This window comes from Xenopus tropicalis, chromosome 2 (genome assembly GCF_000004195.4).
Source record: "Xenopus tropicalis strain Nigerian chromosome 2, UCB_Xtro_10.0, whole genome shotgun sequence".
Taxonomy (NCBI): Eukaryota; Metazoa; Chordata; class Amphibia; order Anura; family Pipidae; genus Xenopus; species Xenopus tropicalis.
Genome location: NC_030678.2, coordinates 142,859,399 through 143,003,577, shown reverse-complemented (window position 1 = coordinate 143,003,577; position 144,179 = coordinate 142,859,399). Strand labels below are relative to the sequence as shown.

Below are 144,179 nucleotides of genomic sequence, written 5' to 3'. Positions count from 1 at the left end.
GTGCAAAGACCTTGTGGCACTTCTGTACAGAGCCCAATTCCTTAACAGCGGAACACTGCTGGGTCTAGAACAACTATTCTCCAGAGCAAATCTATGACCCTTGTTTAGAATATCATTTGGAAGCTTATATATCAATATTCCAAGTTATAAATTTTAGAGGTTTTTTCAGTTCAAGAAATGTAACCAGACTTGAATGTTTGCTTATTTATTAAAAAAGAATGTTGAATATAAAAAATTATTGATTGTATTAAACTGTGAAAAAACTCGAATGCTTTGAATTTGTATTCTTCTCATCATTTTCAGTAAGCCTACACACGCACAAAAAAAAAAGTGAAAAAATTAAAAGAACAAATACATTTTGCCCAGGACGTGGAAAAAATGTAATTCCAACTTTAAAAAATTAGCCTCTTAGAGAGCCATTTTTTCCAATTTGGATTTTTTAGCACTAAAAGTCACAGAAAAAAAAGTTTTGCATTTTTTGAGATTTACTATGTGTCAGAACGGCTAAAATTCCGAATCATTCGCCAGCTAAAACCTGCTGAGATCATGTAGAAGTCACTGGCAGATGTCCCATTCCTGGAGGATGCTAATTTTGCTTCAAAACTTTAGAGATTTCGGATTTTTGACCCGTTTTTTGTCAATGTAGAGGTTTTGGTGCAACAAAAAAGCCCTCTGTTTCGCGACTTTTCTGCTTTTTTTAAAAATAAAAACGAGAAATGTTAGAGTTTTATCAAATGTGTCCCTTGAAGTAGAGTAGAGTATGTTTGCAAAGTAGCTACATGTTACTAAATTCATTTACTACTTGAGAGTGTGGACTATATGTGAAGGAGAGAGCCTTAGGGGCAAAAGTGAGTTTAGAGCTTAATACATAAAACTCACCCACATTCTATTCATTCCTATGGGATTTTTAGAAGTGCATTTATCAATGGGTGAAAGTTAGAACTCACTACTTGATAAATACACTTCTAAAAATCCCACAGGAATGAATAGAATGTGGGTGAGTTTTACGTATTAAGCTCTAAACTCACATTGTGATAAATCTGCCCCTTGCTTGTTTTTAGAGACAAGTGAGAAAAATGATTGGACTTATTTACCAATTTAGGATCGCAAGTCCTAGAAAGCCAAGGGGAGCTGCAAGCACTGCAGAGAATTAGTGCGCACATGTTGGAAACAGCACAGGGGCACGGTGCCTTTTTTAACACTTTCCTAAGATCTAAGGCTCATAAAACAAGTTGTAATGCAACATTTTGCCATAAGAGACTATGGGGTTGATTCACTAAAGGTCGATAAGCATTATCGCATGTTTTTTTGCTTTAAAATTGACGCGATAAATAACGACCGGTTCGTTAAAGTAATTTTGCATGCGTTAAATTGCGCGCTACTGCAATGCGTTAATTTTAATGCATGCGTTAATTCGCGCGTAGAAATAATACTAATGCATAATTCAGAAACATATATGAAGCGTTAAATGCGCTAAATATCGCATTAGTCTCTGCGAAGATTAACACCTACTTGGGGCAGGCGGTACTTAAAGAAAATTGTGGTTGGTGAGCTTTTGGCAACACAATATGGACTTTGCAGTGGGATTTTTTAAAGTATGTGTTGGCCCCAGAGTGATGCAGCCGCCAGTTTTCAGGGAAATGGTCATTTTCAGAAAAGTAGTTTTACGAACGTAATGGTTATGTGCGTGAAATCATGCGTTAAATCGTGCACTAATATAGCAGGTGACAAAATATATCGTACGCAGCAGGAATTAACGCACGCGCGGAAAATAACGCAAGAAAAACGATCATCACAACTTAAATAATGCAAAGAACATTGCGTCTAACTTTTGACGCCTGTCGTTTTAGTGAATCGTGCGTTATCGCAAAAAATAAGAAGCGATAACATTTTTAACGCATGCTATAAATAGCACTCGTTTTAACGCACTTTAGTGAATCAACCCCTATGACACTATATAATGATCAAATAAACACAGAGAAGCATGCCAGGGAGAACTGCACTAACCTATGACCACTTTCAGGAGGACACTAGCATTTAGTTATCAATGACTCATTAGTTGAGATGTCAGAAGCACTTATGTCCCTGCCAAGAAATTCCATTACCGTCATCAATAGCAAATGTATGCAGTGTTTGTCAATGACCCTGGCTGAGAAAAGAGCACCGGCAATCGTTCCACAAAAGTTAAGACATATGTTTGTCATTACGTGTATTGATATCTTTCCCAATCAGTGCAACTATTTACCCTAAAGCTGGCTGAGCTGTATGTACACATCTGAGATTATTTAATCAATATGTAGAATAACAAGTACAGACTGCAAAGCATTGGATTGCTCTCTGCTCTCAGTTACTATTCTTGATCCATGTGCTAAGGTCTGAGCAGTTTAAATACATTCTACAGTGTTGCACAGTACTCCATAAGAGAGTGATATGCTTGTGTTGCAAGGCATCAAAGATCAAAGATCAGAGATACGTTTGTCAAGGGTAAATACGTACAGTGTAGTTCAGTGGTTCTACTTTTTTTTTTTCTTTTTTTGCTCAAGTCCCCATAGCAGGTCAAACAATTTCTCAGGGCCCCCAATAGTAATTTAAAAAAGTTGATGCATATAAAAATATTAATTCAGCCAAAGGTCTCCAAATAGCTTGGTCAGCAAATAAGTGGCCACTCAAAATCTCACTCTAACTGATCATAAAGTGGCTTCTAAGAGTAAGTAGGAGAGCAAGTATTTGCTTTCTCCAAATCTCACCTTAACTGACCATCAAGTGTCTTCTAAAAGTGTCAAGGAGACCAAATAGGATCCTTTCTAAATCTCACCCTACACGACCAACAAGTGTCTTCTAGAAGTATCTAGGAGCGCAAGTAAATACTTTCTCCAAGTAAAAACTTAACTAGGTTGTAGAGAGCGCTGAAATAAATAATGAAAGCGTGGAGGGACTGTGGAGCCAGCTGTGACCCAGTTCCCTCCGTGCTTGGAAGGGGTTAACTTACCAGTGCAGTCAGGAAAGGGCAGCCCCCCCTTGCTCGCTCCTCCTCCCTCCTCCATGCCTGCATTCCCGCTCTGCTGCCGCCACTCTGCTTCCTGGATTCCACCGAGCGGCATCCCCCTCCCACCCTTCCTGTTTAAGCACACTCTGTTTATAAAAAAAAAAAAAAAAAATCATCATATCAATATAAATTTGTGGTTTGTCACAGCAAATGGTGGGGGGTAGTCCTTGGCCATTTAAGTTCTGATGTTGTTTTATGGCTTCTACATGCCCACTGCGTTCGCAGTGGCCGGCATTCATTAACAAAATGGTTTATTGTTTGGAAAAGTTTGAATATACACGGCAAGGACTAATTTTGGACGTTGTATTTGATAATAAAGCTGTGGCCGAACTCCACCCACACAATGGTGTCATTGCGTCTTTTGTCACCTAGGTTATTAACTTCTTCCAGTAATCACTTTGCTTTTGACTGGCTTCAACTTTGATGCCTATTTTCATAGTAAGTAAAGTACCAAATAGTTCCAATACTTTGATGTGGCTGTTTAACTCATTTTACTTTATTCATAAAGAACTTCCATTTAGTGCCATCCACTTTAACTAAATGGCACTGGAATTATTAAGCAGTCTAAGCTGGTGAAATCCCATTATTTCCCATGAGAGGGCAAACAACTGCTGTCAAAAGTCATGTTTGGGATTTTCCTACCTGATCATAATCTAGTTGTTGAAAGCTTAGCCATTACTTTCAATCTTCCCAGACTCTCTGTGCCTGGAACGGTATGAGAGATTTCTGTAATTGTAATATTCAGTAAGGGAATATGGGCTCAGCCCTGAAACTATAGACCTGCAGTGGGAAAGTAACATATTCACGATGGAAAGATCTTGTCAAACAAATGTAAGTAAGCCAGAATTTGTAAAACAAATCTCTTTATGTGAAGGATAGTTGAACAAGGAATATAACCTACTTTGATGTGGTAAAGGCTTGTGAAACAGAGCTACATAAATGCTGACTGTATAAAAGCAGTCCTACTGCCTTTGAATTTCATCTGAATAATGGCGTGCCATTAGTATATTTACAAATGCACAGCCAAGTGCAATGTTTTGACACAAATTACCTGTTTTTTCCTACAAAGCAGCATTTTCCCCAGATTTCCAGAGTAATGGCTGGCACCTGCTAAATCCAACACAGTATACCAATATGGAAGTAAATTAACCTGTCTTGATAAACTGCACCTTAATTATGGCACAAGTTGTTCTTACTGGATTTGTGAATGGTATTATTGGATTTAAATAGATGCATTTAGAAGCCTATGGTTTATTCAGAAATATAGCCAATATCCAATATCCTATATCCTTGACGCTAGCTTCAGATCTGTGTATCTGTGAGGGTGCAACAGGCAGTGATGGTGTGTGTCACCAGACTGCACTGATTGCTAGTTGGTCCAGGTGGCCTTGTGGTCGTGACACCATATTAAATTTGTACAACGTAAATGTGATTTAACATGGCAAAGGCATTACTTACAAATAAGTTAAAATAGAAGCAGATATTGATTGATCAGAGAGAGATTGGTATTACAGATTGAAGCTTCCTTGGCATTTGAAAATCCTCTATCCTGCTATAAGATCTTTGCCCATGTAAGGAAATTCTAAAGGGTACTAGAACCTATAGGAACCTATACGGAACTTCTCTAGGATACTAGAACCTATGGGAACCTCTAAAAAAATTCTCTACAATACTAAAACCTATAGAAAAAATTCTGCACGATACCATAACCCTTTGGAGCCTATAAAGAAATTCAGGTAAAGAAGATACAGGTATCCCTTATCCAAAAACCTGTTATTCAGAAAGCTCTGAATTACAGGAAGGCCATCTCCCCTACAAATTTTTAAAAATTATTCAATTTTTCTCTGTAATAATAAAACAGTACATTGTACATTATTCTAACTAAGATATAATTAATCCTTTCTGGAGGTAGAACACTCCTATTAAGTTTAATGAATGTTTAAATGATTTTTTACCTGTAAAACCAATAAGGAAGCTATAAGGACTTTCTTTAAGATACTAAACCTATAGGAAATTCTCTACAACACCAGAAACCTATAAAGAAATTCTGTAAGATACTGGATCCTATAAGTAAATTCTTTAATATACTAAAACCTATAGCGACATAAAAATAATTTTTTTTATGATACTAGAACCTATAAAGAAATTCTTTAAGATATTAAAACCTATGGGAACCTATAAAGAAATTCTCTAAGATATTAGATATCCCACACTTGTTAATAGAAAAAAAAGATTATAATACAAATCTTTACAGAGGAAGATTTGGTTGACATTTTAAAAACTTTCAGAGAAGTACTGTATATATTCGAGTATAAGCCTAGTTTTTCAGCACCCAAAATGTGCTGAAAAAGTCACCCTCGGCTTATACTCGAGTCGGATGCCATGGGTCACTCCAGACTAGCACCCTCTGTCCTTTGTGTGCAAATTAGGCCACCCGCAACCACACCCTCCAGTGCCCTGGCCCGCACCCAAATTCATCTTCATCTACCATTCTCACCTGTCCCATTCTGCACTAGGCATGGCACTTTATATTCTATATAAACTGTATACAGTTTTGAAGGATTGAGCTAAGGGGGGTAGTACTCTAAGTTATCATTGGTGATACCATATTGTTTTTGTTGACCCTCTTCTCCACTTACAGAGCTAACTTACTGTTTTTATTTGAAATAAATATTTCAAAACATATACCCCACTGATGCCTCAATTAATGTAATTTTATTGGTATTTATTTTGATTATTGAAACTTAGTAGAAGCTGCTGCATTTCCCACCCTAGGCTTATACTCGAGTCAATACGTTTTTCCAGTTTTCTTAGGTAAAATTAGGTACCTCGGCTTATATTCGGATCGGCTTATACTCGAGTATATACGGTATTTGATGTGTTAAAGACACAGAATAATTTTGTACATAAGTGTGTAAAACACAAGGAAAATGCAATGAATCTTTATGGAGGAAAATAATTAGCTATATTTCCCATTTTGCATACCATAGAGTAAGTTCTTCCCATGGCCAGCTTACTCCTCAGGAGGGTTTATTGTTATTGCTCATGTTCTCATAGCAATAAGAATTTCCATATATGGCTAATGTCGGGGAGCATATTTATCAATATGTGAAAATAAAGTTTGCCACGGCTCCCCAGAGGGTACTTTCTATATATTTGTGTAGGATTTCTGTAAGCCTATTTATTACTAATAAGAAGAATATGTGAAAATATTTAAAGATCTATTTTCGTCCTTTGATAAATATGCCCTTAAAAATCCTATACGCGTGAATAGAAAATGGTAAACTTTCCCTCTAGCCACCTGTGTAATCTCTATTTTTACTCTTTGATAATTAGGCCCATATATGTCCCATTTCTTTAGATAATATTGAAGTCAGTCAACTAGAACACACATCTTTGATCTTTGCAAAAACAATAGGCAAAGGCCATTTTAACATGGGCTTTACTTATGTGAAGCATATTATAGACATGATTCCCATTTCACTATTTTTTATTGGCCACAGATACTGGTAGTCAAGTTATAGCACTATTAGTTGTAGTGAAACCAGTGACCCTTGGAGTATCAGCTATGAACAGTTGTCAGATTGTTGAGGCAGCTGAAGCATGTGGTAGTAAAAGCTAATTCTATAGATACATTTAGGAAGTTATTAGACCCCTATAGATTGTAAGCCCTGTGGGCAGGGTTCTTATTACTTACTGTATCACTTTTAATATCTCTTGTCATCACCCAGTCACACAGTAGTTCTGAATCACCCAGTTCTGAATATGATGACACTTTCTGCATAAAAGATAGTTATGAAAATGTGTTCTGATGGGTTCAACAACTCTTTGCTATACTCAGTGTATCTTGACTTGTCTCCATGGAATTACCATTATATTACCAACTACACAGTTTGTGATTCATAGACAAAGGTCACAAAGCCTCAAGTAGTTATACAAACACTTAGTTAATTAAATTCTTTCTCTAATAATTGTGGATGAAAGCATTGCATACAAATTAACACTAACACTAAATAGATATCCAATAATTCCACTGTGAGCATAGCGCCGAGTGTGTCTTTCTCTGTGATCAATGACATCTTAAGCATTCCATAGTGCGCAATAAATTACGCTGAGTTTGAATGGCACCGTTCCCATGGAATAGCCAAGGTCTCATTGCTGATTCAGGGGCTTGCTAGTTGTTCCAGATGCAGTGTGCCTCTTGCATTAATACTCCCCAGCTTGATATCTGTCGAAATGTATTAAACCAACACTGCAGCTACAATGGAGCTGAACAGGAGGGCAAGGTTATATAACAAGCATGTTTAGTGCAAGTGACCTTAGCAAAGTCATTTGTGCCTAAGCAACCAAACATTATACTGTACAGGTGAAATACATATGGTATCACCCTCACTCCTGCAGAACAGAGGATATCAAAGAAACACAAAAACACCACTAAAGAGCACATATCTTTGAACATAAAGGCACTAAATTTGGCCAGGAGCAGTAACCCATAGCAACCAATCAGCAGGTAACATTTACTTATTTACTGGTCACCTGTTTAAAAGCAAACATTATTATTATTAGCATTTATTTATAAAGCGCCAACATATCCCGCAGCGCTGTACAATAAGTGGGTTTCATACACTGGACATACAGAGTAACATATAAAAGCAATAACTGATAGATAGGTGAAGAGGGCCCTGCAACATCTTATTGGTTGTTATGGGTTACTGCTCCTGAGTCAAATTTATTGCTTTTTATTACATATTGAGGAAAGATCTTTGCAGTAGCTCATTACATCGAGCATCAGAGCCCAATATCTCATATACTTTAATGGAAACATGGTAGCTAGGATGCATCCCACACACACAACAGTTGCAATGCGCATACTTAGCATGGTAATGGTATTAGTAATATTATTACAGTCAGATTCAACTGGCACCAGTCAGCTGCTGCTAAAAAAGCCCTTGGAATTACCTGTTGGTCTGTGTTGATAATAATTCCAGGGTTTCGTGGCCTCTGTGTGCACAGCAAGGTGAACAGGGCATTGAGATTCAATATGAGTTGATAAGGAACATGTATGGATGTAAGTACCACTGCTCAATTTTGAGCCCATTTTAGTGCTTTGCAGTTGCAAATGAGCCCCAATGTGTGTAGTTCCTTCCCCTGCAGTAACATAACATGTAGAACTTTACCTCATTGAAGGGACAACTGCAAAAAAATTAGGAAACAAATCCAACATGTTTGAGTAATATAGAGGAAGAGTTTAGAAAGAGACAGCAATGGATGGCACGAGTGATAACTGACAAATGTATTTGACCAAAGGGGAATTAGCTTTGAAAGTATAAACTATAGAAACAAAGGGTGAGAAATTTGAATTAGATTTGAAAGCCCCAAAATGCTTTGCTGGTGTCAATGCATAGAGCCTTAAATTGTTGGCCATGAGGAGCAGCCTGATGTAACCAATAAGTCATGCCCCATGTGCTTGCTCACAAAGGACCCAACAGCCCTTTCCCTTGAGCAGCTTCCCCACCCCATAGCAAAAGCACAAACCACCAGGTTGTGATGTAAAGCAACAGATAACAAAATTGGAATGCTTGTCAATCTAAAGGTCCCCATACATGTGAAGAGATCGCCAAGCGAGCGGATCTTCATCCGATATCCCCACCTATGGGTGGGCAATATCGGGATAATTCAGGCTAATTTGATCGTTTGGCCCTGGGGTTTTGGCCAAACAATCGAATTATAACAACGGGTATAGGCAAAATCGGTACGGGGACTGCATCAACGAGCCGATGCGTTCCCCGATCCGACTAGATTTTTTAACCCGTCGGTAGTGCCCATACACGGGCCGATTAGCTGCCGAATCGGTCTAAGCAGCTGCCTCAGGTGGGCAAGTAATATCTGTAACCATAAAGAGCACCCATCACCTGGGACCCCATGCCCCACCAAAATACTGGTAAATTAGGGTGGGCAGTGGGAACGTTAGCTGCTGCTACTTTCCCAAGGAAATCTATTACTTCTAGATGGGAATGCACTTAAAACTTGGCCAATTTTGGACCTCCCTCACTTGATCCACTTCCTGCTCAACTCCCCACTTACTGCCTACACTTTAACCATTGCCAATACCTGCATCCTGGCTCCTGCTTTATTTCCTACATCTTCTTTATCTAATCAAAGCTCCTTCCTGCATGTTACACTACCAGATGCAAAGATGAATTGGGAGACCACAAAACCACTACTATTGGCATTGGGTTGCTGTCCAGGAAAAATCATACATCAGCCATATCCACAGGGCCGGATTTAACTTCTCAGCGCCCTGAGGCCGCCCCACGAGTGCGCATGCGCAATCGCGCGGCGCCCTCTCCCCTGAGTGCGCATGCGCAATCGCACATTTAAACTCCCATACGGAGCAGTGGGTAGAGGTCCCGACTGCTCCGTATGGGAGCCAAATTTTAAAAATCTGTTGCGGCGGGGCGGCATGCCGCCCCTAAACTTGTGCCGCCTTGGCCCGGGCCTTTGTGGCCTTTCCACAAATCCGGGCCTGCATATCCACTGATACAAGATCAGGGGTAATGGTAATCTTTCTAGCAAGACTAAAAACTCCTCAGTCCTTGCTGCATTTGTGAAAGCTTCTGTGTATTCTGAGCACAGAATATACAGATATTAATCAATTTGACCACTTTAGTATCTGGAAAGTTTCTATTTCCCTCCCCACCCCTCTAATATCTACCCCCTATGTTAAGCTGGAACATAAAATTTCCTAGTTATTCAATTTCACATATAAGGATGAATTTGCAAAGACAGCTAATGAACATTAAACTCAAATAAATCTGCCTCCTCCATAGTAAGGGCATATTGTGACATTCACAGGTATGTTTGTAAAAGGCCCTATATTTTGCAAAGATTTATGGATTCTATTCTGTTTTCAGCAGGTTCTACCAAGTCATTTTTCTTTTTAGTCAGGCCATAAGTAATACCCAGGACTAGGTAGGAAGTAAGAAGTGCAAGGGAAATAATTATCTCATCTTGCTAAATATAGAATATTTTTATTTGGCATGCAACATAATAAATCTTAGAAAGCTCTGTGAGCAATTACAAATGTTTTTGTAAATGGTACAACATATTCTTTACAGGCATGCATGGTTTTTTTTTATTATTTCTATATAAGTTTCCATTCTGACATTTGCATTATGAAACCTTTCTCAGTTCTCATATGACTACAGGCCCAGAATTCCCCAAAATTGCCTTGAGAGCATCAGCTTAGATAGGATAAAGTCAAAGACATAAGAGGGGCCTTTACACACGCACAAGCTCCAGGGTTTCTAAAGTGGGTTGCATCGATAGACGCACCAGACTTGCACTCAATGAATAAGATGCAAACTCCATTTTGAACTCCATTTTGTAAATCTTTGACAAAAATTTGTGTAAAAATGCAGCCACAACTGCATCCATTTTTACACTTTGGGCCCAGTCACAGAAGGCTCAATTAGGCTTGAATTATGGGGAAAATGCTGCTGTACTGGTAAAAACATGTTTACAAAATTGCTTCTGCATTCATAAAGGGCCCCTAATGTAATGAAATGTGTTAGTCACACAACACATCAGTTTGCTGTCTTTCAGTATTAACTTCCTATTAGTGATTAGTGAAATCTTTTGCCAGGCATGGATTTGCTGTGGCTACGTAAAGAAAAAACAGATCCGTACATCAAAAAAGTCATGCAGTAGGTGAATTTCACAAATTTTTCAGCAGTTTTGCAAATTTTTCAGCAAAGCAAAATGGGAACTGCTCATTTATACAGTACAGGTATTGTGACTGTTATCCAGAATGCTCGGGACCTGGGGTTTTCTGGATAAGGGATCTTTCCGTAAATTGGATCTTCATAACTTAAATCTGCTAAAAATCATATAAATATTGAATAAACCCAATAGGATTGTTTTGCATCCAATAAGGATTAATTATATCTCAGTTGGGATCAAGTACAAGGTACTGTTTTATTATTACAGAGAAAAGGGAATCATTTAACCATGAAATAAACCCAATAGGGCTGTTCTGCCCCCAATAAGGGGTAATTATATCTTAGTTGGGATCAAGTACAAGGTACTGTTTTATTATTACAGAGAAAAAGGAAACCATTTTTAAAAATAAGAATTATTTGCTTATAATGGAGTCTATGGGAGATGGCCTTTCCATAATTCGGAGCTTTCTGGATAACAGGTTTCCAGATAAGGGATCCCATACCTGTATTTAAAAAAATCCCCAAATCTTTTTGTGCACGAATTTCTTGAAAAGGCTCCATATGGGTACTGAAGACAATATATATTTGGATGTGTTTTTGGGTAGAACAACTATTTGGGTAAAAAACAACTATTGAGGAGCAAAATTCTGCATTTCACCATTTGTTTGACTGATGCTAAACTTTGGCATGAAGAAAAAGTTGCGCGCATCAAAAAAGCCATGAGGTAGCTGCATGTCGCAATTTTTTTGTCATTATGCAAAATTTTCGGCAGTTTTACAAATTTTTCTGCAAAGTGAAACTGGACAGATTCGCTCATCACTAAGTATTGGTAGTGACAGTAGAGGATAAAAATTGCAATTGTGTTCTAAGATAGTAAATAAGCCCCTAAGAGTTTGCACACTTTATCTACCCCTTGGGCTAAAACTATTTTGCATTCTGGGGAAAATACCACTTCATGAATGCTTTTAACAATTAACCAGGAATAAATCTATAAAGATTCTCATTCATCCAGGTCATGATAAAACGTTTCACTACTCATCCAAGCTTCATCTGTCAGGACTCGGATGAGTGGTGAAACTTTTTCAAGAAAGCTCAGAAAAGTCCAGTTGTTTTAGGCTTAATTTTACTAGATAATTAACCAGGACATTAGTGCCCATGTAATTTATTTCCTGGAATGTATGATAGTCATAGCAGTCTTAATGATTTATTTACTATTGTACAGGTATGGGACCTATTATCCAGAATGGTGACCTAGGGTTTTACTGATAACGGATCTTTCTGTAATTTGAATTCCCATACCTTAAGTCTACTAAAAAAAAAGCATTTAAACGTTAAATAAACCAAATAGAATTGTTTTGACCCCAATAAGGATTAAATATATCTTAGTGACTGTCTTTCAAGTGCCTATAAATAGAAAAAGCTTAAAAAGAATGATATATATATATATTTCCCCCAGGCTGCTGACAGAAACATGTGGCTAAATACAATGGCAGAGCTGAGAATTCTGATTTTTAGCCATTTAAATGCATAGTAAATCTTGGAAAAGTCGCAGCTTTTTTTTGTCTACGACTATTTAAAAAAAAATAAAAAAAAAATTGAATTGAGTTTAAAATTAAAAATGATGAGTAGTAAATGTGCCCCTAAATGGGAATGTTTTTACATAATATGGAGTTGGACTTTCAATTTCTATGTAGTAGGGTGGACAGGAGCAGGTTCATAGGCATCCTCTATCTTGACCACTACCTGCCTCTTAACTTGATTGTCATTAAGATGATCCCGTTGATATCCTTGTTTTTGCTATAAACCGCCAACATATTCTGCAGCAATGTACAAAACCTTGTATAAATGAAACATACATATTACATCCCAATACTTACCTATACAAAGGTAAAGATTTCACCCATTTTACTCTAGATCGAAATCGAGTGTTATGCAGGTATCATGTGACAGCCAATAGATGGCAGAGGATGCTGGGATTTGCAGTTTGGCCACTGTACAGGGAGACATAGAGGTTAGCTATGTTCTAGGTAGATCAGCAACAAGCAGATAAGGCAAAATAGAACTGCTGACTGTTTGGAACTGGCTCAGTAATGAATGGTGATACTAGTAGAGCACGCACAACCAGTTTATCTGATCCTCTAGATCTGCTGACTGACATGTAACAAGTTATGCACGGATTATAAGAGTTTCCTTTCATGAGCAGGCAGAGAGTTTGTACAAGGCTACAGGACTTGCTTAATTGTCATTCATATAATGAATAAAAATTAGAGGTTCACCAAAAAATGAAAGGGGAAAAATATAGAAAACAGATGGTGCCTTTTACCCATTTCATTTGTAAGAACTGAGGTCCACTTGGATCTGTACCTCAAAAGACACATTGTCACCCCCCCCCAACCATGCCTTCACATTAAGCTGCTTTTTAAGTTAGGTGAGTACCTTTCCGGAGGGCAGACAGAGGCTGGGGATGGATTTTGCTGTACAAAACAAGGGGTTTATACATTTGATGGGTATATATTAATATTCATCTTAATGATGAGTTATGTATGTATAGTATAGAGGTGTGGGGTTCTGTGTCAAGCTTCCATAATAACTTTAGTGTGTTTTGGTCTTCAGTTTGCCGGAAAAAAACATAAATGATTTCCCCTTTGCCATTATATTTATAGTTATTCTTTACATATCAGTTTATGAGACTGAATGGAAACTAGAAGGTTCCCCATGAAACTGAGGATTTCCAGCAGTTCGATCTAAATTGGTTGTAAGAAAACATTTCTGAGTGGCCGAACACATTCATTTTCTATAGGGATTATTATAGAGTACAGTGTACCCATCTAGGTCCTTACTGCCTGCATGTGACACACATTAAGGATCTGGAAAATATATAGTTAAATGTTAAATTTACAGAGAAATAGTAAATCTGCCCCTAAGATTTTATTTTACTGCTGGTCTTAAATATCTTTGCAGTATTCTAAAAACAAAAATATTCTGCCATCCCACGGTACTACTACATAGTTTAGTTCTCTTTTAACAAGTGTCCCAGAGAGATGCATGCTGGGTTCCATGGATGAAGGTGGTAGTCATTATCTCATCAGTGATCATCTGTTGTGCATTACTAACATCAGAAAAGGCTTTTCTCTGACTATTGTAAAATATCCAGTGCATTGGGCAGGTTGTGCTTTATTAGCAGCCCCTTGCTTTAATGCTAACATTCTGGCAGACACATGTCCTTAAAAGTAAATCAAGGATCTTCTCCTTCCCCCACTCCTTCTTAAGAATCAAAGTCCATCTTATAAAATGTGACCACAAAAATCAGGCTACCAATGATTTCCTTCAGTGCTTTTATTTGCACTTGTGTGGGATATCCCTGATTTCTATTTCCCAGCAGTCCTGTCCTTACTGGCAGAGCTGGCTGTAGGGTAGGGCAAATCCATACACTAGGGGGAGTAAACACTGCAACTGCTCTGGGGCCCTGGATTGTAAAAGACCCTGTGACCATGGCTGAAATATATGTTTGTGGAATGCAGTGTACACCTAAAACTGCCTTTGCTAAAAATTAACACATTAATACATTTGTGTTGAAAAAGTCACAATTGTGTCGAAATCAAGTCACGCCTGTGTCAAAAAGTTCACAGTGACAAAAAAAATCATTAAAAAAAGTTGCGTGCATTAAAAAAGTTGCATGGTAGAGTAGTTTCACCAATTTTCCACAATTTTGTCGGCAACACTAAATTGGACAAATTCGCTCGTCACTATTTTTTATCCATGGAAAAATGTTGCTCAGGACAATGACAGTTATGTAGAAACTCAGCTGTTACCTTCTGGAGCACTAAAACATTATTTTGCCCAGTCCTGCGCTTAAGGGCAAATGCCCATACCTGGTGCACTCTTACCTTCCAGTTTGTGCCTGTATGTTACCCAACCACTCAGATTGTAAGCTCTATGGGGCAGGGACCTCCTTCCTACTGTGTCTCATACCACATAGCACTTATATATATATATATACATATATGTATTTATTGTATTTATTTATTATATCACTTGTCCTCCCTGTGTGTAATTTTGTATTCTGTAAGACTGTACAGCGCTGCGTACCCTTGTGGCGCTTTATAAATAAAGTTATACATACATACATACATACATGTATTGGATTTTTTAAACAGGAAAAATGCCTGAAATACAACGTCGACATTGAAAAAGGGTGAAAATGATGACATTTTATTTATATCTATCCTCAGTGTTGGACTGCGGTACCGGGAGCCCACCAGAGAAAATAACTCCAGGGTCCCATCAGCATGTGCACATTAACTTGCCTTACATTTACTGGAACACATTTTGGGGCTTAAAGGGGATCTCCACCCAAGAACTGTTTTTTGTATAATAAAGGAATATGCATATTGTTTTTTCTTGATTTGTGTTTTTGTGCTAATAATCATGAATTTGAATTGTGGTTTAAAAAAACGTGAATTTGTAATATTTATTAAAGGAAAACTATTCCCCTGAACAATGTTGGTCTCTATAAAAATATATTGCATAAACAACCTCATGTGTAAAACCCTGCTTCATCTAAATAAACCATTTATAAAATTTTTAAAATATACTTTTTTAGTAGTATGTGCTATTGGGTAATCCTAAATAGAAAATTGCCATTTTAAGAATTAAAGGCCGCCCCCTGGGATCATAGGATTCACAGTGCACACAAACAAGCCAAGGCACACATACATGCTAGGCCCCATCAGCCAATTAATGGACAGAGTTCTGCCTTTTACTCCCACACTACTTCCTGTTACAGTTAGAGCTGCATTATTTCCTGTCAGGTGATCTCTGAGGGAGCACCCAGCCCATCACAAAAAGGGGAACCTTGGGAGGTCATGTAGAAACCAATGGGAGCTGTACTAGGCAACATTTTACCTATTTAGTCACACTTTTTTCGGGTTATTTTAATGATTTTATTTGCTCGTGTTTGTTTTTTCAGATTTGTATATAAATAAAGTAACATTTACATCTTTAAAAATGCCGAGGTTATTCGAATAAGAAAAAAATTGCAAATTACACAAATACAAATTTTGATAAATTAGCCTCCACACAACTTTCCAATATTCATTGATTAAATATTACCATTGGCATTAACGTTAATTATAAATGTAATTTCTATTGAAAGCGGTGTCTGTCTGTCCCTTTATGTTCTCTTGTTTTGACTCGTGGAACCATGTAACAGGAGTCTCCTTCAGGTCTGTTAATCAGCTGGCTTCTGCTAAATTGTTTCAGGAGTCAGAGCCGGTCATGCAGAGAGATAGTGCCTTTTTTATTGGCAATTTCACTTACAAATAACTTCATATCCACTTATATTTGTATATATATATATTGTATATTTATAAATTCAGCGATAAGCCCATTTTACAGAATGAAGCTTACGGCACATTTAAAAAACGCCAAAGGATGGGTTTGAAATGTGTCAGTATGGAGTTGGGTTACATACAGGATATAGCTTCAAGCAACAGCATTTTACAGACAATTATATTTACTCAGACTGCATAGACATTTATAAGAAATGTGACATTAAGAACACAAGTTTCCGTACAAACAAGAGATTATACATTATGTATAGCACTTGTACAGGAATGCTAGTAATATGAAAGTATCATGAATTCCATGTTACCTAGAAATATATATACTGTACATAAATAGCACAGTAAAACTTGAGCTATGATCTTTAGTCTAAAATTATTCCATTCCAGCCTTTCCTGGCTTTCTCTCCATTACTTCTGTGCCAAAGTGCTGTTCCCTTTGGCCCCTTATCTGCCTGACTGTGTTGTCATGGACAGATCCCTGCAGAACACATGCTTGCAGTGATTGACAAGTCAGCACCCTCCCCATAGAGGATCCAGTTACCATCATAGCATCAGTCCAGCAGCAAATTCCCTAAAATAATTGGCCCCCGTTCAGCAATCTGTCAGCAGTGCAAACTCCTGGTGACTAGCAGAGAGAGCAAATGTAAAACCTCCAAAAACACAAAACTAATGTGTGCTGTGTAAATCCAATGAGTTGTTTGGAGCAGGACCACATAGCGCCTGGGAAGAAATTATGAAATTGGTGTATTTTGTACTTTTATAACCAATGGCAACTGATCATAAATGGGGTCTGACTGGTCAACAGCAGTAATGCCAATGAAAGCAAAAATGTGACCAGTATTACCATTACATGAAGTAAAATGATCCCATGTATTTTGTTTACAATGGATTCTTTATATGTGGACAGTGCAGCAAGCAAGCAATATATTTAAAAAAAGTATTAATGATAAACAAGCTTGTTTAACTTCTTTCTGTTCAGCATCATATTTCTAATCAGAACAAATGTTGTTGCCACAGAAGCTATCTAACATTGGTCACATGCACAATCCAAATCCAAAATGGCTAATAAGCAGTTAATTTATAGAAATCTGCAGAGGTCTGTACCACATGACTTTCCAGATATCTCAGATCATTTGGGTTGATCCTCTCAATCCTGCATCTGTTAGTACCCTATCCACACCTCTATACAAGGAATCAGCAAATAGCCTGCTGAATATGCCCCAGCTGTGAGATGTCGTGATGAATAAAATGATTTTGCCAGGTATGGATTTGTGGATAAATTCAGCATTTCCTGAACAGAATTAATTGGCCTGCAAAGTTTTGTATCATCTTCAACCCCTAATATATTACTTACAAGCTTACTTACTTATAGACGTGCAAGTAAACTATTGAAGAAAATAAAAGGAATGAGACAATGTAAATACTAAAATTATGAAAGTTGGGTTTGCTTTCTGTGGAGAGGTGGGGCTTGCAACGTTACATAACAAATACATTAGAGTCATTATAGGCAGATAACAGGGAATCTTTCTTTACCAAGAAAAACATAAAATGCAACCCCTTAGGGTCTCCTTTAAGGGTGGCGAGGCAGTGGGCTGCCCTGTTAGATAATTTTGTGATGTCAGATTGCTTTGAAATCATTACATGAGTAATGTAGCATGCATTACCATGTGATAGTGTGACGCAGATGCCAGGAAAATGCAACCTGCATAATGCCAACTGTAAACTCTGGTGGAAGAGGAATAATGGTCTGAAGTAGTTTTTATAGGGTTTGGGTTATGGGCCTTAATTCCAGTGAAAGCAAATGTATGCATGCAAAAGCTTTGGAATGGTCCTGACTCAGCCAGCTATATATATATCTATATATACAAGGGGTGACGGCACACACAGGGATTTTTACTCAGGAGTTACAAGTTTGGAGAATACAAAAAAGAGGTTTTATTTAGTCCAAAGTTTCAGTTCCTACTGGAACTTTCATCAGGGACTCCCTGACCCCAGGGACCTTGATAAAGGTCCCGGTTGAGGACCGAAACGTTGATCTAAATAAAATAAGCATCTTTTTTTGATGAAATTTTCCTGGTGTGCATCAGCATTTTTTACATATTTACATTGTTTTTCTGATTTGCACCCAGGTTGTAATCCCTATAAGTGTGTGCCTCAGCCTTTTTATATATATATATATACATATATATATATATATATATATATATATATCGTATATATATATATATAAGTAATGGTAAGCTGTAGATATGGTTCACTTATTATGGTTAGAGTGTCTAGGAGATAATTCCTAAAATGTTATATCTGTCTAATGTATTCTGGTTTAAATAGTACTTGTTTATACTCTGTTGTTACAAATGAAAAGCTGTAGGGTTGCAGCTATCGTGTCGTCTGTGTTCCAGAATTATTGACACAAGGCTTTTAACTTAATTGGCATCTCCGACTGTAAAATTGTCATCTACTAAATTGACTCAAACAGTTAAACTGTGACCATTAGTACCTGGAATTTAAGAAAGATGCTTGGATATGGTTAGTAACACATCTAATTCTCTTAGTGAGCCTTAACTGACATTCACGCTTGCATTCTTGCTTCCATTCTTCTTATAATGGCTCCCTGGGGCTAGATTAAAAACCCACAGATATTCTCTCCTACTAGCCCTCTGAATTTTGTGAGTTTTGGGTATATGTAAGACTATTTTAAAAAATGTATAGAATAAAAGAAAGTCCAATCGGCTCTTTATTCTGACGTGAATAGGAGCTGCTTGCCCACCTTGCATGACCATTCACAATCTTTAAAAACAAACTCTGTGGGAAAGCACAACATAATTCGCCTGGTGCAGAATTTCTAAGACAATGAATCTTTCATTTTAGTGCACGTGAAGAATTCCTTTATATAAAACCAAATAGTGAAAGTGCAGTGCAGTGCAAAATCAACACTCTTGGGAGACTGCCTACTCACCAGATGTGGGGGATATATGAGCCAAAAAAATAGTCTCCGAACACCTTCAAAAACAGGAATGCTGGATAGTGAAGTACAGGTATCGGACCCCTTATCCGGAAACCCATTATCCAGAAAGTTCCGAATTACGGAAAGGTCATCTCCCATTGACTCCATTTTAGTCAAATAATTCACATTTTTAAAAATTATTTCCTTTTTCTCTGTAATTATAAAACAGTACCTTGTACTTTATCTCAACTAAGATAGAATTAATCCTTATTGGAGCCAAAACAATCCTATTGGGTTTAATTACTGTTTAAATATTTTTTTCAGTAGACTTAAGGTAGGAAATCCGAATTACAGAAAGACCCCTTATCCGGAAAACCACAGGTCCCGAGCATTCTGGATAACAGGTCCCATACCTGTATATCTTTTTTTAATAGAGAAAAAAATCCCGGTCGGGTATACTCGGGCATTCTTGCTTCCATTCTTTGTATAATGGCTCCCTGGGGCTAAATTAAAAACCCACCACATTGGGATATGTAAGACTATTTAAAAAAATGTATAGGGTATTAAAAATGCGTATGTATGTATATGAAAGATTAACACAACGAAACACAATGATTAGGCAGTAACATAGTTCGGTATGAAGAACCCAATCAGCAATTAATGTTTCCAGTGCAGTTTAAATACTTAAAGCAAATCAGCAAATCCCTGGTCGGTTGCCAAGGATCGCAGGATTGAGGGGGGCATGCTCAGCCGTACAGTCTATAGTTTTTCCAAGGGTGTTTAATCATTATTAAGAACTGTCAATTAATTATCTCACTAATCCAGAAGATGGCAATATACTATGCCTAAATTGCTTTGTTTGTAACAGTAGTTTCATCCTGAATAGTGATGAGCGAATCTGTCCCTTCACTTCGCCAAAAAATATGCAAAAGGAAAGAAAATTTACGAAACAGCGAAAAATCCGTGAATCGTTTGTCAAGTGACTTCTTTGTTGAGCGCATCTTTTTTTGCCACGACCGCGCCCAATTTGAGTGAATTTGACAAACTAGTTTTTCCCTAGCTGATTCTTGTGGAAGTTTTGCAAAGCAACTTGCCAATGGTAAAATGTGGAAATGCGCTGTGAATCCATGCCTGGTGAAAAAATGTGCTCATCACTAATCCTGAAACATCATATAGGAGATTTTGTCCCCAATAAACAGTGCTTTCCGCTAGTGAGTTACTTTGTACTATTTCCCATTCCGTGTAAGTGCTGGGAGATCCCACTTCCCTCATACAGGTCCTCTCATGTAAAAGTCACTGATAATGTATTAAAACCAGACATGAAAAAGCAGATGTGAGCCCTCTGGCTTTTTTTCAACAATTGATGCATTGTACAAATCGGGCAGGCTAATGAACAATTGGACCATTCTGAATGGTTCTTCATAGAGTGACTAGGAATGGTTGTAAGTTGTTTCTCTGAGCATAGCCTGAGTTGTCAAAGGGATCAAAGCAAAATAAAAATTGCATGATGCCTGATATAACCTTACTTCGGCCCCTCCCAAGTCACACTCTCCCCCATTCATCTTACCTTAGTGGTCAAAGCAATTTTTTTATGTTGCTCTGCAGGGAAGAGTGTTCTCTAACTTCAAGTGTCTGTCACTTTAAATGTATGACATTTGAGAGCACTATACAGCTTTGTGCTGTGCTGCACAGTGTATGGTTTCTAATAAAATGAGTGACATTGGGCTTCCTCTCCCAGGGGTACATTCTTGAGGCTATGAATAGTGGAATAGTTCTAGTTCAGTAGGTCCCAAGCACTCAAAAAGCTCCAGGTGTTTGAGGTTTGCTAAGCAGGTGTTGGCCAAGCTAGCCATACATCACTCCATATGGGGTCCTTTCAGCAAACCTTTGTCTAACCCTTTTGGATCTCAGTCTGCTAGGCACTGTAGGGCACATTTATAAATTCAGTAACAATGTCCCAAATCAAGTGCAAATTTGCACGTTATTTACCCACAGTGCAACATTTTCCCACAGAATTCCAGCATCCCTGCAAGTGCCCACTAAGTACCTTCTGTTTTAACTTATAATGATGCACCATTGTGATTTCTTTTTTTTACAAATCCAGTACAATGTACAATGTTAAAAATTCAGATGGCAATGGCCATGCTAATACACTTAATGCAGTATATTTTCCCAGAATCCCACAGTTTTTGTGGGCACATGCACCAGTTTTGGCATGCCAAGCATTGTTATTGCCACTTGCAATATATTATATAAATATATACCTACATGAACTCATTCAGTTGGGCTTATGTAGTGCATGAACACTGCTAAACGTCCAAATATAAATATAGATATATCTTTTTCTTTTATGGATGCCCCTATATTGAATGAAATCTGCACTCACAGGTCTTACCTTGGTCAAAAAGTTGAATTCAATGTGTTAAATTTAACTTTTTGACCAAAATAGAACCCATGAGTGAAGATTTCCTTCAATACATCTGTTGTTATGTAAACTGTACCCAGGCGCAGTACTTCTGATACACGAAAGTGCCGTCATTTTTGTGCAAAGGAAACCATTTCCCCACCCCCGCTCACAGTCTCCCTTCTTGTTTCACTGTGAAGTGATGCATTTTGGGAATTAAAACCTCTCTGCTTTCCAGAGACTTTGTGAACCACCCACTATGGAAAGCAGAGGGACATCAAGTCCCACAATCCACCACTTACACTATCAGCCTATAGGAAGTTGAGAAATGGTTCATGAGAGTAACATGGCATCCTTATGTGGCTTTTCTACATAAGTCCAACTGAATTAGCTCATTATGTAAGGGGGGGGGGGGGGTATAATGTAAATACAACTCTAACTTGAACATTAAAAAGACAATTCATGCGAAAACTAAAATATTTCAAAATCATGAGCTCCCTTACATAGGTTAGTGCTATTTGGTCATTCTTTACTAAGTAACCCCTTCATTAATTGCATGGTCTTTTTTTTCCATTCTTGACTAAAACTCTAAAATTCCAGTGTGGGTTTATGTAATGGCGACAATTGATTGTGTGTCACATTCCCCATTACTCATCAACTGAATTTGCTCTGGAACCTAAATGAACTTAGGAACGTGCAGCAGGCCCCCAAGGGATGCAATGCTCTGCATATTTGGCTGAGAGATAGACTACCCTATATAATGCTGGGGCTGGAGGGCGCATGGTGGTGTATGCAGTTTATTAAACAAGAAACCTGAAACTTTTTCCCTATGTTTTTATTTTTTGCTACTGCAATTTGCAGTCCAATTTCTAGATAGGAGCTTATTTGACCAAATATAAAACACATTGCCCTGAAAATGACCCAGAGGTAAGAGAACAGCCATGGCTCATAAAATCTGCCACATTTTACATTTATAGGCATATTGGCTGGATCGTAAAACAAGTAAGAACACATGAAATACACTCTGAATTTGAGATTTTGGCTTGGTTTATGTGGACAGAAGATTTAGTCTCAGCTAAAAATGACAAAGATCTGCAAACATTTCCCCTGCTATTAATATCTAAGACAAGGCCCAAAATAAACCTGAAACAGATTTGCCTCTGGGCTGGAAAATGATTTCCAGTTTGGCTAAAACAAATAGAATTTAATACCGTTGTTATTAATGGGAAATAGAGATAACAGGAATAGGAAGACTGGTATTTTAGCCGAACACTTATCTGCCTTGCTCACCTTATACTTTCCTTTTATCCAGTTATGTGACATTTTGATTGACATTGGGCCCCTCGGTGACACATGGCGCTCAGTGAAGGTTTAAAGAGAAGTGACAGTACATGTAGGGGCAGCAGCGTGAGCCTGGCTTTAATGTGCACGTTGCTCAGTGACCCTATTGTGCTATGGAACAAGTTGCACAGTTTGCTGCACATGTATAGTGTATTATTTATAGAAGTATAGCAGAGCTGCACATAAGTCAGTGACCAGATTGCACTGTATACCATTCATGGGCCATAGTGTCCAGGGATTCTATATATACCCAAAGGACTTGTCATTTCATGCAATTTACATTTTTATTCTTGATTTGGTTATTAAAGGGGAAACAAACCTTCAGAGAAAGTATTTTAAACTGCCTTCCCTGTGCTCCAATCAAAATATTAGCAGCATATTACTGCATGTTTATATCCTCATGTTAGCTAGAAAACATTGCATGCCTCTCTCCCTATGTTGTGCTTGATTTGGCATGAGATTACAGCCAACATAGGGTGAAGAGAAGCATGTCATGCAGCACCGAGAGTGATTTATATGAACTCAAGGCTAGAAGAAAGATTTTTAACTCCTTCTCTGGCAAGTACCTAGTCACAGGGCTAGTAACACATAAGGAAATATGAGAATCAGTGTTTTCAATTGAGAATCATATGGAACTTTTTGCAGTCCAGATGAATATTATTATACTGGAAAGTACAGGGACTATAGGTGGGACGGCAGAAAGCAAGTTTTAAGGCAATCTGACTGAAGACTGAATAAGCCCTCAATCTGTCCCTCCAGCAAACAGCTTTCTCTCTCTTCAGCTTAATTGCTGCTCTTGAACTGGCTATACACGTATCAATAAGAGGTTTTTTGTACTGCTTTTGTTATGTGAATGCTGATACCCCATTGATATCTATGAAGTGGAAGAGGAGCTGCAACTCTTCTTTACTTCCATCTGTTCTGATTGTTTGGCCCTTATGAACAGAACAATTTATAGGTAGCCATATTATTGATGGCCCTCCTACCCCAGGGAAAAGGTGTTTGCTACTGGACATAGTCGGGGGAAGGGATAATTCACTGGTCCTGATCCTTGATTCTGTCATAGTCAGTCCCTCTCCATGAGTGTGATCTTGATTCAGATTGCAGTCTAAAAAATAATATTGGCAATATCTGTAATTTGCATGAGCATGTATATTTTTTGAAAGAGCCAAAAGGAGAAATGGGGTGCTATAGTCTTACTCTTTAGCCTTCTGGACTAATTGTACCAAAAGTATTTGTTGTGCCTAAGAAGGCATAAAGCACAAGGCAGAAGAAGGTGAATAAATGGTGAGTTGTAGATTGGTTTGTGTAGAACTAAAGCATTCCCTATCTAGCCTCGTTTCCTGAGCAGATGGAGGGGCTGGGATAAGCATAGAAGTCTTTTGTCTCCATGCTCATTGATTATCATTAGCAACAATAAAAATAATTAAAACTATAGCATACATTTCACAATTTATTTTGCTAATGAGTTGCACTGAAAATGATGCTAAGAAAAGTGTTAATTATGGCAGTCAATATAATAAGGGTTGGTGTGAAGTGGCTGTGAGCCTCACTATAATAAGTGTATATATACACTTCACTATAATAAACCAGCGTGGATTTAGAACTAAGATTATAACTAAAAACATGTAAGAATGTAAGATTCCTGATGCTTGCTCCATATAGAGCACTAAGCTCAAAACAGGATTAGATTCAAGAAAGGTAGTAAATATGAGGTTATAATCAGAAGCAGAAGCTAAACTGCCAGGCCATCATTTGTATTCATTCTTGGCTGAGTAGGAATCTGTCAGGCAAGGGAAACACCAGTGTGCAAAATTCAAATGCAAATTGTCATGTTTCTTACCCACAATGCAGTGTTTTCCCCCAGAATTCAGGAATAAGTGGTACATACTGTTTTTAAAGGTTTTTTGTTTTTAAGCCCCCTTTGGTATAAACCCCTTAGTTTATAATAAGATTACAGTTACACCCTAACTGGCCTCCAGTGGTGCTCGCTGCAAGCTGCATGTTTGGGCACAAGTACTGGTCTGAATAGCATCAATGCATGCTCAGTTTTAATTGCAATTTCATTAATGTAAATTAACCTAAAAAAGTATAATCATAGAGGAAGCACAGCCTGTGTTTGGGGGCTCAGATACAGGGGATCCAGAGATATGTTTAATCCCAAAATTTAAGGGGGCCATAAAATGATATTGCTGTGGGGCACAGTGACTTGTCGTTAAGCCCCTGACTTCTTTGGTCCTAACATGGAATCTACAACATCGCTGATTTATGCAGTGGTAAGTGCTGGCAGAGTTATGACTTGACTTGCAACAGTGCTGGGAAAATATTACCCCATAAACATATATGAAAATTTATATCCATTAACCTTTTATACCTACACCTATTATGTTAAACATAGCTGGGCTTTTATATATATATATATATTGCACTTTTTTTCACTTAGCTTGCAAATAAAGAATAGAACAAATTACTTATAGTACAGATTTGGTATTATTTCATGCTATTTATTTTAGTCTGAATCAGTAATGCGACGCTAAAAGCACCACGCTAATCCTTGTGGCCCATCAGCAGTCAGTGCTAGCATTACAAATGTGTGTCTCCCGCAAATAAAACATTTTCTCCCTTGCTTCTCGGAGAGCCTGAATCTTGTTCATGGTTTTGTCTTGTTTTACCGAGATCGTGGTGATTAATCTTCCGATAAAACCCTGTAGCAGGATCCCATAACACCCCATATGTTGTGATAACACATATATCATTGCAGCTCCTGTCATGTTTCATTTGTCATATGAGAAATTGGGTACCTTTTCTGTCCTCCTGTTGGAAACACTGAAGGTCCTGCAAGAATTTGTTCTGAAAATGTAACGCTATATTGCGTGTGTTAAAGAGAAAGTATATGCTGTTTCTGATGGTTCTGATGGTTGTGCATTTGAATGAGTGAGAGCTTTTATAATGTAAAAGTAGCGTAACTATAATTAACATTTTTTTGAAATCTATGATGAATACTTGGATTTCCATTTTATCTTTTTAACCACAGATAAATAGAGAAAGGATGTGACACAGATACAATAACGTTCTTCTTAATTTGTCTGTTTAAAAGCTAAGCTAATTTCTTGGCATACCTGTGTCTAGTCTGGAAGGATCTGCTTGCTAGACACAAATATATTTTCTCTCTTTTTACAGGCTTTGTCCAACTTTTATCTGATCATCTATCCCCTTTACAGTTCATTCTATGCTGGCCATACCTCAGTAACATAAGACATAATCGCTTTGCCTGCTAGGCCCTACCTATATGACTAAAATATACATAACAAGGTTCCTTGGGCAGCACAACTTTTATCAAATGCTTTACAGGTGCTTTAAAATGCTATAATAAAGTAAAGTAAGGGGACAAAATGGAAATAAATGTTATAGCCAGCCCAGAACTCCATCTGGAAAAATGGAAATTCTGCCATTCCAATGTCCTTACAGCTAGTCTCTTTCTCTGTTGTGGCATCTGGTTGCATACCTTAAACCAGACATATTAGCCCTTAGAACCCACAAAAGTAATATATAGGGTCATTAGTGGCTTTTGTGGGTTCCAGACCCCCCTCACAATTGCAACATTCATTAAACCCCAGCAAACTTCTTTGACTCCACAGGTACATCAATGATTGCTCAGAGACAATGCAACCACTGTCAAAATAGGTGGAGCTAAATTACTAGGGGAAAGGGGCATTAGGAGGTCCAGGATTTAGGAGCAGAATTGTTTGTACATGTGCACTAAATAACCAGCAGCTTTGAGTTTGGCTCTTTGCTCTTCTACATTGCCATTTTGGTAAAGGGCCAAATTCTTAGCCATAAGCTATTGCTAAACTGCCATCATCACCCTGACAGGTGAAATTCAATAAGAAAATTGACATACTACTACAACTGATAAAACCCCAAACCACCACTCTTATGGTGCCCCATAGTTGGACACCTAGTGGGCATAGAAGAAGGAAGAGTACATTGTAATTACTTCAGATATACCTGTAAGTGTTTCCTTATTGTCAATGACAAACAATTAAATAAAAGCAGCTGACATGGAATTGTCAATAAAACAATGCAGAAGGTGGGAGGGGCTGGATACTGTTGCTAGGCAGTAATTCTATCCACTAGAACAAATGAGATCCTGAATTCCATCAACCTTGATATGTTCTTTGGGAGACCTGCCTTTAAACAACAACTACAGAGCGCTTATGAATTAATGTAGTAGGAACAAACGTATCAGGCAACTTTAATAAAATCTTCTCCTATATGAATACTGACCAACTCTGAGTAATTATAATAATTAAACTCTTTATGGGTTATTTTTTTATTCTACATTGTAGTTTAATAAATGTTTTTTTTCCAATATTTTTTTACTTTTTGGCACAAACCTTTCCAGTTCAGTGCACTACAAACTCTACAGGTGTCCATAAGGATATTCCAGGGCTGCAAGTGTTCCTTAAGTCCTCAAGTATCAAATCTAAAAATAGGCTAAGGGATACTGGGATAAACTGTATATACTCGAGTATAAGCCTAGTTTTTTAGCACCCAAAATGTGCTGAAAAAATCACCCTTGGCTTATACTCGAGTAATCTTCATCTTCCATCCTCACCTGTCCCATTCTGCACTAGACATTGCACTTTATATTCTATAGAAACTATATATGGTTTTGAAGGATTTTAACTCTTTGTGTTTTAGCTTGGTTGCTGATTGAGCTAAGGGGGTAGTACTCTTAAGATATCATTGTTATGATATCATTTATCATAACAATGGTATCATTTATTTGTATTTATTTTGATTATTGAAACTTAGCAGTAGCTGCTGCATTTCCCACCCTAGGATTATACTCGAGTCAATTTGTTTTTCCAGTTTTCTTAGGTAAAATTAGGTACCTCAGCTTATAATCGGATCGGCTTATACTCGAGTATATACGGTATGTGAAATTGAGATTTATGTATATCTGGTCCATTATGTACTTTAATTTGTAGTACTTTCCATCAGCTTAGCCTCACTAAAGACACTGTTCTCTGTTTTCAAGCAAGTTTCTTCATGTCCTGCTGCTCCTTGTATCTCTATAACATTTCCTTTGAGGAAACTCAGACTCCTTCCAGCACAGGAAAAATATTTAAAGAGCACACAAACATTTGATTTTTTAAAAATATTTGTAACTCTTTATAATGTACAGTATTTACATGCCCTTTATTCCTATAACACAGCTGATACTCTTGAGGTATGGGAATAGCTACACAACCTCTTGCCTAGTTTAGACTTCAGAACGGAACTCTTACACCTGTTTATGGGTGAATTTTTTTTTAAAAAAAGTCTCAGCTTACTGCAATTACAGCAAAGTTACTTCTGTTACATTACATTATTCCAAATTGCTCTTTATAAGGTGCTATTTAAAATGGTATGTAGAAAAAGTTCTGGTTCACAAGAAGTTAAAAAAATGACAGGCACTTATTGACAAACCAGGTAAAACTGAAGAAAAAGGCCACATTTTTCATGGTTATTGACACAAGGCTTTGTTTTTCCAAGAATTTCAGTTGACATGCCACAGTAGAACATGGTTGCACCACTTACTCATTATGGGCATTGCCTGAACAGGGCCTTGGTGTTTCCTTACTTGCTTATCCAGAGTTATTCTCGCTGGTACATAAATAGACAAATTCAGCCTCCATGTGCAGAAAAGACAATAGACTTGATCCCTGTTCAAAGCAGGTGTAAAGTACAAGGCATCTACCATTCTATACACTCACATACATAAACTATATATACAACCACTAATACTAACTGTAGATATTAGTATCACAATAGCCTTGGATAGACATTAACAGAATCTGCCATTACCATTGACTTTGGGAAACATATATGAAATTTGCACCTAGACAATAACCCACAACAACCAATCAGTAATAGCTATGTTTGGCTCACTGCTGGAAGAGCCACGAAAATGTACATATAATTGGTTGTCATGGATTAGTGAACTAGGGCTATCCCTGATATTAGTAAATAAACCATAACCCCCTACTGGGTGACAAACAGTTCAAGTGGAGTTATAACATCATGTTTCTTGCTGGGCTTGATTACCCTAACAATTGGCAACTCTCTTTCTGCTGTTTCTTGACACCCAAAGCCTTATTGTTATTTCCTTACGCCTATAAGTATATGAGCAAGGATACTAAAGTCTTGTTGGAAGTGACTGGCTTCTGTCACTTGTACCAGCAATCTACGCTAGGAATTATATCATCGACCATAGAAAGTAACATGTTGAGTGACTGCTACTGAATCAGCTCTCCCAAACCCCGAGCACATAAGAGGGAGACAGGAGACACAAGAATGCAAGTGATGAAAGAATGCAACACTTCCCTTTTGGGTGGCGAATGACAATACACAGACAAAAAAAAGATGCTATATCTGGAATTATCCATAAGGAAGAGCCCCCTACAGTATTAGCTCAAATAGCTGGAAATTGTAGAGTTTAATGTGTTTAATTTTTTTTTTCATTTTTATTCTGTGCAATTCATTTCCACAAATGTTACTTTTGTATATAAAGTTGCTGTTATGATTATTTGAATGTTGTGATAATAGCACTTATCCATGATAGAGGCAAGCTAGCCTATCTTCATAGCATTTCCACCTACCCCACAAGGGCACAGGAAGGTCAGGATCCTCTGCGTCACATTGATGCTGATTATGTTGACAGGGTATTTTATGTCCTGGTGCTGTAATTTCTATTCCTATTGTACAGCAGAGCAAAACACTGCGCGCTTGCCAGGGCAGAGCGTGCCTCTTAACTTAATGTGCCCATGGGGTTAATACATCAGCCATAAATCAAGTTTCAATTTATGAATGAGGCTACATTAATATGAGTTCCAAAATGGAAATTTAAAGTAGAAATTCGTGCAAAGGCTGGGTTGTTTATTTGTGATAACATTGTGATAATTGTTTACTTACAAATATTCAGTATTTACTGTCCTCTGTGACGTTAATCATTTTTCACTTTATATTTAGAAGCTGTATTTTGAGTGCAAGCTCTTGTGAGCAGTGCATTCCAGTCTATTATTATTCACTGAGCCTTGTTGATGACTGTAAAGCAGTGCTTAGCCATGCCCAGTCCAGCTTAAAAATCTCCATGCAAAACTGCCTTCTTCTTTCCTTATGATATCAAGCCCCTTTCTATCAAGGACTGCATTTAGTTGTCTATATATCAAGCACAAAAAATTCATTCACAGATTTGCTGCAGATAAAACCAGCAACATAGTGGTACATTTCCTCCACCCCACTGGCTCATGAATTATGTTTTGCTGTAAATCACAGGACGCTGTTAAATCTATGCAATATGGGTGTCATGTTTAACTTGTAGTGAAAGCAAAAGATTTATAACGTTAGTACAGGGGACAGCATGTTTCCACCGGCGCGCAGGAAGCTATGACACAGTCTATTTTAAGTTTAGACCTAATCAGTAGAGGAAGATGTGTGACTCGTTACGCACAGCAAGGGAAGGCATGGACCAGTGCCAAATGCCTTTTTAACAGAGGTAACGGTTATCTGGGACACAAGTAGGTGCCTGACCCCATTAGTGTCAAGGGCGGCCTTTCCACTGTGAGAGGAGAGCATCCTTCCTACTGTAACGTTACTTATAGGATCACTCTCTATCTCCTAGGATAAGTTATGGGAATGCCTTGCTGTAAAAGAAGATCTCCAGTGTTTGACATTGAAGTGTACAGGAAATAATAGGATTTGGAATAATGCTTATGAAAGATCTCAGGGCTCATTTACAGACAAGGGTGCTAAATTGCATAGGCGCAGTTGCCAATAGCAGCAGTTAGCAATTAGCCATGAAAAGTCTACTACAAACTGTCTGTGTTCTAAATATTTTTCTAGGGTAACCATATCCCACCAGACTTTCATTTCTTTACTTAAAAGTTTTTGCAACTCATTCATCATATACTCTCCATCCATATTCTTATCATTTTCATATTGAAAATGGAATTTATATCTATATCTCTATTACACCATTTGTTAAAAATATCCATACTTGTGATAAATAGCAGAAGGTATAAATACCACAAATACTGTATATATGTGCAGATTAATAATAACACCGCGCTATAATAATAAAATAGTCCAGCAGCACCAGCAAAACGTGGATCCACTCCTCCACTTAAACTCAGTACAAATCCTTCAAATGTGCGCTTATAGAAAAAATCAATCCTCGTTCCAGGGCACTCTGCAAGTAAAAGATAGAGACCACAATGGTGCAATGCTAATAATAAATGGCCGCACACATTCAGATCCTACTTACAAAGTATATGTTCTAGGCTGCACCTAGACAGTTAAACGCTGATAGTGAAGTGTATACCAACCGGAGAGTACAATAACGCTCGATTCTACTTACAGTGTGTCCAAACTTGCATGCATATCATCCCTTCTCCACTGTTCAGCTCTGTTTGCAGTAACTTTTTCCCAAAAGTAGCCTAGTAATTAATAAAAAATAAATAGTAAAATAATCATAAGTACACCACTTAAAAACCTATAAATAGCATTAACTGTATTTGCAGGGGGAACGCAGGGGACACAGAAAGTACAAAAAAAATTCTTTCAGGTTGGGCATGTTACATCCCTGGCAATATAAATTGCTTAACACAAATCCCATAAATGTCCATGGAACAATGTCAAGCATAGTATGTTGCAAACTCCTCTGTAGACTACATTGCAGACTACATTGAGGTATAGGGATGTAGCGAACCTCAAAAAAAAAGTTCGCCAACCTGTTCGCGAACTTCCGCCGAAAATTGCGAATATTCGCGAACTTTGCGAACCCCATAGACTTCAATGGGAAGGCGAACTTTAAAAAATAGAAAAGCCATTTCTGCCCAGAAAACTGATTTTAAAGTTGTTTAAAGGGTGCCACGACCTGGACAGTGGCATGCAGGAGGGGGATCAAGGGCAAAAACCTCTGAAAAATTGACACACGGCGTTTTTCGAAATGATCGGTAATTTTGCGACTTTTTCGTATTTTCCGGCGCTTTCGTAAAGTTATCGTAAGTTTTGCGACTTTTTCGGAGCTTTCGTAACGTTATCGTAAGTTTTGCGACTTTTTCGGAGCTTTCGTAACGTTATCGTAAGTTTTGCGACTTTTTCGGAGCTTTCGTAACGTTATCGTAAGTTTTGCGACTTTTTCGGATCATTCGTACCGTTATCGTAAGTTTTGCGACTTTTTCGGATCATTCGTACCGTTATCGTAAGTTTTGCGACTTTTTTGGATCATTCGTACCGTTATCGTAAGTTTTGCGACTTTTTCGGATCATTCGTACCGTTATCGTAAGTTTTGCGACTCTTTCGTACCGTTATCGTAAGTTTTGCGATTTTTTCGGAGAATTCGTACCGTTATCGTAAGTTTTGCGATTTTTTCGGTGCCGGCGAACCCAAATTGCGAACATCACGAAAAGTTCGCGAATTTGCGGACTTGCGAACACCCGATGTTCGAGCGAATTAGTTCGCCGGCGAACAGTTCGCTACATCTCTATTGAGGTAGCAGTAAATATAAGTATTGGCAAGCATTTCCAGTCATTTGCACTGAGCAGGTGCGGTGGCTAAAATCCACTCATGTGCTTTGCCCTGTAGGGAGATTTTCTTACCATGGCCAACTTAAAAAAGGCCAATGGTGGTCTGAAATGTTTCTGAAATCCAGTGTCTAAGTTGTTTGTTTGGAATGGAGGTTTAATCATAAAAAAGTTAAAAAACACGTTTATCTTTAAAGATTTATCATATGTGCTGTATATCTCCAGCAAAAAGTTGTCATTGTACCCTGTCAGTAATACTACTATTTGACTGGACTAGAAAGATTGGCTGGGGTGGTTTTTGGACAAAAATATATCAAACTTGTTTCTTTCCTAACAAGTGTGAGGAACTCCCTGGCCTAGAACCAGGGGCCATGTGTGTGCTAGCCACTGCTCCTCCAGGTTGAAACACAGTGGTTTGGCAGATTATGGTAATTCTGTCTGTATTCTCTGACAAAAAACCAGGGTCATACTGGCCCATCAGCATACCGGGAAAAATCCCAGTAGACCCGAAACCTGTTGGGCCCTGTCACCTGCCCTCAAGCCGACTGCCCCCAGGGCATGGCCATCTTTCATTCTTAACAGCAAAGTACCGGTAATTAGTAATTAGATTGGGAGCGGTGGACTCGCAGCGGTGAGTGGTGGGCCCTTCAGTAGGTTGATACCCAGTCGGCCCTGGTGAACCCAGTCCAACTCTGACTAACACCACCAATGATCCAGCTGCAGGCAGTTGCCTAATTAAGGGGCTGCTAATCCCTGCCTCCTCCTATACCCTGTGCTGGAGCATTAAGCTCTTTGCTGTGACCAAGCTGTTTCATGTTCTGCCCTTGTTCTCTGTATTCTAACTCCCTGTTTTTTACCCCTGGCCTGTAGTTGTACAGCGCTGCGGAATATGTTGGCGCTTTTTAAATAAATGTTAATAATGTTAATAATAGTTCTGATTTTTGCTTTTCTGGTGCCTACCCTGACCTTCTGCCTAAACTTGCACTTTGTTTGCCTGCTGCCTGCCAAGACTATTGCCTATACTCAAACTGGTTTGCCTGCCTGCTCCCAGGTCCTTGTCATTCAGTTTTTCATTGTTAAATCTTTATGTTTAAACCAAGATGTTTTTTGAGCTTTAAAATTTCTAGTTGTTACATAAAATGCAGAAATAAGAGTAGAAGTTAGGAATATTTTTTATATTTGGGCTATAGCATCACATATATCGTCTATACTTTAGTCTATTACCTTCTATAACTTTGTATTCATTTTTTTCAGCAAAACTTAATTCTTCCAACTGAGTGGCAGTAATAGAAGGAAACAGTTGGAGACCAATTTAGCCAACTAAAAAACCTTCTGAATCACTTCAGCAAAAGTTGCACCTCTCATCTGTTGTATCATTGCTTGGTCCTTGGCAACTCAACTGTTATAGGAGAAGGACTGAAGGGATGAGATCTCCATATAATTTGCCTCACACATCTTACTGTCATCTGGGGTTTCTCAGTAGTAGCCAAATGTCTTTTCACTTTGGAATTCTGTTTTCTGGCAGTACAAATACAGGAGGAGTATAATATGGACTCTTTCTGTTAAAGGTGAATTGTATTCTGGTATTAAGTTTTAATTTGTAACCAGATTTGAAAGGAAAATGATAGGAAGCATAGCAGATGTCTACAATGTACCTAACAGTAATTGCACTTAGAATAATAAGTTCTATATTTGTTTTCTTTATCCATCCTCTAAGAATAAAAATACCATGTGGTAAGCTACTGTGATATGTTTATGTATAACACTATAGAACTGTCTATGCACTTTGTATTGGCCTATAGCAGTGTCAGCTGAGTCTCTAAAATGGAGTATAAATTTCTAAATATGGTGTTAAGAACTCTCATCAGTGACCTTCTCAACTGTGCCACTCACCTCAACACTCCAATCAGCACTTGATCTCTGTGTCAGTCTGTATTGCTCCTTCACAAAAGTCTCATTATTTTTAAGATATAATGGAAGTACCTGCTAAGCACCTTGCCCAGAGCCAAAACCTCCCCACACAAAAGGCTGTAGCAGCTGTTGATCCTACTGACCCTGGGCTTTCTCTTTATTCACTGAGCTTCCTATCTATCATTCATTCTAGCTTCCTTCACAAGTCCCACCTTTTTTACCTCCACCAGTATTACAAGTCTTTTTCAGTTCTAGATTTTGTAGTCAACACTCAGGAACTGGTTGGTATTTATAAGTTACCCTTGTGAGTATACATGGATGGAAGCTTTTCATGCATTTCAACAGTGTAATCGTGCATTGTCATTTTGATACCTGCTTAGGGGTGTAACTATAGAGGAAGCAGGCCCTGCAACTGCTCTGGAGACCCAATGGGGTATTGATTGATAATGCAGTCCTACAAAGGGTGACCAGATCACTTGAAAATTCAGGGACACGTCTAAAACATCCAGATAGCAGGGCTGAACTGATTGCACTTTATTTTACATGCAATTGGTGCTGCCCTGCAACATGTATTATTTAAACATGTCCCTGAATTTTCAAGTGATCTGGTCACTCTGGTCATAAATGGGCAGAAGTAATATTCATTTTAAACAACTGTTAGAACTTTTACATTTCCTAAGAGCAAGACACCAGCTCTTGTATATACTGTATATATTATGGCAAAAGTGCTCCCTAGAGAATTTGCAATTGTTTGCTTATTTATATAGCGCCAACAGATCTCACCACCCTACAGACAGTTTTGCTGGCAGGCACAACACACGCATTTCCTATTCAAGTTAAAGGGAAGTGGCTGTCAAAAAAGAAGGACGGGGTTCTCGCAGAGAGGACGACAGAGTGGCTCCCTGCCACATCTGTTCAGACAGGCCAAACAAGCAGGCAACCTATTTGTGCGGCTAAATTGCCCAGTGTTCTACTGCTTGCTGCAGGGGCTGAATGGATATCCTGACCTTCTGTGGCCTCCTTCGGTGAACATACATATGGGGCAGTATTATTTGTGTTGCTACTACACATTTAGAATATTTCTTATAGGGATTTTTTTTGCTACTGGTGTTCTGTTATCTGCACCATTATACTAATTCTCTAAACCAACACAAACTGTTTAATTTTGCAGTAAGGTGACTGTCCCTAGTGTCTCCTTCCAAATCAGTCAAACCTATGTCATTTCCCAGAGCTTTACATATAAAATTATCATTTTTGCTGACTATTTCCTTTTGTTCCGTGACAGTTTAGACTGCTGCTGCTGCTGCCTTCTTTCTCAGTGCTGTTTTTAATGGCTTTTTAACATTTGCCATACTGAACAGAGATGCTTCCGTACAGCCTAATCATCCCCTCGATCAACCTCTTTCTATTAAACTGATTTAGATTAATTGCTAGTCCATCCATATTTGCCCGTATGCCTTCTCCTTTTGATTACCATATGACAGAGATTAATTGGAGTTGCTGTAGTTAGAAAGGTGGGGGCCACAATGCATTGGAAAAGGCGGGGTAACAAAATAAATACACATACTACCTCCCCCCCCCCCTTCATTATTTTCTTTTACCACCCAGCCTGGGAATTAAAAAACGCACTGGCTTTTTCGTTCTGTTCCTTGTTCCAGTGGTGGGTGTTGTGCCCCTTTGTCCTCTATTCAGTCACCCAATTTACTAGTGGACATTCGATGTGCTGCACAAAGGGCTGTGAAATCTCACAAATGCAAAGGAAATGAATGCTAAGGCAGCCAAACGTTATTATATATGTGTGTGTTTATAGATACCCTATTCACTCAGTGGGTATCCTCTAACAAATAACGTATTTATATATATATATACTATCTGTGTGACTTGTGTAAAAACATAAATTTGCTTTATTTTTGTGGCACAGTCACCACTGACTCCTGCTGCCTAAAATCTATTGTTTTGCTACTGCTACATTATCTTATACATTGTTGATATATGTATGGCAAAGTAGCAGTTTTTTTAAGGTGCATTACCCTTAGTAATATTATTACTAATATTAATATTTTATTTACTGTGATGATGTATTTTTTATTTTTCGTAGTGAAGTGTCTGTATTACTTTTATTCAACACTCTACTACTATCCCTTTAAGCAATAAAGAGAAAGTAATAAAATTGAGTGTGTATTTATGATGAAACTGTCCCCATATAGAGGCCCTTGATATCTTTAGGGGATAGGTTTTGTGAGTGCTCACATGAAGTGACTGTATGATAAAGCAAGGCATAGATTGAGGGTGTCACATTTAAGTAATGTGCTGTGTGATAATAGTGGCTCTATAGGGTCTGATAAGAGAGAGATACATTAACAATCATTTTTGTACAAATTGCTTTCATTAAGAAAACACTATTGCAACACGGGCAATGTTAAAACATATATTTTTCCTATATGAACACCCAGTTTAGCTCCCTGACTTCTGCCAGTTTCTCTTGGCTCGAATCGTTAAAAAAGGTTACCTTCCTGTTAATGTTTAGCATTTACAGATGAGCCTATCTAAGCAATTTCTCACTAGGTCTCCTTATTTATTTTGTCAGATTTTTCTTTTAAGTAATAGTGTTCCTATTTTGCCAATATTTCACAGACCCCAGCAACTAAGAAAAGAGATCAACTATGAGGGTTTCATTTTATTGTCATGGTTATTGGAACCCTATCTTGGCTCAGAATACCTTCTTTAGTTTAGGACAGTAGTACATTGGTTACACTGGACTCCTATTCTCAGCTGGGCAATCGATCAGTAGAGAAGGAGAAAGGGACTGTTCTGCAACTATACCTCACACCCGCAGACAAACAAGGATTGTTATTATTATATGCTTTCAAGGTTGATATACTATATATGTTGACAGATATATTCAAGGCAGGGACTAAACCTTGAACCACTCTTGAGATGCTTGGCAGGTTTAATATACACCTTTAGGTTACCAACTAGTGGTCTGGATCCTCCCCAGTGGCAACTGTTCAGGGAGTAAATAATAAACCTGAATTCCTTTAGCACTATGGTCCCTTTACTTTAGCCAGTAATGCCTAAAGAACAGCTACCTACAGCTAACAGTCCTTAGGTGGAGCACAAGACTGCTCTTTCTAACCAAGTTTTAATATCTTACATTCCTAGAACATACTGTGCCAAAGATTATTATTTGTTATTATTATTAATATTTATTGATACAGAGTAACATATAAAGCAACCAATAACTGATACAAGAGGTGAAGAGGGCCCTGCCCAAAAGAGTTTACAATTTACAAGATAATCCTATATCTGTCTAAACCTTGTTCATGGGGTCCCTGTTCCCTGACACCTCTAGAAGTATTGTACCCCTAGCACAGGACTCTTTACTGGGCCTTGTTGATACCAGGCTCCCAAACACAAATCCATCTGGGTGAGAAGATAAAGGCCAACAAAGAAGTGGTCTCTAACTCTATGGGCCAATAAACAAAGATGTCCCACTTCGGTAACTTACAGTACAGTACAGTACTGGGTTTTAGAAACTAGGGGACTTCCACCTTGTAGGGTACTTCAAGCCATTAGGAATGTTAACCATATGTGTCCTGACATCCTTTTTAATTGCTTATCTTTCTTTTAAATTCTTTCTTATTTATATTCCATTTTGACTTCCCATTGGCTGCCAGGTTGCTAGAGTAATTAAGCCCTAGCCACCAGATATCAGTTGAAATTACTGTGAGAGGCCAAAAAACTAATTGTGAACCTACAAAAATGTATGATGTAGACAGGGGCAGTGCACATACTGTATCTCTAAGGCTTGTTTTGTAATGAGGGTCTCAAAAGTCTTCAGCTGTACAGATACTGATAGAGAACTCATTTATTCAATCTCTCCCTCACTACTGGAGTCTTTCCCTCCCTTCTGAAACATGCACTTCTATCACCTGTTCTAAAAAAACCCTTTCTTGATCCCTCCAATCTTAGTAACCTCCGACCTATCTTTCTGCTTCCCTTTATCTATAAAGTACTTGAGTGCCTAGTTTAAAACCAACTGACAATAACCTAGTAGATCCCCTACAATCTGGTTTTAGACAACAACACTCCACTGAAACTAACCTGACTAACTAATGACCTCTTATGGGCTAAGTCACTAGTCACTACTAATACTTCTTTATCTCACAGCTGCTATTGACACTGTGGATCACCCTTTTCTCTTCCAGTCCCTCTCTTGGCTCTCCTGGCTTTCGTGACACTGCCTTATGCTGGTTTTCAATGCTGGTTTTCATCTTACCTCTAATATCGGTCTTTTAGCGTCTCTTACAATGGAGCATTATCTTCTCCATTACCTCTTTCTGTTGGGGTTCCCCAAGGCTCCTGGGCCCCTTACTATTTTCTCTCTATACCTCCTCTCATAGCAAACTAATCAATTCATATGGCTTTCAGTACCAACTCTATGCTGACGATACTCAAATCTATCTTTCCTCCCCTAATCTCAGCCCAGAGCTCCTGTCTCTTCTTGCTTGTCTGCTATCTCTACTTGGATGTTCCAACAGAATTGGTTCTCTTTCCCCCATCCAACACCCACATTGTCCCTGAGGTATCTATCACAGTTAACAATTCTACTATAACCCCATCTTCCCAGGCTTGGTGCTTTGGGGTTATCCTCGATCCTGCCCTGTCCTTCACTCTCCATATCCAGTCACTTATCAAAGCAGGTCATTTCCACCTAAAAAAATATTTCCAAAATATGATCATCACCCAAGATGCTGCCAAAATTCTCATACATTCTGAATTGCTGTAACTCTCTGCTAATTGGCCTTCCCCTCCAGAGACTGTCCCCCCTCCAGTCCATAATGAATACTGCTGCCAGGCTCATACACCTCTCCAACCGCTCCTCCTCTGCCATGCCACTATGCCAATCCCTGCACTGGCTTCGCTATTATCCAGAATAAAATTCAAACTTATTACCCTTACATTTAAAGCAGTTCATAACTCTGCCCCACCCTACATCTCTGATCTTATTTCTAGATACCAACCAACCCAGTAGTTATGCTCCTCTACTGACCTCCTCCCTCTCTCATTCCCTCATCACACACTCGCATTCAAGACTTTGCAAGGGCTGCCCCTCTTCTCTGGAATTCACCCCCACAACCTGTCCGACTTTCTCCCAATCTCTCTGCCTTCAAAGATCTCTAAAAACACATTTATTTAGAGAAGCTTACCCTCATAAGTTTAACCTCGGTGTGCTGCTAAAAGCATTACCCTGTGCTACATATCTTACACTGCTTAATTCTGATCTTGCCCATTCCCACACCTTGGGGCTGATTTACTAAGACACGAATTCGAATCCGAATTGGAAAAATTCCGATTGGAAAACGAACATTTTGCGACTTTTTTGTATTTTTTGCGATTTTTTCGGCGCCTTTACGACTTTTCGGAAATTGTCGCGACTTTTTCGTTACCAATACGATTTTCACGAAAAAACACAAGTTTTTGTAGCCATTAAGATTCGCTCGTATCTTGTCGCGACTTTTTCGTATTGAGCGCTCGTAAGCGGCGGCCGAAACTTTCAGACTTAGCATGATTTTGGAAGCCTCCCATAGGACTCAATGGCACCCTGCAGCTCCAACCTGGCCCAAGAAAATTCACCATACTGAAGCTTGAATGAATCCGAACGCTACAAAAAAATCGCAACATTTTGCGCAACTTTCGGAATGGCTACGAAAAAGGCACGACTTTTCGCGCAAGTTTTAACGCTACGAAAAAATACAGATCATTACGAAAAAAACGCAATCGGACGCATTCGGTCCGTTCGTGGGTAAGTAAATGTGCCCCCTTGTGTCTCAACCATTTCTCCTTTTGGAGAAATGCAGGGCCCTCTTCATCCCTTGTATTAATTGTATTAATTATTGGCTGTGTTGAATATAACTCTGTATGTCCAATGTATGAAATCCACTTATTGTACAACACTGCAGAATATGTTGGTGCTTTCTAAATATAAAACATGTTTATAATAATAATAATAATATACAGTTGCAACTCATTTAATTATATGTGAGTGCTGTCAGATGTAATATAGGTTTGTAGTTTCATGCAGACTGTTGAAAGAAAGGATTAGGGAGCATCTGAAAAAGAAATGTTAAGAGCTTACATTACCTGTGGGCAAATATTTTGAACCCTTTTGCAAGGGGGAGGATGCATTTCAGTAAAGCACTGACAGTTCAACAACTTGTCTTTCTAAATATTAAAATGCTAGTTCTACAGGTTGGGGTATTAAAATGTAAATGGTAGCTGACAGAACTGTTGTGTGTGACCTAAAAGTACTGCAGGGCTGGGATGTGGGTTGAGGGTTTTTTAAAAAAAATAATAGTACTCTTTTGTATCAGTGATACAGACACAATTCTAATAATTTTAGTAATGTATAAAGCCATGTATTGGATAAACAAACGGGAGGGGGATCTCTATTAGCATGTGATTATGTGTAACTATAAATTCTTATTTCCTTTTCTGTTTACAGTCACACATGTTCTGGGGCTGTTTGAGTATCAAAACCAGTTTGACAGTAGCTTTTTGTGCCGTTTTTAACATTATTCAGAATTAAGAGTTGAGTGTGTCGATCTGCACTATAATGATTTGCACAAAAACTTTACCAGAGCCCAATATCTGTGTAAATATTATTGGAGGGAACCCTGTGAGTACATTAAACATTTTAATGTATATATACAGTACATTTTTAATGTCTATTTTTTTAGAACTCTTGTAGAAGCCCATTGAACTTTCTTGTCTTCGTATAATTGCAAATGAAGGACTGGGCTCTGTCTGCCTCTTTCTCCTTCCTTATCTCCTACGCTGGCTGCTCATATTCAGCTTACGGAGGATATTTTGGCTGTTCTGTGCCATGCAGATGTCTGGATAATATTCTGTTGCTCGAAGATGGTAAAATATGAGGTTCCCTGTCCTTTCTGAAGAACTGAGACAATTTATGACAGTTGTCCATGCTGTAAGGGCAAAACCACTTTCTTTCATTGGAACTGTGGTTTACATTTATTACATATTCTTTTCTATCGGCCTCTGGAGACAATTACATTAATGCTCCTTCTGCTAACCTCCAGGAACAGAGGTTTAAGGAGGCTTTGTCAGGGGACAATAAAGAAAACATAAAAAAAGACATAAATATAAGCCAAGGCTGTTGCGTCTGATTTCAAGTGAAAAGTGTCATTTCATCTTCAATTTATATTGGTGCTATTTTATTCATATATACAACTACTACTTTTATGCTTGAGATTAATATATGTGCAGCAACATAGATTTATATCTTTTTACAAAAATATCATTTCATGAGAACAAAGAAACCACAAGTGTGATGGTCCTTGACGGCAGTTTTTTTCTAATAGATTACAGTATATTCTAAGCATAATATTAAAAAGGCTTTTAATATAATAAAATAATGGCCACAAAAATTAAATTATCTGCAGAAAACAGAGCCAATATGTAACGACAAATATGTAACAAAATTCTCAGACAAATTTCTAGTTTAAAAAATGGAAATTCAGCTCTTAAAGTTGCTTTTTGCCGCCCCTGGTAACTTGGGGGGGGGGGGGGGCTGTTGCCTGAGGTGAGCGCCCCTGGTAAGTAGGCAATTACTAGGTTGCTACAGCAAATTTAATTAAAGGGATACTGTCATGATTTTTATGGTATACTTTTTATTTCTAAATTACACTGTTTGCATAGCAAATAATTCACTCTACCATTTAAAATGTTGTTCTTGAACCAATTATAGTTGTAATATTGGTGTGTAGGCGCCATCTCAGTGCATTGTGCCTGAGTCTGAGCTTTCAGAAGGAGCCAGCGCTACACATTAGAACTGCTTTCAGGTAACCTATTGTTTCTCCTACTCCCCTGTAACTGGAGGAGTCCCAAGCCAGACTTGGATTTCTTACTATTGAGTGCTATTCTGATATCTACTAGGAGCTGCTATCTTAATTTTTCACATCATGAAAGGTTTTGTATAACTATACCTAAGGTGCATTCATTTCATTTTTGGGTATTTATACTTTCTGTTGAGAGGGGGTTCAATTTTCTCTAGGACCCACATCAAGTTCTACCTGTTTCTTAAAGTCTTGTATATTCTCATAGACCGCAGGGCTTCATATTTTTGTTTTTGAAAAGAACTATATAGGAGCTCATTAAAAATATTCCACGTAGCCAGGCTACGTATCAGGCGCAAGATAAATATAACAGGACTAATATAATAGTTCACTGCTCTGTTTTTTGGGGGTTTTAATTAATTTACAAACTCATAAAAATAGACTGATTTTATTAACCTTTTTTTGTATGTTTGAAGCAGTATTGGTCAGATTAGTTTCACTTCCACTATAGTTCACATACTGTATACTGGGAAAACACCCGCAATCCCCTTTGTATCATTCATTACTGTTTAACCTAACTCCCATTGTATTTGTGTACATCAGGTTCCAGCACCACCAGCTGGGTCTCCCACTATATAAATCCCTACTATTGAGCACAATGGCCACAGCATAGTAATGTACAACCATTACTTAGATTGACTTATGAAGAGAAACCCTAATATAAATTAAACACTTTAATACCCCACATGTTCCAAGGCTAGGTATAGGTTACAGTCCATCTGCCAACAAAAGCGCTTTGGAATATAACCACACCTTTGTTTCTAAGTTTTACAGTTGGCATTTAGCTAAATGAGGTCACAACCCTGATTAGGGCAGAATGAAAGCCAAAATATTTCATTACTGAGTTATCTAAATGAGTAAATGAATTATATGCATAAATCAATAGAAAACTGCTGAAAGCAAAATGGGCACAATAACTATTGTGCAGTTACTATCAAGCTAAAAGTTTGGCTGCCTCAAAAAAATCCGTTGACTCCAATGCATTTGTAAGATGTCTTCATTTCACAAATGTTTCCTCAGTTTAGCGAATATTTGGCAAACAAAACGGGCAGTTTAATTCATCATAAGTAAATACCAGTAAATTGCTAGTGACCTGCAGAGGCTTGCTTCCAGTAATAATGTAAAGCAGTGCTGTCTAACTTGTTACATGTAATGGGCCAACTATTTCTTATTTAGCATGTTCGAAGGCGGATTCATGAAAATGATGTAACACGGTGAGGTTTATAGCACCCTAAAGCACACTGGGTTCAAATAAATCTTTAGGAGGTCCACATCCAGTTGGACTGCCCTAATGTTAAATATCCTCATACATCGCCCAATTATTACCCAAAAATGTACCAATTTGTGTTTTCAGGCAACAATCACGGATCAGGGTCCCCCATTGTGTTTATAAAAGTCTGTAAGCTGATGCATAGGGGTTACCAAATAGCCAATCTTGCCCCTTATTTGGCTCCTCCATGAACTTTTATGGTGCTGGTGTTGCTCACCAAGTCTTTTTACATTTGACTGTGGCTCACAAGAAAGAAAGGTTGGGGGGGTCCCTGCTATAGATATAATCCCTAAAATGAAAATGAATGCACCCCATTTTGCTTTATACAATTCTTCCTTTATCCTGAAGTAATTTAAAGCCTGAAAAGATAATGGTAGCTCCTTCATTATACAGGGATAGAATGGATAAATCTGTATTTCATTACTGTTCAGGGCTCATTGAGATTCATATGCAGGTATTTTTTATTCTTGTTTTAAAGCCTTTGATATGGAAATGTGTCCCATTTGCTAGTGGAATTTGTTTCTTCCATGAGAGAATTGTCTGAGCCTTTTTGAGGTACATGCAAAATATATTCACAACTAATTTGTTTTTACTTTACTATTAATTCAAACTGAAGGGTACAAGTAACATAAAAAAAACTGAACCTATTGAGATTATCATTCATTTATTCATAACGTCCTAACATATTGCTGTGCCTGACAGGCTGCTGATACACATGGACACACTCTTCAGCAGTAAAGGAGTAAAACCCTCAGTGCAATGTACAATGTAGGTACAATTAAGCTAAATGCAAAGACAATTACTGGGGAAGTTATAGCTACGAGGAGCAATCATTTACTAACCCTGTCTGATGCAATTCACATATTAATTATTTATTGAATAAAAAGCATGGCAGCCAAATAATTAAAGGTCATTGAGAAACCAGTGTGAATCCTGTTAGTAGGAAAAGTTCTGATCAATCAATCAAAGTCAACAGATTCATGTTTATAGTAATAAACAGCCACAGATTATTACTATAAACAGCTACAAATATTAGTACAACACAGAGGCCTATTTATTATACAGGTATTAACCGGAAACCTGTTATCCAGAAAGCTTCAAATTACAGGAAGGCTATCTTCCATAGACCGTATGTTAATCAAATATTTTCATAAATGAATTTGTTTTCTCTGTATTAATAAAACAGTACTTGATCCCAACTATGATATAATGAATCTTATTGAGTTTAATTAATGTTTGAACGATTTCTACGTTGACTTAAATGGAGATCCAACTTATAGAAAGATCCCTTATCCAGAAACCCCCAGGTCCTGAACATTCTTAATATCAGGTCCTATACCTGTACTTGGATAAAAATAAGGATACCAGATGATTTGAAAAATGTAGAGACATGTCTAATAAATGCTAGTGGCGAGTGAATGTGTCCCATTTCGAAACGACAGGGAAATTCACGAAACGTGTTTGGTCGCGTGTGTCTTTTTTTGACACGACCGCTCCTATTTTTACATACATAAATACCTCAAATTTGTGAGTTTACAAACTCGAAAAAACTGGAAAAACTTGATAATCTCAAATTTAAAGAAATGGCTTGGTAAGAGCACCTGGGGAAGGGGAGCATCTCCCATAACGTTTTGTGCAGAGATCTCAATAAACAAGAACATTTCTTAGCACATTTGCTGGATTTGAGTGCCGTCTAATTTATGGTTAGTATTTACCCACACAACAGGGGGAATACACATGAGTGGGTGAAATTGTTTCCCAAACAATATAGTACCCTATATCCCTATCTGGTGTAATAAATTGATATTTTCACTTTGGTCTGGTTACTGTGTTATTTATGCAATTAGGGCTTATTTTCCTATTATTTTTTATATTCTATAGGATGTGTTGGACATTTTGCGAAGACTAACCGAAAAGAAAAGTTGCCATCTTCCCTGTTGGTCCTGTGTGTTATTTATTCACATACTTTATTAGAATGGGGAGAATGTTGCTGGTTATTATTATTTATTATTGTTATTATTATTGAAATTTATTTATAAAGCAACAAGATATTTCTGTACAATAAATGGGTGATACGTTGAACATAAAAATTATATACAAAAACACATCTGATACAAAAGGTAAAAGGGTATAAGGTGGCCATACAAGGTAAGATCTCTCCAAGCGAGCAGATCTTCTCCCAATATATAGATATCAGGCTAATTAGGTGGTTTGGCCCTGGGGCCATACGAATTAGGACAGCGCGTATAGGCATTTCAGTCAGGCAGGCCTGTTGTTCGTGCCCATACACGGGCAAATAAGTCTAAAGGACTGATATTGATAGCTAGTATGGTCACCTTTATAGTCTAAAAGTGGAAGGGGCATAAAACACACAAGGGTTGTACCATGTTTACACAAACATCTTAAAAAATTGGCATTGGCTTAAAACACACTAAAAAAGATGAAAATATACTTTTTTGGAGTTGTGAAGTGTTTTTATAAAAAATAAAATAAAAATAAATAAATAAAATTACATAAATCTTTGATTGTGTATTGAGTAATAAGCAAACATAAGAATCATTGAGTAAAAGATATATAACATTTTGCCAAAATGACAAAGAACTGAAATGGACATGAGACAGAGTTAACAGAGGATGGTATATAGGAGAAATGGCAATGAGTTGACATCTTGCAGGGTTTTGGCCAAAACCATTGTCTCCACAGATTTAATAAATCTGCCGCACAGTGTGAATATGTATTGCATTTCCCCTGACTTTGTGTCATGAATTCTCTCAGAAGTTTCTAGACAGCAACGTGCATGGATCGCTATATGGTACTTTGTAATTGGATATCTTCCACTAGTTTTATATTTTTGTTCCCTAAAATCAAATTATTTTAAAACTTTCTTGGTACATGTTTATAATCCAGTTGTGCTTTAGCAAAAGTGGTGATCAATCGTATTGATTATCTCTTCAATTATCTTGATTACATGACTATTTATATCACCTACACAAAACACTTGATTATATGAGTAAAATGCACCATAAATATGCTGGCTTGTAATTAACTAGAGTGTTGGTTGTACCTAATAAACCAGCAAAAACCTCGGAAGTGTTATTTAACTAAAAGGGCTTGTGGCTCATTGGAGGCTTGTTGACCAGATTTAGATGTTTTCTAAACTACAGGTCATCTCTGTGAACCTGACACTGCTTGAAGTAAATAGGTGTAGTGCTGAAGATTTACACTACATTAAGTAAATAGGAGTCAGTCTCTATAATTAAGGAAAGTATCAGTATGATTTGACAGTGGGTCCCATACTTACAGCAGCAATCATGGTATCTACTGCAGGCAAGAAACAAGACTTTAACAAAGAGTGTGAATACTTGTGTAACATAATAATATTCAGCTGTATTATGTACAGTATAAATCAGGCACACAATTAAGGTGCACTGGAGATTGTTAGATCCCATTGGCTCCATCCGTTAAAAATATTAGTAGTTTTTCTGAAAATTTCATCAGCAGCAAAGCAGATATCACTGAACTACAGGGGAGACTAAGAGATGTAGACTTTTTCTGAGATTACTGGGGCTTGAAAATATTCTCGTAATTTCCCCCTAGTATCTCAAATTACTGTGTATGTCCAGGCAATATGGAATGCTTGGGGCACCAGATTTACTGATATCTGGGCAATTATCTGTACATTACTGATAAGCTATGCACTAAAAACCTTTCTTTTTCTTTTATATCAGGCATATAATAATATAATAAACACAAAATGTATTGAGTTCTGCTACTTGCTCCCATTTTTGCTTATTGTGGGTTATAAAATCATCACTAGAGATGAGAGAATGTTTTCGTCTGTTACAGATTCCCAGCAAAATTAGCATTTTTACAAGTAGCAAATATTTTCACATGCTAGAAGTTTTGCAATTTTCGAGGTTGTGAATTCAAGTTTTTTTCTAAATCGAGACTTTGCCTAGGAAAACTCTCATTGACTTCTATAGAATCTCCCATTCTTTTAGATGGCAAATTTTTACATTCGTGTTTTTTTGCACTTAATAGCAGACATTTGAGTTTTTGAACCATAATACCAATTCAAGTTTTTTAGTGTGAAAAAAATTAAATTGTAAAAAAAAATAATAAATTAGCAAAGGTGGTTGTGGACTTATTGGAGGAATAAGTCATAAGCTGTGATTAATTTTACAGCATGTCCATCATGGTATCCTGAAGGATTTGTACAAATTGGGAGAAGCTGTAGGTTATTGTCGATCATCGATATCATGTGGATGATGGATTGGCACCAAGTCAAGTCAACACCTGGAGGCAAGCAAGGGAAGAGATGGGGAGGGGCATACAAACTGTCTAAACTTCTATATGTTATTTTTGTACTACTTAATGAAGGCAGAGTTTTAGATTTCATGTTTTTTTCTGGCAACAAGTAAAGTGTAGTGATGAGCGAATCTGTCCCGTTTTGTTTTGCCGCGAAATTCGCAAATTTTTCAAAAGATCTGCGAAACGGTGAAAATGTTGTGCATCCAAAAAAATTGTCGCCCGCGACGCGAGATAATTTTTTTGATGCCTGGCAAATTTTTTAATCCATTTCACAAAGAATCCGCCCATGGCAAAACGTGGAAAATCGCCACAAATCCATGTCTGCTGAAACATTTCGCCCATCACTAGTAAAGTGACTTTCATGATGTCCTTCTGTTCTAGCTGGTATAACTGTTTATTACATTTGCTTCTCAGAAGAAATAGAATACAAACCCAGCGTTAAAGTATAGTATATTCAAAATGCTTGTGCTCACATAGGCCAAATGCCTTGACTCGCAGGGATCCCTTTTCCATTGAATAATACAAACAGATCATTTAAAAGACAGAACCTTCATTCCACACAAGACTCTTTGCAAACATTTACATCACGGGACTTAAAGGAACAGTAACACCAAAAAATAAAAGAGCTTTAAAGTAATAAAAATATAATGCACTGTTGCCCTGCACTGGTAAAATTGGTGTGTTTGCTACAGTAACACTACTATAATTTATATAATAAGCTGCTGTGTAGCCACGGGGGCAGCCATTCAAGCTGGAAAAAAGGAGAAAAGGCACAGGTTACATAGCAGATAACTGATAAGCTCTGTAGAATTCAATAGTGTTTTATCTGTTATCTGCTATGTGCCTGTGCCTTTTCTCCTTCGAATGGCTGCCCCCATACTACACAGCATCTTATTTATATAAATTATAGTAGACTTTCTGAAGTAAACACACAACTTTTACCAGTGCAGGGCAGCAGCACATTATATTTTAGTTACTTTTATACACTTTCATTTTTTGGTGTTGCTGTTCCTTTAACTATAAATACTGCAGATAATGAGTGGACAGTACTATCAAAAATAGATTTAGGCCCCCCATTTGAGCAAAGAATGTTTTAATGGGTGCTGGGTGATGTTACAAGAAAAACTCATTAAGTGACATCATGACATAGAATGCAGGGATGAAACCAGAAGATATCATGCTGACGTCTGGCTGGTGTTACAGCTTGCATTCCGTACTATTTCTATGGTATGAGATCAGCTTGTGCGCTCTACACTGATATTTGGATAGAATATAAGCACTGAAAGTAGATTATAATGATGGGGGGTGTTTGTGTTGGTGCCCTTGCATGGCTGGGGTAAGTGTGTATAGGATAATAAGCTAGGACTATTTCTCCCAATGTTAATTATTTTATTTGTGTTTATTAAATTATTTTATTGGTTACAATTGATATATTTATGGCATTATATAGATAAAAAAATATACATTGCCCAACAGCACAAACTATAATTATATTGTATTTATAAAGCTCCTCAGCGCTTTACAAAGATTGATCATTATTCACATCAGTCCCTGCCCCAGTGGAGCACTGTCTAAGCTCCCTGTCACAGTAGGGTCAGTTTTATCAGGAGCCAATTAACCTGCCTGTATGTTTATGAAGGGTGGGAGGAAACCAGAGTTCCCGGATGAAACCTACACAGACATGGGGAGAATTACATTTCTTGCTGGACTGCCTTGTGCGAAGGTGGCGGTAGCTCCAGGGTTTCCTTCTGCCAATAGGCACAGCAGCACTCAGTTCAAACTGGGAGGGTGGAAGGACTATACAGAAGTACAAGGAGCACATTTTGATGCAAGTACATTTAATGAAAGTGGCATTATGCACAATTGGCTGTGGGGAAGGTGCAGAGACCACAACTGCACTTGTGGACATGAGCCTTAATTTGTCTCATGTGTCATTAGTCTTACAAAGTTCTACATCCTTTGTACCATACCACATGCCTGCTAGTTGTACTTGTACATGAGAACCTTGATTCTCTATGTAATCAGTAATAATGTGACAGGGGTACCATATGGAAAGGGTGGTGGCTGCCAAACTGGCATCTGAACCCCTTTTATTGTGGCCTTCTACTTATTGATCCCTTCATTCAGAATCTGTATCGTACTTGCAACTACTATTGGATTTGCCACAGTAGAAGCTAAAATGATTCTCAGGTCATATTATATGTTTTGTACAGATTCCCAGCAAAATTAGCATTTTAGCAAGTAGCAAATATTTTCACATGCTAGAAGTTTAGCAATTTTCGAGGTTGTGAATTCAAGTTTTTTTCCAAATCGAATAAACTCATATATCAAATGCTCGCTTATTTATTAATAAGGAATACTCCTTTGAATAAAAAACTCAAATATCCTGAATGTTTCTCCAAAAATTCAAGCTTGCAAATATGGCTTGACTTTGCCTAGGAAAACTCTCATAATTCAAACTCCTACATGTTCCACAGAAGAAGCTAAAATGATTCTCAGGTCATATTATATGTTTTGTATGTTCAACATGTGATAGAAAGGACATTGTGTTACACTGATGTTGCTGATGCAAAGCAAAATTCTGTCTTCTCCTGGTTTCCTAAATTCATTCCACCCCTCTCTCTCACACTCACATTATATATTTATTTATTTGATATCACATTACTATTTTTTTTATAAAACCTTTTTGGACCTGCTTGCTACAAGCTACCAGATTCCCATTTCCAAATGAATAGTTAAGGCAGTCTTCAAATTCCCACTTACCCTTGCATTTAATTACTAGCTTATGTCTAAAAGAGCCTTGGGGACAATCCAAGGTTTTTAAAGGGCAAACGTTTTCTACATTGTATTTTTATTTTTCTGGCCCTTACCCTGCAACAATCATTTCAGCCGCTTTGGGAAAAAAACAATGACATTGCAACATAAATACTATGAAAAGTAAGATAAAACAAAAGTGATCAGTCAATATCTTCTCCTTATTCCAAACAGAAAAAGAAAAAATCAATCAAGGGAATGCTGGGGACTGGATCCTGCATTCCACAGTATAAATATCAAGCATTGTAGTGCTCAGGAATGCAGCATCTTGAAGTCTAAAATTAAAGAGTAGAGAAGCTTCTCAGGTTACCAGAAACAAGACGCCATTGTGACTCCCATTGGGCTTTGGAGTAGCAGAGAGAAGTGTTAGCTTTTTGGGATGGTTAGACCTTGTGGACAGATTTAGTCACAGGGGAGGAAATTTGTAGTTTTAATCTGAAGGAAAGTCTTAGGAATTTTCTTTTAGTGTTGTCTCAGTGTCATAATATGTAAGTATCAAAAAATCCATTTGAGGGGGGGTCCCTTTCTATGAATCAAGAACCAGAGTATGTAGTGCGTTTGATTCTAGACTCTAGAATGATTTGAAATTCACATTTTAGGCTTTTGTAACTTTACCTGCAACATAAAATAATTTAATTGTACAAACTCGAGTGGAGCACTGTACCTAGTCTGAAGACCCAGTCTAAAGTCCTGGACAATGTACAATGTATATAGAAAAACAAAAAGGTCCAGACTCATTTAATAGCAAAAAAATTGCAGTAAAAATGTCCTTTTTTTGCTATTATATGACTCTGGACTCTGGACTCTATCTATCTATTATCTATCTGTCTATATCTATCTATCTATCTATCTATCTATCAACTATCTGTCTATCTACATCTATCTATCTATCTATCTATCTATCTATCTGGCTATCTACATCTATCTATCTATTATCTATCTGTCTATCTATCTATCTATCTATCTATCTATCTATCTATCTATCTATCTATCTATCTATTATCTATCTGTCTATCTACATCTATCTATCTATCTATCTATCTATCTATCTATCTATCTATCTATCTATCTATCTATCTATCTATCTGGCTATCTACATCTATCTATCTATCTATCTATCTATCTATCTATTTATCTATATATATATATATCTATCTATTATCTATCTGTCTATCTATCTATCTATCTATTATCTATCTATCTATCTATCTATCTATCTATCTATCTGGCTATCTACATCTATCTATCTATCTATCTATCTATCTATCTATCTATCTATCTATTTATCTATATATATATCTATCTATTATCTATCTGTCTATCTATCTATCTATCTATTATCTATCTATCTATCTATCTATCTATCAATCATCTATCTATCTATCTATCTATCTATCAATCATCTATCTATCTATCTATCTATCTATCTATCTATCTATCTATCTATCTATCTATCTATACATTTAGCCAAGAGGAGCACTCAAGTGATATTTTTTCTTTTTATATATATATATATATGTATGTGAATGTAATAATAGGCAGATCTTGAATTAGATTGGGGGCCCCCACTAATTAGGATAGTATTTGGTTTGAATTGATTGGCGCAGCGTACATACAATGTCATGATGTTTTTAATCATAAATTGATATAAGTTTAATTGTATTTATTCACTTTTTTGTGTAAACACTATAAAATCATGACACTGTAATGTGTATATTTTTAACATGATGTATTGTACGGTTTCACGGATTTTTAATAATTGCTTTGCCGAATCACTTCACTGTACTTTAATGATTGCTTTAAAGGGGTATTAATTTAAATAGCACCAGATTTACACTTGGGATATTTTAATGATAATTTATGGCACTGATCACTTTACAGCATTCGCTGCACATTTTACTGCAATGGTCACTTTATGGCATGTGATGTTTTAATGATAATTTATGGCACGGATCACTTTGCAGCATTAGCTACATGCTTTACTGCAATAGTCACTTTATGGCATGTGTGCAATAGACACTTTATGTGAGCACTAATTATCTAATGATAATCTATGGCACGGATCACTTTGCAGTTACAGTTTAACAGGGACAATGGCATAAACTGTAGCTTTGAAAACAAAAAAAGATATGGTATCCCTTACCCAGTAAACACTGAATGCAAACATTTATTTTTCATTGCCAAAGAGCTTAAAATTTTCCTATACAGGTATAGGATCCATTATCCAGATTCTGTTTCTAAAAAGTTCTGAATTACAGGAAGGCCATTTCCCATAGAGTCCATTTTAATCAAATAATTCAAATTTTCAAAAATAATGTTCTATCCTCTATAATAATAAAAAAAGATCCATGTACTTGATCCCAACTAAGATATAATGAATGCTTATTGGAGGCAAAACAATTCTATTGGGTTTATTAAACATTTAAATGATTTTTGATTAGGACATGCCAACCCAAAAATATTTTTTTTTGCCCAATAAAACAAAACGTATATCTCAGTAACTTTGCAATATACATTCATTACAAATTTGTAATGGTTTTTGAGTTAATTGTACAGTATATATTATTGCTATAAAGGATGTGTTTGTCTGTCCCTTTCTATTCTCTGCCTGGTGGCTCTGGCATTTGAATCAATGTAACACAAGCAGCAGACTGACAGACCTGACTTGCTGGAGGAGACCGACCTTTGAAACATTGTTTAAAAAGTAACAACCAAGAGTTCAGCAAATGCTGCTTTCTATAGCAATTACATTTACAAATAACTTTTAAAGCACTAACCATTTTTTAATAAATTCATATTGAAAAGTTGCTTACAATTATGCTTTCTTTTATTAGGCAAAAAAATTATTTCTGGTTTGACATGTCCTTTAAAGTATGGTAATCCAGATTACAGAAAGATCCCTTATTTGGGAAACCCCTGGGTCCCGGCATTCTGATAACAGGCTCCATACCTGAACAGAGGAAATGGTACAGCTAGGGGCCCATTTACTTACTCACGAACCGGCCGAATGCGTCCGATTGCGTTTTTTTCGTAATGATCGGTATTTGGCGATTTTTTCGGAAAATTGTCGCGACTTTTTTGTTACCAATACGATTTGCGCGAAAAAAAGCGAGTTTTTCGTAGCCGTTATGATGCGCTCGTATTTTGTTGCGACTTTTTCGAAGCCTTCGTGCCAAGTACGAAAGATTCGGATTCATTCAAGCTTCAGTATGCTGATGACACTAACTTGTGCAAAACTATAAGTTCCATGCAGGATGCTGCCGCTTTGCAGAGCGATTTGACAAAATTAGATAACTGGGCAGCAAACTGGAAAATGAGCTTCAATGTTGATAAGTGCAAAGTTATGCACTTTGGTAGAAATAATATAAACGCGAACTATCTACTGAATGGTAGTGTGTTGGGGGTTTCCTTAATGGAGAAGGATCTAGGGGTTTTTGTAGATAACAAGTTGTCTAATTCCAGGCAGTGTCATTCTGTGGCTACTACAGCAAATAAAGTGCTGTCTTGTATAAAAAAGGGCATTGACTCAAGGGATGAAAACATAATTTTGCCCCTTTATAGGTCCCTGGTAAGGCCTCACCTTGAGTATGCGGTGCAGTTTTGGGCTCCAGTCCTTAAGAAGGATATTAATGAGCTGGAGAGAGTGCAGAGACTGCAACTAAACTGGTAAAGGGGATGGAAGATTTAAACTATGAGGTGAGACTGTCGAGGTTGGGGTTGTTTTCTCTGGAAAAGAGGCGCTTGCGAGGGGACATGATTACTCTGTACAAGTACATTAGAGGGGATTATAGGCAGTTGGGGGATGTTCTTTTTTCCCATAAAAACAATCAGCGCACCAGAGGTCACCCCTTTAGATTAGAGGAAAGGAGCTTCCATTTGAAGCAGCGTAGGTGGTTTTTCACGGTGAGGGCAGTGAGGTTATGGAATGCCCTTCCTAGAGATGTGGTAATGGCAGATTCTGTTAATGCCTTTAAGAGGGGCCTGGATGAGTTCTTGATCAATCAGAATATCCAAGGCTATTGTGATACTGATATCTACAGTTAGTACTAGTGGTTGTATTTATAGTTTATGTATGTGAGTGTATAGATTGGTAGGTGTGGGTTGTGTGTGCTGGGTTTACTTGGATGGGTTGAACTTGATGGACACTGGTCTTTTTTCAACCATATGTAACTATGTAAGTCTTCAAAGGTGAAAATAAGTAAAAACAAAAAGAAAGCAGGAACTTTAAGACTGTGGTCAAATGACTTGCTAGTTGTATCATTTTTATTCATGTCTGTTGGATTGTAAACTGTTTGTAGGAAAACAGTTACTGACTTACTCTGTGCTGCAGATTATGGGCATAATTAGCTATGTAACTATGTAACTATGTAACTATGTAACTTTACTTGGGCCAGGTTGGAGCTGCAGGGTGCCATTGAGCCCTATGGGAGACTTTCCTTGGGCCGGGTTGGAGCTGCAGAGTGCCATTGAGCCCTATGGGAGACTTTCCTTGGGCCGGGTTGGAGCTGCAGAGTGCCATTGAGCCCTATGGGAGACTTTCCTTGGCCGGGTTGGAGCCAGGCCATTGAGCCCTTGGGAGACTGGCCGGATTGGAGCTGCAGAGTGCCATTGAGCCCTATGGGAGACTTTCCTTGGGCCGGATTGGAGCTGCAGAGTGCCATTGAGCCCTATGGGAGACTTTCCTTGGGCCAGGTTGGAGCTGCAGAGTGCCATTGAGCCCTATGGGAGACTTTCCTTGGGCCAGGTTGGAGCTGCAGAGTGCCATTGAGCCCTATGGGAGACTTTCCTTGGGCCAGGTTGGAGCTGCAGAGTGCCATTGAGCCCTATGGGAGACTTTCCTTGGGCCAGGTTGGAGCTGCAGAGTGCCATTGAGCCCTATGGGAGACTTTCCTTGGGCCAGGTTGGAGCTGCAGAGTGCCATTGAGCCCTATGGGAGGCTTTCCTTGGGCCAGGTTGGAGCTGCAGAGTGCCATTGAGCCCTATGGGAGACTTTCCTTGGGCCGGGTTGGAGCTGCAGAGTGCCATTGAGCCCTATGGGAGACATTCCTTGGGCCGGGTTGGAGCTGCAGAGTGCCATTGAGCCCTATGGGAGACTTTCCTTGGGCCAGGTTGGAGCTGCAGAGTGCCATTGAGCCCTATGGGAGACTTTCCTTGGGCCGGGTTGGAGCTGCAGAGTGCCATTGAGCCCTATGGGAGGCTTTCCTTGGGCCGGGTTGGAGCTGCAGAGTGCCATTGAGCCCTATGGGAGACTTTCCTTGGGCCAGGTTGGAGCTGCAGAGTGCCATTGAGCCCTATGGGAGACTTTCCTTGGGCCGGGTTGGAGCTGCAGAGTGCCATTGAGTCCTATGGGAGGCTTCCAAAATCATGCTGAAAGTCTGAAAGTTTCGCCCACCGCTTACGAGTGCTCAATACAAAAAAGTCGCGGCAAGATACGAGCGCATCGTAATGGCTACGAAAAAATCGGGTTTTTGCGCAAATCGTATTGGTAACGAAAAAGTTGCGACAATTTCCGAAAAAGTCGTAAAGGCGCCGAAAAAATCGCAAAAAATACGAAAAAGTCACAAAATGTTCGTTTTCCAATTGGATTTTTCCAATTCGGATTCGAATTCGTGTCTTAGTAAATGTGCCCCCTAGTGATCTTTATAGGGGTTATTGGAGTCACTGAACAGCCACATATCCAAATAAAGATACAAAGCCACTGGGTGAGAGATTCTATATAGGTCAGAGGACTATAGGGTGACTTCTTATATAAGCTCATTATAGGGTTACTAGTAAATCAAATCTATATTAGTGTGCAATGGATATTTCTCTTAACTTTTCTTCTTATTTTAGTGCAGAGATTATTTTGTATACATGCAGCTTAAAGAGTTAATTAGAACCTCTGTGAAAAGAGGTTCTACGGGGCAGGGACCTCCTTCCTCTTGTGTCCTCAACTCTTAACTTATTGCTGCTGTATTTATCTTGTATTTATTGTTATACTTTCTATTTATCTATTATCTTATTAACACCCTGTTTGTATTAATGTATTCTACTGTACAGCGCTGCGTACATAAGTAGCGCTTTATAAATAAAGATATACATACATACATAAAGATATACATACAAAAGAAAAGTTTGAAAAGAAAGAAAACTATTGTGATTCTAGCCAACTTTTCCATATACGTGTATTGCTTATTTTAATGGTTTTGAAGTGCAATTGAGAGCACAATTTTTTTTATCCCTCTCTGGATGTCACTACTGAAATAATATAGTCATTCCTTCTAAGGGTTTGATAATCAGCTGGCTTCTGCTACATATATAGTCAGCAGGACTGACACTGCTTTCAGTAGTAATTAGAAAATGTGTAATTAATATATATCGGAACGTTGCTTAGTATTACATTCTTTTTCCATTATATAAAAGCAGTTCTCCTTTTAAAGAAGAATTTGCAAATTGAAATATTTTGATCACTATAAAAAAAGAAAAACATAATGAAAAGTTTTATTATAAGGGAAAAAACCCAGAAAGGTATGGCTATGTGACATAAAATGGAATGTTTGTCGCTGAACCTTATAGTCATTGTGATATGTTCCTAATTATTACTTCTAGAACCAAGGCACAAAGCTGTAGGCACATTTCTTTTGCCCAGGGGGAACTCCACTGTGTCTTGTTATAACCAGCACCATTTTCTAGCTTGTAATATATAGGTGGTAGTTTTGGGCATTTTAGTCATTGTTGTAAATAAGGTATTATTTTTTGTCCAGGATCTTAAGCCTTAAGGTTCCCTGCTGTAGTTCAGCTACTGATCACATGAGCTCCTGCCGAGTCATTAGTCATAATCCTATTGGTTCACTGGATGGCACCTCCCTTTCTGCATCTCACAGCTGTCAGAGTTTTTTGAAAGGAGTTAAATCTAAAAAGAGGGCAAATGCACAGGTTAAGCGGGATTTAACATGGGCTAACAGTTTGTTAGTACTTTTCAACACATCTTAAATGTATGACAATTAGGAATGTACCAAATATGTCACTTATGGATTTGGCAGAATATGCAAGGAGAAATTTTTAAAAAGGCATCATCAGTTAGAGAATCTTTACCACATTAATTTGTACAGAGCTTTAAAATCACATAACTTAATCCTTGGGATTCAGTCTTTCTGAACATTCAGGATTTGGGTAAATCCAAAAAAGAAAAAAAAGTGCAGCAATTCCCTTACCAAATGCTGGATATGGGCATATAAAATTCTTAGTTAACCATCTTTGTATATTTAGTTTATGTATGTTTATAACATAGGTTGAATTAAGGCACATTAAAAATGTATTGCACTGGATGAAGCATAATTAAACATATTAATGTTAATATAACATTAATTTCATTCAATAGATAGCATGGGTAGTATGGGTAGTATGGGTAGCATGGTTAGCATGGGTAGTATGGGTAGCATGGTTAGCATGGGTAGTATGGGTAGCATGGTTAGCATGGGTAGTATGGGTAGCATGGTTAGCATGGGTAGTATGGGTAGCATGGTTAGCATGGGTAGTATGGGTAGCATGGGTAGCATGGGTAGTATGGGTAGCATGGGTAGCATGGGTAGTATGGGTAGCATGGGTAGTATGGGTAGCATGGTTAGCATGGGTAGTATGGGTAGCATGGTTAGCATAGGTAGCATGGGTAGTATGGGGAGCATGGTTAGCATGGGTACTATGGGTAGCATGGTTAGCATGGTACTATGGGTAGCATGGTTAGCATGGGTACTATGGGTAGCATGTTAGCATGGGTACTATGGTAGCATGGTTAGCATGGGTACTATGGGTAGCATGGTTAGCATGGGTACTATGGGTAGCATGGTTAGCATGGGTACTATGGGTAGCATGGTTAGCATGGGTAGTATGGGTAGTATGGGTAGCATGGTTAGCATGGGTAGTATGGGTAGCATGGTTAGCATAGGTAGCATGGGTAGTATGGGTAGCATGGTTAGCATGGGTACTATGGGTAGCATGGGTACTATGGGTAGCATGGTTAGCATGGGTACTATGGGTAGCATGGTTAGCATGGGTACTATGGGTAGCATGGTTAGCATGGGTACTATGGGTAGCATGGTTAGCATGGGTACTATGGGTAGCATGGTTAGCATGGGTACTATGGGTAGCATGGTTAGCATGGGTAGTATGGGTAGTATGGGGAGCATGGTTAGCATGGGTAGTATGGGTAGCATGGTTAGCATGGGTAGTATGGGTAGTATGGGTAGCATGGTTAGCATGGGTACTATGGGTAGCATGGTTAGCATGGATAGTATGGGTAGTATGGGTAGCATGGTTAGCATGGGTACTATGGGTAGCATGGTTAGCATGGGTACTATGGGTAGCATGGTTAGCATGGGTACTATGGGTAGCATGGTTAGCATGGGTACTATGGGTAGTATGGGTAGCATGGTTAGCATGGGTACTATGGGTAGCATGGTTAGCATGGGTACTATGGGTAGCATGGTTAGCATGGGTACTATGGGTAGTATGGGTAGCATGGTTAGCATGGGTACTATGGGTAGCATGGTTAGCATGGGTAGTATGGGTAGCATGGGTAGCTCAAGAACAAAAAGGCTAATGTGCAATCATGGCCCGGAGCTCAGTTTAGCTGCAAATCAGTGGCACTATTGCTTTTTAAATACTTACATGTACTAACCTTAATAACCTGGAACAAATCTATTTATTGATACTTACTATTACATTTACAGTGAAACCTCAATTTTACATTTGATTTCCCCTTATCTTACATTGTATACACCAATGCATAATGCGTTTCCTGGATTTTACATTTTCCTGGATTTTACACCATATTTTGGTCCCCTGAAAAATGAAAAATGGTGGGGTCCATTGTATTATAATACTTTTCCTCCCTGTGTGTACTTTTGTACATCGTAAGTTTGTACAAATCTGAGTACCCTTGTAGCGCTTATAAATAAAGTTATACATACATTAAGAATGGGCCGACGTCACTCTACTTACCCACAAAAGGCTTGCAGCTATTATTCATGCAAAATTGTGGAAATCAAATACTTATGGAAAAAGCATATTTCAGTTTAATTTTTCTTTTCTAAAGGCCAATTAAAAAGATAATTCAAGTTTAAGTACTTAAGTATAAATATAGTAAACAGGTATGGGATCCCTTATCTAGACAGTTCCGAATTATGGGAAGGCCATCTGCCATAGATTCCATTATAACCAAATAATTCTAATTTTAAAAAATGATTCCCTTTTCTCTGTAATAATAAAACAGTACCTGTACTTGATCCCAACTAAGATATAATTAATCCTTATTGGAGCCAAAACAAGCATATCTGGTTTATTTAATATTTAAATGAATTTTAGAACACTTAAGGTATGGAGATCCAAATTACGGAAAGATCCCTTAACAAAACATCACTTCACTATTAGCTTATCAAATAAGAAGAGTTGCCCAAGCATGATTCAAAAGGAATGTCCACCTAAAAATAATAATAGAAAATATTGTTGTAAGCAACTGATAACATATATTGATTAATAACATTTTAAAGTTATTTATTTGAAAATGTAATAAAACACTTGTTTACAATACTGATGTTTCCTGGGTAGACGTAATATATAATTTTCTAACTAAACAAAAATGTATGTAACAAATTCTAAATTATTTGCCATGGAACAGTAACATCCAGTAACTGGTTTCCCATAAACCCAATTAATGATTAAGGGACGACATTCACGTAAGTTGGGCTAAAGCATAGGAGAGCCAGACAGTGGAAATTCACCTGGATTGTAGGAAGAATTGAAGGGGCGGAGCAAATCTTAAACTTGCCCTTTGTTATGGATAATTTAAAGATGAATCAGCAGGATATGAATAAAAGTGATGGCATGAACCTTCTTCCTGGACTATAGCTGAAAGCCTGCTACATTTTGGAGTGTGGGAAGGATTTAGATCTGTTAATAACTTGTTCCATGTGTGGGGAAGTGGCAGTGTGTGGGATGGGTTGAAGTATTGTTACTGGTTGCTTCTCTGGCTGGGGCTTTAGTTAAAGCAGTTCTCTCAGTGTATTCTACAAACATTGATTATAGAACATACATGAATATACAGTAGGTGTTGTGCCTGGCAGTAATATAACTGTTATTTACTGTTAAAATTGTCTTGGGAAAGCTGTAACGTCATGGTTATATAATTCTTGCACATAAATGTCTTATAACCCTTTAAACCAATAAGTACGGCAATTACTTAAAAACAGCTTCAACAACGTCTCAAATAAGGCAAGATGGATTTTAAACTTTCCTGACAGGTAATATAAGACATGTATATTCTTTTTATGGTTTATTCTAAAATGCTTCCAGTGCTTTCCAGTGCTAGCGCTTATTCAAAAACTTCAGCCTGTGCAACCTGGAAGCATATAGGCTCATATATAACCGCTGGTGCAAACTATAAGATAACACGAAAGGCATAAATGTTCCGTTTTTATAACATTCTCCCAAATGTGACACTGGAATTCTGGGGAAATTACTGATTTGTGGGAAAAAAACATGGTAACTTGCCTACAAAAATTGCACCTTGCATGCAGCACTGCTTTCATAAATGCACTGCTTTCATAAATGCACTGCTTTCATAAACTAGTGATGAGCGAATCTGTCTCGCCGTCACGCGTCAAAAAAAATTGTCGCCCGTGGCTATTCTTTCGTCGCCCGCGGCTATTCTTTCATCGCGTGGCTATTCTTTTGGTGCCCGCGGCTATTATTTTGTCGTGCGGCTATTATTTTGTCGGCCACGGCTATTCTTTTGTCGCAGGTGACAATTTTTGGACGCGCAGAGAATTTTTCCGCTGTGAATTTTTTCATTTGTTTCGTGAAACAATCCGCCAATGGCGAAACGCGGAAATTCGCCGCAAATCCATGCCTGGTGAAACATTTCGCCCATCACTATAAATAACCCTTAGAATGTACAGAGCTCGCACAATGGCAATTTGTTGCTGGCCCTATAGTTTCTACCATTGGTGCTTAAGAGTTAAACTACTTGACCTATCTTTACCCTTAATATAAATGTACTTGTATTTATTAGCTGAGTAATCAGTGGCCACCCAATTATCAAGATCCATGTACAGTGACAATAGCCTGCAAATAACTGTATAATTCCCTAATATATCCTGGCTCTCGTGTGTGACTGCCCAAGCAGATCATTCTCTGCCTGGCCAGTAAGGCTGGATGCTGGTGCAATGTTCTAGTGACATCCGACTCCATTGTTATCTGACTGCTTACACCAGCAGTATATTCACTAACCAAACAAAGCTTTAATAAATAGAAAGCAATTTATAATGCCCCAGAAACATAATCCGTTCCAGTAGTTCCTCTGTAGTCAATTAGTATATAATAAACTCCAGGAAAACCACAGGAAGAGGCTAAAGTATCCTGTTATGTGACACTCCATCATGCATCTTTATTATTATTTTTTTGCACGTGTGGCGTGTGCGGCGCTGATACCATGTGATGATGTATTTGTGCTGAGGAACAGTGCATTGTTTCAATGTTTTCTTGTATTTCCATGTTGTTCGGCTCTTTCCCTTTCCTGTCTGCACTACTTCAACTGGCTTAAATCTTAGCTAATTGTTGACATTTTCTGTAAAGAAGACAGGAGTTAATGTCACTTGGCAATTTGTGTGTGTGGGGTGAGCGAGATTGATAGAGAATTTTATTGCCTGCACAGAGAAAACATTTTTTTTTCAATGAAGTAGCAAAACACTGCCCAGCTTTAGCCTGCTCATTTATATGATATTCTTTATTTATTATAATAAAGGCTATCGTTATCTACATAAATGAATACATTATGAGGGTAAATAGTTTGGGGATAAAAGGAAGGAAAATACTTTTAGAAATTGCCTGTTTTGTAACATTTTTTCAACATAGTTTTTTCTGGTTTTCTGTTTGAAAGCAAGCATGTGATTGGTTGGAGTGGACTAGAATTGGAGCAAAGTTGTATCATTGCAACTTCTTTTGGGCAGGGCTGTCTTTCACTCTTATATGGGTTAGCAGTTGTATTTGTGTATGTAATCTGTATGTAACAGGTGTTTGGACATGGGGGTACCTGTGATCACAGCCCACTGGTATACCTCAGATATGGTCAGACTGGGTTCAACTTCCAGTAACTCCGGGTAAGGCATGTGCTACATACAACACTTTCCTCAGGTGGGTCCTTGCTTACTGTTGGAGGAAGGGTTAACCACACTGTATATCCGCAATAGGACAGATGAATTTTACTCTTTAATTTATGTATCATGCACACACACACACAGAAACAGTGGGTGCTGACTTTAATGGTACCAGCGTCGGATTTGTCTTCTGGGCGACCCGAGGCTGCCCCCGTTTGTCGCCACATCCACCCAACCCCAACCCCCTCAAACCCCTAGGCTGCGCACACACTTTTTGCCCATACATTTAAAGTCCCATATGGAGCAGTGGGGAGAGGTCCTGCAGGGTGGCATGCCGCCCCTAAATTTGTGCCGCCCTACGCCCGGGCCTTTGTAGCCTCTCCACAAATCTGGGCCTGAATGGTACAATATAAAATCAATAAATGATTCAAATACTTTCTTAATCAGTTGTTACTCTCACAATCACAGTTGTAGTGTTCACAACACCCACCCAGAGGTACTATTACCTGCCTTTGTGAACAATCCCCAGCACTGGGTAAAGCTCACAGTGGCCCCATGTTCAAGGATCTCTCTATTCCCTATACTGGCAGCATTGACACCACATGGCACTAATCCTTAATAGCTACTTGGAAGGCACTTAGTGCAAAATGCAGTCCTTTATGAAATTCCACATGTTTACCCACAATACAGCTTCACAGCATGGGGGGGGGGACACCAGTCCTGTTGTTGGACCCCCTTACTGAGGTATAATATACAGACTTGTCCTCAACTGATACCTAAACATAGCCAACCTTTTTGTTTGCCTCACAAATTTTAACACTAACAAGATGATGTAGCTGTAATATAGAGGAGACAATATGCAGTAGGACTGTCCTACATTTTGGGTTGCTACCTGGCTGATATTTTACTGACTTGGGAGGTAAAAATGATGCCTGATGCCAATGTTCTTTATAGGGAAAAAAAGATAAAAAAAATGGCAACCCTACCTATATTAGATAGTGCAAAATACTCTCAATTTATTCCCTCAGCTACATGTTGTTGGGGATTTGGTTTATGTATTATTCTGTTAATTACTGCAATAACAGTTATGTTTTAATGGATTTTGATGGTTGTGTGCTGTTACAGGTTCCTTCCGCTTCTCCACAACAGTCACCCAGGTGAAGTTAGCCACAATATGTGCACTTTCCCACAACTTGGAAGACACATAAATGAATGCTAGCTATAACACTTTAGCTTGGAGGCCTATTCATAATTCTGAAGGTCACAATCCTGGAACTGATGGAATGGTACTGTGAGCACAGTCCAAATTTGAAATACTTAGGGATGATGGTATCCCCTACTACCTTCCCCAGTTAACAAGACAGTCTGCAGTATGGTTCCCATGCTAAAACTTATGATACCAATGTACAGGTCTCAAAATGCAATATTGCACATACATATAAAATTAGTGATATTTTCTTTATATTAACACACCTTTTTTTGGGCAATATTCAGTCTCCTTGTAGATTGTAAGCTCTTTTGGGCAGGGCCCTCTTCACCTATTGTATCGGTTATTGGTTGCTTTATATGTTTCTCTGTATGTCCAATGTATGAAACCCACTTATTGTACAGCGCTGCAGAATATGTTGATGCTTTATAAATAAATGTTAATAAATAAAAGTAGTAACTTACTTACCAACCTTGGCATTGAATAGGTTCTTTTTATAAAGAATGGGAATCAGATATTGTGCAAAAAGGAAATGTGTTCATTATGGACCAAAATATACTCACTGCTTCACATTTGTGAAATGGCAATTTTACCAAATGCATTGGAGTCAATGAATGTTTTTTCTCGAGCCAAATGCATTGGAGTTGAAGGGCATTTTTTCTTCCACCAAATGTATTGGAGTCAATTGGCTTTTTTTTTTTGTGTCCTTTTTTTCCCCAATGGAAAAAAAAGACATTTCTCTTCTCTGGTAGAACAAAATTCATACCAAAATTTTAGCACAGATTCTCTGCAAAATTCACATTATCACAAGTGGCGAAAATGTTCTAAGAAAATTTGTTCTCTAGTTAATAATGAATTGTCCCTTGTTAATAATTAATTTACAATATCAGTTGATAAATATATCTATATTAGAATATTTATGATGTACTAAATATAAAACATGGGGTTATTAAGATAATAATAGATAAATACAAAGTACAACAATAAAGAAAGATAGATACAAGATAAAAGCAATTGTTTTGAGATGGAGAGGCAGGAATGTGTAAAAGGTGGGTCAGTATAGCTTTCAGCTAAAATACAATGAATAATTAGACACTAGAATAAAGTACTATATGAGCTATATTTGTATTCTTTAAACAGGTTTTTATGTTGTTCTTCCATGTCTCCATTGTAAGCCCTTGACTTCTAATAGCGTATAGTAATAGTACACTGGGAATTAATTTTAATCTTGTAGATCACAGAAGCAGTTAATTTTGGGGCCCTGCCTATATTTCTTCCTCCTCCATGACATATAATGTTGAGTGGAGCCGCAGAGAATATTTATGGCTCCTGAGATTTCTGCTGGGAAAAATAACTTTTTTCTCCCTTACCCACAGTGACAGTACAGGTTGTGTGATTTAGGGAACGGGCTAAATGACAAGGTGACCTCATCCTTGTGCTTCTTATCTTAATCAAGATTTCACACTTTATATAAATTGGCGCTCTACCCCTCAGGCTTCATTACGTTTCTAGTATTTGACCTGTTTTTGTATCTAACAGAACATATTTGTGTTGTTTTAGATTCTTTGCAGCAAATTGTGGTTCTACTGTCCAAAGGTTTTTACTTTTATCTTGTTGGGCAATGTATCTCAAATCAGTGAGTGCGCATATGTGGCCATAATGTATACACAGAGAGGCTTATTTAGCAAAATTCATATTTATGTCATTTTCATATTTTTTCCTACTTTAATTAATTCTGATTTTTTTTTTAAAAACAAGTTTTGCTACAATTAAATGTGATTAAATAAAACTGTAAAAAAACCCTCAATACCTCAAATTTGTCATTTTTCTGCAATTTGAAAAAATATTAAATACTTGAAATGACTAAATAGTTACAATTTTAACTGGGCTAGCTCCCACTAACATTTTTACATAACCTAGCAAACTTTTAGATGCAAAAGTTTTACATTTAGGTTTTTTTAGGGGGGGGGGGTATTTTCATCTATCTATCTATCATCTATCTATTTATCTATCTATCTATCTATCTATATATCTATTTATCTATCATCCTCTATCTATCTATCTATCTATCTATCTATATATCTATTTATCTATCATCTTCTATCTATCTATCATCTATCTATCATCTATTTATCTATCATCTATCTATTTGTCTATCTATCTATCTATCTATCTATCATCTATTTATCTATCATCTATCTATCTATCTATCTATCTATCATCTATCTATCTATCTATCTATCTATCATCTATCTATTTTTCCATCTATCATCTATCATCTATCTATCTATATATTATCTATTTATCTATCATCTGTCTATTTGTCTATCTATCTATCGATCTATCATCTATCTATTTGTCTATCTATCTATCATCCATCTATCTATCATCTATCTATCTAATATCTATGTATCTATAATCTATTTGTCTATCTATCTATCTATCTATCTATCTATCTATCTATCTATATATTATCTATTTATCTATCATCTGTCTATTTGTCTATCTATCTATCTATCTATCTATCGATCATCTATCTATTTGTCTATCTATCTATCTATCATCTATCTATCTATCTATCTATCTATCTATCTATCTATCTATCATCTATCTAATATCTATTTATCTATAATCTATTTGTCTATCTATCTATCTATCTATCATCTATCTATCTATCTATCTATCATCTATCTATCTATCTATCTATCTATCTATCTATCTATCTGTAAAGCATAATTATACATATGGGCAGGACCTTCTTTGCCACTTGTATTGGTTATTGGCTGTATTTTTGTATATACCGTATATACTCGAGTATAAGCCGATCCGAATATAAGCCGAGGTACCTCATTTTACCTAAGAAAACTGGAAAAACTTATTGACTCGAGTATAAGCCTAGGGTGGGAAATGCAGCAGCTACTGCTAAGTTTTAATAATCAAAATAAATACCAATAAAGTAACATTAATTGAGGCATCAGTGGGGTATATGTTTTTCAACATTTATTTAAAAAAAAACCCAGTAAACTAGCTCTGTAAGCGGAGAAGAGGATCAACAAAAACAATATGAGTACTACCCCACGCTCATTGCACATTGGCAAACTGGCAGCAGACCTGGTCCCGGAGGAGTTGTAAGGGGAAATAAGTATTGCTTAGTGGGAGCCTAGGCCAGGGCACTGGAGGGTCTGGTTGCGGGTGGTCTAATTTGCACACAAAGGACAGAGGGTGCTAGTCTAGAGGGACCCATGGCACCCGACTCGAGTATAAGCCGAGGGTCACTTTTTCAGCACATTTTGGGTGCTGAAAAACTAGGCTTATACTCGAGTATATACAGTAATCTGTATGTTGAATGTACGCACCCTTCTACTGAAAATATGTATCATAAAATTATACAAATACAATAATATATTTCATTTATTGCCGTCTGCTTTTCAAAGTACCCTAATTATGTTCTTCTTCCTGGTGTGCTTGAATCCCTTCACAGCCTTTGCTTGCACTGCCCACAAGCCAAGTGCCGAAGTGGAGACAAAAGGTTTATGGCAGATATTCCATGGATTCATGGCTCATACACCACAACTAAAGCTCAAGTTTGAGATTTAGAGCAGCAATTTTCAAGAACAATTTTCAGAGGAGAATTATTCTGGGAGAGGTATCGCTGAGCACGGAGGAGATGTTTTGGAGGATGATGACTGACTTTTCTCTATCAGCCAATATGGCAACCGGGTTTTCTTTGTTATAAAATTTCATGGGGGAGAGCATACAGATTCACCCACTATTAAGAAGCTAGCGGCAGCAGTTAAAGAAGAAAAGCAAAACAGTCCTCCAAATGAGCAATAAATAAGTAATGGTCGTCATGTTCTGGAAACGCCCTTGTGTACTTGGCTCACCCTGGGGCATGGGGAGCGTAAAATTGATTTTTATAGAAATTCACCATATTTCTTTTGATCGTGGACATCTTTTCCCTTTAAATACCTGGGGAGCAGGTGTACCACCTTAATTCCAAATACCTAGAGCCAATTTTGTCACAAGTTACATAGTTAGTTACATAGTTACATAGGGTTGAAAAAAGACCAGTGTCCATCAAGTTCAACCCTTCCAAGTAAACCCAGCACACCTAACCCACACCCACCAATCTATACACTCACATACATAAACTATAAATACAACCACTAGTACTAACTGTAGATATTAGTATCACAATAGCCTTGGATATTCTGATTGTTCAAGAACTTATCTAGGCCCCTCTTAAAGGCATTAACAGAATATGCCATTACCACATCACTAGGAAGGGCATTCCCCAACCTCACTGCCCTCACCGTGAAAAACCACCTACTCTGCTTCAAATGGAAGCTCCGTTCCTCTAATCTAAAGGGGGGGCCTCTGGTGCGCTGATGGTTTTTATGGGAAAAAAGAACATCCCCCAACTGCCTATAATCCCCTCTAATGTACTTGTACAGAGTAATCATGTCCCCTCGCAAGTGCCTCTTTTCCAGAGAAAACAACCCCAACCTCGACAGTCTCACCTCATAGTTTAAATCTTCCATCCCCTTTACCAGTTTAGTTGCACGTCTCTGCACTCTCTCCAGCTCATTAATATCCTTCTTAAGGACTGGAGCCCAAAACTGCACTGCATACTCAAGGTGAGGCCTTACCAGGGACCTATAAAGGGGCAAAATTATGTTCTCATCCCTTGAGTCAATGCCCTTTTTTATACAAGACAGCACTTTATTTGCTTTAGTAGCCACAGAATGACACTGCCTGGAATTAGACAATTTGTTATCAACAAAAACCCCTAGATCCTTCTCCATTAAGGAAACCCCCAACACACTACCATTCAGTAGATAGTTTGTGTTTATATTATTTCTACCAAAATGCATAACTTTGCACTTATCAACATTGAACCTCATTTTCCAGTTTGCTCAATTCCCAGTTTTCCAATTTTGTCAAATCGCTCTGCAAAGCGGCAGCATCCTGCATGGAACTTATAGTTTTGCACAAGTTATTGCACGTCTTTCAATGAATGAATAATGAATCCTTACTGGAGGCAAAACAATCCTATTGGGTTTTGAGACCACTTATCCAGAAAACCCCAAGTCCCAAGCATTCTGAATAACAGGTTTCATACCTGTATAAGCCCATAAGTTGAAATGAGTTTATTATTATATAGACTTTTAATTACTGTTATACTGATCCAAAGGATGATAGTGTATTTCTGGTCCAAAGAGGTCTTTTCTATCCCAGCATGGCACCCAGATTAGTTGTTAATGTAATTAGGTTTACTTTCATACGGAAGTGTCTAAAGATCTTCATGTATTCACCCCCCACATTAAGAAAATATTCTTACAAATATATGACCTGACTGAGTGTAGGAAACACACAATAAAGGGCAAATTACATAAAGTTTTAAACGGGACTTCCAATATGTTATAGCAGTTTAACTCAACTAAATGAGACATGAGAATCTGTTTGGTATCATTTGGTTAAATAGTTGGTAATCATTTGATGTTAAAAATGTTGTGTTGGCAGCGTCGTGGGATTCAGAATTACTTGGGTGGGATAACTTTGTGTGGCCCTTTGTGTAACAATTTAGCCTTTCCCTGAGTCTCCACCCCAGGAATTCTTGTCTAATCCACAGCAACTGTCAAAGAACTCTCTTCCACATTCTGATCTTCTCTGGGAGATGTTGAGTTCAAAGACCACTGCAGGGCCAAACTCGTGCAGGAAGCATTTAGCCAATAATGGTTACCAACTGGCATTTATCCCCAAAGGCTGCAAGGAAACAGAAGTGGTTTGTGGACTATTTGTGGCAGAACCACTGGTGCCAACATATATACTGGCATATTGCTGTCTAAATAAACATTTGTTTTTACTGTAATTAATGTTGCATCACTTTACTTGTACATTCAGTTGCCCTCTGATTCTAAATCACCTTATATAATACAATTGTCTCCTGAGAGCAAATATCTGGAATATCTTTAATACAGGATCTCTTATGCAGAAACCAAATATCTAGAAAGCTCTGAATTATGGGAAGGGCATCTCCCATAGAGTCTAATGTAAGCAAATATTTCAATCGTTTTTCAATTATTTTTCCATAGTGGCGCCAAAACTATCCTATTGGGTCTATTTCATGTTTATATGGTTTTTAGCAGACTGAGGGTATAGATATTCAAGTTATGGAAACCCCCCTTAATCATAAAGCCCCCAAGCATTGTGAATGATAGATCCCACATCTGTATCTGAAAGACTCACTATTTACATTCTCTGTGTATATATGTGTCTTGTGACTGACAAAACTGATTAAAAAGATTTTCAGTATATCACAATTTTTGGTGGGGGGGGAAATACCAATGGGGAAAACCCAGTTCATTTATTTTCTATCTTGTTTCCCCTGTGAATGCTCTGTAACATGACATATAGATGGTGGCAAATTTGAAATATGACCCTAAATAAACTGCCATTGCTGGTGTACCTATACCACTGCACAGATAATTCCATTTGTGTCTGATTAGGTAAAAGGACAGCCCATAAATATTTTCCGTGTGAATCTAATATTACATGAATAATGGAAATACGTTAACTGAAGTCATAGAGGATTCAAAGCAACACATTATTCACCTCAAAATACATGACATTTCCATTGGAAAAAATGTTATCAAAGGTCTCTTACTTTTGTGTAAATAATGATAAGATTTGCTAAGCTGACTTTGCCTTGGGTTTACCTGTCTTCTAAATCCTGCATTTGTCAAATATTCTTAATTAAAAGAAGTGTGCAGTGATGTGGGGCTAAGGTTGGAGGAAAGTCTGAACATGCACGAAAGAGGTATAGACACATGTGCAATTAATCTGTACAGACGTTACATATATTCCCAGTGTATATCCTTAGCTGTCTGTGGTCATCTGTACAACCTGGCCGTGTCTTCTGACACCACATTTATCTTAGTGTGCTAGTCTTCCCCGAGGGCATAGAGTGCCTGAAGGCTAAAGAAACAGCCATAACAGAAAGAATATATCTAGTCTTTTCCTTCTGTGTCTGCATATTTGTCTGCCTATCTATCTATCTATCTATCTATCTATCTATCTATCATCTATCTATCTACTGTATCTATCATCTATCTATCTATCTATCTATCATCTATCTATCATCTATCTATCTATCTATCATCTATCTATCTACTGTATCTATCATCTATCTATCTATCTATCTATCTATCTATCTATCATCTATCTATCATCTATCTATCTATCTATCTATAATCTATCTATCTACTGTATCTATCATCTATCTATCTATCTATCTATCTATCTATAGATATCGTATATAGGACAGGTTTAGTTTAGAGCAGAGAACAACACCCTGAGTAAAGTTACAAAACTACATGCTATATAAGCTAATATCAAGTAATTCCAAGTCAAGACCTTCCAGAGGTGAACTACAGCTTGCAGCATCACTTTGAAAGCCAAAGATTGATGGGTGGTACGTAGATTTACAATGACAAGTTTAGGCCCAACCATTCCAACATTGCTTTTAACCCCCCTTCTCTTCAGAAGGAAAAACTAACACACAGGTTTCAAAAAGTCTTTTAGGGAGTCCTGTTTTTGATTTTTCAGGTTGTGGGTTAGCTCCATGTTGCTTGGCAATGGCACCGAAACTATCAACCTTAGACTGCAAGTTCTGCTGAGTAGGCATTCATATCTGTGTTTAATTCATCAATGCACAGTGCTGCTGTATAAAAATGGTTAATAGATATTGGATTAGGCAAAAAAGTTGCATAAAAAAGTTGAGTACATTTCTAACTCGGAATGTGCTCAACTTGGATTTTTTGGTGATTAGGCAAAATTTTTTCCCAGTTGTCCCAACATACAGTATATGCCAGATTAAAGCTGCTAATGGATGGTGATTCTTTCTTCGCCCCTGTACCTGCACATCACTTTACCAGGACCCACATTAAAAAACAAGAGGCCACAGATGATGCAGAAAGACTGGTGCTCAGTCTGTCAGGGGGATATAATTACGTCACTAAGAGTGTCCAACTTGTGACATCTGACTGTTAGAGGACACTGAGAGTTTAACTACAGCAGGAAAGCAGTAGGTTGGATCTCCCTGATGCTGAAAAATATAGGTTATTTGCACTATTCAAAAACAGCATGTATGTTTCAAATCTTGTGTCTATAAAGGCATGGCCATCAGTATTATATGTGCCTGAGGGCCCAAGCAGTAAGAAAATGCAGCAAGTCAATGCTGTAGATATTGGGTGTTCCTTACAACTCTTGAGGGCTGTTAGATGAGATAGACTCTAGGGGCATTGTGGGATTTTTAATAGATGTTGAAAGGAATTCTGGGACATCCAGAGAATCTGGCAGATTTGTGTTTATCTTGTAGGCTCTAGGTGCATGTGTGATATATATAAGCACTGTAGGCTATTATACAAAGTTTTGGGGAATTGTGGATTAATATGCTATAGGTTTTCATGTCATATTGTCTTTCAAACTAATTGATAATCATTTTGTAGAAAATTCCATATCCTCTTAGTTGGTTCATAACACATCATATACAGGTATTAGATATAAAGGAAAAACTGAGAAAGGAAAGGAGAAGAAATGAGCTGACAACACACATAGGGGCTGAAAATACACAGGACTGTACAACAAACACAGGTATAGGTAAAATAGGTCTATAAAACCTCATATTTGCACTTTTATATTTAGCTGATAGAAATATGTTATTTATGTTATTAGTAGTAATTTTTCCAATATTAATAATTACTGGACTCTTCCATATCTTCTACTTGGTATTTCATCTTTGCAGGTTCTGCTTTGCCTTGTTCAGCCATTGTCTTCCTCCTTCCTTCTTTTTCAAAAAAATTCATCGCTTCCCAAAAGCCTTCAGTCAGTGTAAAAAACCCTTTTTCAGTGGAGGTGGCGAAGCAGACAAGGGGTGTGCCCTGACAACATGGGTCTCAGTGTTTGGCCATTAAAGGGATCACATAGCAACCCTATTTATTTGACAGGTGACACATGACACTGATCAAGATGATATTTTCATTCGCTGAGCAAACTAAAGGGAAACAGCCCAAGTTACTAGGAGAAAATCTGTGTGTACCTTCAGACATAGTTAATATTGTTACCTGTTATCCAGAATGCTTTCTGTTCTTTTAATTCGGATTAACATTAAATAAACCCAATAGAATTATTTTGCTTCCAATAAGGATTAATTTTAGCTTAACAACAATCAAGTACAAGGTACTGTTTAATTATTACGGAGAAAAAGGAAATCATTTTTAAAAATGTGAATTATTTGATTTAAATGAAGTCTGGAATAATGGATCCCATTTTATTTTCAATACAGACACACACATACAGGTATGGGATCCCTTATCTGGAAACCCCTTATCCAGAAAGTTCCAAATTACGGAAAGGCCATCTCCCATAGACTCCATTATAAGCAAATAGTTCTAATTTTTAAAAATTATTTCCTTTTTCTCTGTAATTATAAAACAGTACCTTGTACTTGATCCCAACTAAAATATAATAAATCCTTACTGGAGGCAAAATAAGCCTATGGGGTTTATTCAATATTTAAATTAATTTTAGCAGACAAGTTACGGAGATCCAAATTACAGAAAGATCCCTTATCCGGAAAACCCCAGGTCCCGAGCATTCTGGATAATGGGTCCCATAGCTGTATATATTCTTATGTACAGCTAGTATATCCCCAACTTTAAGTCTTCTGGGGTAAGTATATACCAGCTTTGCACACTGTTCAGGAGTAGTTCAGGAGTAGTTTAGACCTAATTTTCCAGGCAGATTTGCTGGTTGTAGAGGTAAATTGTATCCCACACTAATCCCCCACTTCCAGTACCCCTGAAAATATTGACCCACAACTTGCCACTGCATTCAACAGGCGCAGTGTACAGATAATCCCCCTGTGTAAGAGATGCCTGTTTACAAAACTGTCACAAAAAATGCTGAAGGGTGTTGTATACTGGTAATATAACTATCGTCTGCCTCGCAAGGACCAAACATGGAGTAGTATCAATTCCCCTCTTTGCCCTGTCTAGCTTAAAATAACAAAAAACACATATTTTATCTGATGAAACCAAAACCTGAAAGCATGTTCAGATCAAGCCCTATTCATTCCAATGGTGTTGAACAAGGTGGTATACTGTTCCTTTAATAAATAGGCCCATAGTAAATTTTAGACTTACCAATTATAAGCTACTTTTCAATTAGTTTTACTTTGCAATGCTTTTCAAAAAAATGTTACCCTTCTTGTTCTGCCACCTGCAACTGAAAAGTTTGTTTCTAAAGATACATTTTAAGGTAAACTACCCCATTAATGTGGGAGATTCACTCAATTTAAGAAAGATCCCTAACTCCAAAATACAGACAATTAAGTGTGAGCTGAGACATTCATATCCTGCAACTTTATGGCACCAATCACCTGTCCCTGAAAAGATATTGGTAGCTCAGGTTTGCCAGCCATTTGCCATAAAGCATCTCTCCACATGAGCAGCTGGCGTCTTATATAAACAGGCAGACACAGCAAACAGTTCTGTAACATTAGTAGGTGAGTCCCCGTGGGTCACAAGGTGTGGTAATGGTGCCGTAGCACACCTACAGCAAGCTGCCTTGTGGAATAATCACTGCTCGTTTATTGAGAGCTTCTGAAGACAACACCAGCAACCAGTGGTTCTGTACAGATGCCCAAAACATAAGGTACAACATTTCTACCCTACTTCTTTGTTTCCCTTTAAATTAGCCACACAAGCACATCTGTTTGAATGAGTATCTCTGCGTGTATAATGGGCCAGTGATCCCAAATGATGGCCATGTGCTATAGCTATTGGCCAGTTTGGGGATCAGGTAGATTTAAAAATATGAAAAGGTAAAGTATTTTTTAAGTGTAACCACTGAAAGCAGTATCTATCTGTTCCTAGCTATTCTTCTGCCCTGGTGTTTCTGACTTTTAAAACTATGTAGCAGAAGCCAGCTGACTAACAAACCTGTGCAGCACTGTATCAAAAAACATAATCACAGTGCAGAACAGAAAAATACAAATGCAAAGGATTTAAAATCATTGAACATTTGTAACGAATGTGTACTGGAAAGTTGATTATAATTATATATTTTTATATACAGGTATGGGACCTGTTATCCAGAATCCCCAGGACCAGGGGTATTCCGGATAAGGGATCTTTCCGTAATTTGGATCTCCGTACCTTAACTCTGCCAAAAAATCATTGAAATATTGAATAAACCCAATAGGATTGTTTTGCCTCCAATAAGGATTAATTATATCTTAGTTGGGATCATTATTTGCTTATAATGGAGTCTATGGGAGATGGACTTTCTGTAATTCGGAACTTTATGGATAATGGGTTTCCGGATAAGGGATCCCATACCTGTATATATTTTTTTTTGTTTCATTAGGCAAAATTTTGGGGATTACATTCCCTTCAACATAAGATACCAAAACTTCATGTTCTGTACTGTCTTGACTTTTGTTTAATTAGCCATTCAGATGAAGAGGTAGACAAGGTGAGTAATACACCAGACTTGTGACAAAATGACAGAAACTATTGGACTTAAATGTGAGCTCCTGGATTGATGTTGCTTTAATTTATTTCTTTTAGCAGTATAGGAACCTTATCTGGCAGATAATCAGCCCAAGACATGCAACAAGATGGTTAGCACTGCTTAGTACTACACATTTGACATGTGATAATTTTTGTATTATACTTTATTTATACAGCATCTACATATTTTGTTGCACTGTACAGAGACTATACATCATCACATCAGTCCCTGCCCCAGTGGAGCTTACAAGCTAAGGTCCCTAAAACCATGCAGACACAGAGAGAATCTACAAGCTCATTGCTCAGTTAGTGCCCTAACTGGAATCAAACCTGATGTTCTACATAACAACCCCTAGTACAATATAATAAGGCATTAATATGGTTCAGTCAATTATTATAACCAGTATCTGTATTTCCTATCTCCTATTTACTAGTAATTCTAGTTGAAGCTTAGTGCATGTAGGTACTGTGAGTAACACTATGTGCAGCCTTCTAATATTACTTAGGGGCCCATTTACTTACTCACGAACGGGCCGAATGCGTCCGATTGTGTTTTTTTCGTAATGATCGGTATTTTGCGATTTTTTCAGAAAATTATCGCGACTTTTTCGTTACCAATACGATTTTTGCGGAAAAACGCGAGTTTTTCGTAGCCATTCCGAAAGTTGCGATTTTTTCGTAGCGTTAAAACTTGCGCAAAACGTCGCGCCTTTTAAGTTTTAACGCTACGAAAAATGCGCAACTTTTCGCGCAAGCTTTAACGCTACGAAAAAATCGCAACTTTCGGAATGGCTATGAAAAACTCGCGTTTTTTCGCGCAAATCGTATTGGTAACGAAAAAGTCGCGCTAATTTCCGAAAAGTCGTAAAGGCGCCGAAAAAATCGCAAAAAATACGAAAAAGTCGCAAAATGTTCGTTTTCCAATCTGAATTTTTCCAATTCGGTCGGAATTCGTGTCTTAGTAAATCAGCCCCTTAGAGTACTGTTTAGCGAAGGAAGAGCCATAAAGAGAGGGTGAATCAGACACTAACTGCAGCCCTATATTCTACATCCCATAGGCAGTTTTGCCAGCTGTCAGCAATTTTACTGACATTGAATAAGTGTACTCAAGTCAGTAAAACAGAGGCTTTATTTATGTGTCAGTTAAAGCAATATTCCCATTAGATAATTAGCCTTTATTTTTATAATCCCACTAATGTTTTTACACAAGCTTTTTTTTGCCTTAGATTCATACACTTTTGGGATTCTTAGATTTGTTTTATTTAGTCTACTATCCCAGTTAAGTCTATCATAGATTTCTCCAACCAGCAGTGCTGTAAATGTAAAAGAGAAATCCAGATAAAATAAATGGTAATATGCCAAACTGTAGGCCAGTAGGTCTCTTCCTTAAATAGGATTCTAACAGCATCACATAAATCTAGGCAAATCTATGGCAAAAAAGAATTGATTATAAGAATGATAAGGGTTTGTTCTATAAACATCAGCACATGACTATAAAACATATATATAAGACACATATTGGAAGCATGGTTCCATGGTTCCACAAAGCTTGTCCCTTTTCTCACCTTCTTCTAATTCAGCTACTAAGGATAGAATTGTAGGACATACTATGGCTGCATAAGTGGACTGCTTTAATTTAAGTAAATGACTACTGTCATGGCCATACATGGGGAGTCACACAACCATGTCAACAGTTTTGGGTGCTCTAGGTCCCTTTGGATGCATTTAGCAGTGACCCAAAAGGGCATAATAAATATCCTGCACACAATTAAAGACTCCTCTCATTTCCTGAGCACTCTGATACAATATCTAAATATAAGTGAGAGACACACAGGCAAGTCGCACTTATAGACTGCATGTCAGTAAGAGGCACATTGACACAGACATTATATAAAAGGATAAGGTTCTTCTTATTGGCCAACTTCAAGGCCTGTGGCAATTTGGAAAGTGTACACATGAACATGGGGGTAGCGGTGGAACTATAAGAGTTAGCACAGGCTCACCAGGGAGGGACAATCATTATTATGCAACAAAGCTTGAGCTGGCACTTTATTCTTCAACCACCTTTCTATTTTGCTAATGACAGTATTGGTATCTATGAGGGTTGCTACTTTATGCACTGTACCTTCTGCCTAATTAACAGCATATCCTAAGTGCAGCCCCTTTTTACATTATAGGTGACATATGTGCAATTCTCTGGGCTATTTCTAAAATCCAGACAGCGTGCCCTAAATTATCCCCCTTCATTTAAATTGTGCAGTAAGAGTATTTATGAGCTTTCTTTATGTTGTTGACATGTTCATTTGTGCGAGCCATGTGTTACGCACGTATTGCCTTGCACGCTGTTATCTTTAGATACCTCTCCAAATGTTTAACACTACTGCTCCTTCCAATACACTCTGCTTAGAGGTTGTCCCTCAATTTGGTCTATTGTCACCGGAATTCTCAGAGGGATAGTTGAGAGGTAGGGGTCCTGTTGGTAACCAAATTAGAAAGGCAGCGAGCTCATTTTCCCTTTAGCAGAAGGCAGCTCCTGGTTAGTGGTGTAAGGTTACTCTCATTTTTTGTTGCTTTGCCTCTTGCTACCTTCCCCTCCTCCCAGGCTTGGGTCTATCTCACCCACCTCCCAGCACAGCCCCTCCTAACAAAACATGTCCAGTTTTGGAAAGTAGCTGGAGGGGGACTATCCATTGGATTCTTGAATAGGCAGAATACATTAAGGCACTGCTGATGCTGAAGAAAGAACAATGCCGTTTGTGGCCTGCCATCCATGACGGCATCCCAAACTCCACCCAGGCTATAAGGATTTAAAGTTAATAGAAACCCTTTTAATAGTGTAAAGAACATCTGAAGTGTCTCACTCATCAGAATTCACTTGTTCATTTTTCAGTCCATTTCTGCAGCCCCCCCCCCAGGCTAAATTTGATCAGCGTTGAACCGGTGAGCCCTGACCGACTAGTTCTTTTTTTTTTAAAAAAAAAACAAAGAAAAAAAAATATTTGTTCAATGATTTTACTAATTACAGGGAAATATTTCATGTTGTATATAAACATGTTGTATATTTAGTTATTTCATTTTTAACATATTTCTTGCACTTATTGATTCTTTTTGGATCCTACTCGTTTGCAGCTGTCCTGCTTACCTTAAATGAAAGTGGAACAGTAGCATTTGGTATTCTGGCAAGCACTGATAATAATAATAATTCCCGTTCATCTCAGCACAGTTTTGCACAATCTCATTTCAATTGGAAAGGTAATACTTACCGAATGCATGGAATAATGCTTTCAGCATCTAGTTTTTACCACGGTAAGCGTTTTCATCAGCCCCCTTCTCTCTGACTTTAATGGGGCCGCAGAATGTACGCTGCGTTTTACAGAATTATCCAAGGGCATGAAATATTCAGCAGTGCAATAACAAGCATATAAATGTGCTCATATCTTATACATCTATTATAAATAGGCTTGCAGAGAGGCTGCTGCTGTTTTATTAAGGGTAACTAAAGCTTGGTTACGTTTTATTAAACTACAGTACCCCCCCCCCCCCCCAGCCTGCACCGTAGGGAAACCTGTAGTGATAAAAAAGGACGTAAAGAATCCAATACTGTTATTATTCTATAAGCTCAAATGTACCACACACAGAAAGCTAACCTTAGCTGCCATTTACAAGGCTGATTTTTTTTTAATCAGGTAAAAGGAGCTGCTCAATCATTTACAGTTACCAGACCCAGGGAATCATGGGTTCAAATCCTGGTTAATTTCATATGGGTTTGGAAAGTTACTGTGCCTCCCTGTGACTCTCATACAGAAATCGTGCAAGATAGCAATATATAAATATATGTATATTAAAAATAATAGTCTGTGGTTTTAGATGGTATCTTGACTTAGTCCTTATACCAACTGCTTTGCCTTTGGTGCTAGATATTATAAGCTTTGCAAGAGTGTCCCTCATATAAATTGGGTCTGTTTAACTGGAGACCTGGAGGCCAGTGTGCCCCTTTCCTAACTGCAGCCATGCTTATTGGTGTGATTTGAGGTTAATGTAACATGTATTTGTATTTATATATATATTTATTGTATTTATTTATTATAACACTTGTCCTCCGTGTGTAATTTTGTATTTTGTAAGATTGTACAGTGCTGCGTACCTTTGTGGCGCTTTATAAATAAAGTTATACATACATACATACATGGAATAAGCCCTTGATTTGGTTTTTTCAGGGGTCCAAGAACACTACTGGCCCCCATTCTGGCTAGGGATGCACTAAATCCAGGATTCGGTTGGGATTTGGCCTTTTTCAGCAGGATTTGGATTTGGCTGAATCCATGGCCCTGGCCAAACTAAATCTGAATCCTTAAAATCATGTGACTTTTAGTGACATAAACACTGAAGTTAAACATTTGTTTTCTGTGCGTTCAGTGCGCGGTTATTTTTGTTCCTTCGTTGGCTTAATCTGCATATGCAAATTAGGGTATTCGGCCGAATCTTTCACAAAGGATTTGGGGTTTGGCCGCATCCCAAAATAGTGGATTCGATGCATCCTTAATTCTGACCAATGGCTCCCCTGACATATTAGTCTGCTCATTGCATGGGAGGATATGAAGAGTCCTCCTCTATCAGTTAGATACTAGCAGGAATTATTTCAGAAAAAGTTTGACTTTTGTTTTCTTTCTGCTACTGTGTACCTATGAAATAGATTTACAACAAATACATGTATGGATAAAATAAAGCATCAGCAGGCACTGGGCCCCTGCTCTCAAGATCTCTGAGAAGCAACTTAGTTTGAACTGAATGATACCTGAAATTGCATCCAAGGGCCAGAGCTAGATAAAAGAGCCATGGCAAGGCATGAAGATTGGGGCCCCCCATCTGCTGGAAGCATGGAGCATGCTGGGGTGGGAAGTGGGGGAGTTGCAGTTGCACAACAATAGGAAGGCTGCACCTGCAGGCTGGGAATCTCTCTCTGATGTTTATATTGAAAATATCTAACTGTACCACAAAATTCCATTTACTATGTTTTTTTCTGATACTTTGTCCCCAGTATAAGTGCCCATTTCGCACTGTAATTGGGCTGTAATTGGTGACTGACACCCTTTATAACTATAGAGAGCAGGCAGAGAAAGTTGAATGGAACCATAAACTCATCAGTGAAAATTCTATGCTAAAATTCGTTTCATTTCTGCTGCTCCGGGCAGAGGAGTTCGGTTGGCACAGGGGAGTGTACTTTATACTACACCCATGAGTATGGCACTACTGCCTAGGTGCTGAGCTGCCACCCCAGAGCCACTCTGGCACCCTTCCCTTAGTGTCAGGCACCCATGAGTATGATGGCACTACTGCCTAGGTGCTGGGCTGCCACCCCAGAGCCACACTGGCACCCTCTCCTTGGTGTCAGGCACCCATGAGTATGATGGCACTACTGCCTAGGTGCTGGGCTGCCACCCCAGAGCCACACTGGCACCCTCTCCTTGGTGTCAGGCACCCATGAGGAAGATGGCACTACTGCCTATGTGCTGGGCTGCCACCCCAGAGCCACACTGGCACCCTCTCCTTGGTGTCAGGCACCCATGAGTATGATGGCACTACTGCCTATGTACTGGGCTGCCACCCCACAGCCACTCTGGCACCCTCTCCTTGGTGTCAGGCACCCATGAGTATGATGGCACTACTGCCTATGTACTGGGCTGCCACCCCAGAGCCACACTGGCACCCTCTCCTTGGTGTCAGGCACCCATGAGTATGATGGCACTACTGCCTATGTGCTGAGCTGCCACCCCAGAGCCACTCTGGCACCCTTCCCTTAGTGTCAGGCACCCATGAGTATGATGGCACTACTGCCTAGGTGCTGGGCTGCCACCCCAGAGCCACACTGGCACCCTCTCCTTGGTGTCAGGCACCCATGAGTATGATGGCACTACTGCCTAGGTGCTGGGCTGCCACCCCAGAGCCACACTGGCACCCTCTCCTTGGTGTCAGGCACCCATGAGGAAGATGGCACTACTGCCTATGTGCTGGGCTGCCACCCCAGAGCCACACTGGCACCCTCTCCTTGGTGTCAGGCAGCTAAAAATCTAAAGTGATCAGAAGCAGAGAGAGAGCGCCCAGCAGCACCCTCCCTCCCTCCTTCCTCCCCACCCTCCTCCTCCTCCCCTTCTCTCATTCCACTCTCCCTTCTTTGTAAGCCCTGCCGCTATCCCTCCACCTCTGGCCAAGCGCTATTCATTGCCCTCTCCCTGATAACATCTCCACACTTTTCCTTCCCATGTGCCGCCTGTAGGACACCAGGCAGCAGCAGTCGCACCAACAGCAGCAGCGCCGCACAGTCGCACACACGATCGCACTGTGGGGCTGAAGGAAGGCACGCCAGCCTAGAAGGCTTGATTGGTCACTTTTCCCCCCTGCTGCTGGCTAATATAGTTTTGGAAGGAGTGAAAGGCTGAAGGGATGTGCTAAGGGGGAGGGGAAGCAGGGGATGCCCTAGCGATTGCAGCCCTGGCAGCCTGCTGTCACACACACACATGTGCCCCTGAGTGCCACTCACTCCCATTGCGCTGCCAGTCTGGATTACTCGAACCGCCCGGGCACAGCACTATGTTCCTGCCAACACAAGGTAAGGAGACCGCTTGGCTAAGGAATTTCTGGGGAGGGCGAGTGCTCTGCTGGTCCGGGCTGCACACCGGGGCTTCCCAACTGCGGCTTCATCGCCTCTCTGCCCCTCTGTCGCAAGGGGATATGGCAACGCATTGCAGCATAGGGCCACCATAGGGGTTAATAATGGGGGTGGCAGTGACTGGCATGGTTTATTTGCCCCATTCAATAACAGTCTTTGCTGCTACTGCTTCTCTATGGGCTCAGATCTACATAACTTTTAACTTGCATTTAGCTTGCACAATCCAGGTTACTTACTCTTAGTGCATTACTGGAACTTTATGTTATTGTTTATGGATATAGAAAGGGTGTGATTGCAATGCACTTTATATATTTATCCAGTTATATCCCCCATTGAACTGCAGTTTCTCTTGCAATCACTCTGCACTGATGTGTGTATGTTGTTCCAAAAAACTATTGGGAGCTGTGGACTGTATCAGTGTTGGACACTTGGGTATCCAGCCTAGAATGTGTTTTTCCCCATCATTATTATAAGGTAGGGAGAGCAAGCTGCATTATCAGCAGGGCCAGAACATATTATAGTGTTACAGGGAATGCGGAGATGAAGTTGTGCATTTGCAATACAAAGCTGACTTTGCTGGGGAGGCTCATTGGGAACAATGGGGTGGATTTTGCTATGTTTGCAAGGGGAGAGAGCCATGGTCATTGTAGGACAGCAGAAAACCAAAAGCTTGTGCTTATTGCATGGGATTTCTGTGCAGCTGGATAAACAGTATGAGGCAGCACGCGCTGGGAATGCTGCACAATATCTCCATCTGATTAGTATAACTCCTGGAAAGCCACAAGAGATGATGATGGCCAATTGGCGAGATAAGGCAATGCAGATGTTTCTGTAGGGAGATAACACTTTCAAGGCAAGTATACCCTACAGCACTGACTAATAATGCTGATTGATAAAAATGACATAAACTACATAAGAAACATGCACATGTGTTTGTTGGGATCAGTTCCAGTGTTCTGAGCCTTTTGTAAGGGGTGCTGCCCTCAATTCATGGTGACGTTATAGTTGGTTCTGATTGAATTGAGTAAAGTTGTGATTAAATGTTGTCAGTGGCAAATGCCCCTGAATCACTAGGAAACACAGCCTTTTGTATGGTTGTGCTGTATGCAGTGGTTTACTGTAGCTGGAGGTTATTGCTGTGACTGCAGAAGTATAAAGGATACATCTTTCCCCATACAATGGCTGGTGAGTATGTCTGTTTGAATAGAGCAGCGCACATGAGCAAGGGAAGGCTTTTAGTAAACTCCTTCCAAATTCCTTTTCCAGGCTGCTTTTCTTTCAAGAATTCCTCATGTGTGGATCAGTGAAATGGCTTAACCAGTTTTATGGCCAAATATCACACGGAGCCTCACACAGCCTGAAAGTGAGAAACCTCATTGTGACTCCAGAAAACAATAGGTGACTGCACAGACTGTGCTGCTTTTAGCAGCCAAGAAAGTTGTGTGTGATCACAAGTCTTCCGTGTTACCCATTTATATGCATCAAGGACTATGATGGCTAACAGAATGCACAAGATTGCTGTCCTTTTCCATCTTTCCCATAGCGCATGTCATCTGAAAGGGAGCGGAAATAATGGAAAATGAGTGGAGGCAAACTAATTTTCAAACCATTCCATTGAATTTATTGATACAGGAGAAGTTTGGCTGCTTGTGTATGTGTTGCCAAGGCTATGATGAGAACAATAACATCTATATTTGAATATATATATATATACACCTATATATAGTAAGCACCAACAAACTGCACTCACAGGACTTGTATGAAGCAAAAAAATGGTGTTTAATTCAACGTGTCCTGAAGATGGCTTGAGTCTAAGCCGAAACCTTGAATTAAACACAATTTTTTTGCTTCATACAAGTCCTGTGAGTGCAGTTTGTTTGTGCTTACTAATTATGTTATGTTAACCATGCACCCAGGCAGTACCTGGAGTTCTCTGTGTGCACCATTCCTGGACTTTTTATATACACCTATATATATATATATATATATATATATATGTATATTTGAAACTTCTGTTTTCTCTCTATTATTCAGAGTTCAAGCTCACTATATTACAGTAGAATTGCCCTAGGACAGGTTATTAGGCAGATTACTGTCTACCAGAAGATCTTGAATTGATGACTAATAGATCACAGAAACCCAACATTGTCCACTAACAGCTACATTAGATCACCCTGCTTGGTACTTTCCAATATTCAGTATGTAAAATATTGGTCTCAGAAGTGAGTGTTACTCATTTAAATGCAACACCATCTATTTTCATCTAGTGCAGCATGGTTACATGTGCCATTGCAATGCAACACCTCTCCGGGACTAGACCCTGACAAGTTAGTTAAGGTACCCCTGCCTTAGGAGCACCAGTGGGATAGAATAGTTAGTAGGATATTATAACTGGAATGTGCAGAATAATAAGAGTGTGCAGTATGTAATATTAAGAATTTGGCACTAACATAATAAACCCAAGGCATTGCAATATTCAGGACTGAATGGTGAAAAACTTGTAACGGAATTGTAATATATATAGGCTAGACTGGTTTTAATGTGTGGGATAATAATAAGCATTGTACAGAATACAGAAGGCAATTGTTAGAGTGAGTGAAATGGAATAGTTTCACAGTGCTATGGATTGGCTATTGTGGTTTTAATATCCATGACATAGTGGATAGAATTTGCAGGTTATATTGTTGACCACGTGACTAGAATGATTAGGGTGGTGAGAGGTATGTGAGGTATAATGCTAAGGCAGCATGAAATAAAATATTTTGAGTGTGCATAATAGAATGGATAGAATGAGTGGGATGGAATAGACTGAAAATGCTGTATATAATGGTCAGGAATAACCAGCTGAGTAGGGATGGAATAGAGTCCATAAGTTGGGTAACGCAGAACCTGGTGGACAGAGTCAGAACAAGGAAATCCACAGAAGTAACTCAGGAACCAGGTGGGGACTCAAGAACAAGACAGATAGCACAGAAACCAGGCAGGTACACAGGAACTAGGATGGACACAGGAACTAGGTAAGTACACAGAGGCTTCCAGAAATCGGGGGCAGGTTTGATCATAGCTAAAGAATTTAATAGCCAAGCCCAGAGGCATCAAAGGCAGTCTTATTTAGGCCTTATTTTAGGACTCAAAAGCCTTCAGTGGCTACAGTGGGAAATGTGCAACCACATCATCAATCAGCCCAGGGTTTGGATCCAGACTGACCTTGATAGAGAGTTGATTCAAATTTGCAGAATGTTGATAGTGATAGTTGCTGGGGCAGAAAAATTATAATACTAAAAAATTAATGATACAGAATGATGACAATATAAAGGATGGGAACTCTAATGTTAAAAAATTCATGGGTTAGAATGTGAATGATTTCATGGAATGAATTTAAATGATAATGAGGAATAAAATATTTGTCAAGATAAGTATGATGAATTGAAGGCAATAGTAGGGTAGAATGACAAGAAAGATTGGGACAGAATCAATGTGTGAAAGAAAAGTATGAGAATGTTCTGGTTAGAATGGCAAGCAGAAATGGGATAGAATGGTTGAATATGCAAGACAGAATGGTAGGTAAGTAGGATAGGATGATTGGAAAAGCTCATTTGAAAAGTATATAACAGGTATAACTATGCACATATGTTTACATGCATTAGATTCAGTCATTACTGAGATAACTCATGTATCTTGTGTATGTTTACTTTGTTATTATTCATGCATGGGAAAGTACATTCTTTGACTGTAAATAATGTGAAGAGAATACATTAAACAAGCACAAGTTCTCATAGGAGCTTACAATTTTAAGTAAAAGAGCACAAAAATCATTTTATTCACAGTGTAACCCTTTGGTTTCTAGTGGATTAGCCTGACAAGTGCGCAGCCCAGAGTGACACTGATGGAGTTAAATCACATGTTCTGGATAATCTGTGTTGATAAACTGCAGGGTTGAGTAAGCCGAGCCAAGCAAAATAAAGAATTCTTGTCATTTCCAAAAATACATAATTGGCCATGAAAGGAAAAAAAAGGAGAATCAAGATCTCAACTGAGTTAAAAAACAAACAAATATTTTTTTTCTTTTATGGAGGAAAACCATATATAATTGCAGCGTGCCAGGCTTGTGAGTCTGGAAGAAATCTCTTTTCTCCAGGGAGAGCTTGTGTTTCATATTAACTCTCCAATTATTGCACACATGGTGAAATCTATTTATATCAGTGCCTATTAGATGGGTCCTGTTGGAATTCTGTAGCACTGTGTCACCGAGATTACGCAGATTCCACACCTCCTGCTGAATTATTTGATGTGAGCAATGGCCAGAATGATAATTCCCCCTTCCTACCCCTGAGACTGCACAGCAAGCAATCACAAATCAATATTTTCATAACTTCTCGCTTGCAGCGTTTTGGTGGTGGCACCGCTTTCACAGTGTTGAAATCATTATGCGGCCAGTTCCACTGGAATGACTTTGCTCTTTTATTGTAACCAGCTGAGCTGACTTATTCGCTATTGAAGGGTGAAATATAATATTGATACAGAGACGGAAGGAAATGCATTTATCTGGGAAGTGTGGAAATAGGTGCTGTTCGTTGTAACTTTATTAATGTATAAGATCCAAGGTGCATAATACGATACAGGGAATTTAAGAATCAGCAACAAAGTTAACCTGGGCATGCTATATTAATTGGTGAGGTTGCTGATCTTTACTCAGCTCATCCAATCAATTGGCCCCAGGACCAACAGTCAGATCATAATGGGACCTATTGAAAGAGGACTGTACCAATGCAATAATGTGGTTATTTTCTGGGCATGGAAGGGGGGGGCTCTTAAATTTAGTCTGGAGGGGCTGGTTCAGGAATTTTAGGGCCTCTATCCAATCTTTGAGCTGCCAATCCCAGAATCCCCAGCTAAAGGCTGCAGAGTGGATATACTCTGATATACAATTGTTATACAATGTAACATATCTTTTGTACTAATTTCTACTACCCCACTTACCTCCAAGAGCCCCTATAATGTTGGAGCCCACAGAAAATAGTCTCTTTTTGTCCTAACCTCAAAACCCTTCCCTAGCAAATATAAGTATTTGAGGAGCATTGTCATAAAAAAAAAAGTGTTTGTTTTCGCCTGAAAATAATGAGAATGGTTTAGTGAGAAAGAGTTAAGCTGGGCACAGTGTAATGTAATGTATGCTTGTTCGGTGAGGTTGCCATAAGAATTTACCTTTGCCTGATTCACCCACCCACACACTGACCCAAATCAAGCTGATTGGTCATTTGGCCCCCAGGCCAAATGTATCACCTTGCCAATGTAGTCCTTATCCTACAGGGTTTTCTAACCTGCCCAAGAGATATATGTTATTTTTCAACCTGATATCCATTGAGCAGCAGGCCATCAATAAGCCACATACACAGGCCAGTACACTGTCAACTGGAGGGGCAGACTAGACAGCTTTTATTGGCCAGTGTATGGCTAGCTTAACTTTAGAAATAAAGGTCTAATTTAATATTGAAATTGTTGCTGCCACTTTTTGCTTGTGTATTTGCTGCTGCAAAAGGGTTTATCTACTTTCTTCCAGTCACTTGATTCTAGCTCAGCTTCACCTAAAGAAGAGTCAGTGAATCTAAAAACCCCTTATTATTATATATCACAGCTCTGCAGCCTTGTCTATGCATGGAGGTAGAGGAGATAAGAAAAAGAAACAACTCAGATACTTTTTCTTATTCCACATTTTTCTTTTTCTATATCCCTTTTCTTATTAGGACCAATCATTGGGCCTAGACAGAGAGCTCAAATCCTATGATATATATGAGGAAGAATGATATATATTCCCTTAGTGACATGAAAAACAATTCTTTCAAATCCTATCTAATTAAAAAAAAATGTAATGATAATGTCCTTTAAGAGTAAGGGGACATCGGGCATTTCCATGGGGCACAAAAATGCATTTCCAGCCTTTATTAACTGTGCACAGGGGGTGTGGGTAAAAGGGGAGTGGGGGTAACTATTTTACGTACTTCACACTGTCAGCTGAGCCGTTTCTTGAATGAAATCTGTAATGCAAATGAAACAGGCTGTGGGATTACATACTGGAGGTGATAGTATATACAATGTTGCCAAAAACTTCCTCTCTGCTTAGACCAAATGTTTATTATACTGTTGAATGAAGGCTGCTATATTATTTTGCTACAGATACACAGGCCGTCACCAACCCCCCTCCCCCCCAAAAAAAAGCAATTGTATTGTCTGAGGGATTTTTTTAACCATGTATTTTAATTAATGAAACCATAATCCTCAGGAGCTGAAAGAAGAGTTGTTGGCAAGTGGGAACTGACTCACTTATTGATAATTGTGTGAATTCCGACCATTGTGCTGGGAAGAAATCTGCCCGTTCACTTGAGCGACTTAGAAATGTCTCTGGCACTCACCCCTTAGAGCCCAGTGAATGGCAAAATGTTCGTCACATGTAAAAACATTCCTAAAGTAATGTTGCACCTTGGGATCTTTTTTGCTTTGTCTTGGTATTTACCCAGAATGCAATGCACTGGCTGTTTATTGTGCTGTTGGGAATCCTGTAAAAACCTGAATTTCTTAAAGCAGTCCATGCATTTTTCAGATGTCTGTTTTGCTGGATTTGCAGCGAGGGTGACAGTGAATAATGTCCGCTATTTGTTACAAAGGCTGTTTGTTGTAATTGCTTATAAGATGTTTGCAGACTCACACATATAAATATGCTCAGGCAAAGATGGAGATTAGTGTAGTTAAAAACAGTTGCCTCTTTAAACCCAAATATGTACCAAATACACAATGCGTGGGGCTAATTAGCATGAAGATGCATGCTGCAGACTGTACTGATTTCTATCTAGGCATATAGAGTGAATCCAAATGTATCCCTGTTCAGTTTGAAAATTTTTATTTTCTACAATTCTACTATAAAATCCAAAAGTGAAAGCAATTACTGCAAGTTGCAGACATGGTGTTGGTTTAATGAAAGGGCTGTTTTCAACTGAAAGGTGAAGTGGGTTCAATATGTTCTACACACCAAGTGGTCACAGCTTTGTTGTGTAGATTACCCACTTCATTTACCTCTCTGTATTCTTTCTCTCTCTATTGTAACCCATGTATTTCCATAATTAAGATTGTGTACTGGTTGGCAAAATGAATTCCTGTACAACAAAACTGTCTTTAATGTGTAATAGAAAGTGAAATGTTGGCATTATATGCACCCAGGCTTTGGCATATTTATAGAGTTATGGCATATTTCTCTAAATTATACAATAGGAAATTATAATAACTTCTAGAAATTTGGAAATATTAATAAACATACAGACAACATACAAATAGTGACTGATACAGGAGGTTAAGAGGGCCCTGCTCGTTGGAGCTTACAGTCTAAAATAAGAAGTAGGTCTGGGAGTCAGGGTCTGTGCTTGTAAGCAAATAATGGATAAAAGTCACATTAAGTTACCTGTATCTATAAGCAACAAGTTAGAAAAAGTGTAACACTGGGGTACCAATAAAATAAATAACAGATCTACATCTGAAAAAGAGTTTTTATTGGCATTTTAAGAATCAGAAAGAATGATGAAAGTTATTCACTTGACAGAATTATATAATGGCAGCATAGATATAAGGGATATAAATAATGGGGGCACCCCACCCCCCCCGTGCATGCAGCAACACCTGAAACCACCCCCCCCCCCTGAGCGCATGCGTATTCGCGAACAGTAAAAGTCCCATACGGAGCAATACAGAGTGCTGCATGCCGCCCCTAAGTTTGTGCCGCCCTAGGCCTGGGCCTTTGGCGTATTTAGAGCTTACAGGTAACTTGCGTCACGTGACATGATTGAAACTTGCGCATTATAAAAGAATAATGTACCCCCTGCTGTAAACATGAGGGTATTAGAATACACGGAGAAGTTCTGTTACCACTTGGCCTTTGGCTTTGTGCCTTTATACCAGTATGTAACCTCTCTATGGCTTCTAATATTCTTATAGCTTACAATAAAGGTTACATATTCTGGTAATCAAGTCACAACAGCATGGCTTTGTTTCTCATAATGACAGTTGTATTAGTCAGGTCAAGGCGAAAGGTTCTTTACGTATATATAAATATATAATCTTGTATCGGTTATTGATTGCTTTATATGTTACTCTGTATGTCCAATGTATGTAACCCACTTATTGTACAGCGCTGCGGAATATGTTGGCGCTTTATAAATAAATGTTAATGTAATGTAATATAATATATATAAAATCAGTCAGTTCTTTTAAGTTAATATAGATGTAATATCAAAGTAGAGGGAAAAATAAGGTTGAATAATGAAACAAAAGCATATTACATTCATGCAACACAATTCACTCCTGGCTTAAAAGCTAAACAAGGTAATATAACAGGGAATTGTGTAATAATAGTTTCTGTTAAGTTTTCAGGTGCCGGCGGCTTTGCTTTCTGTGCTTTGCTGTCATGTCCCGGCTCTGCGTTCTGTTTGCTCAGAGCTGTGAGGCTGCACAAGTGAAAGCTGATTTGTCAGTTGGACTTTCCTCCAAGGAGGAACATGGTATAATAGCAAATTACAGGCAGCCTCTCCCAGGGGTGTAGAGCAGAACCAACAAATCTTAGAAATAAATGTGTGTTCACCGAGGAGGTAATAATAGGCTGGAGGATTGGTCTTTCATTATAAAGGAGCAGTTGGCTAGATCTAATCCCAGTCTCCAGCTAGTCCTGCTGCCTACAATTGGGATGCTTTTCATATATTTACATATAATCCTCTAAGGCCTTTGTCCTCTTAAAATAAATCTGTTTCTTTTACATTACATGCATTCCTAAAAATGTTCCAATTTTAGCTTGGGTATCATACTGGGAAATGAAAATGGCAGCAATTAAACCCCCTGTTCCAAATTGTCTTTCATATTCATAACCTTTACATGTTGCAGTCATATTGTGTGTCGTGTATAGTGTTTTAATGTACAGTGTTTCATTCTGTCTCACTATTTGCGCCATGAAATGCCAATACTGGTATGGGATCAGTTATTCAGAAAGCTCTGAATTATGGGAAGACCATCTCCCATAGGCTCCATTTTAATCAAATAATTCAAAACTTTACAGATTTTTTTCCCTCTGTAATAAAACAGTACCTTGTACTTGATCCCAACTAAGATATAATTAATCCCTATTGGTGAAAAAGAATCCTATTTATTTAGCATTTAAATTATCTTTTTTTAGTAAAGTGAAGGTATGGGGATCCAAATTACTGAAAGACCCTTTATCTGGAAAACCGCAGGCCCCAAGCATTCTGGATAATAGGTCTCATTCCTCTATTACAGATTTCATAGCTATAATGTAAAGAGGATGTAAACCCAAATATATCATTTTACCTAATGAAAACGGGATTCTAAGCAACTTTTCAACTTTTTTCAATGTAAAATTTCAGTGTTCAGAACGTTTTTGTAACCTTCTATTCTCTGCTCAGGTGGTTCTGACTTCTGAAACAATTTAGCAGAAACCAGCTGCAAACAGAGCTGTGAAGCAGAGCGTACGGTGACTTCTGCTACATTGTTTCAATAGACAGACCCAGGAGCACAGCAACGGGACAGACAGGTGCTGCTTCCAATAACAATTACACTTACAAATTAATGTGAAACCTTTGAAAAGTCCTATTTCATGTATATTGGGTAGTTGATTAGAACTGCATTTTCTTTTATTAGGCAAAATTATTTTTTATGGTTTATTTATTTAGTTTTGAATGATAATCCCAAGTGTGACTTGCTGTTACATGGAGGGATATACCGAGAAAGCCCCAGAGCAGTGAATCTCCAGCTTGCCATGTAACCACAAACCTTTCCACCCCACTGTTACATCACAGTCAGTTCATTCGATATGATGTATATTATTCTGCAATGCTTTCCAGTGGAGCAGCACGGCATCTACAAAGCCACACTGTGCCGAGACAAAAGTAGCAGTAAGTGCTGCTTCACATAGGCTGTTTGTCATCTTTTTTTCATTTCTCTAGTCCCAAGAGTAGGTTGAAGAATCCGGCACATAGCATGCGTTTTACTGTTTTACGTCCAGTCCTTTTTATTGATGTCTGGGAATGCAAAATACTTGCTGAAAAGAATGCTGTAATATTTCCCAGTATGGTTAAAGTCACAGAAGTAAGCACAGGGAATCTTAGAGCAGGCTGTTATTGTAAGCAAAGGGTGACGGGTGTTGTAGCTAAAAACAAAGAACTTTCATACAAGCACCAAACAAAACGGGGGAATAACATTTCTAATTTATTGCCGTTAAGGAACTACAAGTCCCAATCAGAGGCGTATATGTAGGAGCCCACAACTACAAGCCTCTGCCCCCCAACATCCCCTGACAGCAAATAAATGGAGCTGGACTGGAGGGCACTGTGGATCATTCCTTATAGCAGAAGAGGTTTGACATATATAACCATCATGTATTGTTATAAAGTTACTTTTAAAGTTAAGAGATCCCCTGTAACCAATGTGCTTAGATTTCAGGAATGTATGAAATTGTTTTCATGTTAAAATGACTCAAAAGGAGACAAGCTGAGAAAGAGAACAAACAAATGTGCGTGTGTATTTGCTCCCAGTGCAGCCAATTGAGACCTATTATTTCTAAATAGCAAGGCTATGAGAGTTGCAGTTTAACTACATGTGGCTGCTGCATGTTGCATAGTACTGATATAATGTGTTACTGGTGCCAGTTTGCCTATTGGCTATGCCACAGCTGCAACCCCTTTCCACAAAAGAGATGAATAAGTGTGGCGCAGTGGAGTTTCTTTGCTCTGCCTCTGCATACAGCTGTTGCTCTGCTGAGCCCACATCTGAGTAATGATAGTTAATGAGGAGCTTTTGTCCGGCGGTGCTGTTCTCTACAAGACAGGCATTCACTCAGCGTTAAGAATAACCCGAGACAGGCACTCAAAGCAGCAGTCTGGACTCATTTTACTTTCATTTTTCCACATCAGTGGGTAGCGGTCATCGGTTAGCAGGGCCGGAGTTTAGGGCTCAGGGAACTTGGGCAACAGATAAAGGTGGGGGCCAAAACTTAAGAATAATGCATGTAAAACAGAGATGTCAAAATTGCATCTCTGGTCTTTGGCCATCAATAGATGCTGGGAGTTGTAGTTTAGAAACTACACACCCCCACACACAGCACCATAAACCCACTATAGTTACATAAACCCTTTGTAGAAGGGGCTTATTAAAGTTTAGTGTCTGTTTGCCCTGAAACTGCCCCTGCTGATACAGAAGTAAAACAAAATGGTAAATATCAGACTGTGCAGATTAATAATTTTGTAGCAGTTGACAGTTGTGGCAGTCTCCTCTCTGGGAGTCTATAAAGGCCTTATCATTGGCCCAGCTAAATGCCAAAGGAGCAGATCCTTAACTATATGCCCAGATTTAGAAGGGTCCATTAACCTAAAGAAACCAGTCAGCAGTCATATAGTGCAGTTAAAATGACAAAAGCTAATATCTGATTGGTGGTAACTGTGTGGCTATGGCTTTAGTGCACCTGTAGGAAGCCTGTGGCACTCCTAGCTGCTTGCATGTCCCATTAGCACAAGTAGGACTCCAACAGGACAGGTTCTGCCACATGAAACTTGAGCTGCCCGAAGCCAATAGCTTTAATCAGTCTAGTGCACTTAGAATAATGAATGCGATTGATTGGTTGTTATGGTGTGAATCTGACACATGAAAATAAATGTGATAAGTTAAGAGAATGATTTACACCATCGAAATGTAGACAAGACTATGATACTTGCCTTGGGTCTCTTTTAATTGACATCAGAAGAGTCCCTTCACTCTAAACAGTGAGGTCTCAAACATGGCAGGAGTAAATCATTTTCACCCTACATGACGTGGGACTTAGCTGGCATGTCTGGTACAAAACCCACCAGTGGTGGCATGACATATGCCTACATCTTATTACACATAATGATTTGACATGTTTTACCTTTTATCTGTTTTTCTCACACACAAACCACCCTGTGCTTATTTGATGTCAATGGGAATCATGTGAAAACTCTAGCCCGGGTGAGTTTCACACGATTCTTACCCCACGACTGTTCGGCTGGGTGGGTGTTCTCTAACATTCAAAGCCATTTTAATGTGGAGTGATTAAACCCCAGTACTCTGCCAGCAGTCCACGTAGAGCTGGAATTGTAGTTTTGGGATGAAAGCCATACCTGTAAAAATAAACACAGGGTGAAAAAACCTTAGATCTCGAAATTTAATTACCGCATGGCCTGTTAAATGTCACATGAGCCATGTTCCTTCTTTCATCTAACCCTTCATGGTACATTGCTTCTCTCAGAAGGGGTTAAATGATGAGTGTCAGGTTGGATTGGGGTCTGTGCCTCTGTTTCTGCTCAGGAGCGCTGACAAGCAATGGGTGAGGGGTGTATGGGCTAACCAGAACTTGGCTTGGCCACGCTCCATGTTGTCTCTTAGCTGAGCTTATTTACTTCATAGGCTCTCTTTGGGGATTGATATTATTGATTATTATTATTTATTATTATTAACATTTATTTATAAAGCGCCAACATATCCCGCAGCGCTGTACAATAAGTGGGTTTCATACATTGGACAAAAGAGCTTACAATATTGATTATATTAATCATTGTTATTTTGTTGGGAAAAAATATACATTTGTTGCTAGTTTGCAGTAGTTAAAGTTTTTTTTATGATTAACACATATTTTAAAGCGCCAACATATTCCGCAGCAGGTACAATAAATGGGTGTATACATTGAACATACAAGTTTACGTACAAAGCAACCAATAACTGATACAAGAGATAAAAAAGTCCAAGTATGATCCCTGCCTTGGGCATTGACACTGTGTTTGATTATTAGGAATAATAAATAGAATTATTTTAAATGTACCAGTCACAGCCTGTGATATTAATTTTATACAAATGTATAAATAAATGTTCAATTTAAACGTCAGTTCTAAGTAGAACTTATATTTATAGAGCACAATTATATTCTATAGCACTAAACAAATCGATGCATTGCTTAATGAGGGCCTGTGGTTCATTTACAGTAGATGTGTATTACGGGTAGGGTCGGGCAGACCATTTCCCATAGAGTCCATTTAAGCAAATAATTCTAATTTTTAAAAATGGTTTCCCTTTTCTCTGTAAAAATAAAACAGTAACTTGTACTTAGTGACTAAGTTGTGTTAATCCATATTGTTGGCAAAACAATTCTTCTGGGTTTATCTAAGGTTTAAATTATTTTTTTATAGACTTAAGGTCGCATGATCCAAATTGTGGAAGAACTCTATATCTGTAAAACCTCAGTTTCAAAGCATTCTGGATAATAAGGCCCCATACCTGAACCTCCCTATTACTAATAGCAGCCTCTTTTATCAGGGCTACAGTAGAGAAGAGCCATGTTAGAATTAGTAGAAGAATATAGAAGAGCAGCTGCCTTAAACTATAAAGCTGACCGTACACATTAAATCTTTGCGCAATTTGGGCACCCAAACAATGTGCTAAATTAGACTGGACAGATTGTTGGCCCAGGGGCCAGCAGTAAGATCACACTGCAAGTTTATGGAGACCCATCTGGCAAAGAAAACATCAGCATCCTTACCTGTGGCAGATATCAGTCAGCCATTGGGAGGCTGATAAGCTGCCATTCGGTCTGGAGGGGCCAAGTTGGCATATTTGATAGGCTCGGGTTTGGCTAATATAAGAAAGGGCCTGGTAAGAAGCAGCAGTGGACTGAACTGAATAGGGAACTCTCTGATTTGGACACACGTAGCAGAAACAGATGTTCCTTTAGCCTATGGCAGGCAGTTGGTGAGTGCAGGGCTGTCTCATGCCTGCCTCTGCTGGCACCTAGCACTGGATTTCTGATTTGGCACTAGTTGCAGAGGGCAGACAAACCTCAAACAAAAAGTGATTTTTGAATGAGACCTAATGCTGGCTACACACGTGGCGATTTTCGATCCACCGGTCGCACGAAAGATTGTGCCAACCCTCCACTGGCGTTCAGGGCTGAATCATCAGATATGGAGGTAGAAACAATAGGATTTCTACCTCCTTCTGCCGATTCAGTCCTGAGCATGGATTTTGCCTGATCAAAATTTTCTAACCCGCCCGATCACCGACTTGCCATACACGCACCGAATATCATACAAAACGAGGCTTTGGTGCGTGTATGGCCAGGTTAAGGGTGATGATTTCGCGTCCCTTAATGCTCTAGCACTTGTATCCAGGGTCATAGTAAATGATCTCTGCTCTCTTTACAAACAGAAGTCATGAATAGCTTGTTAAATATATCCTCTAAACGATGCTTAGTGACTGGCATCACTCGTTGCCACAAGGGGTGATTATACATTTTTGTGACAAAATCCACTACATACAGGCTGACGCAGTGCCTCTAAGTGCAGACACAGGAGAACGGTTCAGCTGTTTATACGCCTAATATACGCACACTGAGGGATAGCTACGTGTGACTCTAAGTCACACTGTAAATATACATATATGTATATACACATCAGGCAAATCCTGCTTATAGAGCTCCAGGGAAGAGGCTTCTGCCATCATCTGCTGTGTCCTCGAAAAATGAATGATTATAGCTCTGCCTCCATGTACATTCATTTTGCATCCAAATCTCATCAGCAATTTATGGCAGCAATTTGTCAAGCAGTGATAAACTGGAATTGAGTTGAGAAGACATTCCTAATGAATGCTCATAGGAGCAGATTATTGTGTTTTTCCAGCCCTTCCTCACCTCCTGGCCATATTATTAAGCCTAATAAGACATGTTAGGCACTGCTTGCTATGTTGTTTGATTCAATGATATTGGATAATTATTATGTTATGTGTTTATATGATTTTAATCTGATACTTTTTGTATCTGACTTCATCTTGTTTCTCTGTAACTGGGTAAACTGGCCTGATCCAACCCTTGTGCCAATGACTGGGGGCCCCATACAGACCAATCAGGATGGGACCAGATCCATAGCTCAATCTGCCTGTTTGTAACACAAGATGAGTTCATACCATGGAAGATCAGCCAGTTGATATCAGCCAGGAAGGCCATTGTTACAGCCCCATACACAATTAGTAGGCTGACTTGGTCAGCAGTGGCCAAGTTGGCAGCCAGTTTTAGCTTGTGGACCTCCAGATATTTTTAAAAGACCAACCCCATCTCTACCAACAACCTTTCAGGAGCCCTTTTTAAATCTAGTACCTTTGACAATCTAGGAGCTGTAGTACAAACACCTTTTGTGAATAAGCCCTGGTGGCAGTCTAGAAAGGGCATTTGCCCTTTGGACATACATTTGTTGAAGATTAACAGCTGGAGGGCCACAGTTTGAGGGACTCTTGAGTTTTCTTAAGTTGAGGTCTCAGCTGTGTTATCCATAGTTCACTATTCTCTGCCTCTACCCCTGCACGTAGCTGCCATGATTATAATGGCACTGGGTTGTCTATCTCTTTAACATGTGTTCAACTGGCCCAGCTTTAATGTGTTTATTTTCTTACAGTGACAGTAAATGTGACAGAGAGCAGGGGGCCCTAGCTGTGAGAAAATAGTGGAGATACCTTTAGACAGTGTGCAGCCATGTGGAAAGCAACTTTGCTGTTTTCTGCCCCCTCCCTACCCCCTGCCTTTTCTCCCTTTCCCTCCCCCTCTCCCTTGCTTCCCCTTCTCTCCAGCCGTTCCCTTTTGTGCAGCTGCAGGGCATGCCTCCACTCTCCAGCTTTGTCCTCTCTGCCTGCCCTCAACACTCTGCCTTTGTTTTATTTTGACTCTTTATCATTGGAGTTAAATAGCAGTGCAAGTTGCCCGGCATATGGATCGGCTTAGCAATTGCTTATCTTGTAGGTTCTCATTTTTATTTGAACCATCTGAAGCTGTAAACAAGCATGGGGGGATAGGGCAGGAACAAGAGGAACCCAACTATTCCATCTTCTGAAATATTGCCAGTATCTTTATATTATGTATGACTAGAATAAAGTACATAGTAACAATCATTGCTTATTCCCATTGCCTGATATTTGCAGGTGATATTCATGAACAGAGATTAGTATTTCTGTACACACACACAATTAGGGAAATTGAGTCCCTGTGATAGAGAGCTTACAATTAATTCATCCCTTAATCACGGAATGCTCATTATATGTGCACATGGGGAAACAAACAAATGCCCTGTGTAGTTTAAATCATTCATTTATATGAATTCAGCCCATCAGCTAAAATGTTTGTGTGCAAGTTGTCTAGCTCCCTATAAAGAATTAAGCACCATTGTGCCATGAAGAAAAACATTCTCTAATCTATAAAGCCTGTGGGCCAAACAGTTATACACAGTAACAATCATTTGCATACTTGTGATCTTTCCAGATGTATCCTAGAGATTCCTGCTAACCCATGTTTCTCCTAGGATACAGCCCATTTTCCCAGGATCCCATCCAATTGATGCCACCTACCCTATTGTAACAATGGCTGTCATGTCATTACTTCCTTCCCCCATTAAACTGGATGGTTTTGGTCATCTTACATCACAGTGTAATGCAATGATCATGTAACTGGAGTTAGTTTGCTTTATTCCAGCAAATGAATAGATGGGGTTACAGATATTACAGTAATAAAAAGCCATGTACATTGGGTACTACAGTATCTCAGCAATAATCAGATTTGTATATTTGCAAGGGGCAGTCATTGGCATGGAGCTAGCCAGGGATTGGAATCATATGGATGTGTGTGGGTGGCATCAGGGGCAAATTTCTTTGCTGTTCCTGCCTCAAGCAATAACTACATTTCCCATAAGCAGAACTCCAAAAAAGTTCCTTTTGTGCTTCCATGTATACTCTAACAAGGTATTTGTTTAAGTAGAATAAAAATCACATCATTTTTAAAATAATTTCCAGAAAATTATCAATGGGTAGTAAAGAAAAATACTGATTTTTCTCCAATAGAGGATTTAGCGAGGTGTCAGTTTGCTAAAGAGGAAGTTTTTCTTGTCTTAGTTTTTACTTCTTTTTCTTATTTTTACTGTACAGAAGTACATTGACTACAGTCTGTTGTCATATTTTTATAACAGCAGAACTTTTATTTATTGTTTTTGGTGTTGGAGAGTGTGGGACATTCTAGTCCAGCATTGTCAGCATGTACACTGTGTATATAGAATACTGTCACTCTCTCATTGGTTTGTTTATTGCATAGTGATGTCTATGAAGATTTTCATTTATCCAGGTCATGATATACAGTAAGATTAAGTCTAAAGCAGCTGGACTTTTTTTGAAAAACGTTTCACCACTCCTCCTAGCAGCTTCTTCAGAAGAAGTTTTCACCACACATCCAAGTGAGTGGGGCTGGGACCTGAGTTGGGATTGCTCCCTTATGTGTCCCCACTGTAAATATTCACAATGGATCAATACGCTAAATGCAAAATGTTATAGATGTTATTGTGCCCCCATATGTCCTTTTTACTTTTCTTGAAAGACCTTTTTACTTTTGATTTGTTGCCTAGCTGTGACCTGAAAATCAACCATTTCTATATAGCTAGCATTGTTGCTGGTAAATGCAATATACTTCAAGGGCTCAGGGTCCTTTAAAGAAGCACACAGATCATCAAGATGTAAAAGGGCAATATTTACAGATATATATTCTAGTTTGGTAAGATTTTTTATTATTTAGGCCACTTAATATTTTATAAACTATCTTTTAGTTCATTCTGGGAGTATCATTTTCCTTTAAATTAGAAAGATCAAAGTTGATAAAGAGCTAATCAAAGTTGATTGGCAAAGAGAAAAATGAATTGGCCAGAGGGCACAGAGTTGCACATCTTGTCTCCAGCTGGCTGACAACTTTAATTCCACCAAAGCGAAAAGTTTTTAAAATGACATTGGATTTATATTATTATTGCTAGATCCGGAAAAGATGAATAAGTCCTAACTCTCCTCCAGAATAGTCACTGTGATCTGAAACCAATAATGTGAGCAAACTCTTAAATATGCGATGACTTTGTCTCCTTTTCTTTCATGTCGACATTACCTCCTTATTTCCAGGAAGGAACAGAACAGTAGCAAGACTATTAGTGCTGGGACAGCAGACATTAACAGAGGCGGCGTGGTTCCCTGACAGATATAGATGTTGCTGTATGTTGCTAACATCTGCAAATATAGTTACCATTGTCCGATCATGATTCATAAGACACTCCAGCTGCTATTGATTTATCCAAAGCCTACACATCTGCTGACAATTCTCTTACTTTCCAAAGGCTGGAAATAAAGGGTGCTATTTTAGGTAATTTATTTTCCTTGCATTTCGTAAATGTTCTCTTGTGTTTGTTAATGAAACAAAACAGACACGCTTGAATTAACTGGGGACTAAATGGCACTTTAGTTGTTGGGCTTATTGTTCATACCCAGATCAAGTTATGAAATACTTTCTATAAGCACACCCAGTGCAACCTATCATTCAATCTGACTGTTCAAGTATAAAGAAAAATAAACTCATGTGGAAGCAACACAACATTTTATTTTAGGGATGCACCAAATCCAGGATTCGGCCAAGATTCAGATTCTGCTGAATGCATGCCTCTGGCTGAACCCAATCTGAATCACATAAACGCTGAAGTTAAAAGGTTTTCTTGTTGTTTTTAACCCTTCCTTGTCCTGATTTGCTTATGCAAAGTAAGACTTGGTTTGGTATTCAGCTAAATCTTTCACAAAGGATTCAGGGTTTTGCCGGATCTTAAAATAGTGGATTTGGTACGTCCCTATTTTATATTAAAGCATTCTTTACACTGCCTGCAATTTTAGTTTCAATAATCAATTCGGCTCTCAGAGAAGAGTACTTAATCAAAATGAGTAAGTCCCTTTTAACTATGGAGAGTCATGCAGGACTGAGCCTGCTAAAGTTAGAACACTGGGTAGAGAAAGGACTTAAAGGAACAGTAACACCAAACAAAGTATTTTTAAGTAATTTAAATATAATCTACTGTTGCCAAGAACTGGTAAAGCTGCGTGTGTTTCCTTCAGAAAATCTGCTATAGTTTATATAAATAAACTGTTGTGTAGCCATGGGGGCAGCCATTCAAATTTAAATAGGGCTGAATGGCAATGGTGTTTTACAGAGCTTATCTTTTGTCTGCTATGTAACCTGTGCCATTTAGCCCTATTTCAACTTGGATGGCTCCCCCCTCTCGGTACACAGCAGCTTATTAATATTATATATATATATATACTATAGTAATGTTTTTAAAGCAAACCCACAAATTTTACTGGTGCAGGGCAACAGTACATTATATTTTAATTACTTTAAAACACTTTCATTTGTTGGTGTTACTGTGCCTTTAAAGTAAATGGCATCTTTATATGGAATGCACACTGTCCCCATTGTTTTTTTTTTCTTTTTCAGGAAATATTAGGAAATGAATATATAATATTCCTGTTTCAGACTGTTCCCTAGTAGGCTGACATTATATGGGTCATTTACCAAACCACCCACAAGTGTGGCTGCTCTAAAATAGATGCAATGAAGAGCGCATATTGATGCAATTGGTTAAGGTAGCACCGCTGCGCTTCCACGTTAGTGCTAATGCATCCATGCTGCACTTTGCTCACTGCACTTGCATTCGTGGGGCCCAATGGCAGTAGTGCCCAAAGTTCCCGAATGACCCCCAATGTCAGTAGCGGCGGATAAAGAGCATAACAGCAAGTCCTCCTGTTAGAAAGGAACTGATGTCAGTGGGAAGTCAATGATATAACTCATATCCTGTAAGATTATATAAGGAAATGGCTTTGAAATCCGATGTCTGAATCATAGTTTGAGTCACTTAGAAATAACAACATTATGGTTAATTTGGCAACTAATTGTGTTTTCACAAGTGCTAACGAAAATTGAGGTAAAAGTGATTAAGTCATTGGACTGTATTCTAGGCGATGGCTCCTTGGTTAACTATTTGTGGCCTTGGCACAAGCCAATGAATGTTCCTCCTTATGTTACTGTGCCTACATAATTCTGTATACACAGTGTGTAGAATTAGTAGCCCTAACTAATATTTAAATAGTTTGTAGTACCATGTATATACAATGTGTACTTCAGGGCTATATTATGGTAGGTCAAACATGTGTCATTCTTGCCAGTGAAAAATGTGGCTGTTTTTTAACCCCTTGTGACATACTCTTAAAGAACAAATAAAGAGAGAGGGGAATATCTAAGCAGATTGTGGCAAGAGCATTTAGAGCTCAGTGTTTTGGATCTGGTGTACCAGTGGAAACATGGGTTAACTCATGGGAATTCTGTAATTAGAGTGGGAACTATTAGGACTTTGGTGGCCATATCAGCTTTATGTGTCATTGCATCATATTCTTTAGCCTTCGACTTATATCATAGAGCAGTTCTTTCAGGCGTATTTCTTGTAGAGAGCCACTAATCTTCCTTAGCACCTATAGTGTATATGAGTCTAACTTTATTAAAATAGTGATGTCAGCAAGAGAAATCTATGAAGTTCTTAAGTACGTTGGGGTCTATAAAAAATGCTAAATAGCGCTAGCTGGTTCTTGGGTCACCAGTTTGATAGCCATGGCTTAGTGTATGAGAGGAAGGCAGCCGCTAAAGCTGCTTTCTGTGCAGATGTCTCTGTATGAGGAGGGTTTGAATTCAGGGCTCCTATAGATTCAGTATTTTAACTAAAAATTGGAAAACTGAAAGCACAAAACATCGAGTTCTTCTGATGTAACAGCTCCAGGGGACGGGCAAGTTATCAGGGGAAAGGGATATCCCCACAGCCAAACATATTGGTGGCACTAAAAGCTGGCGCTTCTGTGTGGTTCTAGCATCTGCTTTTCAGAAATAGGGATATTTGGGAATGGGATCCCGAGGCTGGGGGCAGGGCAGTTTGCTGTGGTCTCCATTTCCCCTGAGGCTGACTGTGAAATGCATGTGGAGCTGTGGTGTAATGGATGCTAATTATAACACCTCTGGGATTTGCTTCATCTGGGCAGTTAAATGTTAGGGCACTTGTAATGATATCCATTTGGCCCTTTATAATTACTGTAAATATATTCTTTCTCTCTGTGTGTAAATTGTGTGTTTGATGTAATCACATTGCTTATTTTACTAGAACTTGCTACACTTGTGTTTTTCTATGGTAGGTTTATTTAGTGCAATAGTTTTGTGTTCAATTCTATCTATCTATCTATCTATCTATCTATCTATCTGTTGATCTAGTATCTATTTATCTATCTATCTATCTATCTATCTGTTGATCTAGTATCTATCTATCTATCTATCTATCTATCTATTGATCTAGTATCTTTTTCCCTATCTATCCATCTATCTATCTATCTATCTATCTATCTATCTATCATCTATCTATTTATGTATGAACTGCCTATACATTAATCTAGTAGATACATCTATTTATCTATCTATTTGTTTATATATGATCTTTTTATAACGTTATCTACAGTAGAACTCCTATTTTATATATTTCATACGACCACAAAAAATAGTGTAAAATCAGGAAAATTTGTTATGCATTATATATTGTTGGGACTACAAAATGAGGTTTCACTGTACTTATTTGATCGTATTTGTAATTATACACAGCAGAATAGTTTGGAAAAGATCACTGTGCTTTCACAATCGCCCATAATGAGATGACTTTTTATGAAAACTGAATGAAGTCTTTATGTTTATGGGTTTGAAAGACACATAGAGGAGAGCAGAGAGTGGGCTGCTGAATGATGTGCAGTAGAAGCACACTAATACAAGCTCTGCCAAACATTCCAGAATGTTCCTTAATAGAAATATTAGGTTGAGGCTTTGCCTTTCTGTATCATATAAGATATCATTAGGCACACATCACCAACACATGCCATTTTAGCTGTTGCAGCAGAACTCTTCTTCATATTAACTAGCTGATGCTGCTATTTATTGCCACAGTGCTGTTAGGAACAACATGTTAGTGCCAGACAGGTGGGCTGCACATTACTGGGCTCATCTCTGGCAAATGCCAGTGTCAGTTTACTCTGAAATCTGGCCTGTATGTGTGTGTGTGTATGGCTGTGTGCATGCAGAGAGATCATAGATTTAGAAAATGCTTCAAACATATATTTCACATGTGCATTTCAAAAATTTTTTTTTGTCTTACTCTTGTAATATAGTCATGAAGCTGTGGGGGCACTGGTGGTAGGGAGTGGCCATGCCCAGCTCATGGAATGGACATGGAACAGAGCAGAATGGTTGTGGACACACCCTGTATTGTGACAAATGGTTAGATATTTACTGTATGTATATATATATATACCCGCTGATGTCATGGAATGAGGAGCGTCTGGTGATTTTATTAAGATATTAAGGGGCAGAGGGGGGGTCAATTGGCTGCATGGCATTCTTGTCTTTCAGGTCAGAATGAGTGCATGATACATACTTGAAAATCACAAGTGCCACGCTAATTACATGGAACTTATTGACAAGACTGCATTTCAGTTCTGTCTATGTAAAAACAAGATCCTCATATGTTCCACAGTCTGTAATGTCAGGCAGAAATTGACACTTTTTCTTAAGTGCTGCCACTTGAATATTGGCAAACATTCTTTGCTGTAAATATCTAACCTCAAAATATTCTATTCTTACGGTCGCCACCCGCATGGCTTATTGTTTCATACAGTTATAGCTATATTGTTCCTCCTTGTTACTCTTTGATTTATGAGATATGGGTTTAGGTATTTGCTGCTGTATTTCTCTTTCAGATTAAGGCACATTCCTACTGCAACAAGTGGCCCAAATGTCTGGAGAGAACTCCTTGTAATGAATGGTCTTATCCACATGTTGTATTACCTGAAAATTCCTTTTCTTCTCTATGGCTTCTAGGTTATGAGCTTGTTCAAACCTGGCCATTGGTCACTGCTTAAGGGGGTTCTCCATATTGCTCCCTACTGCCAAGCATTGCCAAGCATTGGAGCAAAATTATATTTCCAGAAAAACATTTCAAAATTATTTTATACTACTTTTACTTCTTTAAACTAGACATTTTTATTTTGAAGATTAAATAATGGGACTCGAGCATCAGTAAATGACATTTTTGTAACTGTCTTTCACTCTATTTAATGCTAAGAAAATAGTATAGTAATTGTAATCCATCCCAATTCATTCCCAGTTCAGTAGACAGGAGATGACTTGGATTTAGACTGCTGTCACTGAGAAATAAAAGACTTATTTAAAACTGTATAATCAACTAATGAACACAAAAAGTACTTTAAACCTTAAATTGCCTCTTCCTCCTCCTTAAGTTCTGTAAATGTGTTTTAAACGAAAAGAGTGTAGCCTTTTGGGAGATCTTGAGGTTGGCACTCAGGCACCGGGTAATGAATTAATTGCCAGATGTAATTGTAGTGGCTGAAGGTGAAACAAGCTGCTTCCAGTAGAATAAATAAGAAATAAATATTACTCGCTGCTGCAGCTGTTGCAGGAGAATCAATGAAGATTAATTCATCTCTAATTCTCCACACATTGCAATAAAAAGAACATCAGCGCGAAATGCGGCGGTCAACAAAAGGAGCTTTGGGCTGCAGCGGCTTTGCAAATGGGAGCCAGATTGCCTGGGTTCCACTCCAAGGAGCACAAAAGGTGAACAATCCAGCAGGCAGACCACTGTTAAAGGAGAAGGGGCTTCTGTATAGATTATTCATCTCAGATGGAAGTGTCTTTCCTGTGCCTTGCTTTTCTCGCTGCTGAATTGAGTTTGTTTTAGCGTAGTGAGCAGAATTGCCAGATCCTTTTCAAAGACCTTTGCATCAGTTACAGGTTATGTGCTGCTATATTGCTGCTGGAGCTTTCATCTTAGCCTTCTTTTTCAGCCCTCATTTTGCCATGTTTCTGTGCCTCTCTATAATTATTCTGTGACTGCTGGCACGGGAATCTATTTTTGTTTGCGTGAAAACAATAGTAAATAGTGAAGGCATTTATATAGTAGACGTTATGCTGTTTCTGACAGGGCAGCTGGGTTATAGAGGAGGATGGTTTAATCTAACTTTTGATGTATTTATATGTTAATGTAAAGGGTGATAGGGTAGTTAGGGGAAACTACAGAATTCCCTATAGGAGGCAGTATAACAACAGCTCACTATACACATGGTATCCCGTTACGTTATGACGTTGTGTCTTATAAATATGGTGCAGGCCAGATAAGAAGGCTGAATCACTTATAGGCCATTTCATCCTTAACCAGACATTGGCTGTCAACTCATCCACTCTTGCCTAAGCCTGTAACCCAGGGATCCCCAGCCTTTCTTACTCGTGAGCCACAGTCAAATGTAAAAAGACTTGGAGAGCAACACAAGCATCATAAAAGTTCATGGAGGAGCCAAATAAGGGCTGTGATTGGCTATTAGGCAGCCTCTATGCACACTATCAGCTTACAGGGGGGCTTTATTTGTTTTTTTATTTTTATTCAACCAAAACTTGCCCCCAAGTCAGGAATTCAAAAATAACTACCTGGTTTGGGGGCACTGAGAGCAACATCCCAGGGGTTGGTGAGCAACATGTTGCCCCCGAGCCACTGGTTGGGGATCACTGCTGTAACCTATTGGCCTGTACATGGATCCAAAATGATGCCCTCCCAAATTGATATGATTGGTTTGATTCCAGATCCATTTTGGCAAAGATTCATAGAAGTGCTGATAATTGGCTGAATCCTGAATTTGGCACAGCCCTATCAAGAACAAGCAGAGCTGGAGGGCTTTGGTTTTGGTAGCCTGAAGGTAACCAACTGATTGCACAAATCAAAAGAATTCACCATTTTTAACAAGTAAGCTCTGGAGTCAGAACTCCTAGTCCTTTTCTGCCATCTCTGGTTATTAATCATTTAATTTCATTACTTTGTAAGTCACCTCAAGGATTCAGCAGAGAAAGAGATGATTGGGGTAGCTCAGCTGGATAAGAATCTTTATGCACACTGCTTGGTACTTAAGCTGCATGTCCCAGGGGGCCTTTTTATAAGAGTGGCAAGGGATTTTATGTTGCAAAGCAGTTTTTTTAATTCTTTTGAATTACAAATGGCAGACTCTGTTAATGCCTTTAAGAGGGGCCTGGATGAGTTTTTGAACAAGCAGAATATCCAAGGCTATTGTGATACTAATATCTACAGTTAGTATTACTGGTTGTATATATATAGTTTATGTATGTGAGTGTATAGATTGGTTAGTATAGGTTGTGTGCTGGGTTTACTCGGATGGGTTGAACTTGATGGACAATGGTCTTTTTTCAACCCTATGTAACTATGTAACTATGTAACTATGTAACAAGCATTATTTGAGGGCTTATTTTTCTGTTTTTTACATGTAGCATAAATACCCAAGTCATTATGTGGAAACACCTTTTTAATTGTTGTTGTTTAATGTGCACAACAGCTCTGGCAAACGCTCTTTATCCCATTCACAGTGTGGCATGTTCCTATCCTGGCTCATTGTGTTGATTTTATCCATGTATTTCACTAAGTGAACTCTATCCTATGACTGCACTTACTACTAATGTGGGATTGGGACCTGGCTAGAATGGATACACTAATGTTGTATACTTCCCTCTATCACTCATATCTCTAAGACTGAATCTGACCTTCATTGTGCAAAAAATTACCATGCAAGTAGTAACGATATTCCTGACGCTGCTATCTGTTACGGTCTTATAATAAATCCTCACCTCATGTAATCTAAAGGCTGTAGTTCTTATAATAGACTAGTTTATTACTACATCGCCTGCCTGATTCCCAGCACGCTCTGTTGACCTCCCATCTGTGACCACAATCTCCATTTTGCAAAAGTGTCTTCATAAATTCTGCTTCTCTGCGCCCAACTCCGGCCTGTCATCATGAACATGAGCTGAGTAGCCCCTTGCGAGAGGTTTAAGTAGACAGTAGACACTCAAATAGTCCAACAAATAAATCTCTGGTGTTTTTATTCTTTCAGTTATTATTTTTAAAGAAAAAATGTTGCAAAAATATGGCTTAATTTTTGTAAGGGTTATTAGAGCACTTAATTACACTGTTAGATGAGCTATGGTGGTCCCAGCCTTGACAGTCACAAAGGGATTTGGCTGATCTATCATTGACGTCATCCTCAACTCTAGCATGCTTCCACACAATAATGTATACAGTATAGGCGAGTGGTAAGCTTTACTTTATTGCATAATATTTTTTCTATGGTGGTGAGGACACAATACTTAAACAACATATAAGAAATATTTATCACATGTATGAAACTCACATCCTATATATTTACTATAAACAGTCTTCCAGGACACTCCCCTGCATCAACTAGAGGGATGTAGAGCAAGAAAAGGAAGGTTGTTGCTAGAGACAGAGAACAATGGATTCTTATACAAAGCTGAAACTGCAGGTAGAGTAAAGGCGGCCATACCTGGGAAGATTTAAGCTGCAGATTTGACTGATTCAGTAGCTTATATGCCCATGTATGTGGCCCTCTAATGGGCCAGATGATAATTGGTCAGGTTTGATTTTTCTGTCAAGTGGAGGACTGCATTGGTTTGTTTATGTGGTCCTCGCCGCAATGGGTTGTATGCCCAGTGTTGTGATCTTATCATTTTGCCCTAGGGCCTGGGCCTCTTGGATCTTGCCAAAGGAGCAGATTTTGTAATATATGGTCATCTATAAACTGCTAAATTTAGTTTGCTCTTTCACTTCAGACACAGATGCACCAGACTTGATACTAACCTTACGTTTTTTCAGTATTGTCTTACTTAGGACTTAAGTGGGGCTTTTCCCAATTCTCTACATAGACAGCCCTTTGATTAACTCAGAAATCTTCTAAGTCATTTGCCCACTCGTAGCAGGAAGTTGTTCCAAACATATAACCCATAGGCATATTCCTTTCTGTGTTTGAGATGCAGATAGATAGATAGCTAGATAGATAGAAATACACCCATGAAGTTGAAGCTATTGCAAATATATGTAAGGAAATAGAAAGAAGCAGTATCTAGAGGAAATCTTGTGCAAGGTGTATTGCTTGCAGAGAACTCCACTTTCTGACAGCTTTTATGTGACCAACATGAAATTACTTTATGGGTGCTTTAATGCATGAGCTGTTAAGCTCATAACAATCTCACATTTGAGACCTGCGTGATGTAATACATTGGCAGTCGTCTTCAGCATCAAATGTGTTACCCTGTTCAAGGTCATTGACTTTGCTGAATGTTTCAGAGAAACATAAATACCTTGGGACTGTTAAGCACCTAGAGCCATGATGCATGGATCTAATAGCAAAACGCTTTATTGCAAGCATTTAATTCCCTTCAGGCCAGTTTGCCAGGGAGACAACCGTAGCCCATGTAAGATAGATGATACAATATAGGTGGAACACATGTTCATTGTAGTCTTCATAAAGCCACATAGTGAGGGCCAGCCCAAGTCTCTGGGTTATCTGATTTGGAATTTAAGCAAGACACTGATGCCTGCAAAAGTTAATCTAAGCTGAAAAAGGTTCCAGTTTCTAAAACTTCCAAGCATTTGCAAGTGCTGTTCTTCAGTAGTCAAAGGTTTTTGTTTTTTTTTTCTTGTGCTCCTCTATTACATTCTGCTGTCAACCAGTACACTTGATTACAACACGTTACTGTCAGTGTTTATTGCAATGTACTGTTTTAGTGATTATCTGTTAATGTGAAATCATGTCTAATCTTATAGAAGCAACCTTCTTCAGGTTCCTTAATCTTGATATAAGGGTGTGTAGAGTTAAACAGAGCTGCCACGGGAAATGAGTAATATAAAAAAATGCAGTAGTGGAATATCTGCCAATCTCCCATTTGTACATTAATGGTCAATAGTGTGGCAGAATAGTGTATGGATAACAATTTAAATCATGCACTTTACCTAGAGCTGCGGGAGAGCCTCTGGGGATTATTTAAAGATAAAGATTTATTGTTAGAATGCTGCGCTTGGTTTAGAAACCGTCAGCACGAATACAAATGGTCATATTCTCACAGCACAATTATCCAAGGTACTTCTATTTTTCCTTAAATGAAATCTTGAAAGTCAAGACTTTATAATGATTGGTGTTATGGTTTGGACGTGAGCTGTGTGTTAAATGCGCTGCATTGTGCGGAGGTGTATTGGGAGGGCGATTTCTACAAGTCAGGGACAAAGCACTCCTCTGCCTCGTGCAGAAACCTGTACAAAACCATTCAAGCCTTAGGTGTGCACTTTTCTTTTATTGCTGTGTGCAGGCAGATTTACCTGAAGGATTCCCAGCAGTTTGTTGGATCTAATGAACTATAACATTTTTTAAGTTTAAGGAAATTATATATTTATGATGATGTGTCAAATTGCATTGGCTTTTTCATGTAGTCAAACACCATTCTGTTCAATGTGGTGTTAGGGTGCAGACACACGGAGCTACTAGTAGCAGCTACTTGTCACAGCTACAGAAATAGACAATGCTGATCATTTTACTGATAATTGTCTCTACATGTGTTTTAGCAGAGGCAATGCTCAGTATTGTCTATGGCAGGGTATTTTCTGGCATTTAGTAGCCGTGACAAGTAGCTGCTACTAAGTAGCTCTGTGTGTCTTTGCCCTTAGGGTGAAGACACATGGAGCTACTAGTAGCAGCTGCTTGTCGTGGCTACTTAAGGGCTCTGGCACACGGGGAGATTAGTCACCCGCGATTTACATTTTCGCTGGTGGGATGGCATTTCGGGGAGATTAGTCGCCCGCGAACAGGGAGATTTGTCGCGGGCGACTAATCTCCCCGTGTGCCAGAGCCCTAAATAGACAAAGTTGATCATTTACTGATAATTGTCTCTACGTGTGTTTTAGCAGAGACAATTCTCAGTATTGTCTATGGCAGGGGATTTTCTGGCGTTAAGTAGCTCTGAAAAAGTAGCTGCTACTAGTAGTTCTGTGTGTCTTCGCCCTATCTGTCACACACACCCACCCCTGGAATTCCAAAGGGTGTTTATTAGGTAGTTCTGTGATTTATCGGTATATGATGTTTGTTTTATGCTTCTTTCTATTATTTGCATATATTTCAATTTTTAAAACAATAACTTCAGAAGACATTAGACATCATTACAACTTAGTTTTTGGGGAACTGCCATTGTTGCATTATTGCTGTGGTTCCCCAACTATGGGCCTATCCCATCCTGGGTGCTTGGACGGTGACAGAAGGGGCTCAGCCTGAATGTCAATTAGGTTAGCATGTGGTGTGAATGTATATTTGCTCTCTTATATACACTTGATTGAAGAATGTTTAGCACAATATTTGTGGTGAAAGCCTATTTGCTGTTCTAGATATTCTTTGTACTGTGATTGAATGGCTGATACATTGATATATCCTATATCTGCATCCTTGTTATGAGCTAATTGAGGCCCTGATCAAAAGCTGGACCTCCAAGGGCATCATTAACTGAAAATATGTGACAAGCACTGTCTGTTAGCATAAGGGATTTAGGGGACTTACTACATAGGAGTTCTAAATTATTTAGAACCTTCCATCATTTCAACGAAGGCATCTTGCAAGCGTTGTTCCCTTGTCTTTATTGTTCTTTAATGCCAGAAAGCCAGCACCTTTTCTAGTAATCCATGCATTCCTATCCACTATGGTTCAAATTAACTTCTTAGCTTGCATATAAGAATAATGTGAAGCCAAGTCTTTAAGTTTTCATACTGACATACAGAGGGTTGTGCCACGTTACACATAAGCATTTCAATGGAAGAGATGATAGGAATTTATTGGTTTTGAGTAATACCATTTATTGGATAGAATCACAAGCTTGTGGGACTTGTGTCTTTGCCAGGAATGTTAGCAGATTACTGAGTGCTGGGCGGACTCTGGAAAAGAACATAAATATGAAGTGTCATTTTAAGGAAATTCAACTTTCAACAATTTACATTTCCATCTGATTGATCGTTTCAACATTATTTTTCTTTTCACATCTGAGACAGTTATAGAATTGATAGTTTGAATTCTCCGCAGATATTCCCATTTATCAGGATAATAAGGAACAAAAAGGGTTGCCAGAGGACTCTCTGTGGAAGTTGTAAAGGAATTTGCCATATGTTATGTACATATTCTGCATTCCAGTTATCCTTGTATCCTAAATGCAGGACATTCCTCACTTCCATCTCACTGACTTTTACAGCCCTGTCACAGTATACTGGCGAAGTTACGACCAGCTAATCCCTTGATAGGGTCCATAAGGCCCCCCCATTGATGGTTAAGCTTGACTCCTATGGATCATCAGTGAAATACCACATGGAACTTAAATGGAGAACATTGGAATTCCCATCAAGCAATTTCAGACCATGACTAAGAAAGCAAAGGATCAATTAATGCTGCGTGACACATTAGCGCACTTCAATACAATGTGCCTCAAACATCCCATGCAGAAATCACAATATCACATAGCAGCTTGGTTTCACAGTGCACAATCAGTTAAACACATGGAACAGTGCATGGGAATCCAATTCTGCTCGCAGTGTACAAGATCTTATTATAATCAGGAAAGAGGAAAGTGTTAGGAACATCGAATCAGATGCAACAGTCGTGGGCAGCCGGCAGCCTTCCAAATATCATTGCCCTACAATTTTTATCACCCCTAACCTACCATAGACTTCCTCTGTTAAGGGATTCTGAAAGTTTTAGTACAGGTATGGGACCTGTTATTCAAAATGTACTGGACCTGGGGTTTTCTGGATAAGGGATCTTTTCATAATTTAGATCTCAATACCTTATGTCTACTGAAAAATCATTTACCCCAATAGGATTGTTTTGCCTCCATTAAAGATTGATGATATCTTAGTTGGGATCAAGTACATGTTTTATTATTACAGAAGAAAAAGAAAATCACTTTTAAATATTAGAATTATTTGATTATAGCAGAGTCTAAGAGAGATGGCCTTCCCATAATTGGGAGCTTTCCAGGTAACAGGTTTCCAAATAACAGATCCCATGCCTGTACAACAACACCTTTGGGCCACTGTTTGCCCATGTTCACAGCAAAACCTTAACCAAAGACCTTTCCTGCTGAAAATTCTAACATAATAAAGGTCACTGGTGAGCTCCATATAAAGGCAAAAAGAATACAGGCCAAGGGCTTTTATATAGGTCTTGGGACTCAGAGGTGCCTTCTAGTCTCCTAATTTCCTTATATTGTAAGGTGAAGTACATTAAGTTGAAAAATAGACAATTTCCAGTGGGTTGTAAGTCAAATTTGACCACTAAGAACTGTTTCTAGCTAATGACCCCACTAAGCAGTGTTTAGATATATCTCTCATATATCTTTTCTGTCATTGAATATTATATATAATAGTATTAGTGTTATATACTTACCCAACACACTACTCTTCCAGTTGAATTATACTCAGGGCATGATGAGTCTTTCATAGACTTTAGCACTTATGTAGTGTATTTAGTGCTGTAACACAGGTCTGTCCCTTTTATCCTGGGAGAAGATTTTCATACCCAGTATTTTCAATTCCTTTTTATTTAATAAACAAATGAGCTTTATTGTTTTTGTAAGATTTTACATGGGTAAACCTTAAAAAAAAAGGTTTAGTGGAAGCTGCTCTGGTTTCCTACATATTGAATTAAAGGGAATGTTATCATCACAACGGAGCTGGAGAGGTGAAAAAACAACAATAATATATCATTTCAATGCCAAGGCATGATCTCTTCTCCAGGAAGAGCCTTTGGGGATTCCATAGAGCCAGATGTATTCTGAGAATGTGATGTTAAAGAAGTTCAGCATCTTCTAAAGCAGATTGCAAAGCAAATGAAGCATCATTGTGTGCCTTATCTATGTGTCTGTTAGTTGTTCTACCCTCAGTTTTGTTTGTTCCTTGTGTCTCTATAATGGAGAATTGAGAGCTGAATGGATCATTATTTTAACTTTAATGCTTCTTTTGCTTCAGTATATAACTTATAAACTTTTGTTTACCACTTTCCAAAGCCTGTTGTTTGTAATATCTGTCCAAGAGGCCAACTGAGGTGTGGCCTAAAATCATTTGGTATGTGGTCAATAATAAAATATAATTTACAGATAGAACCCTCTAAGGGGCAGCAAGGCATTTAGTGTCTTGGCAAAGGGACAAGATGAAAGACATGCCACCTTGTGTATGAGTGTCCATATTTTATTGGCAATACTGAAGCTAAGTCACAGCTCCTTTGCTTGGAATAATTTATTAAATAACCCTTATTGATCCAATTGTAATATTACATGTAGAGGGCAAAATACAACCCAAAAGTCTTATTTTCGGTGGCACATTTTAAATCCAAGCAATGTGACATTGCAATATAATTGTTATAGTAGTTAGTTACAGATGCATGGTGGGAAAGCCAAAAGATCAACAGTGAACCTATTCAGGTACATTATTATCTGTATAAAGCACTAACTAATTATTCACTTCAGTGCACAGAAATCATCACAGATGGACGATAAAGATTATAGAGACGCACATGAGAGAGCCTTTAATGCCCCACAAAAGCATTTACAAAATAATGATGGGGGATGATGGGAGTTTGTGTTTAGAAGGTGTGGTAGCATGGGAAGGAGCAGTGGGACAGAGTAAGGAAGGGTGATGGATTGGAAATATGATAGGGCAGAAGTGTTTTTCCTTCTAATGGGAAGAGAAGGGTATTCTTGGACGCACCATGTGTGAGAGCCTTCTGAAGCTCTTAAGATTAATGTTATGGCTGTGCATATGAAGAAATGACAAATGAAACCAAAACACAGAATAAATAGTGTATAATAAATGATGAGAATATTTGGGAATATTCCCTTCCAGTGGATAATGGGAACAACAGGAGACTTCATGTTGCACAGCTTTAATTATAACTGATGCAGCTCCCTCCCTGCAAGGAGATACATGCTGGTCTCTGTACCCTATTTAACACAGCTCTGCTCAAAGGTATAGACTTTTGGAAGTAGAGGGAGATATGTCCAAAGCAAGGAAAATTATTTGTAATTATATTTGTGTATTCACATTAACTATTTCTCTACAATAATTCTTTATTATAAATGTACCCATAGAAAAGTAGGATTTCTAAGGAATTCCATTATTGCTTAATTATGTCAGGTTCCGTGGCTTATTTCCTATTTGAACACGTTTACTGTAACAGGGCTTGGATGCTGCACTGATTTCCAAGCCCATTTCATCTGTATTGCTCCATATAAGAGAGACAGCTTAGCAGTACTGAGAGTATTTTATGGCAAATTGCTGGGTATAAGTGTTGGAGATCGGTCCTAAGAATCAGAGCTTTGAGTTCTCTTTTACGAAGTGATGTTAGACACCCTGTATGTGTCCTGTCAAAAGGAACAGATGGAGGATGCTCAGCTGTCTTCAATCAGCATTGATACATATTCATTTTCCCAATTCTGCCCCATGACTCCGACTCCTGAAACAGCACAGATGGAGAATGGCCTGTTGGTGAGTCTCTATTTCCTAGTGATGTCCAGCTGCTCTGAATTTGATATATGAGTGGACAGAGTGGACATACACTGCACCCAGTCCATTTTAGTGTCCCTGCTCTGGGAATAGAGACTTGTGCTTGTGGGATTGGGGGGTTGGGGAGGAGAAGTTTTCCCCTAACCATTTGTACATTGACTCAGTTTTGATTTAAAAATCCATCATGCCCATTAATCAAGATTAATTTTCACCGGAGAAAAAAAAATGGCATTTGTGTCACAAGAGAGTTGGTGGTTGTGTGCAGTTAGATGCCAGATTCCTGCTAATAAAAGGAGAGAGAATGTACTTAAAGACATATTTAAGGCACCACTCTGCCTCTTTATAACCAGCACATAAAAATGTATTTCCTATATGCTGGTCAGGTACGCCATAGGGCAATATATATATAATTGCAGATTGTAGATTTCATTTACAAAATGCACCAGGATAACTGCTTTCTGAAATGATCGCCTGAAATCAGGCAAAATGTCATATGTTTATTTATGCACAAATCTGGACGCCAGATTGGAAAAGTTCAACCCAAAATTGCCCACGTGCCAGTGCCCTAAATGAACTACTGTCTTCTGGGTCAGGGATTTGTAGCAGTGAAAGCTCTATAATCCCTTTCTGCCCAACAGTAAACACAGTCTTATCTCCACTGGGGCAGGGCTGCTGCTGTGAATAATCTCTGTAAAGCACTGCAGATAACAATTGGATAACAACAATAACCTCATCTCATTTTCTGGCACTAACCACACACACACACGTATATATATATATGTATATTTATAGTATATAGGATATATAAATGTTGCTGGAGTTTGCCTTTACAAAGGATTAAGAAGGCAAAGAAAGGCAAAGAAGCATTTAAACCATCGCTTCATCGATAGTGGAACCCACACAAGGCAGTGCACAGGCAGCAGGACAGATAAGAGAAAGCTGGAGCAGATTATCAGGCTTCCCTCTGTGGGTTAGTAATGCTTTATGCAAGTCATGGAAGCACAGCAGAAACAGATTTATTCTATTCCAGAGAACCAAAAACTCTCTATTACAAATCACCTTGATGCAGAATTTGCCCTATGTACAGGTATAGGATCTGTTATGTGAAAACCCATTATTCAAAAAACTTATTATACTTAATTATGGGAAGGCCATATCCATTTTAAGAAAATAATTCATATGTTTAAACCATTTTCCCTGTAATAATAAAAAAAAGTGCCTTGTACTTGATTACCACTAAGACATAATTAATGCTTATTGGAGACAAAACAATCCTATTGGGTTTATTTAATGTTTAAATGATTTTTAGCACACTAAGGGGCACATTTACAAAAGCACGAACGCTCGATCGTTCATGCGACCGTTTCGAACGTATTTTCGCCAATTTTTTCCGGCGTCCACACGACTTTTTCGTACGGCGCACAACTTTTTCGGACGTTTGCACGAAAAAATCGGAAAGGTTTTACCACTGTTTACAATTGTTCAGTACGAAAATTTTGTGACTTTCGGATCGCCAATACGATATTATCGTGACTAATACTATTTTTTCGTAAGCATTTTCGTGATATTTGCGATCTTACGAAATTTTTGTTTCCAATACGATTTTTTTCCCATTCGTGATTCGGATTCGTGGATTAGTAAATGTGCCCCTATGTATTGAGATCCAAGTAATGGAAAGACCCCTTATCTGTAAAACCCCAGGTCCCAAGCATTCTGGATAACAGGTCCCATACCTGTAGTAATAGGAATATATTATTTGTTTGTTTTTAAAATAGACATTTGTTTTTAAAATAGACATTCTGTTGAGAGCAGCAGAATCCTGTTATTTGCTATAGAATATAAATATAAACGGGCTACTCCTGGAATAGATGGTACGAGTATGGGATCTATTATCTGTAATACTTGGGGCCTGTGGTTTCCCAGATAAGCTTACAGTTTAAGGACCCTAACACATTCTTACATATGAGGGTCAGTTGTCTCCTCCTTGAGCTTAAAGTCATGCCCTGAGTGTGACCATATTCCCATACAATAAATAGCACTGGAATAAAACAAGCCATAAAACTGTGGAATCCCTATCAGCAGGAGGTTGTGCTGCACAGCGGTTATTTTTGGTTTTGATGGTTTGTAACACGGATGTGTGATTGATCCTTCGTATATGAATGTTTCCAAATGCCAGATCTTGGAAAGAGACCCATGCTGTCCTCTTCAAACAGCGCACTCACGTGGTCATAGGACAGAATATGACACCCGAGGGAAACATAAATAAATTCAACCCTGTGAAGGGATTGAAATGATGTTAACAAATAGTGTACATTCTTCCCACTCAAACTGGTATATTTTTATCTTCTTTGCATCACACGCTGAAAGTTTGGCCTCTCCGAAGTGCGAGGTTACAAGCAGCCGAGTATTTATCTCACTGCATTCCTCATTTCTTATAGTAGGAACAAAATATTGTTCTATACAGTGATATTATATGGCTGGAAAGGGAATTATATTCAAGTATGTTGAGTTTATATGACAACAAAGCTTAGCATTTATGTAGGATACCCCTTCTCTTCTAGTTGCCCTAATATATTTCTTACATTTCTCAACTGCAACAGTAAGTATGTTATTACCATCAGTGGAGAATTCCAAGGAGAAGGTATGTTCTCTGCACCCAGCATGCTATATTCTTAAATCTTACTTTCCATTTAATGGGATGATATAATGGGATGCGGTGGAGTAAAATTTGGATTTTTCGTGACTTTTCCCGCATAGACTTTTTCACTTGAGATTTCTTAGTCATTTTAAAAAACAAAATGGAAAAATGTTAGTTTTAGTAAATCTGCCCCTTTTTTATACAGATATTAATAAATACACGCGACTTCGTTTTTATTAGATAGTGTTAAAGGCTAATTCTGGGCAATTGTTAGCTTTGCAGTTTGTAGAGTTTATTTTTACACTGTGCTTCAGTTGTCGATGAAGTATCAAATAGTTCAGCTCCTACTCGTGTTCTTTGCCTTTCTACTTTATCGCTCTGTTTTTTTTATTTCATTAGTCGCTGCTTTCAGAAGCAGAGTCATAAATGAGGTCAAGGGTGAGCATCTGTAACTCCCAACATCCTCAGCCGAGCAGTTTATATAGATTTTGGAGAGGGAACCTCTTATATTAGTTTTTGTCTTTTATGCCTGCAGACAAAAACAGTTCCTTATGCCGACAAGCGCTCACTGGTGATGGAATGTTCTTTACAGCCTAATACCTTTCCCAGCTGTGACTTGGCAATCCGGTGGCTCTCCCTCCGACTGACTTACACAAGTACACCCAACTGAGCTGATCTTGTAACCTAGGCGTTCGTGCCTCTTGCTTTGCTGCAGGGACAAATTGTGGAGAAATCAGATGGCCTTGCATGACTCCACGCCTGCATGCTATCAGGAAGATTAAGTGTGTGGGTTAAGGATGCGATTTCCCTCTTACCCCTTCCTCCTGGGAGATGGGATTTAATCAGTGCAGGTTCGGAGGCAGCATAAACAAGCACTTGGCATTTCTACCTTTTTAATCTTCTCTGTTTTGTCTGGATGTTGTATGTATTTGAGCCTTCTAATAAGGAAGCCTATCTGTATCATAGAGTGGATCTTGTTAAAAATCTCGCCCTTTGGTCTTCAGAATGACAGGCTTTTAGTTATCCTGGTCATTAGAGAAGAGAGCAGTGGTCTAGCAAAGCATGTCAGAACTCTGTCACCTGTTCGTAAATACATCTTCTGGCCAGCTCCGTCCTGCCAACTCATATTACCAAGCATATAGACGTCAACAAGCCAACACATGGATAATTACTTTAGCCCTTGTCCGTTACCCTTTAGGCCTCCGAGATACAGCTTAAATATTTGTAGCTTCAGTATTAGTCGATAAATATCACTAAACTTTGCACTTTGTGAGCTAGAGAAAAATATAGATTTATACATAGAAAAGAAAATTGCAAGTTATGATGTTATGATATTAATTTTTGCGTGTCGGCACATTGGAAATATATAGTGCAACAGAAGAATTGTTTAACATTTTGATAAAAACCCCATTAAGCCAGAGAAAGGTTTCACGTAACCTCAAGGGAACAGAGAAATTCTCTAGCTGCCCCCTGCCAAGTTAGAATATTCAGTTGGTGACTACAAGGAAGGAAACACTAATACTTTCAAATGTCCCATTTCCCTTGAATTTATTAAAACATTTTCAGATTTTAGTTTTCTTCCAATGAATGTTTGGATATCGGTCGTATGTTTAAATGTGACTAAATCTAAAATTGTATGAAATTGTATGATAAAGCCCTTAAAATACAAATCAGAACATGTCCTGAAAATGAAATAGTTGGCAGACACCAATGAAACGAAAGTGACTTCCTGGAAATGCATTGCAGGTCCCACAAGGATATTGTCAGATACACAATACATGCACAGATTTTATCGTTATCCAACCAAAATTTTCTAACCTGTCCGAACATCAAAACGGCCGATCGTCGTGGTATGACTGACGTGTATGGCCAGCTTTACTTTTGTCTCTGGAAAAAAAATAACTATAGGTTAATGTATAAACTCGCCATAACTTCACAGATCTACTTACAATGTAAATAATTTTATTTAGAAGTGTGTATAGGCTTTTTAAAATCAGATAAAGGCTTTTTGCCGGTTGCGGACCTGGTGTGTAGGCAGAGCCATTGATGTGTTTATTATTCATTGCAGGCTGCATGTATTTGTCAAGAGAAAAATCAGTATATTTCCATGGCTCTCTCAGTCACTCGCACTACAGTTTGATGAGAATTGATTCATATAAAGAAGAAGTCATGGTTTCTTCCTAGAAGAGTAATTAATAAAGTGGCTTTTAAGCACTGGTTTTCTTATTCCAATATTTTGTTAAATACAACTTTTCTTTTTAAATACGGTGATTTCTAATTGTGCTGTTATTGAACAGGCAGCATTTTCTTAAACACAACTATTTCAGCAGTGAACCACATTTGACCCAAAGAAGCCATAAAACCATTGAACAGTTTACAGTGTGTCCTTTTGTCTTAATTTGTGCCGGCTTTTGCCTTGTGACAGATGAGACACTTTCCCACAGCCATTAATTGGGAAGGTTCCCAAATGGTGACCAATAGACACGTAGGGTTCCTTGACTACCATCCAGCTTCTTGTGACAGTGATTAAAATGAATATGTCGTCTCAGTGTTGCTGAGCACATCTCTTCCACATATAACATATATAAATCTAATTATTTCGTTCTCGAAGTGTATGGCCGGTAGTATAATCAAGCATGAGTTTTAAAATGTCATAAATACAATGCCATTATCATAATCAGTCTTTAGCCCTGATCTGAATAAGATTATGCCAGTTAATTTCTTGAGTCATTAATTAGAAATGTAATTAAATACAAATGTTTGCTTCTATATGTGTTGGAAGCTTTGATTTGTTTTCCAGCAAAGCCTTGAGACTGGTTGTATGTATGTATGTATATATTTATTTATAAAGCGTTACGTATGTACACAGCGCTGTACAGTAGGATACATTAATACAAACAGGGGGTTATTAAGATAATAATAGATAAATACAAAGTATAACAATAAATACAAGATAAATACAGCTGCAATAAGTTAAGAGTCGAGGACACAAGAGGAAGGAGGTCCCTGCCCCGTAGAGCTTACAGTCTATATGGGAGGGTAACTTACAGACACAAATAGGACTATACGTGGCCTAGGCATAGGCTGGGGTGCAACACAGATCACTAAATTGCCTAGTGTAGCCCTGTCTGTGAAATAAACTGTGTGCAGATTATTAAATACAGAGCTTGGCTGCTGTGCAGGGACGACTTTAAAATCACATCAGATATCCCAGGGCGCCTCACAACAGTAGGCTGTACTGCTAAGTACCTTGGCACTTTTGTTGCTAGTTAAGACTATGTGCTACTCTGACTATGGGCTGCCTATTGGAAGCTCAGCATTTCCCTGGAGACATGCAACTATTCCTGTTAAAATGCTCCATGATACTGTTTTTGTACCTTATCTGGCCCATTATTATTTAAAGGGCCAGTATGTTTTACAGCTTAGTACAGGAGAAATATGTATACATCATTAATACCAGTGCAGTTTAGTTGATGCTCCCCAAAGCCTGTCCATTGCAGCATCATGGGGTGCATATTCTAAACATACATGTCTTGTAGATTGTAAGCTCTTTCTTGTAGATTGTAAGCTCTTTTGGGCAGGGCCCTCTTCACCTCTTGTATCGGTTATGGATTGCTTTATATGTTTCTCTGTATGTCCAATGTATGTAACCGACTTATTGTACAGCGCTGCGGAATATGTTGGCGTTTTATAAATGCACATAACGTTAATAAGGAGGAGTATAGAAGTATAGCAGGCCCAAATGTAAGTTGCAGAGAGTCAACAGTAGTAAAAGGCTACGTGTAAAATCGTAACTCACTGTATAAAATGAATCAATTAGACAATTATGTTCAGTTTTCCCTGGGAATCTCTCCCTTTAGTCGTCCCATTTTACACATTGTAATAGGAAGATGGCTGAGGCGAGAGTGATGCTGAGAAAGGTACAGCTGCTGTCCCCATGGGAATCTAAGCCTGTAGGGATCTCCGTTCTTTGACAGAACTTTGCAAATATTTGTGACCTGAATTTCTCTATGACATGCTGGATGGACACGCCAGTGATTGGCGATGGCGCAAACTGCATTGTGCTGTAAATCTGTTGAGAACTCTGTGTGCACCAGTTGCACTGTGTTAAGAAAAACTCAGAACAAAGGATCAGTTAAGGATGCGGCTGAATAGATTAACAAGATTTCCATAATTAGGGTGAACGAGGAACAATGGGACCCACCCCTCCCCACTTTCTCTCGCTCTTTTGTCTTTGCCTATGGATAATGGGCAAGCAACGAGGGTGGGAATCGCACATGCCATTTGGTCACTGGGCAGTCCTTTTCTCACACAGCACGGATGTGCATTCAAACATCTGTCTTTTTCCATGAACTTATTTCTATTTTTCTAAAGGCACTTGCTGTTCTTCCACCTTGCAACCTGATAATATGGTTTACTAACTAAGTGTAAAAGTTTTTCATACTCTTTGTATTTACATGTCCTGTTTTTAGCAGACTTGTATTTCTCAGTGCTTATAATACTTATTAATACTTAGGGAGTGTAACAGGCAGGCATATAGAAATTGTAGTCAACCAAGCAGGCACCTTGGTGCTTCCAAGCATTATTATATGTTGGGAGGGCCATATTTGCTTGGTGTCCAACTAGTGCCCATGGACCCCCTTGTGTCACCACTCCCCCCCATTGGTCTGGCTGCTGTTACTACTTACCTTTGTGTAAATTTTAAATGGTTTAAGTACTGAGATTAACTGGCCCCTGCATTATTCACACTTCAGAATCAGGCTGTAAACCTCTGTATTGTTCACACCAGTAAGGCCCTGCATTGTTCACACCTGTGAGTCTCAGACTATAGGCTTCCACATTATGCACCTGTTCACACCTCAGGCTGCAAGAACAGTGTTGGCACTGTATGTACTGCAGTACAGACTGTTCATTTTGTAGTGGTCATGATCAGTTACTTACATAGACATGATCAGTTTCCCTGTATCCTTCCCTACACTGCCTGCCCTGCTCTGCTCTGCCTGTGTGCCATACTTTGCCTGCCCTGCTCTGCTCTGCATGTGAGTGCCATACTCTGCCTGCCCTATGCTGCCTGTGTGTGCCATACTCTGCCTGCCCTATGCTGCCTGTGTGTGCCATACTCTGCCTGCCCTATACTGCCTGTGCGTGCCATACTCAGCCTGCCCTATGCTGTCTGTGTGTACCATACTCTGCCTGCCCTATGCTGCCTGTTGGTGCACCATACTCTGCTTGCTACTTGTAGTGGCTACAAGCTCTAAAAGCTCTTGTGGTATGAACTTGGTATGGTTTAAAAAGAGGGGGTTGACAAAACTGGCTGAAGGTTGATAAAGACTATTTATTATAATGAGTGATGTTGCCCATAGCAACCAATAAGCAATTAGATTTGAGCATTCACCTACAAGTTAGAAAACAAAAGAAATGGATTGGCTGCTATGGGCAACATCACAGATGATGTTGGCTTACACACTATAATAAATATGCCCCTAGGCATGGTTACCATTCCAACAGCACAGAGGGAGCACAATGGGTTTATGATTATGCCCCAAACACTAAAACAATTAGTTTTGAGCATTTTTTTATGTTGGAAAATGAAAACCAAGAACTGATTGGTCCCTACTCAGTTTAGCATGTTTTTATTCTCCATGGTTTTTATTCACAATGCAGCATCCATACTAAATTCCCAGGGTAATTGTAGGTTGTGCATGGAGCATGTCCCACTACTTGTGCACAATATGCATGTGATCACTAACATGAGTCTTCACTGGTAAATTGCATTTTGAAATCCAGATTTCTCATCTTTTGGCTGGGAAATCCACAGTCCATCAGCAAGGGACAGAACGTGAAGGTAAACTGCCCCTTGAGTTCTTAGAGAAAACCAACAAAACAGAAAATAACAGATTTATAATATATAATAGATAATATCAGATTTATCATTACAAGCCATAATTGCTCTTTTTCTGGATTCCTAGTATTAATACTGTTTGTATAGTATCATATAAAAGCATTAGAAATTGTCAGTGGAATATCCACATCCTTTCGGAAAGCATTAAGCTGAGTAGGTCACTTTTGAGCAATTAGTTAATTATAAGACAAATTACTTACAACCCCCTGTGATAATGAAGCTCTAGCCCATCTATGATCTTTGTACATAGGAAACCGACTGCAGTGTTGAGAAATTCATTTACATAGTCATGCTAAACGAGCTTCAATTGTGCATGCCCTTGTATTACCAGAAGCTACTCTTTAGGCCATCATCACTATAAAAATGAGTTAGGAATACAGATCCTCAGAATTTCTGCAATTTATGGGGAGAAGGAGACCTGGCTGTTAATGCAGATGACTGACTAAGGGGCCAAAATAGGGGGCTTCAAAAAAGCTGACTAAGTGATAGAAATTAATTCATTTATTAATTAGACTCATTGTGTGGTTATATGATATCTCCATTTGAAAGACTAGAGGGTCATCTGAAATGCATATTGCCCAATGCCCATTGCTAGTGTCACGCCACTAGTGTAATCTCTATATATGTATAGATGTTAGTAAACTGGTAAACTTGTTTTATTTGCAAAACATTTAACTAATAAATATGCAATATTATTATTATTTATTATAAACTGCAAAGAACTTTAGATAGATTCCAGGCACTTATCTATATTTCTTTAAAAAAATCATTATATCATATCATTTGTTGCCTTTTAAATCTCCCTGCACTGTGGGTGCCACCCATGTTTATCAGTGATAGCTGGCTTCTTTTCAAAGGACCCAGGCCCAGGCTTGCAACTCCCACCACTAAGCTGGAAATAGGACAAGCCTGTATTAGCTTATTGTACCAAGGAGTGTCACTGCTGTCACTAGTTAGTAAAACACCAGCTGCAACAGGGGTTGGTGTTACAAATTTACCAGCAATGTCCTTACCGGTAAATTTGTAGTACCCTATTAACCCCTCCCTTTCCTACTTCCCCTACTTCACTGCCTTATTCCCCTCATATGAACAGGCCAACCTCCGCTCTTCCCATTCTCTCGCCCTATGCGCCCACTTACTTGCCCATTTCCTCGCCCCATCAGCCCATTTCCCTGCCCTATCTATCCATTTCCTCACCCCTTGTCATCATCACTCCGCCTCCACCCAATGTGGGCCAAAAGACGATGACCCTAACTGTGAGTGAGGATGCCTCTGATAGACATAGACATTTCCATGTGGCAAGAGATCTGGAACTAGCCCCCCCTACCCCTCGTATTCTGGCCTAGCAACTTCATTTCTCCAGACCTGAGAAAACAGGCCACAACTCATGTGTTTATAGTCAGCTGTGGGAAAGTGAACACAGTTTATTAGGATGTTGCAATTGATCACAGGCCATGTTGACTCAATGGTCCTCTGTGTTTTGCCTGCTGGTACCTAATTTTCTGCTTAATGGTTTGCAACGAGCCCTAAACTTAGATTCGCAGCACCAACAGCCAACAGCACACTGAGCATGTGCAGTGTCACTGACACTTAAAAAAAACCTAACAAGATCCAAGATGATGAGCCCCCATGGACTACTTTGAAGACCTGGATCATTACTGTTGAACCTCTCTGCTGCTACAGTAAATTCATTATATAAAATACAGTTTTTTTTAGTATTCATTTTTAGGATTTTGTCCACCTGATAGGGTATCTAAATTGCAATTAGATTTTTAGAGCCATCCGAATCCATACAGTACAGCAGCCGGCTCCGGCAGTGGCCGTAGAATAAATGCATTGTATAAAGCATAGACTGAGAAGAAAAACAAGCAGTTTGCCCATGGTAGTATCCCCAGGCAAACAGTGAGCTTCATTGCTGACAAAGTGATTTACGAATTTGACAGAAAGTCGCCCACTTAAACTATCTGCTGAACGTTTAGCCTTGACAGTTTATTTAAAGATTTCCTTTGATTTTAATTGCCTTTGACTTAACATTCTGCAAACCTAGATCAGGTTAATTTTTTTTAATGCCTCTACAGACTGACTTGAATGCCACAGTGTGACAGGCTCACTCTTTTCCAAAGCATGGAAGACCCACAGGAACGCAGGAGGTTAGAATTACGGGAACTGAGGGCTGGGACGTGACTCAACCTTGCAAAAGGATATTATTTAAGAATGTTTTCCATTTGAGTTTCCAGCCATGATTCTAAAACCTGATTGTGTTTAGTTAGTGAAGATGTCTTCCAATTAAAAGTGCTGAACAAGGAGAAGAATAGATATAAGTACCTTTCTGCTGAGCAACTGTCATTAAAATTGCCATAGGCGCCTTTGCTTTTCAACAAGAGATAATGTAGGAGGGCATAATGTGTAAATGTGTATGTATACATCTTGGCTGCCTCAATATTGGCATTCTCCATCGTAGCCTCCATCTGTTTATGTAGGTTCTGAATCCCTTAGTTATAACCAGATAGAGCTGAGGGAGCACCCACATGTAAACAGTTTTGCTCATGAGCCAATCTGGTAGGAGAGGGGGTGGGCCTAGAGCACTGGCTGTTACCAGCAATTTGGCACTATCTGTATGGCGTTCGTATGTTCTCACTATCATATGTTCATAATATCTGCTGCAGAATAGCGTTGCTTTGCTAGTGAGTCATGGACAGGCTAGAATATGCCCTCAGTCTTCCGCAACACCAGTGTGAATGAGTCTTCTGGGCTGTCTTTCATTTATATACTCGTGCCTGCTTGATAAAGGGGTCACTTTGCCCCGAAACGTTGCAACTCAATAAAGATTTTTAAAGGGCTACTCCAGTTTGCAGCCCTGAGTGCCGGTGGTTTTGTCACTATTTGGAATTTTTGGGAGGTTGCCGATCCCCCCAGCAGTGTGCACTGAGCGCTGAATTATTTTGGAGAGTCAAGGGTGTGCGAGGAAGGTCGTTTTGCTCATATACTCGTGCCTGCCCCACCCCATCATTTACACCACCAAAGGGTAGATCAGATGCGGGTGTATAAATGAAAAATGCACAGCCAATTGGGTTGGGTTAGTGAAGGTTGGGGTAGGATGTGGGACAACATGCATCCCGTCTGCAGAATATGTCAGCACTATGTCAATAACAATAATAATATTGTGGCTCGTCCAGGTCATGTGTATGAGTAGGAGCTGCTTCATAGAGCCATAAGCACATTTAACAACAGGTAGGGCTGCTACCTTTCCTCGGCAGCAATAGTGGCAGTAGGGAAAAGGGGCAGAGTGATGAAGGGGTGGGTGAAATGTTACCAGTTAGACTAGAGAAATACTGCAAGCAAGTTAACCTTGTAATTATGTACCTTGTAGTTATGTGGCTGTAAACTTTTTGCTTTTCCTGTATTTTTACAAAAAGTTAAATGCGTTAATTTTTCCCACTCTATTTGGGCAGAAAAAAATTACAAAGTAATGAAAACAATGGCACAGCATGCCTAAATCCACATCAAACTTTCTACTCTGCACCCCCCCCCCCCCAGAATGTTTTGTTTTAATAGGAGAAAAGGCCATGACAGAAAAGTCTGAGCTTGAATAAAAATAATAAAACATATAGTTTATATGTTCAAAAATAAAAAAATGATTGGTGAACTTTGTATAAAGTACTTACGAAAAAAGCTTTAAATACAACTGCAGAAATCCAAAAAGTAGGAAAAAAGCTTCAGCAGATTTACTGCAAACCATTTATTGTGGGTAGAGGTGATATAGTTTATATGTGTTTGAGAAGAATTAATGCTTCAAAATAGTTTGTTCAAACTGTATACATTCTTTCTAGTAAAATCTCCAAGGAGCATTTTATGGCCTGGGGAACAATTCATTTTCCAGGTCAGAAAGCCAGATATTTCCCAGAATGCTTAGGAGTTCATTTAAGGTGCAAAGTGATGCCCAGTGCAGTGCAGCATTTTTGAGTGTAATTAGCCCATTGCATTGCATACTTGATTATACATGATCAATATATATACTGATAGCACTATTTCTGGGTTTTCGAAAAGAGCATCCTGTGAATTACTAAGTTTGCCAGTGACTTGGTACATGCACCAGCTATTCTTGTTTTGGTATGGTCAGTGTAAGTATTGACTGCTGAAATTAATCGTTTTTTTGTTTCGGGGGCCATATCACTCATAAAATGATTGTGCAGTTCAGTCCATAATGGGCCAATTGTACAAAAGAAGAATCTGTGCAAGTCTGGGCAAGTCATAGGGGCAGATTGACATTACAAAGTCATCAAAACAATAGTGACAAAATAGCTGACTATGGAACATGACCTCATTACACAGCACTATATACGCAGGCACCCACATATATATACAAATGCTCTGTATTCTCTATACACTGCCTGAAATGCATCCCTGGTCTTTTCTCCTTTGTGTTATGTTCTGTGTCAGCACTCCGCAGGACTTCAGATAAGCCCCAGGATGTCAAATTTGGCATCTCAGCAGGCACATTGTAATGGGTTAGATGCACAACTAAATGCTTCTTCTTACAGTGTGGTGTGTGAACCCAAACAGGCTGAAAATAATAGTATGCCAGGTGTTATTGGTGATATATATTCCTGTGGAATGAAACTGGTATACAGCAAGACATTGGTTTTAGTGTATGAGTTGGACATGGGATCCCCTTTGAACATTGTCCTAGTTCAGCAACATCTGGATAGGCCACCAATTGCCCATTTTTGGTTTTTGAAATAGGGGTAAGGTTGCCATAGCAGGGAACTAGTATATTTAGGGATCAACTGCCATAAAGTTGTTTAAAAACTTGTTTGGTTCAAGCTTCTACTTTTTCAAGGTCCAATATTTGTCCAGTACTTTAGCTGATAACACACTTATACTAAAACATTTTGTGGTTCGCCATTAAAATATATGTAGGTGTATATTGGGCAGCAAATAAGTGTTCACCCCAAAACTCATCCACCATTAAATTGGGCTTTTGGGTGTATCTAGGAGAGTAAAGAGACACTGCCCCAAACAGTTTGGAAACTGCCGTTCTGTTATTCTGTAGCTCTGTGTTGACTGTAATTGTTATTATTTAATTTCATTGAAGAATTTATTCAACAACAAATTCTTAAAACACAGTTAAAAACTAAGTGTAATAAATGAAAAAAAAAAGTCCAAATGTTTAGGGTAGAAAAAAAGCTATACGCTCGTCTTGGTCCCATTATTAAATCCTTAGGATTTTATAGGGAGGTTCTGTTTTGTCCCAGTTCCCAGATAGCTCCCCACTTGTATGAGAAACTTGGTACAACAGCATGAAAGGCCAATTCTAAAAGATCTAACCGTTTCTTAAAGCACTGAGTGTTTTAAAGGAGGGGGGGGGGGAATCAATTGAAAAATCTGCCCTCATTTTCATGAAAATAGAGCTATTCGGAAGAAACAGTTTGCCATCACTAATAAGCGTTTACCTATCTGCGGCACGCTTAATAATGGCACATCAGTGTTTGGCTTGCTGGATAAAGCCCCGCAGAGCTGCTCCTTGGAATCCTCTTGTGTAATTTTAGTAGCCAAAATGAAAGCCGTGATCCTGTATAAGTCAATTAATGCATTAGGTAATCTAATTGTGCTCTAGCCACAAAGTGGCTTAAAAGCAGCTCTGTCAGTGAATAGTACTCTGGTACCTCCCAACCCCCCAAGCTTTACTATCCCCATGGTCTATATGAAAGAAGGGAAAGGAGAACATACGCTGAAGGGCAACAATAGGTCCACAGGGACGTGCAGATGCAGATGTTGGGAAAGCCAGAACTTATCCACAGCCCCTAGCCAGAGGGCTAGAAATACTTTGTGAGCAGGAACAGATCAGTATGCATGTAATATAAGCAACAAAGTGGCAAAAGTGAGAGGGGGATGGAGGCTCCAGCTACCACCAAAATTTGGAATTTGTTTTGCCCTCAGCAAGTTTCTCAATCTTGTCTCTGTTCATTAGTTAGAAGGGAAACTGATCGGCAGAGAAACGGTGCAATTAAAGTTACTTATCCTGCAGACATTGATGTGTGATTAACATTCCTACATGCTGATTTGATTATTTGCTTTGTTCTATGTGTATTCTGTGGAAGGAGCCACAAACCAAGTGAAGGTCTTTCAATTGACAAAAATGATTTCTAATTAAATCCCAGTAGAACAAAGGCATTTTTTTTTTTGGCTGGTGGAACGTTAGTTTAAGGCTTATAACGAGACTCTTGAGGCGCTGGCAGAAATATAAATGAAATCTTTTAAAAGGATAAATACAGTTACAGTAAATCTTATAAGCGCCACAGGCTGGATTTCTAATTCTCCTATGATTTCAAATTCTCATATCATTTCAAATTCTCATATCATTTCAAATTCTCATACATTTTCTAATTCTTATATATTTTCTAATGCTCATATCATTCCTAATTCTTCAATCATTTCTAATTCTCGTATAATCTGGGAATTTTAAATTCTGCGAGTTTATCATGCTGTTAATCAGAACACTGGCTTTCCTTTATAAACGTTGACTGTTCCACAGAACCTAAATAAACAGATTTCTGTAGTTTCAAAGTACTAATCACAGAATAAAGTCACTATTGACTAACATTGGGTTTGGGCTTCCTATTTTCTGCAGTTTTACTCCATGGACATTAATTTTAGTTACAGCTAACAGTACTGTGTATCTGTGTGTCAGTTGCATAGAAATACACATCTGTGTATATAGAGCTATATAAAGCTATGTAGAGATATACATAGATGTGTCATAGCTTAATATTGAGGCAGCAATAACATTATCATATAAAGATACACTTTGATTCACTTCTATTAAGATCAGCAAAGAAAATTCCATTGTCATGCAGTGAAGTGCGCATTTGATTGGACACAGTTAGTAAGCTTTGTACTCTCCTTCACATGGAAATAATTCTTGCCTGCTTCGCTCTTTCCTGGACCAATATACAGAGGTGAACTTCGCCTTTAATATATATTTTTTTATTTAAGATGCAGTTTATGCTGTTTACAGTAATAGTTTAGGGAAGCATCAGATTTAATAATTAGAACTCCAAAGTTCTATACAAGCTAATAGTGCTTTGATGTTCTCTTAAGGCAAGTTATGGGGAAATGAATGCAGTTTTTAGATTCTCCCAGATTTAATTGTATACATAATTTTAGGCAAATCATGTACTGTATGAAGTCTAAGCTAAGACATGAAGTTATATGTTGGTTTTGCAAAGGCACCACCCTAAAATAATGTCATCTTAAAACCTGGATGTGTATGCTACAGGTATGGGACCTGTTATACAGAATGCCAAGGACCTGGGGTTTTCCAGATAAGGGGCATTTAAGTAATTTGAATCTCCTACTAAAATCATTTAAACATTAAATAAACCCAATAGGATTGTTTTGCCTCCAGTAAGGATTAATTATAGCTTAGCTGGAATCAGGTACAAGGTTCTGTGTTATTATTACAGAGACAAATATAAATGATTTTTAAAAATGTGAATTATTTAATTAAAATGAAGTGTATGGGAGATAGATGTAATTCGGATCATTTTGTATATCAGGTACTGTATTTGTGACCTTTGTGTAGACACAGTATTCTACTACTTGGTTCCCAAAAAGACCCCTGCAGGTATATTTCTTGTGTATGAGACTATCTATGTTTCCCTTGTTATTACAATCAGTGCTGCTATTTTTGAAAATAATACAAACTTAGGCAGGTTTTAGGCATCAAGATTTTTATTTTTGGGGGGAAAAATACAATCTCCGCAAAAAAAATGTGATCACAATCAGCGCAAAGATTGATAAATGCCCCATGGTGCTTTGTACAACATAGTTGCTTTGTACAACATAGTTTCTGAGCTTAGTGGTAAATGTTCCCCTGGCTGTGAGTATGACACAAAAGACCATGTAAGGTACTGATAGAAATCTGGGCTCTTCTCTGTGTTCCGTGGGTTGCACACTTCTTCCTGCTCACAAAGGAAATGGGCTGGAATGAATAGGGTAAATGTAGCCAAAGGGTTAAAAGCCTCCAGCTATTAAGGGAATAACCTCTTTACAAATAACTGGTGCCAGGTCAGTAGAAATATATACTGAAAATCAGAGAATGCACAGAGGGATTTGCTGATCAAATGCCTATCATTTAGATGCCCTGATACACACTGAAGTGTTGCACACACTGTCCCCAGGCAGATTGTAGAGCACCACAAGACGTCAGTGAACATCTAAATAAAGGGCATTATGTGCAACTCCCTGTGTGAATCCTCTGCTTACTGTTATGTGTGTGTGTCTATATTTACTTATAAATAGATTTATTCATCTATTTACATATACATGCACGCAAATGCACATTTAACAGCAAACGATGGTTGTTATTGTGTTGTGTTCCTTCCTAGCGCTCTATTAATAACTGGGGATGAAGTGATCTTTATGTTGTATTCCAAAGGGATTCACATAGGAAAAGTTAGACCGCCCGAGTCGCATTGGAATATTTCTCTCTGACGTGAAAGTATTATAATACATATGTGTTTCTCTCTGCAGATCTGCGGTTTGCAGCTGACGCCAACTTGTGATTTCGAAGCTGATTGTTTACATCAGGAAATGCATTTCAATCAGATAAATAAATATTGATTTAATGGGTAAGCATTTTCCACTTTAGCATTAACACACGGTTATTGTGCACTCCTTGTTCCCATCTAATAACTGTGGTTGGGAGTTATTGGGAGGAAAGATAGCTGTATTCAATTGAACCACTAAGGGGTTTTTTTTGTGGGTAGACGAATGCTTAGAATATACCAGTGCATTTATTCATCTCTAAAATGAGGGCTAGCTATGAACCCATTAACTAGGACCTCTTTCCTTAATACAAGTCAGTTCAAGGTGACGTTTTATATAGCTAAACCCCTAAGGATCACTGTTCCATGGGAATTAGTCATGATGTTAAAGTTTAGCTGTACAAAGGGAAGCTGGTAAATGCTGCATATCATGGACAATTGCAATTTATTTCTATAGTGCAATGACCATGTGATCCAGTGGGAGGCCATGTAGGCATGAAGCTGAGAGATTTAACTACAACTAATGAATGACAAGTATCCCATGCCTCTAGTATGTTCTAATCAGATATAGTTAGGGGTATTTCACCTTACAACATTAATGCCATAGTCAAAATATAGTATTGTTACATTTTTAACCATTGAGATATCAGAACTAAACTACAGGTAGCCATACACCTGAAGATCTGCTATATCAAGCTGATCCGATCATTTGGCTCTTGGGATAACAATCTGATCATAATGGATGCCAATACAAGCTGTTGGGAGAGGACTGCATCAAAGATCATCTCCTGCCAGATAGATATCTGACCAATTTTCAGAGAGAAAGATTAGGAAGGCCCATACACAGGCAATTAAGCTGCCATGTTGGTTTGAATCAGCAACTTTAATCTGCCCGTGTTGGTCAGCTTCATTTTGTGACATTTATCAAAGCTTATGACCTTTTGCCTTGTGTATTTACATTGAATGAAATCCCCACTGTTTTTTTTCTCATAACTGTATAATTATGGCAGGAACTGTATCACCCACGTTATTATTTATAGATAGGATATTTGAAGTATATGAGATATTAGATATTCAATCACTTTGCATGAAATGGGCATTTTAACACTCCTAACACAAGCACACCATTCTTGTGTCTTCTCATCATCTAATTATACTTATTTAACCTTTCTTTTTTCAAATCCTTGGTCATCAGTCCAGAGTTTTTGGGACAATGCAATAATAACCATTAACAGGAAAAATATCCACATTTGTAAAGAATTTTTCCTTTGTACAATTTTTTCTTTGTGCCCATTTTGTAGAAACTGCAATGTGACATCCGCTAGTAGAAAATAGTTTACAACAACAAAAAGGGACACCTTCAAAAAGGTCTTTAATGCTATGCACGTTTAAATTATCCATGTAATTAGTCTATTGAAGGATTGTAAAGCGTAATTGTTTTTGTTTGTTCTTAATTTCCCTACATTTCCCCACTGGGGTTCTAACACAAAGCTACTTTTTTTGTCCATATTGGGAAAACTTTTACCGTTGTTGTGCACTTGATTTAAATTCAAATTTCCTAGCCGGTGTGAAAGTGATTCCATTTCATTTATTGCAGTCTTTGTGGCTCATTTTTGTGGCTCCTTGTTCCTTACATCAGTGTCAGATCCTGGGTTCAGTATAACGATTTCCTTGTTAATTGTGAGATATGTTGCTCAAATTTCTATTCATTTGGCCTTTTACAAAAATGTTTAAGTGTAAAATGTTTTTAAAATGTATAAACAAAAGAACCTCCAAATATTTGGGCAGCATTTTACACTTCAGGTCTGCTGAAGTGTCTGCTATTTTCGTTATTAGCCGGAACTGAAATGACTGGATTGTTGTGTTATATTGTAGGCATTGGTACTGTCATGTCTTGTTAGTAACAAACAGATCTATTGACATTTGCTTTTTTTTTTTAATCTGTCAGCTCTCTTGAAGATGCACTGGACACCGGAGCATGCCCAGCCCCTGAACCAGTGGCCAGAGCAGCACCTTGATGTCTCATCTACCACCTCGTCTCCAGCTCACAAATCAGATGTATTTCACAACAGCAGGCAAAGGTTAAATTATGCTTGGGCCAATGATGATATATCTGCACTGACTGCCTCTAATCTCTTGAAGAGATATGCAGAGAAATACTCTGGGGTCCTGGACTCACCATATGAGCGTTCTACGCTAAATTCCTACACAGATGGAGCCTTTGGCCCGGTTAATGGACAAAAGGGGGACATTGAGACTTGGCAGATGTCACACGGGTCTGAGAATTCTTATACAGTGAACTCCATACATGATAGCTTGGCTGGCTCTAAATCAGGCAATGGTCCAGTTGGACTGGCTAGCCCAACGGTAGCATCTGGTAACCTTCCTGACCCCATTTACCCAGGTAGTACATGTGCAGGGCCAAACTCAACAGGTGGTCTTGTGGCTCCCCAAGATTATACCTCAACCTACAGTGGCACCTACCTTCCATCAGGCTACTGCAGTCAACCAAACTCAGCACTTCCACCTACCCATCCCGCATCTCTTCACAGCTCAGGACTTCAGCCAGCACATGCATCACCAGCTCTGGTTCATGGATACAGCTCTTCAGGCTCATTATACAACTACAGCTCAAGTGGTTACCCAGCTCAGCCTGCCATTGGTCCTGGATATGGTGGAATGCATCCAACTCATCCTTCAGGTTATTTGCCATCTGGTATTGCTGCTCCTACACCTCTTCCACCGCATACCACATCATCAAGGCCCCCGATGGTCCCTGGTTATGCTTACCAAAGTTCTACATTAACACCATTGTCAGTCCCTCCTCTTAGCACAGAAACTGCGAATTCCTTGAAAAGAAAAGCTTTTGACATGACAGCAGCAGAAGAAAGCGAGGGCAGGTATAGAAAGTACAGCTATGAGCAACCAAAGTCTACCTCAGATGCTTCATTTCCAATATCTGATAGTGTTCCAAATGATTGCAGAGGCAATGGCTTCAGTCGCAATGGAGAAACACAACAGGTGGCCTTTAAATCTGGAAAGCGCCAAGTAGAAGAAGAGCAAGTAGGAAAATATAACAGCCAATCAATGAAAGTAATGATCTCACCAACATTTAATGAAGAAAGACCATTGAGATCTAGCGAAACATTTGGAAAATTCACCCCCACAGTACTAAATGGTGAGCATAGAGGTAATGAGCCAGGCCATGTTTTTGCACAGAGAATGCAAGTTCCAGGGATAAAACAGACAATGTTTTGCAATTCTTCAGAAGATCGTATAAAAAACATGGATCCTCTAATCCTGGAGCTTGTTAATAATGAAATTGTTGACTGTGCCCCCCCTGTGCAGTGGACAGATATTGCTGGCCATGCATCCGTGAAGGCTGTGATTGAAGAAGAATTGGTATGGCCTATCTTGAGGCCCGGTGCCTACACAGGAACTAACAGGCCACCAAAAAGTATCTTGTTATTTGGTCCTTCGGGGGCAGGGAAAACACTGCTGAGTAGGTGCATTGCCACTCAGCTTGGGTCAACGTTGCTTAAACTCAACAGCACTGTTCTTCTTTCCAAGTGGAAGAATGAAAGTGAAAAAATCTTGGAGACTGTGCTGTACATGGCAAGCTGTCACCAGCCTACTGTTGTTTTCATTAGTGAAATTGACCTACTCCTTTCTGTTCACGTTAATGAGGAAAATACACATTTGAGCAATCTTAAATCTCAGCTTATTTCCTTCTTAGATAACATAGCTACCTCATCTGATGATAACATCATTTTCATTGGGACTTCCCAAATGCCCGATGATATTGATGAAGATGCACACCACAGGTTTGCAAAGAAATTTTACATTTCGCCTCCAGATAGCCTAGCCAGGAGGCAGATCCTCCATCACACCTTGGCCCAACAAAACTACTGCCTTAGTGAAAGGGAAATGGCATTGCTTGTCCAACACACAGAGGGCTATTCAGGCAATGAGCTGATTCAGCTTTGTCAGCAGGCCGGAGCCAATCATCTTCACAGTATTTCAGGACAGCTACAGCCAACATCCTACAAAGACTTTGAAGGAGCATTTTGTAAACTCCGAGCCAGTACCTCTCAGAAGCAACTGGACTTGTACGTGGAATGGAATAAAATGTACGGTTCAAGACACTAACAGTCAAATGACTCTGATGGAACAATATGACTCTACACTGGTGTTGTTTTAGTTGTGTGTGCGTGTGTGAGACCTCTGCCTGGAAACAGGTTCACAACATGTTTTTGTTTCTCTACCATAAAAATCCTAACATGACAGCCGGATGTCAAGTAACGGGCATCTTTTTACATCTGTGTATATATGTATACATATATGTATAGATATATCCGCTCTGTTAAATGTTATGCAGAGGAAAAAAACTTTTGAAAGGTGATTTTTTTTTTTCTACACATTTCAAAATCTGTCAAAGTAGCTCTATACTGTTCTCAGGATACCTTCTATTTATCGCCAAATATTGGCAGTACCAATGTGATTTCACAAAGAGGTGTTTGGATGTTCTGCAAATATGTTGTTAAGGTCTTCTTTCCACTGGGTGACCTTAATTGCTGGTTTACATCAAACATGATTTTATTAAGCAGCCCCTTCATGGCAATTTGGGGAACCATATTACTCTTAGTATCATTTAGGTGACCAGGCACCAACACAACATGGAAACATGAGGCTCAAGATCCAACAACTAAGAAGGGATGGAAAGAGAAGTACACTGCTAACTAATTTTAGGGTTTGTTTGTTTTTTCTTCATTTTTTTTTCTGTTTTTTTATTGTGTAGTCTTTTTATGTTCTAAATACTCAGGAAATATTTACCTCCAAAGGAATGTGTCTATTGAACTCAACATTCTCATGAAGATCACAGAGTTAGAGACCGCAAAAAAAAAAAGTACTTGAAATGATTGCAAGAATTTAACGTTGAATGTATTGTAAATGCTCTCACTCACACTATCAGGAACACAAAGATCCCACAAAGTCGGTTTTATTTTATTTTTTTATACGTTGTTATTGTAGTGTTGAATTTTCAAACATGTTAATTGCACGGTAGGTTGACATACTTTCAGTACCACTTTTTGGATGTTCTTGTAATTCTGTTTTGAATGGAAGTCCTGAGAAGTATTATTTTATTGTCTCGCCAGGACCTGGCCTCCTATGGCAAAGCCTTTCTTTTTCTTTTTTTTTTTTTGTAAGACAAAAAAACCATAGGGGATTTGACAGCTCAGTCTTTGTTTACAACTGGGATTTGCTGTTGTGCCGTTTTATAGCTTTTATTGACCATATCTCACAATGTGCCACTACTTTCCTTGGGCTTTATTTTACTGGGATTGATAGGGAGCAATATACATTTGGACCTACTTATGATTAGACAGTACAGGTATAAATGATCCCTTTAGTACTGCTTGGCAAAACTTTATTCAGTTTATCAGTATTAACACATCACCAATCTAGAATTCAGGTATGTTATACCCCAGTTGAGTTCTGGTTGCAGATATTGCTACCAACTACTAAGGGGCCATGACTCTAACATGCCAAGTCTAGGTGATCATTTATAATAAGAAAGGTAGGAGATAACCTTTTAATTCTTCCAGATGTTGCCACCTAGCAATACTTCTGCTGGGTACGGCCTCTCAAAGCCTTTTAATTAATAAACTATTGCTTTAAAACGAAATCTGCGTCTTGCCATATAAGATGCAAACTGACAGAATGACCAAAGAACTCTTTAAAGTCTGAATCAAAAGATGATATACCAAAGTTTCGTAGGAATACAGGGGCTGATTTACTAATGATGGGCAGTCGCTTCCATGTTTGGTTAGATAACAGCACAGTGGTTACCTACCAATGTGTAAAGGGTCTGGTACTTTGCACTAGTCCGTGAGAATAGGGCTGCCCGAACAGATGCATCTGGGGTCCTAGCAATGTCTTTTTTTATTGGCTTGTGGCAGGAGCAAACAAACTGCATTCTGGGAAACAGCTCTTGAACATGCACAATCTTAGTAAATGAGCCCCCCAGTGTTCTTTTTTGCACTGGAGTAGATACAATGAAAGCCAAAGGATAGTATGTCCCAAACTAATAAAGGGTTGATAGTACCTACAGCTTGTCCTGTAACATGTTCCAGGCCACTTCGGTACTCAGACAGTTACATTTCCCAACTTTAGAGGTGATGCATCTCTCCTAAATTGTTTACTCATTTTTCAGAGGCTTCTCGCTCTGTTAATGCTTTATTTTTCTGTGTAAATACATTTTCTCTTTAAACCAAAGTTTGTTAAGGAATATGATTTGAAAACATTGTGATAGAAATTTCTAATAGTTTTAATGTACATATATAATCCCTTTCCCCCTTTCCTCTTGTACGATTAGGAGAAAAAAAAAACAATTTAAAATATGTAATGCTTGTATTTTCATTGACTCAAACCAAAGATACTGTACAAGTTGAAGCAGTCTGCCTATAGCATATGTAAAGGTTATTCCTAATGCCGCAGTTTTCTGATTGTATTGTTTGTAAATACAGCTCATCACATGCCTACACAGTGCCAAAATGAGGTTGGTTCCATCGGTTTTTCACCGATTTTCTTTATGATGTTGCTCAATGCTCATAGTTCCCAACACTGGTTTTATAAGATCTGGCTAGAACATGTTCCGATCTGCCTTACCACTGACTTCCTCTACTTTGGCCATTTTCTGATAGGTTACACCCATCTCCGGCCAAGTCCAGAGTCTCTGTAGTTGTGCTGTGACCTAACAGGTCCCTTGTGCCCAGCTGGTTTGGGAAACTTTTAGAACCACTGCTAAATCATTCTCTTACTATTCCATGAATTCTGGGGATAGAGAGGGCCACTGCCTCCAGCATCAGAGGGGCCCATTGTGAGGATAACATAGATAAACATTCAAAGGGTGCATTATTTATATATAAACACTTGGATCCCCTGATTCTTTTATTCCTCCTCCATCAGATGTGATTCCCCCTTTTCTTTCTTGAGTTGGCTCTGCAAAATTTATTTAAGTGTATAAACAGATGTAATGAATATAACAAAACAACTAGTTAATTATTATTATTATTTTTTTAAGCAACTCTTCAGAAGTAGCAACCCTGTGTTTTTTCTCCATTGGGTTTTCCCATAAATCTGTGAACAGCAGCAGGCCCGTGACTATTAAATTGAATGTAATTCTCTAATTGAGAGGCCTGAGCTTTGCATTTAGGGCCAGGAAATGAATGCATCATGCAGCAGAAGTCTCTATTGGCAGAAACAAGGCTTATCTTGCAATGAAACACAAGCTTTCTGTTTGACTCCAAGCAGTTTGTGTGAGAAGCAAAGCACTTCCCAACAATACTGTCTTTGTCAGTGTAATGGTTTCCAACTGTTTGTGGCTAACACTGCTAAAATTGTTATAGGCTATCTCCCTTCCTTTAATTCTCCTTGCCATTAGCTAAACAATGGCACCTTGTTTGTTTTCTATATTGCTACCATCTTATAGAGAAATTCCATCTATAATTAGGCTTGCTTTAGTTTCCCTTCATTTGTGAGTGTGAGTGCAAGGGATACTGCGTGCACAGCACATTCCTTTTCTGCTTATTTGCATTTATTCCTATTGACAGCTGCCATGTTGTGTGCCTGAGCTGAGGCATTACCCCCTAGACACCAACATCATTAGCTCATCTAATGGCCATAAAAAAACTGTACTGATCTGACTGGTGTTCCATGCGCCCATAACCTGATACATGATACATGCATTAACCCTTCTTACCAAGTAGCAGATATTTTCCAGCATAGTATTAACAAGATTTTACACCTGTGTGAAAGCATACTTTGAAAAGGAAAGTTCATCTTAAAGGGGTGGTTTGCCTTTATGCCAGCCTTTAGTTTGTTATAGAATGGCCTGTTTTTAGCAACTTTTCAGTTGCTCATAATTTTTTCTATTTTATAGTTTTGGAATTATTTGCCTTCCTCTTCTGGTTCAAGCTTTCAAAAAGGGTGCCACTGACCCCAGCAAACATTGCTATATGAGGCTATGATTGTATTGTTATTATTACTTTTTATTGCTTATCTTTCTATTTAGGCCCTCCTCCATTCATATTCCTCTGTATCTCTAAACCACTGGCTGGATGCTAGCTTAAATTGGACCCTAGCGACTATTTAGCTGCTGAAATTCCATACTGGAGAACTACTGAGAGATAATTAAAAAAAAACACAAATAATAAGAAAGGAAGACCACTTGCAAACTGTCTTAGAATACATCATACTAAAAATGAATTTAAAGGTGAACGACCCCGTTAAAATAAACATTCAAGACTATGGCACACAGCATTTTGTCACTTAGGTGATTAATAGCTCCGAGAGCTGGTGACAAAGCACAATATTGACATCAATGGCAATCGCCTGGAAGCATGAATGCACTCACAGGTCTGGACAATTACCATTAAAAAAAATAAGAAGCGATTGCACGCGTTTTGTAGCTGTCTGTGGGGCAACAATAGGCTGTGTGCCATAGCCCTCAGTATGTAACAGTGTTATTCAGTAACAATATACTTTCCCCAGGGCAATAATGCATCTGTAAGAAATGCATGGTGCCAAAGGGTTAATACATATCCATGTTTTTATTTTAAAACTTCATTTGTTGTTATAAAAATGATAACATTTCATGTGCAGTGATCACCACCCTTGTCACAGGAGTGAATGGAAATTGCTTTTAAACCGCTGAAACACTGCCTTCTCTCTAACTGCCATTTACTAGTGTACACTTGTCACAGCTCTGTACAGTTGTGTATGTGGAGAAGAGTGGTATAGTAACAGATGTATATTTGTACAATGTATTCATCCTTTGGTATAGGAACAATGACAGAGTTAGCTAGAGATTCCTATTAAAACTCTGCATTGGGGGTTGTATGATATTCTGGTAAAGAATTACTGCGATCGCAATGTCTAATTTCTGTTGGGTACTGTTTGGCTCTACATGGAGAATGCCAATGCCGATTATCTACCACACTTCTAGCACAATAAGATATGAAATCCAGCAAGCAGCCATTTTTTTAGTTGTGACGCACAGAGCTTGTACTCAGAAATAACTGGGCTATTACTGTTTCCTATTATGTCTCATTACATTGTGAAATATAAACAGGTCTTGTAATAAATGATCCCGTATGTCTTTATTGCCGAATTGTTCTTTGCTTTCTGTTACAGGAGGGATGATATGAGTCGCTAGGGCGATCCGTGCACCCCTTCCCAGCTTTATTGTGCACTCACGGAGCACTGCCCTCCTGGTGCCAAGTGGGGATGCTTTGTGCGCACTTTGAACTTGATTTATTAGGAGCCATTAATCATTTGCTGATGTCTCAGAGCAATTGAAATGTAATGGAGTCTTCTGTTTTTTCAAAGCCTTTAAAGTCTGATGTACAAAATATTGATGCCATCCCTGACAGTGATGAGACATGCAGCATTGGAAGAGACTGATACAGTATGCATATGGGCAATCCCAAGCACAAACAGATAGCAATCTCAAGAACAGCTTATGGCTGAATCTGTTTATCGAGCCTTGTTATTGCCGAAGGCTTAATAAATAACTAATTTCAGCAATTTATTTGGTGTGTTGATCAACGTTTGTTCTTGGGATTGATACACTGTGATGTGGCCATCCTCTGTGTGTGACAATATGCCATAAGCAATGCCGCAGATAGAGAAGTATAATGCAGTTTCATTTTCTCATTACTTTCTATTGTAAATTTCAAGCTTAACATGCACCCCATGCCCTGAGGCCATTCACATGACTGGGTCACACCACTGGACTGGCAACCCTTTATAAAGCCAGTACAGAAACCATTGTTACTATACCAGAGAATGTCTCAGCTTACTGCTGCAGCAAAATGAAATCGTAAATAAGAATTATAGTCAACACAGCATATTATTAAATAACCACCCTTAGAGCAAATAAATTGTAGCACAGGAAGTTGAGTCCTTGAAGTGGGGGAACTATAATAATAAGCAAGCGCAATTAACTTCTCTGTATTGTCTACAATACCAAAGATAGCCTTGCTGCTCAATATGGTTAATAATTTGTATTAAATTGTTTGCCTTTCATTCAGCTTTTAGTATGGTGTAGACAGCAACATTTTGAGACAGTCAGCAATTGGTCTTAATTTTTCAGTTGTTTATGGACTATTTTTGTTTTTGTTATGACGCTCTCAGGCTGTTATCTGTTTGCTACGGGTTCATTAACAACTGTGAAAAAGTTTTACAATCGGTATGAAAGATGAATGGAATAGAGCTGAAAAGAATGACAAGTAATAAAAAAGTAATAAAACTAAGTATGTTAATATGTGAGTCCTGATAACCACGTAGCATTTTCAGTTGCAGTCTGGATAGGAGGCAGATTAGTAAAACCAATAAATCAAAAACTAGGCAAAATCATTTATGCAGAGCGAATGAGAAGTTGCTTAGAATAGGTCCATCAATACCATACCCAAAGCTAATGTAAAGCTGAAATTCCCCTGTAACAGTATACCTTTTTGTTTATACATGCTCATTTTGTGCATTTCTTTGCCGCAGGTCTTGTAACCCATAGCAACCATTTAAATGTTTGTTTCTAAACAGCAGATCAGCAAATATTGCCTGCTAAATGGTTGCTATAGGTTGGTAGAACTGGAGGAAACTCATAAATTGACACCCTTCAGGGAATGGGCATTTTTCCCCCCAGCACCAGCAGGGACTTTCAGGAGAAAAACAATGTGAAAAGTACTAAGACATATATTGTGCCACAATTATTTGATCATAAACATCAGGCCTCCAACCTGCAGTTGTCTGGCTGCTGTTGAACTACAATGCAGGGTGCTGACTGTCGCATACACACAGGGTGCTTTCCGTTTTCACTATTAGCCTGAGCACACACTAAAGTGCATAGGTCCCATCATTTAGATGACAAAAAACTTGCTTTTGGTACCCTGGTGGTTTTATCATGACATATGCACAGCTGTATCAGCTCTTCTCTGCTCACATGGATTTCCTTTGTCCTACAGCGAATTGGATGTCAGTTTTCCAAAAAGTGGTACTGTATTCATAGGAGATTCTCATCTGGAACCATTTCTACCTCATTCTGCAAAGTATTTTACATGAAGTATTTATTTCATGTCTTTTTAATGTTGGGATGCTCTTGAGCTGTAATGGTCTACCTCAAAAATACTGTATTTAAAAAAAGAAAGTATTGCGCAGTATTAAAGAGATTATGTGAACTTCATGCCTGGTGACTTTTTTTTCCCTTTACATATCTTGTTCTATTTGATTTCATGTTTCCATATATAATTATACAATTCTTAAAGGGGAACTCCACCCAAACACACCTTAAGCTTTTGAAAAGTAAACATAATTTCAAGCCACTTTGTAATATATATCATTTTAAACATATGCAGCCTTTTCATGCTTTTTAATGTAATAATATGGTTTGGAACAGTTACCTAAGCCCGGCCAGATGTTCTCCTGCTGATCTG

At 38.6% G+C, this 144,179-nt stretch overlaps 1 protein-coding gene across 1 annotated transcript; it reads left to right on the top strand.

Moving 5' to 3' along the window:
- Positions 1–81,666: 81,666 nt before the first annotated feature.
- Positions 81,667–143,929, top strand: fignl2 (fidgetin like2). Its single transcript, XM_004911907.3, has 3 exons — positions 81,667–82,119; positions 132,674–132,771; positions 134,636–143,929. Exons 2-3 carry the CDS (start codon positions 132,768–132,770, stop codon positions 136,834–136,836), a joined length of 2,205 nt encoding a protein of 734 aa, XP_004911964.1. The 5' UTR covers positions 81,667–82,119; positions 132,674–132,767; the 3' UTR covers positions 136,837–143,929.
- Positions 143,930–144,179: the final 250 nt, after the last annotated feature.